The sequence below is a fragment of the Staurois parvus genome, unplaced genomic scaffold, assembly GCF_062004578.1.
Source record: "Staurois parvus isolate SC_StPar_1 unplaced genomic scaffold, SC_StPar_1.0 ptg000260l, whole genome shotgun sequence".
NCBI lineage: Eukaryota > Metazoa > Chordata > Amphibia > Anura > Ranidae > Staurois > Staurois parvus.
Genome location: NW_028318056.1, coordinates 217,536 through 361,714, shown reverse-complemented (window position 1 = coordinate 361,714; position 144,179 = coordinate 217,536). Strand labels below are relative to the sequence as shown.

Here is a 144,179-nt window from a genome sequence, read left to right as displayed (position 1 = left end):
ATAGTAATTCATCCCCCATATAGTAATTCATCCCCCATAGTAATTCATCCCCCATATAGTAATTCATCCCCCATATAGTAATTCATCCCCCATAGTAATTCATCCCCCATAGTAATTCATCCCCCATATAGTAATTCATCCCCCATAGTAATTCATCCCCCATATAGTAATTCATCCCCCATAGTAATTCATCCCCCATATAGTAATTCATCCCCCATATTAATTCATCCCCCATATTAAGTCCCCAAGTCCCCCCTGTGTCAATTCACTTACCTTTGCTCCGCGCGTTCCTCTCGCCGTGTTCCCGCGCCGTTCCGGTGTAGCATGAAAATCTGTCTCCTATGAGGATCTGTCCCCCTCGACGTATCTGCGCATGTGCCAGTTTCAGGCATTAGCAGCCGATCGGCGATCTCCGGCACATGCGCAGATACGTCGAGGGGGACAGATCCTCATAGGAGACAGATTTTCATGCTACACCGGTCTTCAGGGCGGACTGTGAGAGGAGCCTAGCTCCGCGGGCCGGATTAAAAGGTCCGCCGGGCCGTAGTTTGCCCATTGCTGCTCTAACCTATTAAAGCCTCCCAGCCTGGCCTGAGTTGAACCCACTACCCCACTCCCAGGCTGACTTACCCAAGCTTGCTAACAACAAACCTAGCTAAACTGGAGGGTGATATATATATTTAAGTGTTCTTGCATGGCGACCACTTCCTGTTATCTCACATATATATTCTTATTATTCTAGCCAAATGTACCCCCCTAACTCCTCCCACAGTTTTTACACTACATAGACAGTAATATACGGAAACGTGCGGATTGTTCCCGATTGGTGTGCTATTACTTTGTGGAACGTTTCGCCGAATGGTCCATGAAATATCGGCGTTTTCGTGGTGAAATTGGTCCCATAGGAATGAATGGCGGAATGTTCAAAACTAGAGTGGGAGCTGACAAAAGCTAGAGTGTGAGCTGAAAAATCAGGACATGATTTCTAAACTGCCATCACTCCCTCATTTTCCAGCCCACCTACACAAATCTTATATCAAAGCGTTCAGCTATCTCTGCTGCCACTAAAAATGTCCACGGCTAAGCCATAGTCCTGATCGTTTTCACAATATGACCATTTGTTTGCAACTCATGTCGCCCATTTACATTCATTGAAACTCCACTCTAGCCACCTCAAATTTGAAGGGCAATTTCTAAACTGCGACTGTGCCTTCATTTGTAATATTTCAGAGACATACTATGCATCAAAATGTAGGTCTGGGTCTTGTGATTCTCACAATATAAAGCTCATCGCTGTAGGATTTTTAAAACTACGACCATTTGAAGATGCCAGTGAAGTGAGCAAGTTGGAGCAGTTTGTTTTTAACCGCTCTTCTCTGCCCTATTTAAAATCTAAGTTTGAATTGGTGACAGTTTGGCCGCCTTCTGGTTAAAGGTTTGGAAATCAGTTTTCTACAGTAGAGAATTTGAGGTGATAATGCTGTGAATGTGTTTATAATGTGTGTTTTCATGTCACTGTGAAGCACTTCGAGCAACAACATTGCAATTCCATGTGCTATAGAAATCATTCAAAGTTCAAATGCATTTCTCACTCTATCACGCTTGCCATGTGCACTTATTACGTTTCATCAATCCATTCGTTAGGGTCATGTTTACTATCTTTACTCCGCCCACTCCACACAGTTACTCCGCCCACTCCACACAGTTACTCTGCCCACTCCATAAAGTGACTCTGCCCAGTCCAACCTTTTCACAGTTACTCCGCCCACTCCAACCACACAACAGTTACTCCGCCCACTCCACCCAGTTACTCCGCCCACTCCAACCACACAACAGTTACTCCGCCCACTCCACCCAGTTACTCCACCCACTCCAACCTTTTCACAGTTACTCCAGCCACTCCAACCACACAACAGTTACTCCAGCCACTCCACCCAGTTACTCCGCCCACTCCAACCACACAACAGTTACTCCGCCCACTCCACCCAGTTACTCCGCCCACTCCAACCTTTTCACAGTTACTCCAGCCACTCCAACCACACAACAGTTACTCCAGCCACTCCACCCAGTTACTCCGCCCACTCCAACCACACAACGGTTACTCCATCCACTCCAACCACACAACAGTTACTCCGCCCACTCCACCCAGTTACTCCGCCCACTCCAACCACACAACGGTTACTCCAGCCACTCCAACCACACAACAGTTACTCCAGCCACTCCAACCACACAACGGTTACTCCGCCCACTCCAACCATACAACAGTTACTCCGCCCACTCCACCCAGTTACTCCAGCCACTCCAACCACACAACGGTTACTCCAGCCACTCCACCCAGTTACTCCGCCCACTCCAACCACACAACAGTTACTCCAGCCACTCCAATCACACAACAGTTACTCCGCCCACTCCAACCACACAAGAGTTACTCAAGCCACTCCACCCAGTTACTCCGCCCACTCCAGTTGTAGACTGCTGGTGAAGGCAAGAACACTTTACACAATTTCCCCAGAAATTGTAGCTTTTCTAGTTTTATATTATTATACAGGATTTATATTATTATTATTATACAGGATTTATACATTATTATTATTATACAGGATTTATATATTATTATTATTATTATTATTATTATACAGGATTTATGGCGCCAACAGTTTGCTCAGCACTTTACAATATAACGAGAGACAATACAGCAACAATACAGTTCAATACAAGAGGGATAGGAGGGCCCTGATCCTGGGAGCTTACAATCTAGGAGGGAGGGATATATATAGTATGCTGACATGTGGTTTTTATATATTACAAAATATATATATTAAAAAAATTATATATATATATATATATATACATACATACATACATATTTATTGAAATATATTGAATACGGCCAAAATTGTAGTAGTTCAAATACATGTCAATATATTTGGGAAGAATATTTTAAAAATATATTTCAGGTATATATTTTTCTTCCATGTGGGTAACTCTGGGATGTTGTGTGATTCCTCCACGTATTCTGTGATTTATAAACTTTACCATAAAGCCTTCAACAAAACGTTGGGTCCACACAGAGGGGAAACCTTCCAACACCATCTCTGAGCCGGGGTTCTGTGAGGGAGATTTACCTGAACTGGTTCACTCAGAATCTGGGGCATCTGTGTACGGGAGCCAATCGGCTTCTGACTTCAGCTTGTTCAACGACGCTTTGGCTATAAAACCTGGAATCTGATTGGTTTCTGTACAGAATTGCACCAGATTTTGCACCCTCCAGGTTTAGTAAACGACCCCCCTGTATGTTTTACTTACTTATAAGCTCTGGAGGCAGCGCCTGGCCATGTTTATCCAACAGAATCTTCTTCAGCAGACGATCTCCTTAAAAAGACACAAATATATATTGTAAAGTCGGCCAATGACGGTTCGAATCTTGGTCGGGTTCAGTAGGGACCGGTCGGGTTCAGTAGGGACCGGTCGGGTTCAGGAGGGACCGGTCGGGTTCAGTAGGGACCGGTCGGGTTCAGGAGGGACCGGTCAGGTTCAGGAGGGACCGGTCGGGTTCAGTAGGGACCGGTCGGGTTCAAGAGGGACCGGTCGGGTTCAGGAGGGACCAGTCGGGTTCAGGAGGGACCGGTCGGGTTCAGTAGGGACCGGTCGGGTTCAGTAGGGACCGGTCGGGTTCAGTAGGGACCGGTCGGGTTCAGGAGGGACCGGTCGGGTTCAGGAGGGACCGGTCGGGTTCAGTAGGGACCGGTCGGGTTCAGTAGGGACCGGTCGGGTTCAGGAGGGACCGGTCGGGTTCAGTAGGCACTGGTCGGGTTCAGTAGGGACCGGTCGGGTTCAGTAGGGACCGGTCGAGATTTGAACTATGCATGGGCAGGCTGAACGCACCCAAGTTGATTGATTGGGTTCAACCAACCTGCTGGATTTTACATGCAATTAAGAGGCAACTATAGCCAATAGTCAAGCATGACAAACAGTTGAGGGGTTTTCAGGGCTCCTCACATCCTCCAAAAAGTATTCCCTTGCGGTTGCTGCATTTTTGGTGCAAATTCAGCAAGTTAAAAAAAAAAAAAAACACAAAACACATCAAAAAAACTTCTCCCCGTTGAGGCCTGGTTCACACCAACACATATTTTAGGGCCTTTTGCAGAAACGCACTACCGTCCATTTAATGCTTATGTAGTGTGTTTTTGGCGGGTTTTCAGCATTTGCCGCATTTTTGAGGCGTTTTGTGTTTTTAATCTGCCCAGCAACAAATTGGCCCCCCCAAAAAAATATTCAAAAAACGCAAAATGAGTCAAACACAAGACGCACTGCAAAAAGCACTGCAAAATGCAAACGGCATTGGTGTGAACCAGGCCTGAAATGCATTGAAAACGCATACGTGTTGCGTTTTTTATGCGCTTTGCGTGTTAAATCTGCTCAGCATTAAGTTGGTCAAAAAAAATTAAAAAACGCAAACTGCATAAAAAAAAGTTAAAAAACGTTTAAAAATACAACGTGCATGGCAAAACGCAAACTGCATTGGTGTGAACCAGGCCTGAAATGGATTGAAAACGCATACGTGTTGCGTTTTTTATGCGATTTGCGTGTTAAATCTGCTCAGCAACAAGTTGGCCAAAAAAAATTTTAAAAAATGCAAACTGTATAAAAAAAAGTCAAAAAAGTGTAAAATTACACCACACACGGCAAAACACAAACTGCATTGGTGTGAACCAGGCCTGAAATGCACTGAAAATGCATAAGTGTTGCGTTTTTTATGCGCTTTGCGTGTTAAATCTGCTCAGCAACAAGTTGGTAAAAAAAAATTAAAAATTAAAAAAAAAACACAAACTGCATAAAAAAAAAAAGTTAAAAAAGTGTAAAAATACAACGTGCATGGCAAAACACAAACTGCATTGGTGTGAACCAGGCCTGAAATGCACTGAAAACCTGTCAAAAACGCGCATATGTGGCGTTTTGATGCTTTTTTGTAGTCAAATCACTTATGAAAAACGCATCCTAAACGTGGTAAAATCACTGCAAAAATCACGCGTTTTCAGCGGCCGTTACTGCCACCTTTTTTCCTATCGGCAAAATGCTGAGAATCCTATTTTCGGCCGATACATTTTGGCCGCCGATATGTCGGCGCATCCCTGTTATTAGGTATCTGTTTCCTCGGCGTAACAACGTCTTTCACATTTTACAAAACAATTGGGTTATATTGGGGTTTTTTGTGTTTTGTTATTTTTATATATTCTTTAAAGTGTATTTTTTTCCCAAAAATTTTTTTTCAAAAACTGCTGCGCCAATACCGTGCGACATAAAAGATTGCAACGATCGCCATTTTATTCTCCAGGTCTCTGCATAAAAATATATTTACAATGAAGAAACATAGAAAAGCGACGGCAGAAAAAGACCGAGCGGTCCATCGAGTCTGCCTGGTTTCTTTTGTTTTTTTTAGGTGGAGGGTTTTTTTTAGATTTTGTTTTTTTTTTTGGGGGGTGGGTTTTTTTCTTATTCTGTTTTTTTTTTTTTGGGGGGGGGGCGTTATTTTAAGTTATTTTCTAGTGCAAAATACAGACTTTTTTGTTTTGTTTTTGTTTTGTATTTTTTGGTAGGTGGTTTTTTGTTTTGTTTTTTGTTTGGGGGGGGTGTGGGGCTTGGGGGTTCTAAGTAATCATCTAGCGAAAAATACAGATTTTTTTTTTGTTTTCTTTTTATTTGTTTTTTTGGGGGGTTTTTAGGAGGGTGGGTGCGTTTTTTTGTTTTGTTTTTTTGGGGGGGGTTGTTTGGGGGTTCTAAGTAATTTTCTAGCGCAAAATACAGATTTTTTTTGTTTTGTTTGTTTTTATTTGTTTTGTTTTTGGGGTTTTTTTTGTTTTGTTTTGTTTGGTGGGTGGTTGGGATTTTTTTTTTTAGGGGGGGGTGTTGCTTGGGGGTTCTAAGTAATTTTCTAGCGAAAAATACAGTTTTATTTTTATTTGTTTTTTTGTTGTTGTTTTTTTTGGGGGGGGTTTGTTTTGTTTTTTGGAGGGGGGTTGTTTGGGGGGTTCTAAGTAATTTTCTAGCGAAAAATACAGTTTTATTTTTATTTGTTTTTTTGTTGTTGTTTTTTTTGGGGGGGGGGGTTGTTTTGTTTTTTGGAGGGGGGTTGTTTGGGGGTTCTAAGTAATTTTCTAGCGCAAAATACAGATTTTTTTTTTGTTTTGTTTGTTTTTATTTGTTTTTGGTTTTTTTTTTGTTTTGTTTTGTTTGGTGGGTGGTTGGGATTTTTTTTTTAGGGGGGGGTGTTGCTTGGGGGTTCTAAGTAATTTTCTAGCGAAAAATACAGTTTTATTTTTATTTATTTTTTTGTTGTTGTTTTTTTTGGGGGGGGTTTGTTTTGTTTTTTGGAGGGGGGTTGTTTGGGGGGGTTCTAAGTAATTTTCTAGCGCAAAATACAGAATTTTTTGTTTTTTTGGGGGGTGGGTTGGGTTTTTTTTGTTTTTGTTTTGTTTTTTTGGGGGGGGGAGTTATTTGGGGGTTCTAAGTAATTTTCTAGTGCAAAATACAGACTTTTTTCTTTTGTTTTTATTTGTTTTGTTTTGTATTTTTTGGTGGATGGGTTTTTTTGTTTTGTTTTTTGTTTGGGGGTGTGTGTTGCTTGGGGGTTCTAAGTAATCATCTAGCGAAAAATACAGATTTTTTTTTTGTTTTCTTTTTATTTGTTTTTTTTGGGGGGTTTTAGGAGGGTGGGTGCGTTTTTTTGTTTGTTTTTTTGTGGGGGGGTTGTTTGGGGGTTCTAAGTAATTTTCTAGCGCAAAATACAGAATTGTTTTTGTTTTGTTTGTTTTTATTTGTTTTGTTTTTTTTTTGTTTTGTTTTGTTTGGTGGGTGGTTGGGATTTTTTTTTTTTTTTTTTTTTTTTTAGGGGGGTGTGTTGCTTGGGGGTTCTAAGTAATTTTCTAGCGAAAAATACAGTTTTATTTTTATTTGTTTTTTTGTTGTTTTTTTTTTGGGGGGGTTGTTTTGTTTTTTGGAGGGGGGTTGTTTGGGGGTTCTAAGTAATTTTTTTGTGAAAAATACAGATTCTTTGTTTTTTTGGGGGGTGGGTGGGTTTTTTTTTTTTTTTTTTTTTTGGGGGGGGGGGGGTTATTTGGGGGTTCTAAGTAATTTTCTAGTGCAAAATACAGACTTTTTTGTTTTGTTTTTATTTGTTTTTTTTGGTGGGTGGGTGGGTGTTTTTTTGTTTTGTTCTGTTTTGTTTTGTTTGGTGGGTGGGTGGGTTTTTTTGTTTTGTTTTTTTTTGGGGGGGGTGTGGTGCTTGGGGGTTCTAAGTAATTTTCTAGCGAAAAATACACATTTTTTTTTTTGTTTTCTTTTCTTTGTTTTTTTGGGGTTTTTTTTTTAGGAGGGTGGGTGCGGTTTTTTGTTTTGTTTTTTTTTGGGGGGGTTGTTTGGGGGTTTTAAGTAATTTTCTAGCGCAAAATACAGATTTTTTTTGTTTTGTTTTTATTTGTTTTTTGTTTTGCTTTGTTTGGTGGGTGGTTGGGATTTTTGTTTGGGGGGGGGGGGTGTTGCTTGGCGGTTCTAACTAATTTTCTAGCGAACAATACTGATTTTTTTTTTTCTTTTTATCTGTTTTGTTGTTTTTTGGGTTTTTTTTTTGTTTTGTGTTGTTTTTTTTTTTGGAGGGGGGGTTGTTTGGGGGTTTTAAGTAATTTTTTTGTGAAAAATACAGATTTTTTTTTCTTTTTATTTGTTTGTTTTTATTGGGGGGGGGGTTTGTTTGTTGGGGGTTCTAAGTAATTTGTTAGTGAAAAATACAGTTTTTTTATTTTGTTTTTTTGTTTTTTTTTTGGGGGGGGGGGGCGGTTGTTTGTGTGTTCTAAGTCATTTTCTAGCGAAAAATACAGATTTTTTTTTTTGAAATTTCAGCAAAAAGTGTCAGAAAAGTCCCGGCCTTGAAGTACCGTAGATGGGATACAATGTCAGTTACCTGTATTAGTGATTTCATCCACAACTGCCAATATTTTGGGGTGACATTTCCGGAGCACAAAGAGACATTCCCAGAATCCAATGACAGCGTCTCTTCCAGATCCCATCACATGTTCTAACAAACGATTGGAGAAAGTCTCGGTCTGCCGCACGTCTCTCATGTGTAGGTAATCCTGAAACACAGACGAGGAATTATCAGGAATTATCAGACGGGATGGTATCAGCCGGGATAACATGGAAACATGAAAGTGTCAAATAGAAAATACATCTCCACTCCGGATTCACACGCAGACATACAGGAACCTCAACTATACATTACCCCCCCCCCCCCCCCCGTGAATAGTTGTCATTACTAGGATGGGGGGAGTTATTACTAGGATGGGGGGTCATGTCATTACTAGGATGGGGGGTCATGTCATTACTAGGATGGGGGGGTCATGTCATTACTAGGATGGGGGGGTCATGTCATTACTAGGATGGGGGTTCATGTCATTACTAGGATGGGGGGGTCATGTCATTACTAGGATGGGGGGGTCATGTCATTACTAGGATGGGGGGGTCATGTCATTACTAGGATGGGGGGTCATGTCATCACTAGGATGGGGAGGTCATGTCATTACTAGGATTGGGGGAGTTATTACTAGGATGGGGGGTCATGTCATTACTAGGATGGGGAGGTCATGTCATTACTAGGATGGGGGGGTCATGTCATTACTAGGATGGGGAGGTCATGTCATTACTAGGATGGGGGGGTCATGTCATTACTAGGATGGGGGGGTCATGTCATTACTAGGATGGGGGGGTCATGTCATTACTAGGATGGGGGGTCATGTCATTACTAGGATGGGGAGGTCATGTCATTACTAGGATGGGGGGTCATGTCATCACTAGGATGGGGAGGTCATGTCATTACTAGGATGGGGGGGTTATGTAATTACTAGGATGGGGGGGTCATGTCATTACTAGGATTGGGGGGTCATGTCATTACTAGGATGGGGGGGTCATGTCATCACTAGGATTGGGAGGTCATGTCATTACTAGGATGGGGAGGTCATGTCATTATTAGGATGGGGAGGTCATGTCATTACTAGGATGGGGGGTCATGTCATTACTAGGATGGGGGGTCATGTCATTACTAGGATGGGGAGGTCATGTCATTACTAGGATGGGGGGTCATGTCATCACTAGGATGGGGAGGTCATGTCATTACTAGGATGGGGGGTCATGTCATTACTAGGATGGGGGGTCATGTCATCACTAGGATGGGGGGGTTATGTAATTACTAGGATGGGGAGGTCATGTCATTACTAGGATGGGGGGTCATGTCATCACTAGGATGGGGAGGTCATGTCATTACTAGGATGGGGGGTCATGTCATTACTAGGATGGGGGGTCATGTCATCACTAGGATGGGGAGGTCATGTCATTACTAGGATGGGGGGTCATGTCATCACTAGGATGGGGAGGTCATGTCATTACTAGGATGGGGGGGTTATGTAATTACTAGGATGGGGGGGTCATGTCATTACTAGGATTGGGGGGTCATGTCATTACTAGGATGGGGGGGTCATGTCATCACTAGGATTGGGAGGTCATGTCATTACTAGGATGGGGGGGTCATGTCATTACTAGGATGGGGGGGTCATGTCATTACTAGGATGGGGGGGTCATGTCATTACTAGGATGGGGAGGTCATGTCATTACTAGGATGAGGGGTCATGTCATCACTAGCATGGGGGGGGGGGTTATGTCATCACTTTGATGAGGGGGGAGGTCATGTCATCATTAGGATAGGGAGGGGGGCAAGGTCATGTCATTACTAGGATGGGGGGGGTCATGTCATTACTAGGATGGGGGGAGGTGAGGTCATGTCATTACTAGGATGGAGGGGCAAGGTCAAGTCATTACTAGGATGGGGGGGGTCATGTCATTACTAGGATGGGGGGGTCATGTAATTACTATGATGGGGGGGGTCATGTCATTACTAGGATGGGGGGGTGTCATGTCATTAGTAGGATGGGAGGGGGTCATGTCATTACTAGGATGGGGGGAGGTGAGGTCATGTCATTACTAGGATGGAGGGGCGAGGTCAAGTCATTACTAGGATGGAGGGGGTCATGTCATTACTAGGATGGGGGGAGTCATGTCATTACTACGATGGGGGGGGGGGTCGTGTCATTACTACGATGGGGGGGGTCATGCCATTACTAGGATGGGGGGGTCGTGTCATTACTAGGATGGGGGGGTCATGCCATTACTAGGATGGGGGGGGTCATGCCATTACTAGGACAGGGGGAGGTCATGTCATTACTAGGATGGGGGGGTCATGCCATTACTAGGATGGGGGGGTCATGCCATTACTAGGATGGGGGGGGGTCATGCCATTACTAGGATGGGGGGGGTCATGCCATTACTAGGACAGGGGGAGGTCATGTCATTACTAGGATGGGGGGGTCATGCCATTACTAGGATGGGGGGGTCATGCCATTACTAGGTTGGGGGCCCCCAGGTGAACCTTTGCATCGGGGCCTACAAGTTTCAAGCTACACCTTTGCATGACTGCGCAATTGTCAGTGAAAGCTGTCATTGGGGGGGAATCTTCCGGAGGGCGAGGGGTGTTTCCCGCACCTCCCACACCTGCTCTCTCCTCCTGGCACATCTCAGGTCACGTTGGAGGATCTCCTTACCTTTGTGTTGAGGACGTTCCGGGAATGCAGTTCCTCCAGGATGGACTCGGTGTCCATGGCCTGCAGGGTGTAGGTCAGGTCACCTTCATAATACCCCAGTAGTAGCCTCAGGGACCCGTCATCATAGCTGTGCAGCTGCTGGAGGAACCTCCCGATGTCCTCTGAGAACATACAAGGACAGATTATGGACGGAACTCATCATCTGGGCCCCTAGTGTGGTGTGTACCCTTCATAACAAGCAGGTACTCCCCCCTATCCCGAGTCACCCCTGGTCTCCGCCCCTGACCTACCTTTCAGCACTGACCCTGGTCTCCGCCCCTGACCTACCTTTCAGCACTGACCCTGGTCTCTGCCCCTGACCTACCTTTCAGCACTGACCCTGGTCTCCACCCCTGACCTTCCTTTCAGCACTGACCCTGGTCTCCGCCCCTGACCTACCTTTCAGCACTGACCCTGGTCTCCGCAGCACTGACCCTGGTCTCCGCCCCTGACCTACCTTTCAGCACTGACCCTGGTCTCCGCCCCTGAACTACCTTTCAGCACTGACCCTGGTCTCCGCCCCTGAACTACCTTTCAGCACTGACCCTGGTCTCCGCCCCTGACCTACCTTTCAGCACTGACCCTGGTCTCCGCCCCTGACCTACCATTCAGCATTGACCCTGGTCTCCGCCCCTGACCTACCTTTCAGCACTGACCCTGGTCTCCGCCCCTGACCTACCTTTCAGCACTGACCCTGGTCTCCGCCCCTGAACTACCTTTCAGCACTGAACCTGGTCTCCGCCCCGATCTACCTTTCAGCACTGGCTCTGGTCTCCGCAGCACTGACCCTGGTCTCTGCCCCTGACCTACCTTTCAGCACTGACCCTGGTCTCCGCCCCTGACCTACCTTTCAGCACCGACCCTGGTCTCCGCCCCTGACCTACCTTTCAGCACCGACCCTGGTCTCCGCCCCTGACCTACCTTTCAGCACCGACCCTGGTCTCCGCCCCTGACCTACCTTTCAGCACTGACCCTGGTCTCCTCCCCTGACCTACCTTTCAGTACTGACCCTTGTCTCCGCCCCCTATCCACCTCCCAGTACTGCTCCTTTTAGAGAATGCAGAGCCAAGTATCACTTTGTGGTGCTAAGTAATGTGTATGGAATTGGTTAATGATAATAGATCCCCCACAGCAACAATAGACCTCCCCTCCAGAACAAAATACACCCCAGCAACATTTATCAACCCCATCTCAACGTTAGATCCACCAGCAACATAAGAACCCCGGAGCAACAATAGATCCCCAGCAATCAGCATCAATAGACCATTCAGCACACCCCAGCCCCCTTTATCAGTACATTCTGGGCTGGAGGTGCCAGAACTGCGTTCCAGACAAAACAGGGAATATCTACTCCTATCGTGCTTTTTCATATACACAGCTCACAAAAATGAGAGGAGGACTTTGTAATCAGAGTTGCATCAAGTCCATGACACTCCTGGGATATGGATCTGGTCAGGTAAGTCGCAGAGGGGGGTGGTAATCAGTTTCAGCTGCTTTGGGGTTAATGAAATTAACAACAGGTTCACTAGATGGGCAACAATGAAACGACCCCCAAAACAAGAATGGTTTTACAGGTGGAGAACACTGAAATTTTTCCCTACTCATCTGTTCTGACTGTTTTTCACTCTTTTTGCATTTGGCTCGGGTCAGTGTCACTACTGGTAGCATGAGGTCATACCTGGACCCTACAGAGGTTGCACAGGCAGTCCAACTCCTCCAGGATGGTACATCAATACGTGCCATTGCCAGAAGGTTTGCTGTGTGTCCCAGCACAGTCTCAAGAGCATGGAGGAGATTCCAGGAGATTAGAGCATGGAGGAGATTCCAGGAGACGAGAGCATGGAGGAGATTCCAGGAGACGAGAGCATGGAGGAGATTCCAGGAGACGAGAGCATGGAGGAGATTCCAGGAGACGAGAGCATGGAGGGGATTTCAGGAGACAGGCAGTTCCTCTAGGAGGGCTGGACAGGGCCGTAGAAGGTCCCTAACCCATCAGCAGGACCGGTATCTGCTCCTTTGTGCAAGGAGGAACAGGATGAGCCCTGCCAGAGCCCTACAAAATGACCTCCAGCAGGCCACTGGTGTGAATGTCTCTGACCAATCAGAAACAGACTTCATGAGGGTGGCCTGAGGGCCCGACATCCTCTAGTGGGCCCTGTGCTCACTGCACGGCACCATAGAGCTGGATTGACATTTGCCATTGAACCCCAGAATTAGCAGGTCCACCACTGGCACCCTGTGCTTTTCACAGATGAGAGCAGATTCCCCCTGAGCAGATGTGACAGACGTGAAAGGGTCTGGAGAAGTCGTGGAGAACGTTCTGCTGCCTGTAACATGGTTCAGCATGACCGTTTTGGTGGTGGGTCAGTGATGGTCTGGGGAGGCATCTCCATGGAGAGACTCACAGACCTCTACAGGCTAGACAATGGCACCCTGACTGCCATTAGGTATCGGGATGAAATCCTTGGACCCATTGTCAGACCCTACACTGGTGCAGGGGGTCCTGGGTTCCTCCTGGTGCGGTGGGTCCTGGCTTCCTCCTGGTGTGCTGGGTCCTGGCTTCCTCCTGGTGCACTGGGTCCTGGCTTCCTCCTGGTGCGCTGGGTCCTGGCTTCCTCCTGGCGTGGTGTGTCTTGGGTTCCTCCTGGAGCAGGGGGCCTTGGGTTCCTCCTGGTACAATGGGTTCTGGGTTCCTCCTGGTGCAGAGGGTCCTGGGTTCCTCCTGGTGCAGAGGGTCCTGGGTTCCTCCTGGTGCAGAGGGTCCTGGGTTCCTCCTGGTGCAGAGGGTCCTGGGTTACTCCTGGTGCGGTGGGTCCTGGGTTCCTCCTGGTGCGGTGGGTCCTGGGTTCCTCCTGGTGCGGTGGGTCCTGGGTTCCTCCTGGTGCGGTGGGTCCTGGGTTCCTCCTGGTGCGGTGGGTCCTGGGTTCCTCCTGGTGGACTGCAATGCCTGGCCTCATGTGGGGAGAGTATGCAGGCAGTTCCTGGAGGATGAAGGAATTGATACCATTGAATGGCCCCCACGCTCGCCTGACCTAAACCCAATAGAACCCCTCTGGGATGTCATGTTTCGGTCCATCCGACGCTGCCAGGTTGCACCTCAGACTGTCCAGGAGCTCAGTGATGTCCTGGTCCAGATCTGGGAGGAAATCCCCCAGGACACCATCCGTGGTCTCATTAGGACCCTCCCCCGACATTGTCAGTCATGCATACAAGCACGTGGGGGCCACACAAACTACTGAGGACCATTCTGAGTTGCTGCAATGACATTTCACCAACATGGACTCTCCTACTGCATCATTTCTTCACTTTGATTTTCGGGGTGTCTTTGAATTCAGTCCTCTGTAGGTCGATCATCTTCATTTCCATCCTACGATGGGGCGTCCTTACGTTCCTCACCCATCCCCCGTCCATGTCAGGATAGAGATCCAGCAGGAGATTCCTCCCCATTGAGATCTGATGGGTTTTCAGAGTCTTCCTCTCATTGGTGGAGCCGTGTATAATGACATCATCGAATGATGAAGCTGTGAGGGGAGACAGTTGCGCCCCCCCCCCCCAGGTTTCCTTACTCCTAGACCTGCAATATGTTTCATTACAAATTAAAATTTGGACAACATTTTCGTTATTCGGAGATTCTGAAGTATCTGAATGTCTGAATCACAACAGTAACGAATTTCAACGAATCCAAAATAAAGTTTATCAAAATGAAATGTCCAAATTCAAATTACAAAAATGAATTCTAAATGGAAATGTCCTACTTAGGCTTCTTTATAGAATCTAATAGAAAAAAAATAGAATAAGACAGAATAGAATCTAAAGGAATAGAATAGAAAAAAACGGCATAGAATTGAATACAAAAAATAAAAGAATAGATTAAATAGAATAGAACAAACTAAATGATTGGAAAAAGAATAAAACAGCGTAGAATACAACAGCAAAGAATAGAATACAACAGATTAGAACAGAAAATAAAGGAATTGAATAGAATAAAACAGAATAAAATGAAAAATAAAAGAATAGCATGGAATAGAACAAACTAAAGTACTGGAAAAGAATAAAACAGAATAGAATAACAACAGCAAAGAATAAGATAAGAACAGAAAATAAAGGAATTGAAAAGAATAAAACAGAATAGAATGAAAAATAAAAGAATAGAATGGAATAGAACAAACTAAATTACTAGAAAAGAATAAAACAGAATAGAATACAACAGCAAAGAACAGAATACAACAGATAAGAACAGAAAATAAAGGAAAAAAAGAATAACACAGAAGAAAACAAACTAAAAGGCTGGAAAGGAACAGAATAGAATAGATTGTAAGCTCAAAAGAGCAGGGCCCTTGAACCCCTCGTGTATTGTTACTGTTTTGTCTCATGTTCTGTCCCCCTTGCTATTGTACAGCGCTGAGCATACCCTTTGGCACTATATAAATACTGTATAATAATAGAAATAATAATAAATAGAACAAACTAAAGGATTTGAAAAGAATAAAACAGCGTAGAATAACAACAGCAAAGAATAGAATACAACAGATCAGAACAGAAAATAAAGGAATTGAAAATAATAAAACAGAAAAGAATAAATTAAGTAGAATAGAACCAGCTAAAGGGTTGGAAAAGAATAAAATACAACAGAAAAGAATAGAATACAACAGATCAGAATAGAAAATAAAGGAATTGAATAGAATAAAACAGAATAGAAAAATAAAGGAATTGAATAGAATAAAACAGAATAGAATGAAAAATAAAAGAATACAATGGATTAAATAGATAAGAAGAGAAACTAAAGGATTAGAATAGAATAATAAATGAATAGAAAATAAAATAAAAAAAAATGGAATAGAATAGAATAAAACAGAACGAACATAGATGTCTTCCAAAATTCTAATTTCAAAATTAGAATTTTCATGTCAAAATTTTAATTTTGAAAAGAATGAATGTACGAAATAATCCCAAATTTACGACACAAATTCTGAAAACGAATCGTTCTAACAGAACAAATACGAGGAAGCGAAGTAATGAACTTAACGAATAGATCCAAATCGAAGCAAACCGTCCCGCCGCGCACGTCTTTACATTCTCCTGGAAGAAGGCAAATTATTTTTTGATGGAAGATATGAACGTTGAACCCTCCTAGTACAGAAGGATCGGCCAATCGGTAGATTCTGGGCTCTTCTGTAATCATTGGAGCTGCCATCGACTTCTCTGGGCTGTTCTGGATCTCACAGGCTGGAGGGTTGATTGTTTCCTCCTGCATTCTGGAGGCTTCTAGACCATAGGGGGCTGGGAAGATGAAATATGCACAAATGGCTAATTAGCCAATCACACGGCAGCAACTCCATGTGTTTAGGCATCTAGACGTGGTGAAGACGATTTCCTGAGGTTCAAGCAGAGCATCAGAATGGGGAAGAAAGGGGATTTAATTGACTTTGAGCGTGACATGGTTGTTGGTCCCAGACGGGCTGGTCTGAGGATTTCAAAAACTGCTGATCTCCTGGGATTTTCACACACAACCATCTTTAGGGTTTACAGAGAATGGTCCGAAAAAGAGAAAATCTCCAGTGAGTGGCAGGTGTGTGGAGGAAAATGCCTTGTTGATGTCAGAGGAGAATGGGCAGACTGGTTCCAGATGATAGAAAGTAACTCCAATAACCCCTCGTTACACCCAAGGTATGCAGAATACCATCTCTGAATGCACAACACGTCCAACCTTGAAGCAGATGGGCTACAGCAGCAAAAGACCACGCCGGGGGCCACTCCTGTCAGCTAAGAACAGGAAACGGAGACTACAATTCGCACAGGTCACCAAATGTGGACAATAGAAGATTGGAAGAACATTGCCTGGTCTGATGAGTCTGGACTTCAGCTGCGACATTCAGATGGTGGGGTCAGAATTTGGAGTAAAAAACATGAAAGCATGGATCCATCCTGCCTTGTATCAATGGTTCAGGCTGGTGGTGGTGGTGTCATGGTGTGGTGGATCCATCCTGCCTTGTATCAATGGTTCAGGCTGGTGGTGGTGGTGTCATGGGGTGGTGGATCCATCCTGCCTTGTATCAATGGTTCAGGCTGGTGGTGGTGGTGTCATGGTGTGGTGGATCCATCCTGCCTTGTATCAATGGTTCAGGCTGGTGGTGGTGGTGTCATGGTGTGGGGGATCCATCCTGCCTTGTATCAATGGTTCAGGCTGGTGATGATGGTGTCATGGTGTGGGGGATCCATCCTGCCTTGTATCAATGGTTCAGGCTGGTGGTGGTGGTGTCATGGTGTGGTGGATCCATCCTGCCTTGTATCAACGGTTCAGGCTGGTGGTGGTGTCATGTGGTGGATCCATCCTGCCTTGTATCAACGGTTCAGGCTGGTGGTGGTGTCATGGTGTGGTGGATCCATCATGCCTTGTATCAATGGTTCAGGCTGGTGGTGGTGGTGTCATGGTGTGGAGGATCCATCCTGCCTTGTATCAACGGTTCAGGCTGGTGGTGGTGGTGTCATGGTGTGGGGGATCCATCCTGCCTTGTATCAATGGTTCAGGCTGGTGGTGGTGGTGTCATGGTGTGGAGGATCCATCCTGCCTTGTATCAACGGTTCAGGCTGGCGGCGGTGGTGTCATGATGTGGTGGATCCATCCTGTCTTGTATCAACGGTTCAGGCTGGTGGTGGTGGTGGTGTCATGTTGTGATGGATCCATCCTGCCTTGTATCAGTGGTTCAGGCTGGTGGTGGTGTCATGGTGTGGTAGATCTATCCTGTCTTGTATTAACAGTTCAGGCTGGTGGTGGTGGTGTCATGGTGTGGTGGATCCATCCTGCCTTGTATCAGTGGTTCAGGCTGGTGTTGTCAGGGTGTGGAGGATCCATCCTGCCTTGTATCAACGTTTCAGGCTGCTGGTGGTGGTGCCATGGTGTGCCGTGGTGTGGTGGTGTCATGTCCACCCCTCTATGACTCCAGTGTCCCCATCTTCTGATGGCTCCTTCCAGCAGGACAATGCACCATGTCACAAAGCTCAAATCATCTCCAACTGGTTCCTTGAACAAGACAATGAGGTCACTGGACTCCAATGTCCTCCACAGTCACCAGATCTCCATCCAATGGAGCACCTTTGGGATGTGGTGGAACGGGAAAGTCTCATCGTTGATGTGCAACTGACAAATCTGCGTGACACCATCATGTCAATATGGAGCAAAATATCTGAGGAACATTTCCAACACCTTGCTGAATCTACACCATGAAGAATGAAGGTGAAAGGGGGGTCCAACCCTGGACTAGGCAGGTGGACCTCATGAAGTGGCCGGTGGGTGTACATGGCGGCTACAAAGTACATATAGAATTAGAGGGTAACGAGTATCTACTAAACATGGAGAAATATTCGAGTGCTTCTGTAACCTTCTATATGAACATCCTCACTGATTACTATCAGGAGGAATAGAATACTCATTGTGCTCACCCGATGTTCTGGGTATCAGGAGCGCCGCCATCTTTCCTGGTTTCGGTTAGGTTCCGGCAGAGGTCAGGCCATCACCTGGACACAAGAACAGAAGAAAGGTTTTAATTGTAACCAAACTTTATTTCTTAATATTATTCAAGCTGAATAAAAGGTGAAATACCTGCGGGGGAGGGGGGGTGTAGTAGTGGTGCAGTAGTGGCTGGGAAACGTGACAGGTCCCAGGAGACTACGGGACCATTCACAAAGTGCAGCGTGTGAGGCCACAAGTAACACAACGGGCTGCCCACTATTACAATCCTGGCGCCAGGGACCCAACAACTAGTGAAGAACCATCCTGAGGATGGCGCTGGATCTCTGAACAGGTAAGTGTCGCTCTAGGGAAGGTCAGCTGATACAGGATAAGTAGCTGCTGACTTTTAACTGAAGAACCTCTTAAAATGTTTAATTGCACCACGTCTGTATACTCTGCTATTGTTTATTGAGAAGCAGTGGCAGAACTACCATGGTCACAAAGGTCGCACTTGCGTCCAGGCCTGCTGCAGAACATGTGAAAGGGTCCTGCTGTTGGGACCATAATAAAGGGCCTTGCAATGGGAATAAATGCCCCAGGCTCCGGGGGAAAGGCCCCAGGCACGGAGGGAAAGGCCCCAGGCTCGGAGGGAAAGGCCCCAGGCTCGGAGAGAAAGGCCCCAGGCTCGGAGGGAAAGGCCCCAGGCACGGAGGGAAAGGCCCCAGGCTCGGGGGTAGAGGCTCCAGGCTCGGGGGGAAAGGCCCAAGGCTCGGGGGGAAAGGCCCCAGGCTCGGGGGGAAAGGCCCCAGGATCGGAGGGAAAGGCCCCAGGCTCGGAGGGAAAGGCCCCAGGCTCGGAGGGAAAGGCCCCAGGCTCGGAGGGAAAGGCCCCAGGCTCGGAGGGAAAGGCCCCAGGATCGGAGGGAAAGGCCCCAGGATCGGAGGGAAAGGCCCCAGGCTAGGAGGGAAAGACCTCAGGCTAGGAGGGAAAGGCCCCAGGATCGGAGGGAAAGGCCCCAGGATCGGAGGGAAAGGCCCCAGGCTCGGAGGGAAAGGCCCCAGGCTCGGAGGGAAAGGCCCCAGGATTGGGGGAAAGGCCCCAGGATCGGGGGGAAAGGCCCCAGGCTCGGAGGGAAAGGCCCCAGGCTCTGGGGGAAAGGCCCCAGGATCGGGGGGAAAGGCCCCAGGATCGGGGGAAAGGCCCCAGGATCGGAGGCTCGCTCTGCAGCAGCTGAAAGCCAGCAGGAGGGAGAGGAGGGGCAATTACTGGAACCGATCCCCTGTACGAATCTCTCTGCATCAGCTAAAAGCCAGCGGGAGGGAGAGGGGGATAAGTCGGCTTTCAGCTGCTGCAGAGAGAGCCATACAGGGGATCGGTTCCAGTAATTGCCCCCTCCCCACCATGCCACTCACCCTCCCTGTCCACAGCCTGGGCCCCCTTCTTCCCTGGGCCCGTGCAGGAAGACTGGTGGCACCCCCTTACCCCCGGCCCCGGTGACACATACACTGGTCACTACCTATTGTAATGAATTGGAATTACCTGATTCTAAAGTTCTGTCTGCAGTTTGTTCTTCTATCCACGGCGAACATATATGTTGTTACATCATAAATAATAATTATCTTGTCTCCGAATACAAAAGAAGCGCCAAGTTGTCAGGCGGCAGAGCACAGATATGTACTTCCTCACACTGCAGGCCCAGCACCATAAACATTCAATAAATATTACAATTCTTTACTTTCTGCCCAACTGTCACTTCTTACACAACCTCCGGGACTTCTGCAGAGCACCGAGCACCGTTCATACCATTTATATAGGAAAAGCAATTCAAATGTTTTTACCTTCCAGGCATCTCTCCTTATGTCTTCTAAAGTGAAAGTAAAGATAAGGAATGTCAGACCCCTCCCAGCGCAGGTCCAGGAAGTGACAGTTCGGAGTTTCTTATTAACTCATTGCAGTGCAGAAAAAAACATAGCAGCATTAATTTATTTATTTCAGGTACTTATATAGCACCGTTAATTTACGCCGCGCTTTACATACAGTGGGGCAAAAAAGTATTTAGAGTCCACCAATTGTACAAGTTCTCCCACTTACAGAGATGAGGGAGGCCTGTAATTGGCATCATAGGGAGACCTCAACTATGAGAGACAAAATGAGAAAACAAATCCAGACAATCACATTGGCTGATCTGGAAAGAATTTATTTGCAAATTATGGTGGAAAATAAGTATTTGGTGACCTACAAACAATATGTTATATGCTGTGTATGGCCTCTAGGGGTCTCACTACTTAGATACGGGTACAACTGTGTTATTGCATCTCTTTGGTTGTAGTTCTAAAGGCAGACACATGTATAATGGCAGCTATGAGCACCTAATAAAATGTCTGCTACTAACTACAGTGTGTGAGCATCTGAGCAGGATGGACTAACAGAACACCCCCGTGTGGTCCTGGGATTTTTGCTCACCGTTCTTGTGATCATTTTGACCCCACGGGGTGAGATCTTGCGTGGAGCCCCAGATCGAGGGAGATTATCAGTGGTCTTGTATGTCTTCCATTTTCTAATTATTGCTCCCACAGTTGATTTGTTCACACCAAGCTGCTTGCCTATTGCAGATTCAGTCTTCCCAGCCTGGTGCAGGTCTACAATTTTGTTTCTGGTGTCCTTGGACAGCTCTTTGGTCTTCACCATAGTGGAGTTTGGAGTGTGACTGTTTCAGGTTGTGGACAGGTGTCTTTTATACTGATAACAAGTTCAAACAGGTGCCATTGATACAGGTAATGAGTGCAGGACAGAGGAGCCTCTTATAGAAGAAGGTCCAGGTCTGTGAGAGCCAGAAATCTTGCTTGTTTGTAGGGGACCAAATACTTATTTTCCACCATAATTTGCAAATAAATTCTTTCCAGATCAGCCAATGTGATTGTCTGGATTTGTTTTCTCATTTTGTCTCTCATAGTTGAGGTCTCCCTATGATGCCAATTACAGGCCTCTCTCATCTTTGTAAGTGGGAGAACTTGTACAATTGGTGGGGACTAAATACTTTTTTGCCCCACTGTAGCTATAAGTTAGATATAATCCTTGAGGTGAGCCGGCTTTCTGATTGTTCTGCCAGCTCGCGTAACATATGAGGTTTCTTCACAGAAATCTTGGTGTTCTTCTGATTCTGGCAGTCTATTTTCTGGGACTGTCTCTCTCTGCCTAGAGACCTCCCTATGCTCCTCAGCAGTCCCTGTTTCTTTGTTGCTGGTATTCCTAGTCTCATCGCTTTGAGTGTCCATATACTGTTCCCAGGGCCCTGTATCATCTCCTTCTTGTGTTTTTCTCAGACGTCTCCGATTTCTCCTCCATCTTCTTCCTTCCTCTGTTATAATTTCATAGGACCGTGGTCCCAATTTCTGCACAACCTTCGCTTTTTTCCAGTGTTTGTCATATTGGCCTATTGGCTGAATCCGTACATTTTCATTGCTCTGGAGAACAGGCAGATCTTTTGCAGATTTATTATAATAGAAAGTTTGCCTATCTTGATTCTTCGTTAGTTTGGCTTTAACATTGCCCACAAGCTTTGGCTTTAGTAGTTGACCTGCAGTTGGTAGGAGAGTCCTTGTACGTCTACTCATAAGCCGCTGTGCTGGACTGGTGTCTAGGCCTTGTGTGGGTGTGTCTCTGTGGTCCGGTATAGATCAATTTCTAGTTTGTATTTACCTTCCAGGCACCCATCACCTTCAAATAAATCAGCATACTCTGTTTTTATGTGGTGAAAATCCAAAATGTATTCTGCCTTTTGTTTAGGATTTTGAGTAGTCTCAGAAACTTCCAGAGCCATGATGTTATGGGACTGCACCTTTATTAAGTCCATAGCCTGAACTGCTTTAACCGTTTCAATACCGGGCAATTTTACCCCTTCCTGCCCCCAGGACATTTTTCAGGTTTCAGCGCTCTCACACTTTGAATGACAATTGCGCGGTCATACAACATTGTACCCAAACTAAAATTTTATCATTTTCTTCACACAACTAGAGCTTTCTTTTGGTGGTATTTAATCACCGCTGGGGTTTTTATTTTTTGCTAAATTAACAAAAAAAGGCCAAAAATGTTGAAAAAAATACACGTTTTTCTTTGTTTCCGTTATAAAAATTTACAAATAAATAATTGTTCTTCATAAATTTAGGCCGAGATGTATTCTGCTACATGTCTTTGGTGAAAATAACCCAAATTAGGATGTATTATTTAGTTTGTAGGAAAGTTATAGAGTTCACAAACTATGGGATAGATCTGATTATTGATCAATCCTGAAGTACTGACGGCCAATCTAATTTCTTGAGGTCTAAGAATGTCAGAATAGTACAGATATCCCCCAAATGACCCCTTTTTGCAGAGTAGACAGTCTGACGTACTTCATAAGAGGCATGGCGAGTTTTTTGAAGTTGTATTTTTTTTTGTCATAATTTTTCGTAAAATGAAAAAATTAAAAAAATTATTTTCACTATTTTTTTTTACATACTGTCACCAGTGCAGTACAGCATCATCATATAACTGGCATGGCAGTGAACAGGGACACTGACTGGTGACAGTATGAAAAAAAAAAAATATATATATTTTTTTAAATTTTTTAAAAAATTTTTTATTGTTTTATTAATTTTTTATTACTTTTTTTTATTTTTTTTTTAACTTTTTTTTTCATATTTTACTATGACCAAAGTAGTACAATGTTACCATAGTAACATTGTACTACTTTGGGGAAGTGATCAGTATTTTTTTTTTTTTACACAATTTGCTTATAGCAAAGAAATACTTTACTATAAGCAAGCATTTACCTGAATGAAATGGATTCATTCAGCTTTTTTTTTTTTGTGCTTAGCTGTGATTTGGTCACAGCTAATCACATGACATGTGCATGTGATTAGCTGCGACCATTCACAGCTAGGCACTAGTATACAATGGATGGCATCATGAATGAAGCCATCCATTGTATACAACTGTCATGTGACCTGCTGTGATTGGTCACAGCAGTTCACATGGTACCTGCAACGGAGCCGGTACTCGGATCTGTCATCGGCCGTGTCCGAGGTACACGCCCGGTGACAGATCGAGCCGCTGCGCCGCTCTGCATTAGCGCAAACGGCGCATGTGCGGGAGCACGCCAAATGGCGTGCACCCGGAGTGGAGAAGCAACTTTGAAGCCGCCAAACGGCCATTGGCCGGGCAGCAAATGGTTAAAGATGATTCCATGCTGCACAGAGAGTTCATCTGTTATGTGAAAAAATGGAGAAACCTCCATTGGAGCATGCTGCTTGTGTTTTGGCCATCCCTTCAAGATGACAGTCTTTAGGATTTTGAGTATTCTCAGACACTTCCAGAGCCATGATGTTATGGGACTGCACCTTTATTAAGTCCATAGCCTGAACTGCTTTAACTCCCAGCAAAGGAATGTGATGGTCCTCCTGCAACACAGTAAACTCCACTCTGTAGCTCTTTCTGTTCCGTGGATTTCTTCATTGTAGCTTGCATGTTCCCATGGGTTTCAGAACACTTTTGTTGTACATGACCAGTACCTTATCAGTGGGCTCAATGGGAACCTGTTTGTTAAGCAGAGTAAATGGAATGACATTGCAGCTCGCGCCACAATCCAGCTGAAACCTTATGGGCTGTTCATCCACCATAAATATGGCAAAGAGCTGCTTTGCATCATTGGCTACTGGCTGTTTGACTACATTGACGTTCTCTGTTGCAGACTGCAGCTGCAGCCATGTGATGCCCTCTGTGCTGTCCTTGTCTGTGTCCTGGGTCACTGTGCTGTCCTCGTCTGTGTCCTGGGTCAGTGTGTGGACTTGTCTGTGTCCTGGGTCACTGTGTGGACTTGTCTGTGTCCTGGGTCACTGTGCTGTCCTCGTCTGTGTCCTGGGTCACTGTGTGGACTTGTCTGTGTCCTGGGTCACTGTGTGGACTTGTCTGTGTCCTGGGTCACTGTGCTGTCCTCGTCTGTGTCCTGGGTCACTGTGTGGACTTGTCTGTGTCCTGGGTCACTGTGTGGACTTGTCTGTGTCCTGGGTCACTGTGCTGTCCTCGTCTGTGTCCTGGGTCACTGTGTGGACTTGTCTGTGTCCTGGGTCACTGTGTGGACTTGTCTGTGTCCTGGGTCACTGTGTGGACTTGTCTGTGTCCTGGGTCACTGTGTGGACTCGTCTGTGTCCTGGGTCACTGTGCTGTCCTTGTCTGTGTCCTGGGTCACTGTGTGGACTTGTCTGTGTCCTGGGTCACTGTGTGGACTTGTCTGTGTCCTGGGTCACTGTGTGGACTTGTCTGTGTCCTGGGTCACTGTGCTGTCCTCGTCTGTGTCCTGGGTCACTGTGTGGACTTGTCTGTGTCCTGGGTCACTGTGCTGTCCTCGTCTGTGTCCTGGGTCACTGTGTGGACTTGTCTGTGTCCTGGGTCACTGTGTGGACTTGTCTGTGTCCTGGGTCACTGTGTGGACTTGTCTGTGTCCTGGGTCACTGTGTGGACTTGTCTGTGTCCTGGGTCACTGTGTGGACTTGTCTGTGTCCTGGGTCACTGTGTGGACTTGTCTGTGTCCTGGGTCACTGTGTGGACTTGTCTGTGTCCTGGGTCACTGTGCTGTCCTCGTCTGTGTCCTGGGTCACTGTGTGGACTTGTCTGTGTCCTGGGTCACTGTGTGGACTTCTCTGTGTCCTGGGTCACTGTGTGGACTTGTCTGTGTCCTGGGTCACTGTGTGGACTTGTCTGTGTCCTGGGTCACTGTGTGGACTTCTCTGTGTCCTGGGTCACTGTGTGGACTTGTCTGTGTCCTGGGTCACTGTGTGGACTTGTCTGTACTGTTTGCTGGTTTTGAATCTGCACACAGCTGAAAAGTGGTTCATCTTGCCACAAGTCCTGCAGGACTCCCCATACGCTGGACATTTCTCTTTGTCTCTTTCATGTCTTTTGCCACAGTATTTACACTGGACTGAGCTCACAGGGAGCCTGGACCTTGCTCTGCCTTTCACAGATACTGCATGTACTGAGGCATCACTGGTGCCCTCCATCATCTTCAGCCTGTCTTTAGTCAGCTCAGCAGCCCTGCAGATTTGTATACATTTCTCCAGCGCCAGCTCTTCCTCCCTCAGTAATCTTTCTCTGAGGTGAGAGTCTCTGATGCCACACACTATCCTGTCTCGGATAAGGGAGTCCCTGATGTCCCCAAATCCACAGGTTGCAGCCAGTCTCCTCAGCTCTGTCACATATCTGTCCACACTGTCCCCAATCTCCTGATTCCTTGAGAAGAACTTGTATCTCTCCACCGTCTCATTCTTTTTGGGGTCACAGTGCTTATCAAATGCTTGCAGTATGTCTGTCAGTGCCATGCTGTCTGTGAGCCGGGTCTCGGCTAGTTCTCGGCCTTTTTCCCCAATCAAGTCATAAAACAGCTTTACTTCCCTCTGCTCATCTCTGGGGGCCACTGTCAGGTCCACATACAGAGTAAACTCTGCCTTCCAGTGTCTCCATGTCTGTGAGAGATTGGAAGAAGTGACATCCAGTCTCTGAGGGGGTTTCAGGCCACTCTCCATAGTGCAGTCTGATAGGGACTCTGTACTTACAGTTGCTGATTCTCTGTACAGTTCTAGTGTCACACAATCTGTATTTGTAGACAGAAGACTTGCTATTCAGAGGTCCAGTGCCCAGCTGCCACCATGTTCAGTTAGTCGATCCTGCTCAGATGCTCACACACTGTAGTTAGTAGCAGACATTTTATTAGGTGCTCATAGCTGCCATTATACATGTGTCTGCTTCCAGAACTACAACCAACGAGAGGCAATAACACAGTTGTACCCGTATCTAAGTAGTGAGACCCCTAGAGGCCATACACAGCATATAACATATTGCTACACCCCCCTTCCAGTCCCGACACTTTCCCCCTCTTCCAGTCCGGAACCTTTTCCCCCCTTCCAGTCCGGACACTTTCCCCCCCTTCCAGTCCCGACACTTTCCCCCCCTTCCAGTCCCGACACTTTCCCCCCCTTCCAGTCCCGACACTTTCCCCCCCTTCCAGTCCGGAACCTTTTCCCCCTGTTCTGTTAGTCGATCCTGCTCAGATGCTCACACACTGAAGTTAGTAGCAGACATTTTATTAGGTGCTCATAGCTGCCATTATACATGTGTCTGCTTCCAGAACTACAACCAAAGAGAGGCAATAACACAGTTGTACCAGTATCTAAGTAGTGAGACCCCTAGAGGCCATACACAGCATATAACATATTGCTACAGGAGCCTCCTTTAAAAAGTCTGTCTGGTGCCAGAAACTGTGGGCACACTTCCTCGTGCATGCACCTGTGTGCGCATGCGCGAGCCTACGCTCATTTTTATTAGCAATGCACCCATGCTCATTTCTATGCGCGATGTTGCACTCATGTGCATTTCTATGTGCGAGTCGCCATACAGAAATTCCCTTACAGAGAGTGAAGTGCTTAAAGCGGTTGTAAACCCTCACGTATACCCAGTAAAGTGACTATCCTCTATCCTCTCCTGGTTCTCATCCTACCTATCCCGACGCTCCTTCAGCGTCACCTACAATGGCGCCACCTCCCCCTCCCTCCCCCTCTCTGTTGGGGTCCCCCAAGGCTCTGTCCTTGGACCCCTTCTCTTCTCCATCTACACCTCCTCCCTGGGCACACTCATACATTCCCATGGCTTCAATTATCACCTCTATGCTGACGACACCCAAATTTACCTCTCCACCCCCCACCTCACCCCCACTATCTCCACCCGCATCACTCACCTCCTAAACGACATCTCAGACTGGATGTCGCTCCATTTCCTCAAGCTTAACCTCTCCAAAACCGAACTCCTCGTCTTTCCCCCTGCCCACACCCCCCCCCCCCCAGCCTATCCATCACCACCACCAACACCACTATCACTCCTGCCCCGCAAGCCAAAGTCCTTGGCGTCATTCTTGACTCGAACCTCTCCTTCCTGCCTCATGTCAAATCACTTGCAAACACATGCAGGCTCCATCTCCGCAATATTGCCAAGATACGTGACTTCCTCACCCCATACACCACCAAACTACTTGTACACTCCCTCATCATCTCACGCCTTGACTACTGCAACTCTCTTCTCACCGGCCTACCCAAGTGCAGGCTCTCCCCGCTCCAGACCATCCTGAACTCAGCAGCCAGACTCATCCACCTCGCCACCCGCTCCACCTCTGCCACCCCCCTCTGCCTCTCCCTCCACTGGCTCCCGATTGTCCAACGCATCAAATTTAAACTTCTAAACCTGACCTACAAAGCTGTTCACAACACTGCCCCTGACTACCTCACCAACCTGATCACCAAGTACCACCCTACCCATACCCTTCGCTCTTCACAGGACCTCCTTCTATCCTGCTCCCTGGTCTCCTCCTCCCATGCACGACTGCAGGACTTCTCCAGGTCCTCCCCTATCCTCTGGAACTCACTGCCCCAATCCATCCGACTGTCGCCTTCCCTCCCCACATTCAGGCGCTCCCTCAAAACCCATCTTTTCAGGGAAGCCTACCCCACCCTCACCTAACGGCCTTTCTCCCTCATTCCTCCCACCACTTCATCCCCCTCAGCCTCTTCATTCCCCTCAGCCACTTCATTCCCCTCAGCCACTTCCTATTGTTCCACTACCCCCTCCCTCCTAGATTGTAAGCTTGAAAGAGTAGGGCCCTCTTACCCCTCGTACGCTGTCTGTCTTTGTTGTACTGTTTCATGTATTGTCCCCCCTATTGTACAGCGCTGAGCAATCCCTTTGGCGCTATATAAACTCCATGTAATAAATAAATAAATAAATAAATGATACACAGAGCTGAGACATATCCTCCTAAGTAAGTCATTTTTACTTCTTTATATACAGTCTTCTATTTTGTACACCCTTTTAAAAGTGCTGATTTTAGGTAAAAATCCTTCTGCATTTGCCAGTATCACAGAGGTGGGAGCAGGGAGCTGCAATTAGAGCTCTGAGAGCTGATTGGAAGAAAGGCACCCCCCTCCACACACAGCACAGGAGCTACTTTGTGAATAGACAAGCTATCTCCTGAGCTCTTTCCCACCTCTAAAATTTCATACAGTTGTTAGAAAAAATCTCTTCTGAATTGTTGAAATTTATCATACAAGTAAATTATGTCGTTAAAGTCCCACCAGAAAAGAGGACTTTTTCCCCCTTGTATTTGTTAGGGATGTTGGCACTTTGTGTATTATGTCCCTTCCTCTCTCTCATCTAATCATATACCACAAGGTTGGAAGGTTGACGCGTTTCGGGGGACAAGCCCATTTCCTCAGGGCTCTGAGTTAAACATATGGATGAAATCTCAATGGCACGGGAAGAAAAGGGAGAAAAGGGTGATGAGGAACTGTTGTTTGAGTTGTACAGAGTAAAAAAGGAAGTGAACTGTGCCGTGTAATCCAAACTATTAAATTACTGTCTGCGTCAAGAAGTGTCGCTCATTATGGAGAGCGCCTCCTTAGCGCCATACCTGTGTTGCAGCATGTGCCTCCGGAAGCCTTTTGTGGGGCATGAGAGTACACCCCTCCCTGTCCCTACCTGGGCACTACCAACACGTCAGGAATGGGTTCATGTCTTGCTCAATGATAATGTCCTGAACATGGGTGCGGATCAGTACCTTGAATCTGATACAACCACATTACTTGAGAGTGGAGTTTAAGGGATAACTGGTGTTCTGCAAGGGGCCCCATCACAGAGGTTCGGACCAAGCTACCACTTGGTCACCTAACAGTTTGGACTTAGCTTCAAGCTACCACTTGGTCACCTAACAGGTACTCATGAACACTGAGACAGGTAGGTGCCTGAAGAGCTGGCTGCTTAGAGGCTGTAACAAGTGGCTCAGGTAGAACAGGAACCAGGTTGCGCGGATAGCAAAATGTATGTACATGAAGCTGGCCATACAGGTAGTAGGACTGGTAACAGGACTGGACTGGTAGTACTACTGGTAGCAGGACTGGACTGGCAGTAGGACAGGTAGCAGGACTGGACTTGTAATAGGACTGGACTTGTAGTAGGACTAGTAGCAGGACTCGACTTGTAGTACTTGTAGTAGGACTGGCAACAGGTCTGGACTGGTAGTAGGACTGGCAACAGGACTGGACTAGTAGAAGGACTGGTAGAAGGACTGAACTGGTAGTAGGACTGGTAGAAAGACTGAACTGGTAGTAGGCCTGGTAGCAGGACTGGACTTGTAGTAGGACTGGTAACAGGACTGGGCTGGTAGTAGGACTGGCAACAGGACTGGGCTGGTAGTAGGACTGGCAACAGGACTGGGCTGGTAGTAGGACTGGCAACAGGACTGGACTGGTAGTAGGACTGGTAGCAGGACTGGACTGGTAGTAGGACTGGTAGTAGGACTGGTAGCAGGACTGGACTGGTAGTAGGACTGGTAGCAGAACTGGACTTGTAGTAGGACTGGACTGGTAGTAGGACTGGTAGCAGGACTGGACTGGCAGTAGGACTGGTTGCAGGACTGGATTTGTAGTAGGACTGGTAGCAGGACTGGACTGGTAGTAGGACTTGTAACAGGACTGGACTGGTAGTAGGAATGGTAGCAGGAGATAACTGGTAGTAGGACTGGTAGCAGGGCTCAACTGGTAGTAGGACTGGTAGCAGGACTATACTTGTAGTAGGACTAGTAACAGGACTGGACTGGTAGTAGGAGTGGCAACAGGACTGGACTGGTAGTAGGAGTGGCAACAGGACTGGACTGGTAGTAGGACTGGCAACAGGACTGGACTGGTAGTAGGACTGGTAGCAGAACTGGACTGGTAGTAGGACTGGCAACCGGACTGGACTCGCAGTAGGACTGGACTGGTAGTAGGACTGGTAGTAGGACTGGACTGATAGTAGGACTGGTAGCAGAACTGGACTGGTAGTAGGACTGGCAACCGGACTGGACTTGTAGTAGGACTGGACTGGTAGTAGGATTGGTAGCAGGACTGGACTGGTAGTAGGACTTGTAACCGGACTGGACTTGTAGTAGGACTGGTAGCAGGACTGGACTGGTAGTAGGACTTGTAACAGGACTGGACTGGTAGTAGGTCTGGTAACAGGACTGGACTGGTAGTAGGACTGGATTGGTCATAGGACTGGTAACAGGCACTGCTGGTAACAGGACTGTACCAGCAGCAAGACTGTGCTGGAAGCAGGACTGTATCAGGACTGTACTAATTCCGTAGAATGTACAATTATATAGAACCATCCATGACCATTTGTTTGCATTCAGCACCCTTGCTAAGGCCAAGAACTGAAAACCCAAATGATGGATTCTTTTGCCCACAGTATGTTGCTGGGTCGCTGCATGGCACATCGTATCCCAGTTTCCTGCTCCAATCAGAGAAGGAAGCAGATGCTGCTCAGTCCCAGGCCCAACCCATGGAGGAGCTCCATGTTCCTCCCCCCATTGGGCAACCTCGTTCCCCAGGATCACACAGCATTGTCCTACCTACAGCATAGAACGTCAGACAATGCGGCTGGGATATGGGAACGTTGTAAAGACAAAGGTGAAAGAAAGGTTTACTTCACATCCTGGTAAATATTATAAAATACAGTGACTAGTGCCATGTCCCTTCCCCCAACTAAATGCAATCTAATGTACCGTCCGCAGTAAACAACCATACAAAGTGTTGCAATAAAGATACTGCGCTACAATGAAAGTCCAGAGACATGAAAATGATTCAGAATACCGCGACATCCATGTATAAAGGAGGCTGTGTACTTCCATCATTGTTTTATTTAGACTTTCAATGTTCCGGGATGTCTAACACAGAGCTTCTCAACCTATTTCCAGTCAAGGCACCCATTAAAATCATGGACAGTCCTGAGGCACCCATTAAAATCATGGACAGTCCTGAGGCACCCATTAAAATCATGGACAGTCCTGAGGCACCCATTAAAATCATGGACAGCTTGAGGCACCCATTAAAATCATGGACAGCTTGAGGCACCCCATCTGAAAATGTGAAAAACTATTCCAATAGTTTTATATAATGCAGCACCACCCACACATGTAGGACACCCAACGTTAGAGGGATTTATTCTTCCAAAGCAAATACACTTTTGCACCCTGGTACTCACTAGTATTCCAGTGTTTCTCTCCTCCCTCAGTTGCACCCTGGTACTGACTAGTATTCCAGTGTTTCTCTCCTCCCTCAGTCGCACCCTGGCACTGACTAGTATTCCAGTGTTTCTCTCCTCCCTCAGTTGCACCCTGGTACTGACTAGTATTCCAGTGTTTCTCTCCTCCCGCAGTCGCACCCTGGCACTGACTAGTATTCCAGTGTTTCTCTTCTCCCTCAGTCGCACCCTGGTACTCACTAGTATTCCAGTGTTTCTCTCCTCCCTCAGTTGCACACTGGCACTGACTAGTATTCCAGTGTTTCTCTCCTCCCTCAGTCGCACCCTGGCACTGACTAGTATTCCAGTGTTTCTCTCCTCCCTCAGTTGCACCCTGGTACTGACTAGTATTCCAGTGTTTCTCTCCTCCCGCAGTCGCACCCTGGCACTGACTAGTATTCCAGTGTTTCTCTCCTCCCTCAGTTGCACCCTGGTACTGACTAGTATTCCAGTGTTTCTCTCCTCCCGCAGTCGCACCCTGGCACTGACTAGTATTCCAGTGTTTCTCTCCTCCCTCAGTTGCACCCTGGTACTGACTAGTATTCCAGTGTTTCTCTCCTCCCGCAGTCGCACCCTGGCACTGACTAGTATTCCAGTGTTTCTCTTCTCCCTCAGTTGCACCCTGGTACTCACTAGTATGCCAGTGTTTCTCTCCTCCCTCAGTCGCACCCTGGTACTCACTAGTATTCCAGTGTTTCTCTTCTCCCTCAGTCGCACCCTGGTACCGACTAGTATTCCAGTGTTTCTCTCCTCCCTCAGTTGCACCCTGGTACTCACTAGTATGCCAGTGTTTCTCTCCTCCCTCAGTCGCACCCTGGTACTCACTAGTATTCCAGTGTTTCTCTTCTCCCTCAGTCGCACCCTGGTACCGACTAGTATTCCAGTGTTTCTCTCCTCCCTCAGTTGCACCCTGGTACTCACTAGTATTCCAGTGTTTCTCTCCTCCCTCAGTTGCACCCTGGTACTCACTAGTATGCCAGTGTTTCTCTCCTCCCTCAGTTGCACCCTGGTACTGACTAGTATTCCAATGTTTCTCCTCTCCCTCAGTTTTTCTCCATCACTGAGCTAATGTGACCCCAGCACTGGTGGAGAGGGGCCGGGGAGGGTCAAACTAGGATGCTGTGCAGGCAGCTGACATCCTCCTTATCAACTGATGATGTCATTGGTTGTCAGGACACCGGTGGCTAGAAGGTCGTAATGGTGCACAATGAAAACTATGGCTTTGTGTAACTAAAAGGCCGGCTTGTTCCACCCATTGGCTTGTATAAAGGTTTTGGGCAATTTTTAGAAATGTCACCAATGCACCCCTGAAGAAACCTCAAGGCACCCCAGGGTGCCTGGGCACCCTGGTTGAGAAAGGTTGGTCTAAGATGCAGATACACATTTATACAGTAATGTCTACTTACCGAAGAAAGAGACGGAAATCTGATTTATAATCCAAAGATTAGACTTCACAATGCCATCTTCCCAATTTTCAAGCAGTTCCAGCAAGTGTTTGGCCACAAAAAGGTAAAGGCGATCTCTCATGCTCACAGAAATGTGAATGCATAGCACGGCGTTGGGTGATGGCTTCTGCTCCTTCAATCATTTTTGCAATGAAAAGTAAATTGAAATCAAACCGTTGAGAATTGATATGAAAACATCAAGGCTTAGACATTGCTCCCCGCATTAGAGTCCGCAGACCTCCCAACTCTCTGAAAGAAATATTTAGCACAGGATACATCCCTTCCACTGGAGGACGCAGGACCATGAAGATCTAATATGTAGAAAATGATTGGCTAAACTACACAAGGTTTTTTCTTTTAACCTCTTATTTCTCAATAATAACAAAAACAGTAATATAGAGGTTAGATTAAAAAAAAATAAAGGTTAGTGCAGCATAACACTCTTGGTAGTGAAATAGTGCATTTTGTATGGGGATGACCAAAAAAAGGGATACAGTGAAGGAAATAAGTATTTGCTCCCCTGCTGATGGTGAATGTTCGCCCCTCACACAGAAATGATCGGTCTAACAATGGAATGTTCGCCCCTCAAACAGAAATGATCGGTCTAACAATGGAATGTTCGGTGTAACACTGAGAGACAGAATACAACAACAAATTCAGCAGAAATGCGTCTAACAAATGATGACGGATCTGCATGTTCATGAGGGAAAGAAGGATTTGATCCCCTATCATTCATCAGGATTTCTGGCTCCCAGGTGTCTTTCATACATATAGTGAATGCAGGGTCTGGGGTTTAGTAACACTTTGATAGCTCCTGTTTACATGTGAGTGTCATGTTGTTTTTTGCTGGATGCCTTGTTTTGGCGGTTTTCCTACCGCACTTATTTACTTGGTTCTATCTAAGATTATAAATGTAATAATTGATTACAACCATTTGTCTATACATGAATTTAGCCAATCCTCATGTGGCTATTACCAATAATGTAAATAGCAAAGGATAACAACTGTGCAAAAAATAAAGATCTAATTTATTTACACAGAAGAAAAGTAGTTACTAATTGAATCAAACAAAAGATATGATATTACAAAAAAAATAATTGATGTTACAGTATAACATACAGTATATTATTATAGAGAGATGACTATAGGAAAGAAAGTTATAGAAAAGAAATAGAGCAATGCTGATACATTACACAGACATCCTGATGTTCTGAGGTCTGGGCTCCGGAAGGGACAAAAAAAACAGAGGCAGAAATGTGACTTTATACCCCCTCCCTTCCAGGTAGTCACACCCTTCAATAGGTTCCAGTATTTTGCCATTTCTGTTCAAAGGGGAGCTCTGTGATTTGTGAAAGACATTGGCCAACTGTAGTTCATCAGATGGAATTTAGGATAGGCCAATATCCAGGAAGCATACCTCCTTTGAAGCCAGTTCCCACAGGAAAGTCTATGACAATACTCCCTAGGAGGTGTTAGAAATGAGGGCTCCAGGGCTTATTCAGCTGGATGGCCCTACTGTCATAAACCCCTACAGGAAACTTCTAAGGGGGGTGTTGAGGTGATGCAATAGATGGTAAATAAGTTACAGGCATTGAGTCCTCTATCAGAAGTTCACAATAATATTAAAAATTATTACAGGCCCAAAATAGCCATCACGTTTCCCCCTGAAGTTCACTGGTGAACATATGCCCTACCTCAATAATTTTGTACCCACCCACGACAGCCCAGAAGGCCCAACCCCCCACCACCACTGCGGCCTCCTCTTCTTTCTTGATCATGACGGAACTCCTTATTTTTCCTGAGTAAACAAAGAAGCCCTGGTGCCTCCGAGACCTCACATTCGGACCATGAACGCCTGTGCTGCGATGTTTCCTTGTCCCTCTGCCTTTGGAAGGTTGGAACTCCAACCTCAATGGCGGGATCCTGGTATTTTTAGTCCCATAGCTTGGGAACACTGTGCAATGTTTGCAAAGATTGGATCAGACCGTGAAATGGCACTATTTAGCATGGTGAAAGATAGTTGAGGAAGGTGTAGCTTTTGCACCCTTGTCTCAAGAGATAACGTGGTGGTTGTTGTTTCTTCAGGTGGTGGTAGGGCAGGACTCCAGACAATCATACATGGATACACAAAAAGAAGGAGAATGTCAGTGTACAGTTATTGGGGGGAAATCAAGCATGAAGCAGCTGTTTGGCTTTTAAAGGTTGTTAAGCATAGGGGTCTTAATGTGAGCAAGTAAAGTGGGATCCCCACAGGATGCAGAATCTGAGCAACAGCTGCTATTTACCAGAGCCCCTGAAGGTGGGGATGGCCGATGTTGCATGCTATTGCCAGGTCTCAGTCTCCCGACCCACTCACGGGGCTCAGGTTGAAGCCATAGGCAGATTGAGGGATGTCTGCAGGAAGCAATAATAAGCATGTGGATCCCCGTCAGACCCTTAAAGCTGAGTCGGGCAAGAACAGGGGCGGACTGACCATTTGGAAACTCGGGCACTGCCCGAGGGCCCGGGGTCAGTAGGGGGCCCCATGAGATGCCCCTGGTACCTTTTTCATAGGCTTTTTTGAATTTGGGCAAGGACACAGGGGCCCCATGATCCCCTATTGCAAGAATGCCACAGCCTTATAATTTACAGCTCATTTATCTAAAAAGTTATATGCTAATGGAATATTAAACAAGGAAAAAGAAAGAGAGGAAAGAGTAATAAAAGCAAAAGCATAAATAAAATGATATAAAAATAATAAAGGTACAGATTTAATGCTCCTCCAACTACGACTTTTACTTTACATATTTCTTGTTCAAACAATTTTATTAACAATAAACCGGAATGACACAAACAAGGAGACATCGTTAACGAATACTAGGCATTAAAGTGGCATACTTTACATATTTCAATTTAGGTTGGTACAAAAAGCAATGAATCTGTATTCATAAATTAAAAATGAGAAAAGGTGAAAAAAATGAAATATACTGTATATATATATATATATATATAGTCGTCTTGGAAAACTGTTGGTATCTGCATTAAAACACAAAAACATTGCAAAAATTGCAGCAGTTACTTGATAATAGACAACGTCTCCGCCATACTAATAATTAGAGATGAGCGAATCGAAGTATCCGAAGTGGAATTCGAGTCGAATATCGGAAAAATTTCGATTCGTGCCGAATCCGAAAAACAGCCTAATTCGGACGCGCGAATCGAAATTTTTCCGAAAATGGCGGCTGACATGTGCGGCGACGGAGCGGGGATGTCGGGGAAGGCGCGCAGACAAGGCGCGCTGCCCCATAATGCATTCCTCAACGACATGTGATCGCATCAGCCAATCAGCAGCCAGCCAGCCAGCACTGTGTAATGGTCGAGGTATATATAGCGGCCATTTTGGAAATCTTCATTTGCCTGCAGTCATTGAACAGAGGCAGACCGCTCTGTACTAGGGACAGGGACAGAGTTAGGGCCACAGAAACGAGAATTGGGGACAGAGAGAAGTTACTTAGGGACAGAGAACCATTACTCAGGGACACAGACTTGTTAATGAGGGCCACAGAATCGTTATTTAGGGACAAAGAAACGCTAGTTAGGGCCACAGAATTCATACTCAGGGACAGACAGAATTGTTACTCAGTGCCAGAGAATTGTTACTTAGGGCCACAGAAACGTTATTAGGGCCACAGAATTTTTACTCAGGGACAGACAGAATTGTTACTGAGTGCCAGAGAATTGTTACTCAGGGACAGACAGAATTGTTACTGAGTGCCAGAGAATTCTTACTCAGGGCCACAGAATTCATTCTCAGGGACAGACAGAATTGTTACTCAGGGACAGACAGAATTGTTACTGAGTGCCAGAGAATTGTTACTCAGGGACAGACAGAATTGTTACTGAGTGCCAGAGAATTGTTACTCAGGGACAGACAGAATTGTTACTGAGTGCCAGAGAATTGTTACTCAGGGACAGACAGAATTGTTACTGAGTGCCAGAGAATTGTTACTCAGGGACAGACAGAATTGTTACTGAGTGCCAGAGAATTGTTACTCTCACAGACACAAAATTGTTACTTGCACAGACACAGAATTGTTACTTGCACAGACACACAATTGTTACTCAGGGCCACAGAATTCATACTCAGGGACAGACAGAATTGTTACTGAGTGCCAGAGAATTCTTACTCAGGGCCACAGAATTCATACTCAGGGACAGACAGAATTGTTACTCAGGGACAGACAGAATTGTTACTGAGTGCCAGAGAATTGTTACTCAGGGACAGACAGAATTGTTACTGAGTGCCAGAGAATTCTTACTCAGGGACAGACAGAATTGTTACTGAGTGCCAGAGAATTGTTACTCTCACAGACACAAAATTGTTACTTGCACAGACACAGAATTGTTACTCGCACAGAGACAGAATTGTTACTCAGGGCCACAGAATTCATACTCAGGGACAGACAGAATTGTTACTGAGTGCCAGAGAATTGTTACTCAGGGACAGACAGAATTGTTACTGAGTGCCAGAGAATTGTTACTCTCACAGACACAAAATTGTTACTTGCACAGACACAGAATTGTTACTTGCACAGACACACAATTGTTACTCAGGGCCACAGAATTCATACTCAGGGACAGACAGAATTGTTACTGAGTGCCAGAGAATTCTTACTCAGGGCCACAGAATTCATACTCAGGGACAGACAGAATTGTTACTCAGGGACAGACAGAATTGTTACTGAGTGCCAGAGAATTGTTACTCAGGGACAGACAGAATTGTTACTGAGTGCCAGAGAATTGTTACTCTCACAGACACAAAATTGTTACTTGCACAGACACAGAATTGTTACTTGCACAGACACACAATTGTTACTCAGGGCCACAGAATTCATACTCAGGGACAGACAGAATTGTTACTGAGTGCCAGAGAATTGTTACTCAGGGACAGACAGAATTGTTACTGAGTGCCAGAGAATTCTTACTCAGGGCCACAGAATTCATTCTCAGGGACAGACAGAATTGTTACTCAGGGACAGACAGAATTGTTACTGAGTGCCAGAGAATTGTTACTCAGGGACAGACAGAATTGTTACTGAGTGCCAGAGAATTGTTACTCAGGGACAGACAGAATTGTTACTGAGTGCCAGAGAATTGTTACTCAGGGACAGACAGAATTGTTACTGAGTGCCAGAGAATTGTTACTCTCACAGACACAAAATTGTTACTTGCACAGACACAGAATTGTTACTTGCACAGACACACAATTGTTACTCAGGGCCACAGAATTCATACTCAGGGACAGACAGAATTGTTACTGAGTGCCAGAGAATTCTTACTCAGGGCCACAGAATTCATACTCAGGGACAGACAGAATTGTTACTCAGGGACAGACAGAATTGTTACTGAGTGCCAGAGAATTGTTACTCAGGGACAGACAGAATTGTTACTGAGTGCCAGAGAATTCTTACTCAGGGACAGACAGAATTGTTACTGAGTGCCAGAGAATTGTTACTCTCACAGACACAAAATTGTTACTTGCACAGACACAGAATTGTTACTCGCACAGAGACAGAATTGTTACTCGCACAGAGACAGAATTGTTACTCAGGGCCACAGAATTCATACTCAGGGACAGACAGAATTGTTACTGAGTGCCAGAGAATTGTTACTCAGGGACAGACAGAATTGTTACTGAGTGCCAGAGAATTGTTACTCTCACAGACACAAAATTGTTACTTGCACAGACACAGAATTGTTACTTGCACAGACACACAATTGTTACTCAGGGCCACAGAATTCATACTCAGGGACAGACAGAATTGTTACTGAGTGCCAGAGAATTCTTACTCAGGGCCACAGAATTCATACTCAGGGACAGACAGAATTGTTACTCAGGGACAGACAGAATTGTTACTGAGTGCCAGAGAATTGTTACTCAGGGACAGACAGAATTGTTACTGAGTGCCAGAGAATTGTTACTCTCACAGACACAAAATTGTTACTTGCACAGACACAGAATTGTTACTTGCACAGACACACAATTGTTACTCAGGGCCACAGAATTCATACTCAGGGACAGACAGAATTGTTACTGAGTGCCAGAGAATTGTTACTCAGGGACAGACAGAATTGTTACTGAGTGCCAGAGAATTGTTACTCTCACAGACACAAAATTGTTACTTGCACAGACACAGAATTGTTACTCGCACAGAGACAGAATTGTTACTCAGGGCCACAGAATTCATACTCAGGGACAGACAGAATTGTTACTGAGTGCCAGAGAATTGTTACTCAGGGAAGACAGAATTGTTACTGAGTGCCAGAGAATTGTTACTCAGGGACAGACAGAATTGTTACTGAGTGCCAGAGAATTGTTACTCTCACAGACACAAAATTGTTACTTGCACAGACACAGAATTGTTACTCGCACAGAGACAGAATTGTTACTCAGGGCCACAGAATTCATACTCAGGGACAGACAGAATTGTTACTGAGTGCCAGAGAATTGTTACTCAGGGACAGACAGAATTGTTACTGAGTGCCAGAGAATTGTTACTCTCACAGACACAAAATTGTTACTTGCACAGACACAGAATTGTTACTTGCACAGACACACAATTGTTACTGAGTGCCAGAGAATTGTTACTCAGGGACAGACAGAATTGTTACTGAGTGCCAGAGAATTGTTACTCAGGGACAGACAGAATTGTTACTGAGTGCCAGAGAATTGTTACTCAGGGACAGACAGAATTGTTACTGAGTGCCAGAGAATTGTTACTCGCACAGACACAAAATTGTTACTTGCACAGACACAAAATTGTTACTTGCACAGACACAGAATTGTTACTCGCGCAGACACAGAATTGTTACTCAGGGCCACAGAATTCATACTCAGGGACAGACAGAATTGTTACTGAGTGCCAGAGAATTGTTACTCAGGGACAGACAGAATTGTTACTGAGTGCCAGAGAATTGTTACTCAGGGACAGACAGAATTGTTACTGAGTGCCAGAGAATTGTTACTCAGGGACAGACAGAATTGTTACTGAGTGCCAGAGAATTGTTACTCGCACAGACACAAAATTGTTACTTGCACAGACACAGAATTGTTACTCGCACAGACACAGAATTGTTACTCGCACAGACACAGAATTGTTACTCAGGGCCACAGAATTCATACTCAGGGACAGACAGAATTGTTACTGAGTGCCAGAGAATTGTTACTCAGGGACACCTAATCGTTGAATTAAATAGTATGTCAGACAACATGCAGAGGAGTGGCAGAGGAGGCAATGTTTTAGGAGCGAGCAGACGTGGCAGCAGAGGAAGGGGTCGAGGCAGCAGTATTCGCAGCCAGAGGCCAGTGCTCCCGGTGTCATCCAGCGGTCGTGTCTCCACCGACAACCCTGCCGTCATTGATTGGTTGGCTCGGTCGTCTTCCTCTTCCCAGGTCACCTCTGACACCTACAGCCAACGGTCGGTGGGTACGTCAGACACAACCGTTAGTTGGCATGGCCCGGGACCAAGCCCACTGAAATCACGTGTCCTCTACCTGCCCCTGTCCTTTGCTGTTCCCTCACCAAGCGAAGTATCGCATGCTGTGGGCTCAGCCCCACTGTACAGTGAGGAAGAGCTAACAGAGGGCGGTCAGGAACGGGGGGAGACATCGGCCTTTTCAGCAGCCAAGCGAACAAGTACTGGCGAGGAGAGTGGCTCGGTAGCCGGTCTAGAGACAGGTCTGTCTCCTGACCCAGACGCAGCCGAGGGGGCTAGTAGTGAGGCGGAGACCCTACTTGATGATGAGGAGGTTGATCGCACTTGGCAGCCTCGTCGTCATCAGGCAATTTCTTCCGCATCATCAGGAGAAGAGGGTGGCAGCTTGGCAGCGAGCAAAACAGTCGGTGGGTTGCCCAGGAGACAGCAGCAGGGTCGCATCAGTGTCAGTGGAGCCAAACGTCCACGGAGTAGAGCACCAGCTCCACTGCAGCCTACCACCACGGCCAGTAGTGGTGCCGGTGCGCACGGAGGAAGTAGCAGTCAGCCAGTGAGGAGTATCGGGGGCAAAGTTTCCTACTCGGTGGTGTGGCAATTTTTCCTCAAGCCGCCCGAGGAAGTAAATGTAGCCGTATGTCGACTATGTGGCCAGAAATGCAAGCGTGGCCAGGGGGCCCATGTTGGGACTACAGCGTTGCGTCAGCATATGCAGCGTCACCATTCGGTGGCCTGGGAAAACCGTGATAAACATACGGCGGTTCTGCCTGCCCCAGCCCCCGCTCCATCACCCGCTCCGTTACTTGCTCCGTCACCCGACGTCGTCAATCGCCCTCTATCAGCCAGTCAAGGCTCCAACACCTCTGCTGAGGGGAGTTGTCGCTCATTGGCATCTTCCGCTCGTTCAGATGCTCCTTCTCCTGCTACTCCTCTTCTCGGATTCCGTCAACAGTCTTTCTTGGAATCCGTATCCAAGAGACAACAGTTTGCGAGCACGCACCCGACGGTGCAAAAGCTGAACGTCCTCCTGTCCAAGTTGCTGGTGCTGCAGTCCCTCCCTTTCCAACTGGTGGACTCAGCACCTTTCCGAGAAATGATGGCTTGTGCCGCGCCGCGGTGGAGAGTGCCAAGCCGTCATTTCTTTGCCCAAAAGGCAGTGCCAGCCCTGCATTCACATGTAGAAGAGATGGTGGGCCAGTCTTTGAGCATGTCGGTCTCTGCCAAAGTGCACGGCAGCGCCGACGTGTGGAGCTGTAACTACGGTCAGGGACAGTACATGTCATTTACGGCCCACTGGGTGAACGTGGTGCCGGCACAGCCGCACCAGCAACTTGGACAGGTCACGACGCTTTTGCCTCCACGTTTGCACGTCCTTGGTCCAGCAAGCATGTCCGCCTCTACCACCTCTTTTTCCGCCGTGTCCTCAGCCGCCACCCCCGTGCCAAGTCCCATTACCCGACCGGCATATCACATGTGCAGGGCGCAACGGTGTCACGCTGTGCTGCACCTGGTATGCCTTGGCGAACGTAGTCACACAGGGGAGGAACTGCTGAGTGTAATGAACAGAGAAATCGACAGATGGCTGTCTCCGCGCAAACTGAAAATCGGAACCATGTTGACTGACAACGGAAAGAACATGGTGTCTGCTCTGCGTCAAGGAAGGTTGTGCCATGCGCCATGCATGGCTCACGTGTTCAATCTGGTTGTCAAGCGGTTCCTAAAATCCACCATCCCACTGCAAGACATCCTTAAAATGTCACGTAAACTGTGCATGCATTTCAGCCATTCCTACACCGCAAAGAACACCCTCATTGAGCTGCAGCGGCAGAACGGAATTCCACAGCATCGCCTGATCTGCGACGTTGCAACAAGGTGGAATTCAACCCTACACATGTTAGACCGCCTTTACGAGCAGCGAAAGGCCATCACCGATTTCCTGATGTTACAAGCGGATAAAGGTACTCCCCTGTGTAACTTAGATGTCAGCCATTGGCAGCTCATGCGTGACACCTGCCGCTTGCTCAGGCCCTTTGAGGAGGCCACGCTATTCGTGAGTCGGCAGGACTATGGGATGAACGACGTCATTCCTCTGTTGCACGTCCTGGAACAAATGCTGTTAACAATGGCTGGTCAGGGTGCGGTAGACGTGGCGCACAGATCTCAACGCCACATGACCCCTGTGGGGGCAGGACAGGAAGAAGAGGAGGAGGTAGAGGAGGACATTTGTGCTCAGGAATTATTGAGTGAAATGGGTGGTTTTTCCACTCAGCGGACAGGAGTGGAGGAGCAGGAGCATCTGGTAGAGGAGGAGGAGGAGGAGACAGAGGACCCAGACGCACCGTGGCAGTATGCTGTGGAGATGGAGGCAGGGAGTCCCTCGCATTCCTTGGCACAAATGGCCCATAGCATGCTCGGTTGCTTGCGTAGCGACAGCCGAATAATAACCATCAGACAGAGGGATGACTTTTGGCTGTCCACCTTGTTGGACCCTCGCTACCGGTCCAAAATGGTGGCCTTTTTCACACCTGCTGAGAGGGAGGCCAAAATTACGTACTATAAAAACCACCTATGTAGTCAGTTGGTCTCTGCCTTTGTGCGCCATCGTCCATCCTCAGACACTGTGGGCCCTGTGCGCTCGCGTTCCGCTGGCATGGCAGCAGGGGAGGGGTGGGGTGGTAGGAGCAGTGGCAGCTCCACCAGCAGCGGCTGCCTCAGTCTGCAGTCGATGATGAGTAGCTTTCTTCACCAGCGCAGTGAGGAAACTACTAACCAGCCGCAGCAGCAGCAGCAGCATCAGGTGGACCTGGAGCAGGAGCTCAAACAACAGGCTTGGGCCTACTTGGACAGCACCCTGCCAACCGAGGTAGACAATCCCCTTGACTACTGGGCAACGAAACTTGACCTTTGGCCCCAACTAGCTGAATTTGCCCTTGAAAGGCTGTCATGCCCGGCCAGTAGCGTGGCATCGGAGCGCGTGTTTAGTGCGGCAGGAGGTATTGTAACTCCGCGGAGGACACGACTGTCCACCCAAAGTGTGGAGAGACTCACGTTTGTGAAAATGAATCAGGCGTGGATTAGTCTGGATTTCAAACCACCAGTTCCTGACACAACTGACTAAATCCGCCATGAATCATGCCTCAAACATGTGCCACTTTCAGGTCTCCTCACACTGCTGGTGTGTTGAATTTTTTGACATAGGGTGCTGGCAGATTACGGGCCTCCTATAGCTGCTGCCAGGCCCCTAATCTGCCATAGGCCCCTATATACCACCTCCTCCTGCTGCTGCCAGGTCCAGAGTCTCTCATGGGTCCCTGTACGGCCTCCCATTGCTGCTGTCTCCATCGCCACACTCTGCTGCCATGTGCCACTTTCAGGTCTCTTCACACTGCTGGTGTGTTAAATTTTTTGACATAGGGTGCAGGCAGATTACGGGCCTCACATAGCTGCTGCCAGGCCCCTAATCTGCCATGGGCCCCTATATACCGCCTCCTCATGCTGCTGCCAAGTCCAGAGTCTGTCATGGTCCCTGTACGGCCTCCCATTGCTGCTGTCTCCATCGCCACACTCTGCTGCCATGTGCCACTTTCAGGTCTCTTCACACTGCTGGTGTGTTAAATTTTTTGACATAGGGTGCAGGCAGATTACGGGCCTCACATAGCTGCTGCCAGGCCCCTAATCTGCCATGGGCCCCTATATACCACCTCCTCCTGCTGCTGCCAGGTCCAGAGTCTCTCATGGGTCCCTGTACGGCCTCCCATTGCTGCTGTCTCCATCGCCACACTCTGCTGCCATGTGCCACTTTCAGGTCTCTTCACACTGCTGGTGTGTTAAATTTTTTGACATAGGGTGCTGCAAGATAACGGGCCTCACATAGCTGCTGCCAGGCCCCTAATCAGCCATGGGCCCCTATACCGCCTCCTCCTGCTGCTGCCAGGTCCAGAGTCTCTCATGCCATGTGCCACTTTCAGGTCTCTTCACACTGCTGGTGTGTTTAATTTTTTGACATAGGGTGCAGGCAGATTACGGGCCTCACATAGCTGCTGCCAGGCCCCTAATCTGCCATAGGCCCCTATATACCGCCTCCTCATGCTGCTGCCAGGTCCAGAGTCTCTCATGGGTCCCTGTACGGCCTCCCATTGCTGCTTTCTCCATCGCCACACTCTGCTGCCATGTGCCACTTTCAGGTCTCTTCACACTGCTGGTGTGTTAAATTTTTTGACATAGGGTGCAGGCAGATTACGGGCCTCACATAGCTGCTGCCAGGCCCCTAATCTGCCATGGGCCCCTATATACCGCCTCCTCATGCTGCTGCCAAGTCCATAGTCTGTCATGGTCCCTGTACGGCCTCCCATTGCTGCTGTCTCCATCGCCACACTCTGCTGCCATGTGCCACTTTCAGGTCTCTTCACACTGCTGGTGTGTTAAATTTTTTGACATAGGGTGCAGGCAGATTACGGGCCTCACATAGCTGCTGCCAGGCCCCTAATCTGCCATGGGCCCCTATATACCGCCTCCTCATGCTGCTGCCAAGTCCAGAGTCTGTCATGGTCCCTGTACGGCCTCCCATTGCTGCTGTCTCCATCGCCACACTCTGCTGCCATGTGCCACTTTCAGGTCTCTTCACACTGCTGGTGTGTTAAATTTTTTGACATAGGGTGCAGGCAGATTACGGGCCTCACATAGCTGCTGCCAGGCCCCTAATCTGCCATGGGCCCCTATATACCACCTCCTCCTGCTGCTGCCAGGTCCAGAGTCTCTCATGGGTCCCTGTACGGCCTCCCATTGCTGCTGTCTCCATCGCCACACTCTGCTGCCATGTGCCACTTTCAGGTCTCTTCACACTGCTGGTGTGTTAAATTTTTTGACATAGGGTGCTGCAAGATAACGGGCCTCACATAGCTGCTGCCAGGCCCCTAATCAGCCATGGGCCCCTATACCGCCTCCTCCTGCTGCTGCCAGGTCCAGAGTCTCTCATGCCATGTGCCACTTTCAGGTCTCTTCACACTGCTGGTGTGTTTAATTTTTTGACATAGGGTGCAGGCAGATTACGGGCCTCACATAGCTGCTGCCAGGCCCCTAATCTGCCATAGGCCCCTATATACCGCCTCCTCATGCTGCTGCCAGGTCCAGAGTCTCTCATGGGTCCCTGTACGGCCTCCCATTGCTGCTTTCTCCATCGCCACACTCTGCTGCCATGTGCCACTTTCAGGTCTCTTCACACTGCTGGTGTGTTAAATTTTTTGACATAGGGTGCAGGCAGATTACGGGCCTCACATAGCTGCTGCCAGGCCCCTAATCTGCCATGGGCCCCTATATACCGCCTCCTCATGCTGCTGCCAAGTCCATAGTCTGTCATGGTCCCTGTACGGCCTCCCATTGCTGCTGTCTCCATCGCCACACTCTGCTGCCATGTGCCACTTTCAGGTCTCTTCACACTGCTGGTGTGTTAAATTTTTTGACATAGGGTGCAGGCAGATTACGGGCCTCACATAGCTGCTGCCAGGCCCCTAATCTGCCATGGGCCCCTATATACCGCCTCCTCATGCTGCTGCCAAGTCCAGAGTCTGTCATGGTCCCTGTACGGCCTCCCATTGCTGCTGTCTCCATCGCCACACTCTGCTGCCATGTGCCACTTTCAGGTCTCTTCACACTGCTGGTGTGTTAAATTTTTTGACATAGGGTGCAGGCAGATTACGGGCCTCACATAGCTGCTGCCAGGCCCCTAATCTGCCATGGGCCCCTATATACCGCCTCCTCATGCTGCTGCCAAGTCCAGAGTCTGTCATGGTCCCTGTACGGCCTCCCATTGCTGCTGTCTCCATCGCCACACTCTGCTGCCATGTGCCACTTTCAGGTCTCTTCACACTGCTGGTGTGTTAAATTTTTTGACATAGGGTGCAGGCAGATTACGGGCCTCACATAGCTGCTGCCAGGCCCCTAATCTGCCATGGGCCCCTATATACCGCCTCCTCATGCTGCTGCCAAGTCCAGAGTCTGTCATGGTCCCTGTACGGCCTCCCATTGCTGCTGTCTCCATCGCCACACTCTGCTGCCATGTGCCACTTTCAGGTCTCTTCACACTGCTGGTGTGTTAAATTTTTTGACATAGGGTGCAGGCAGATTACGGGCCTCACATAGCTGCTGCCAGGCCCCTAATCTGCCATGGGCCCCTATATACCGCCTCCTCATGCTGCTGCCAAGTCCAGAGTCTGTCATGGTCCCTGTACGGCCTCCCATTGCTGCTGTCTCCATCGCCACACTCTGCTGCCATGTGCCACTTTCAGGTCTCTTCACACTGCTGGTGTGTTAAATTTTTTGACATAGGGTGCAGGCAGATTACGGGCCTCACATAGCTGCTGCCAGGCCCCTAATCTGCCATGGGCCCCTATATACCGCCTCCTCATGCTGCTGCCAAGTCCAGAGTCTGTCATGGTCCCTGTACGGCCTCCCATTGCTGCTGTCTCCATCGCCACACTCTGCTGCCATGTGCCACTTTCAGGTCTCTTCACACTGCTGGTGTGTTAAATTTTTTGACATAGGGTGCAGGCAGATTACGGGCCTCACATAGCTGCTGCCAGGCCCCTAATCTGCCATGGGCCCCTATATACCGCCTCCTCATGCTGCTGCCAAGTCCATAGTCTGTCATGGTCCCTGTACGGCCTCCCATTGCTGCTGTCTCCATCGCCACACTCTGCTGCCATGTGCCACTTTCAGGTCTCTTCACACTGCTGGTGTGTTAAATTTTTTGACATAGGGTGCAGGCAGATTACGGGCCTCACATAGCTGCTGCCAGGCCCCTAATCTGCCATGGGCCCCTATATACCACCTCCTCCTGCTGCTGCCAGGTCCAGAGTCTCTCATGGGTCCCTGTACGGCCTCCCATTGCTGCTGTCTCCATCGCCACACTCTGCTGCCATGTGCCACTTTCAGGTCTCTTCACACTGCTGGTGTGTTAAATTTTTTGACATAGGGTGCTGCAAGATAACGGGCCTCACATAGCTGCTGCCAGGCCCCTAATCAGCCATGGGCCCCTATACCGCCTCCTCCTGCTGCTGCCAGGTCCAGAGTCTCTCATGCCATGTGCCACTTTCAGGTCTCTTCACACTGCTGGTGTGTTAAATTTTTTGACATAGGGTGCAGGCAGATTACGGGCCTCACATAGCTGCTGCCAGGCCCCTAATCTGCCATGGGCCCCTATATACCGCCTCCTCATGCTGCTGCCAAGTCCAGAGTCTGTCATGGTCCCTGTACGGCCTCCCATTGCTGCTGTCTCCATCGCCACACTCTGCTGCCATGTGCCACTTTCAGGTCTCTTCACACTGCTGGTGTGTTAAATTTTTTGACATAGGGTGCAGGCAGATTACGGGCCTCACATAGCTGCTGCCAGGCCCCTAATCTGCCATAGGCCCCTATATACCGCCTCCTCATGCTGCTGCCAAGTCCAGAGTCTGTCATGGTCCCTGTACGGCCTCCCATTGCTGCTGTCTCCATCGCCACACTCTGCTGCCATGTGCCACTTTCAGGTCTCTTCACACTGCTGGTGTGTTAAATTTTTTGACATAGGGTGCAGGCAGATTACGGGCCTCACATAGCTGCTGCCAGGCCCCTAATCTGCCATGGGCCCCTATATACCACCTCCTCCTGCTGCTGCCAGGTCCAGAGTCTCTCATGGGTCCCTGTACGGCCTCCCATTGCTGCTGTCTCCATCGCCACACTCTGCTGCCATGTGCCACTTTCAGGTCTCTTCACACTGCTGGTGTGTTAAATTTTTTGACATAGGGTGCAGGCAGATTACGGGCCTCACATAGCTGCTGCCAGGCCCCTAATCTGCCATGGGCCCCTATATACCACCTCCTCCTGCTGCTGCCAGGTCCAGAGTCTCTCATGGGTCCCTGTACGGCCTCCCATTGCTGCTGTCTCCATCGCCACACTCTGCTGCCATGTGCCACTTTCAGGTCTCTTCACACTGCTGGTGTGTTAAATTTTTTGACATAGGGTGCTGCAAGATAACGGGCCTCACATAGCTGCTGCCAGGCCCCTAATCAGCCATGGGCCCCTATACCGCCTCCTCCTGCTGCTGCCAGGTCCAGAGTCTCTCATGCCATGTGCCACTTTCAGGTCTCTTCACACTGCTGGTGTGTTAAATTTTTTGACATAGGGTGCAGGCAGATTACGGGCCTCACATAGCTGCTGCCAGGCCCCTAATCTGCCATGGGCCCCTATATACCGCCTCCTCATGCTGCTGCCAAGTCCAGAGTCTGTCATGGTCCCTGTACGGCCTCCCATTGCTGCTGTCTCCATCGCCACACTCTGCTGCCATGTGCCACTTTCAGGTCTCTTCACACTGCTGGTGTGTTAAATTTTTTGACATAGGGTGCAGGCAGATTACGGGCCTCACATAGCTGCTGCCAGGCCCCTAATCTGCCATAGGCCCCTATATACCGCCTCCTCATGCTGCTGCCAAGTCCAGAGTCTGTCATGGTCCCTGTACGGCCTCCCATTGCTGCTGTCTCCATCGCCACACTCTGCTGCCATGTGCCACTTTCAGGTCTCTTCACACTGCTGGTGTGTTAAATTTTTTGACATAGGGTGCAGGCAGATTACGGGCCTCACATAGCTGCTGCCAGGCCCCTAATCTGCCATGGGCCCCTATATACCACCTCCTCCTGCTGCTGCCAGGTCCAGAGTCTCTCATGGGTCCCTGTACGGCCTCCCATTGCTGCTGTCTCCATCGCCACACTCTGCTGCCATGTGCCACTTTCAGGTCTCTTCACACTGCTGGTGTGTTAAATTTTTTGACATAGGGTGCTGCAAGATAACGGGCCTCACATAGCTGCTGCCAGGCCCCTAATCAGCCATGGGCCCCTATACCGCCTCCTCCTGCTGCTGCCAGGTCCAGAGTCTCTCATGCCATGTGCCACTTTCAGGTCTCTTCACACTGCTGGTGTGTTTAATTTTTTGACATAGGGTGCAGGCAGATTACGGGCCTCACATAGCTGCTGCCAGGCCCCTAATCTGCCATGGGCCCCTATATACCGCCTCCTCATGCTGCTGCCAGGTCCAGAGTCTCTCATGGGTCCCTGTACGGCCTCCCATTGCTGCTTTCTCCATCGCCACACTCTGCCATGTGCCACTTTCAGGTCTCCTCACACACTGCTGGTGTGTTGAATTTTTTGACATAGGGTGCTGGCAGATTACGGGCCTCCCATAGCTGCTGCCAGGCCCCTAATCTGCCATGGGCCCCTATATACCGCCTCCTCATGCTGCTGCCAAGTCCAGAGTCTGTCATGGGTCCCTGTACGGCCTCCCATTGCTGCTGTCTCCATCGCCACACTCTGCCATGTGCCACTTTCAGGTCTCCTCACACACTGCTGGTGTGTAGAATTTTTTGACATAGGGTGCTGGCAGATTACGGGCCTCCCATAGCTGCTGCCAGGCCCCTAATCTGCCATGGGCCCCTATATACCGCCTCCTCATGCTGCTGCCAAGTCCAGAGTCTCTCATGGGTCCCTGTACGGCCTCCCATTGCTGCTGTCTCCATCGCCACACTCTGCCATGTGCCACTTTCAGGTCTCCTCACACTGCTGGTGTGTTGAATTTTTTGACATAGGGTGCTGGCAGATTACGGGCCTCCTATAGCTGCTGCCAGGCCCCTAATCTGCCATGGGCCCCTATATACCGCCTCCTCATGCTGCTGCCAAGTTCAGAGTCTGTCATGGGTCCCTGTACGGCCTCCCATTGCTGCTGTCTCCATCGCCACACTCTGCCATGTGCCACTTTCAGGTCTCCTCACACTGCTGGTGTGTTGAATTTTTTGACATAGGGTGCTGGCAGATTACGGGCCTCCTATAGCTGCTGCCAGGCCCCTAATCTGCCATAAGCCCCTATATACCGCCTCCTCATGCTGCTGCCAAGTCCAGAGTCTGTCATGGGTCCCTGTACGGCCTCCCATTGCTGCTGTCTCCATCGCCACACTCTGCCATGTGCCACTTTCAGGTCTCCTCACACACTGCTGGTGTGTTGAATTTTTTGACATAGGGTGCTGGCAGATTACGGGCCTCCTATAGCTGCTGCCAGGCCCCTAATCTGCCGTAGGCCCCTATATACCGCCTCCTCATGCTGCTGCCAGGTCCAGAGTCTCTCATGGGTCCCTGTACGGCCTCCCATTGCTGCTGTCTCCATCGCCACACTCTGCCATGTGCCACTTTCAGGTCTCCTCACACTGCTGGTGTGTTCCATTTTTTGTCATAGGGTGCTGGCAGATTATGGGCCTCCCATAACTGCTGCCAGGCCCCTAATCTGCCATGGGCCCCTATACCGACTCCTCATGCTGTGACGTTGCAACAAGGTGGAATTCAACCCTACATATGTTAGACCGCCTTTACGAACAGCAAAAGGCCATCACAGATTTCCTGATGTTAAAAGCAGATAAAGGTACTCCCTGTGTAACTTAGATGTCAGCCATTGGCAGCTCATGCGTGACACCTGCGCTTGCTCAGGCCCTTTGAGGAGGCCACGCTATTCGTGAGTCGGCAGGACTATGGGATGAACGACGTCATTCCTCTGTTGCACGTCCTGGAACAAATGCTGTTAACAATGGCTGGTCAGGGTGCGGTAGACGTGGCGCACAGATCTCAACGCCACATGGCCCCTGTGGGGGCAGGACTGGAAGAAGAGGAGGAGGTAGAGGAGGACATTGGTGCTCAGGAATTATTGAGTGAAATGGGTGGTTTTTCCACTCAGCGGACAGGAGTGGAGGAGCAGGAGCATCTGGTAGAGGAGGAGGAAGAGGAGACAGAGGACCTAGACGCACCGTGGCAGTATGCTGTGGAGATGGAGGCAGGGAGTCCCTCGCATTCCTTGGCACAAATGGCCCATAGCATGCTCGGTTGCTTGCGTAGCGACAGCCGAATAATAACCATCAGACAGAGGGATGACTTTTGGCTGTCCACCTTGTTGGACCCTCGCTACCGTTCAAAAATGGTGGCCTTTTTCACACCTGCTGAGAGGGAGGCCAAAATAACGTACTATAAAAAACACCTATGTAGTCAGCTGGTCTCTGCCTGTCTGCGCCAACGTCCATCCTCAGACACTGTGGGCCCTGTGCGCTCGTGTTCCGCTGCCATGGCAGCAGGGGAGGGGTGGGGTGGTAGGAGCAGTGGCAGCTCCACCAGCAGCGGCTGCCTCAGTCTGCAGTCGATGATGAGTAGCTTTCTTCACCAGCGCAGTGAGGAAACTACTAACCAGCCGCAGCAGCAGCAGCAGCATCAGGTGGACCTGGAGCAGGACCTCAAACAACAGGCTTAGGCCTACTTGGACAGCACCCTGCCAACCGAGGTAGACAATCCCCTTGACTACTGGGCAACGAAACTTGACCTTTGGCCCCAACTAGCTGAATTTGCCCTTGAAAGGCTGTCATGCCCGGCCAGTAGCGTGGCATCGGAGCGCGTGTTTAGTGCGGCAGGAGGTATTGCAACTCCGCGGAGGACACGACTGTCCACCCAAAGTGTGGAGAGACTCACGTTTGTGAAAATGAATCAGGCGTGGATTAGTCTGGATTTCAAACCACCAGTTCCTGACACAACTGACTAAATCCGCCATGAATCATGCCCCAAACATGTGCCACTTTCAGGTCTCCTCACACTGCTGGTGTGTTCCATTTTTTGTCATAGGGTGCTGGCAGATTACGGGCCTCCCATAGCTGCTGCCAGGCCCCTAATCTGCCATGGGCCCCTATACCGCCTCCTCATGCTGCTGCCAAGTCCAGAGTCTCTCATGGGTCCCTGTACGGCCTCCCATTGCTGCTGCCTCCATCGCCACACTCTGCCATGTGCCACTTTCAGGTCTCCTCACACTGCTGGTGTGTTCCATTTTTTGTCATAGGGTGCTGGCAGATTACGGGCCTCCCATAGCTGCTGCCAGGCCCCTAATCTGCCATGGGCCCCTATACCGCCTCCTCATGCTGCTGCCAGGTCCAGAGTCTCTCATGGGTCCCTGTACGGCCTCCCATTGCTGCTGTCTCCATCGCCACACTCTGCCATGTGCCACTTTCAGGTCTCCTCACACTGCTGGTGGGTTCCATTTTTTGTCATAGGGTGCTGGCAGATTACGGGCCTCCCATAGCTGCTGCCAGGCCCGTAATCTGCCATGGGCCCCCGTACCGACTCCTCATGCTGCTGCCAGGCCCGTAATCTGTCATGGGCCACTGTTGTCGCTTGTTGGCATATTCCGCTCGTTCAGATGCTCCTTCTCCTGCTACTCCTCTTCACGGATTCCGTCAGCAGTCTTTCTTGGAATCCGTTTCCAAGAGACAACAGTTTGCGAGCACGCACCCGACGGTGCAGAAGCTGAACGTCCTCCTGTCCAAGTTGCTGCTGCCAGGCTCGTAATCTGTCATGCGCCCCTGTACCGCCTCCTCATGCTGCTGCCAGGTCCAGAGTGTGTCATGGGCCCCCGTACCGACTCCTCATGCTGCTGCCAGGCCCGTAATCTGTCATGGGCCCCTGTACCGCCTCCCCATGCTGCTGCCAGGTCCAGAGTGTGTCATGGGTCCCTGTACGGCCTCCCATTGCTGCTGCCAGGCCCGTAATCTGCCATGGGCCCCTGTACCGACTCCTCATGCTGCTGCCAGGCCCGTAATCTGTCATGGGCCCCTGTACCGCCTCCTCATGCTGCTGCCAGGTCCAGAGTGTGTCATGGGTCCCTGTACGGCCTCCCATTGCTGCTGTCTCTATCGCCACACTCTGCCATGTGCCACTTTCAGGTCTCCTCACACTGCTGGTGGTTTCCATTTTTGTCATAGGGTGCTGTATGGCCTCCCATTGCTGCTGCCTCCACCGCCACACTGTGGCTCCACACTCTGGTTTTGGCCCCGTGACTGCCCAAATGAGTGAAGTGTGCGGTGATTCTAAGATCGACGGCACTCATCTGCATGTCATACTGACTGACAGTATTATTTCTCTTCCCCAGCAGACTCCAAGGGCATTTAAATTAAAGGTACAGTGTTCTGCACTAATATTAAGTCTCTCTGAAGCCTAGAAACACCCTTTTTTAAGTTAAATTCACAGCGAATTTATTCGACTCGAATCGAATATTGTCCACGAATTCGCCGAATCAGTCGAATCGAATTTTTCATTTCTTCGCTCATCTCTACTAATAATCAACAGTATATTTGCAGGTCAGGTACACAAAAATGGAGAGAGTAAAAAGTGTTATTACCATAGGCTTGACACTAAGGTGACAAGCCTACGGTAATTAGACAAGCTTGAAAAGAGATAGCCTTCTCAGCAGCTGAGAAGACATTAGATTTTTGAAGCTCTAGACAAACATTCCAGTTACCTTCAGACAACACAACATAAATTCCATAAATACACTCTTACAATTTGTTAGCTTAAAGACAAACGCTAGACACCACAGATACCAGCATGTCTTCTCCAATAACCTGGAATTTTTCTTTTTACTTCCATAAAATCCAATTTGGAAGTTTGAGATTCCTTTAATGATTCCTCCCGATTCAGTTGCTTATTGTCAGCCTGTATAGATACATTCTCTACCTTAATATGCTGGAATGGGACCCATGATCTCAGCTGTTCATACTTTGTAGACCTCGGCCCAGGGGCGGACTGACAACTCATGGGACCCCCGGGCAATAGGGGATCATGGGGCCCCTGTGTCCTTGCTCAAACTCAAAAAAGCCTATGAAAAAGGTACCAGGGGCATGTCATGGCCCTCGGGCAGTGCCCAAGTTTCCAAATGGTCAGTGCGCCCCTGCCTCGGCCATGTTCCAAAGCGTGCTAAATACACTTCAACATCTTGTCTCCTTGTCCTGTGTGGATTTTGTTTCACCTTTCCAGTAGAAGAGAATAGACAGAATCGAGCAATGTGGCCAAATAATCCACATGCATAACATTTGATCTTTTCTAAGGTGGTCCGGCATCTATTATGTAAAGGCTTTATTTTAGAATGAGAATATTCAGTGACTGACACCTGATTACCAACTTTTTCTGTCTGCTTACAAGATGAAGGGGCAGCTTTACAATTGCTCCTACCATCCAGAGTTTTACAGATATTGTCACATACACGAGGGGTGGATGATTTCCCACTGAATTCACAAATACTTAAATCAGTCTTTTTATCATCTACTCTAACAGGAAAATGAACGATCTGCTTCTGGCAGTCCACAGAGTCGACTGATCCATTTCCTCCTGTAATCTTTTGTTATTTCTTGTTAGCTGTTGGTGGCTAGCATCACAATTAGTTGCAGAAATTTTTAAACTACTCAGGTTGCTTTTGGATATTTCAAGAGCTTCATTTGGTGATTCGTTTTGCAACTTCAAATGTTCATATTGCTTAGCCATCCAACAGGCAGCAAAGATCAGTGAAGGCTTTCCTGTACGCTTACTACAACTTTCCCCGCTAGGCTTTGATTTCGTATCTTCTTCTAACTCCAGTCTGGCCTTTCCCTGACTAACTTCTCTGCTTTCCTCATTCTTTTCCTGTTCCTCGCAGTCTTTTGTCCTTATCTTGTGGCTTTCCCTTTTCATCAACTGCTGATAACATTCCATATCGGTGCTTGAGAATTCCACTGGCAAGGACTGGGTAACTGCATAAGGCCCCAGTCCTGAGGATTGCTCATTGTCCCTCTATTCATCATTGCCACAATTCTGGGGTTTAGACTTTTGTGACTGTTCCTTCATACATCTACTTTCAAGTGTTGTTTGGAATGATTTCTCTTTAGATTCCATATTAAAAACATTCCCTGCCTCCGCCCTACTCATTGACTCAACAACCATATACTCCAAGCATCTCTTTCATTTGGGCGTGTCATCTTTTTACGATGATCATACCAGAGGTCTTCCCAAGTCTTAGGTTTAAAAGTACCTCTTCTAGAAAACTTCATTCTAGTCCAGTGCTCCCAATCATGTATATATTTTACCACCCAGAGTCCATATTTACCAATCATCTCTTCCCTTGGGCTCAGTTGGTAAGGTTTACCATACTTTGACGCCTTCCTTGAGTTGATACTGTTACCCATCCTTACGGATACCGGACCCTGGAATAATTTCCCAACCTTAAGCGGTTGCCTCCAGAGGTAGCTAATCTCTGGCCAGTGATTGGGGTGATAGGTACCGCCCCTGTCACCGTTGCTGCTTTTCACTACTTGTCAGAACAAACTTTTAATTTTTCCCTGTTCTGACTATAGCCCTTCAAACAGCCTGGGGATCTCCCGAACTTGCCAATAGTTCCATCCCCCCGTGGACCTTTCTGAAGTATTCTCACAGATTTTTTCCTAAATTGCTCCTATCATCCCAAGAAGGATTAGAGCAAACTCGAATAATCAAAATTTGAGTTCTTGGAGTACAGCAGGCAGTTAATTGAGGCACAACTATTTGCAGTATGGTATGTAGCAGTTATAATATAGCTGTTCACAGGTCTAACTACACGCTTACAATCCACAGTTAGTAGATTACAAAGAGGACAGATCCATACACAACAAGATCCTTCCATGTGATTTAGGCCCACAGGTGCATTTCAATCGCAAAGATTGGGAAGCGTCTTGACCAAATCTCATTTGAGGGTCAACTGAAAACTTTTAGGCAGATTGGCACGGATCCTACGTTTTATTTCACTGCCTCCAAGAGTCCAGTCAGAGCCTTTTCATCCACACTCACAACTTGCTGCAATAGCTGCACCCAGCAGTTAGGATGTTTCCTCATTCACTCTCAGTACAATTTTATGTCAATTATACTGTTCATAATCAGTCCCATCAAAATATTAGTAAAGACAAAAAGGTAAAAGTGACATTCGACAAAGCTTACTAGTCTAGATATTTCAGACAGACATGGAAGATAGACATGAAAACAAAGAAAGATGTAAAAAATTCTCTGTATTCCACACAAGAAGTAACATTTACCTAAACATGCAGACTTCCTCACCAAGGGGCACCATTTGTTTTGGCGGTTTTGCTCCGGCACTTATTCACTTGGTTCTATCGAAGATTATAAATGTAATAAGTGATTACAACCTTTTGTCTATACAGGAATTTAGCCAATCCTCAGGTGGCTATTACCAATAAATGTTAATAGCAAAGGATAAAAACTGTGCAAAAAATAAAGATCTAACTTATATACACAGAAAAAGAAGCTTGCTATTAATCAAATACAACAAAATATAATGTAGCCGGTATAACTTTAAAAGTAGTAATATTACTATGCAAATACAGAATGTTTGTGTTAAAATAAAGCAGTTGACTTCCTGTCTTAAGAAGAGTCTGGTGCTGTCTATTTCCTGTATGATCAGCGGTGGTGTCCGTGGATCTGTGTTTGGACAGGGAAGCGGGAGTGTAACGGAAATACCCAAGCACAGTCGGGGTCCGGTTCTGTTACACTACCCACCATAACCCTTTTGAGGCATGGACTCCACTAGACCTCTGAAGGCAAGCTGTGGTATCTGGCACCAAGCGGTCAGTAGCAGATCCTCTAGGTACCGTAAGTTGGGAGGTAGGGCCACCAAGGATCAGACTTGATCCTTACCAGACACATCCTACAGATACTCGATTAGACTGAGATATGGATAATTTAGTCTTAAACTTGTGTTCCTCAAACCATTCTTGAATTCATCAGACCAGGCCACCTTGCTCTGTGGTCCAGTTCTGATGCTCAGGTGCCCATTGTAAACACTTTTGGCTGTTGACACATTTCAGCATAAATACCTTTACTGGTCTGCAACTGCACAGCCCCCATACACAACAAACCTGGATGCTCTGTGTATTCTGACACCTTTCATTTGAGCTCCAGTAGCTCTTCAAATGGATCAGACTTCACAGACCAGCCCTCCCTCCCCACCTCCATCAATGAGCCTTCCCTCCCCACCTCCATTAATGTGCCTCCCCCCACCTCCGTCAATGAACGTTTCCTTCCCACCTCCATCAATGAGCCTTCCCTCCCCACCTCCATCCATGAGCCTTCTGTGGCGGAAATGTTCCACCTGGGCTTCCTCATGCGGAGCGATACGTCTCAGCCAATGGTCCCCTTTTCCACCAAGTCTTCTAGTGCTCTGCCAAGGTGGGTATTAGAGCTCAAAGACAATCCTTCCCTGCTACCCAAAACTACTAGTTGGAACTTCGTGTAGGGTGAATGAATGAATGCTTTATTGAACACAGCTCAGTATATACAGCACATCCTGGCAGTAATCCCTACCCCCTTCAGCCCCACCCCCACCAGACAGTCCGGCACCTGGTTTTCCCCACCCACAACAAAACTCTACAACACAACAGCAATCAGCACAGTATGAAATCTAGAGAAATGAAAGACTACAAGGTCACATTTCCTTAAACAAACGTGTAGAATGCCTGTCTACATAACAGCTGCTAAACATATACAGCTTTAAAAAAGGTAGAACGGGAAGACCACGTAACATGGGGATTAAACCGGAACAGAAAGGGCAAAATGTTATCACAAAGGGAAGGTTCTTCACACCTGCCTTCCTCACCTGCATCAATGAGTCTTCCCTCCCCACCTCCATCAATGAGCCTTCCCTCCCCACCTCCATCAATGAGCCTTGGCTGCCTATGACCCTGTCACCAGTTCACTGGTTTTCCTTCCTTGGACAACTTTTGGTCGGTCCTGACCACTGAAGACTGGGAACGTCCCACAGAAGCTGCAGTTTAGGAGTTAAAGTCACCAAAATCTTTACTGTTGCCCATTTGTTTCTGCTTTTAACACATCAACTTCAGGAACAACACATTCAGATGCCATTGTAAATAGATAATCAGTGTTATTCAATTTACCTGTGAGTGGTCAGTAAGCTAAGGCTGATGAGTGTATACATAGTTGCCAACAGTTCCTAATTGTTGGGACTGTTCCGACAATCTGACCCATGCCCCCCCCGTCTGTGATTGTCCCAGGCAGAATCCCGAAAATTGACCTGGCGATGAATCAAAACACTGTCATCCCTCCCCTACCTGCTCCCCACCTCCAGGAAGTCAGGTGCTGTCTGTTCAAACACCGATTGGTCAGTGCTGAGAGGGGGCTTGACCACCCAAGGGTGATCACGCCATCTGGTGATTTCTTGAGTCGCTCAGACTGTCTATGTCAGAAACTGCTACAGGGACTCGATCGGGAGCAAGAGGAGCTGGGGTGGACACAGAGCCCAACCAGAGGTTGAGAGAGACCCGGAGCGAGCGGGGTGACCAGAGGCCTGAGTCTTAATTAAATAGGGGGTGTTGTAAGTCAGAGCAGAGGACTGTGGAGGCCAGAGGCAAGCCAGCCACATGGATGGAGCAGAGTGGCCAGCAGAGTGAAGGGACGAATCAACCAACCCAGCCAGACAGAACCGAAGCTAGCACCATCTGTTGCCAAGTCCAAGTCAGGTAATTTAAATATAAAGATATTGGGAAGAAGCGCCTTAGTACTTTATATTGTAAAGCTGCTATGCACAAGTGAGGTACCAATAACCCCTAAAAGTCCGTAATGTGTATGTAAATAAAGTGCAGCGCTAAACAATCACAGAAAAATGGCAAGTATTAGATCAAGATAGAAAGTCCTCCTGCGAATTAATGAAAGAGAATAGGTGCTCAGGTTTCTTGGTCCTGGTATCTGTGTACGTATGTGATAAAGCAATGCACACTCACCAGACCCGCATAAAATATGCGCCTTTGTATATAAATAATCCAGATGTCATCCGGTAATGGGTGGTCCTCCCTCAGCTGTATATGAGGCTGATGATCCTCTCCAATTGAGGGTCCCCCTGGTGTTAATAGGTGAGAGATATGGTCCGGGTCCCTCCGGTATATCCAGGAGTAGGTCTGCAAATTAGAGTGCTCCCCCAAGGGGTAACAAAGATACTCCCATAGTGTAGTAATTGGTATAAAATAGGTTTATTTAGGATAAGCATAAAAAACATTGCAGACAGTTATTAGTGCATAACTAACCGTCTGAAATGCTAAGATGGCCGCCAGAGCTCCGCGTTGCTCCAGCACGTCTTCAGAGGGGGGTTGCCAAACATGCCATGCCGTTTGTCAATTGTATTTATGCGGAAGTCCGCACATGAGCAGTAAGGTGTAGCCTAACTGGGGACGTGCAGAACGAACTGCGCAGGCGCGAATGAACGCGCGCTATTTTCCCTTGGTCTCCCCGGATAAATGAACAGTACAGACATAACGTCTGTATATTCAATACTGGAATGTGCTAATGTGCACAGGACAAAGGTTACAACACCATTTCTATTAAACAGAAATGGATAGAAACATTGTATATTTCTACTATAATAATAAACATGCTATAGCAGAAAGAATAGGTAATTTCAAATAATTTCAAATAATAGCTTAATGTGAAAGCAAAAAAAAAAAAAAAAAGGGAGTATTAGAGATAATAATAATAATAATAATTGCTACATATGGGAACACAGCTAGGGTTAATGCGCATGTGTGAATCAGACAGTACATAATCAAGTCACAATCAAATACAATAAAAATGTAAATCAATAAAAATCAATAAAAAATGTGTATCAGCCCACTTCAAAAATAGTATATAGGCTAATTACTACATATAGAGTAGTGGTATAACATCGTATGGCCCAAAAAAGGGGTATTTAAATATAGATAATTACATACGGATGTGAAGTAATTGTACTGAATATAAAACAGAAGATAAATAAGTAAAAGTCCCAAAAAATGAGTATCTAATGTCTTCAGGGACTAAGCATTACTAGGACCATAGCTGGTATAAAAAATGTACAAAAAACAATAAAAAATGTTATATATAGATAAACATAGTATATATGTATATATAAAAGTGGCATAACAATAAAATGGTAAAGGTGGTATGGAAAGAAAGAACTATAACATATGATCATTCATCATAGAGAACAACAGAGGATAAGTGATCAAGATGATAGATGATGACTCAACTAGCTGTTTTCTATGAAACAGTAATGCTTAGTCCCCGAAGACATTAGATACTCACTTCTGCATAAATACAACTGACGAACGGCATGGCGTGTTTGGCAACCCCCCTCTGAAGACGTGCTGGAGCACGACACGCGTAAGGAGGAGCCACAACACGCCGTGAAGTCACGCCGTCAGAGCAACGCGGAGCTCTGGCGGCCATCTTAGCATTTCAGACGGTTAGTTATGCACTAATAACTGTCTGCAATGTTTTTTATGCTTATCCTAAATAAACCTATTTTATACCAATTACTACACTATGGGAGTATCTTTGTTACCCCTTGGGGGAGCACTCTAATTTGCAGACCTACTCCTGGATATACCGGAGGGACCCGGACTATATCTCTCACCTATTAACACCAGGGGGACCCTCAATTGGAGAGGATCATCAGCCTCATATACAGCTGAGGGAGGACCACCCATTACCGGATGACATCTGGATTATTTATATACAAAGGCGCATATTTTATGCGGGTCTGGTGAGTGTGCATTGCTTTATCACATACGTACACAGATACCAGGTAATTTAAATGCCTGCTCCAGGTGGTCATGTGATCTGGAGAGGGGCTTTGTGGCTGCTGCTGGGAGTCTGCAGTCTTTTAAATTTTTTAGGGGGGAGGAGGGGAGTGGCAGTGGGTGGAATGGGAACTAATGACTTAAAGCGCTGAGCAAGCTGTTGGCGCTATATAAATCCTGTATAATAATAATAATAATAATGAGAGCTTTATTTTTTTTTAATTATTATTTTTTTTTTAAATGTAGAGTAATTTAAACCACGCCCATTTTTCACAGTGCCATGCATTCCTAGAAAATTCCAGTTCCTCCATGCCCACAAATTAATTTCCTGCCCCTAATTATCATAATGCTCCACCCACACTGGCTTCCTAAAGTACAAAAAAAAGTGTCCCTAAATTTTTTTTCTTAAATGTTGCCAATAGAGATGAGCGAATTATTCAAAAATTCGATTCGACTGATTCGGCGAATTCGTGAAAAAATTTTGATTCGAGTCGAATATATTCGCTGCGAATTTAACTTATAAAAGGGTGTTTCTAGGCTTCAGAGAGCCTTTATATTAGTGCAGAACACTGTACCTTTAATTTAAATGCCCTTGGAGTCTGCTGGGGAAGAGAAATAATACTGTCAGTCAGTATGACATGCAGATGAGTGCCGTCGATCTTAGAATCACCGCACACTTCACTCATTTGGGCAGTCACGGGGCCAAAACCAGAGTGTGGAGCCACAGTGTGGCGGTGGAGGCAGCAGCAATGGGAGGCCATACAGCACCCTATGACAAAATGGAACCCACCAGCAGTGTGAGGAGACCTGAAAGTGGCACATGGCAGAGTGTGGCGATGGAGACAGCAGCAATGGGAGGCCGTACAGGGACCCATGACACACTCTGGACCTGGCAGCAGCATGAGGAGTTGGTACGGGGGCCCATGGCAGATTACGGGCCTGGCAGCAGCAATGGGAGGCCGTACAGGGACCCATGACACACTCTGGACCTGGCAGCAGCATGAGGAGTCGGTACGGGGGCCCATGACACACTCTGGACCTGGCAGCAGCATGAGGAGGCGGTACAGGGGCGCATGACAGATTACGAGCCTGGCAGCAGCAACTTGGACAGGAGGACGTTCAGCTTCTGCACCGTCTGGTGCGTGCTCGCAAACTGTTGTCTCTTGGAAACGGATTCCAAGAAAGACTGCTGACGGAATCCGTGAAGAGGAGTAGCAGGAGAAGGAGCATCTGAACGAGCGGAATATGCCAACAAGCGACAACAGGGGCCCATGACAGATTACGGGCCTGGAAGCAGCATGAGGAGTCGGTACGGGGGCCCATGGCAGATTACGGGCCTGGCAGCAGCAATGGGAGGCCATACAGCACCCTATGACAAAATGGAAACCCACCAGCAGTGTGAGGAGACCTGAAAGTGGCACATGGCAGAGTGTGGCGATGGAGACAGCAGCAATGGGAGGCGGTACAGGGACCCATGAGACACTGTGGACCTGGCAGCAGCATGAGGAGGCGGTACAGGGGCCCATGGCAGATTAAGGCCTGGCAGCAGCAATGGGAGGCCCGTAATCTGCCAGCACCCTATGACAAAATGGAACCCTGGGCTGGGGCAGGCAGAACCGCCGTATCTTTATCACGGTTTTCCCAGGCCACCGAATGGCGACGCTGCATATGCTGACGCAACGCTGTAGTCCCAACATGGGCCCCCTGGCCACGCTTGACTTTCTGGCCACATAGTCGACATACGGCTACGTTTACTTCCTCGGGCGGCTTGACGAAAAATTGCCACACCGCCGAGTAGGAAACTTTGCCCCCGCTACTCCTCACTGGCTGACTGCTACTTCCTCCGTACACACCGGCACCACTACTGGCCGTGGTGGTAGGCTGCAGTGGAGCTGGTGCTCTACTCCGTGGCCGTTTGCCTCCACTGACACTGCTGCGACCCTGCTGCCTCCTGGCAGCAGCAATGGGGAGGAGGAGGCGGTACAGGGGCCCATGGCAGATTAGGGGCCTGGCAGCAGCTATGGGAGGCCCGTAATCTGCCAGCACCCTATGACAAAAAATGGAACACACCAGCAGTGTGTGAGGAGACCTGAAAGTGGCACATGGCAGAGTGTGGCGATGGAGACAGCAGCAATGGGAGGCCGTACAGGGACCCATGAGACACTGTGGACCTGGCAGCAGCATGAGGAGGCGGTGCAGGGGCCCATGGCAGATTAGGGGCCTGGCAGCAGCAATGGGAGGCCCGTAATCTGCCAGCACTCTATGACAAAATGGAACACACCAGCAGTGTGAGGAGACCTGAAAGTGGCACATGGCATGACACACTGTGGACCTGGCAGCAGCATGAGGAGGTGGTACAGGGGCCCATGGCAGATTAGGGGCCTGGCAGCAGCTATGGGAGGCCCGTAATCTGCCAGCACCCTATGACAAAAAATGGAACACACCAGCAGTGTGAGGAGACCTGAAAGTGGCACATGGCAGAGTGTGGCGATGGAGACAGCAGCAATGGGAGGCCGTACAGGGACCCATGAGAGACTCTGGACCTGGCAGCAGCATGAGGAGGCGGTACAGGGGCCCACGGCAGATTACGGGCCTGGCAGCAGCAATGGGAGGCCCGTAATCTGCCAGCACCCTATGACAAAAAATGGAACACACCAGCAGTGTGAGGAGACCTGAAAGTGGCACATGGCATGACACACTGTGGACCTGGCAGCAGCATGAGGAGGCGGTACAGGGGCCCATGGCAGATTAGGGGCCTGGCAGCAGCTATGGGAGGCCCGTAATCTGCCAGCACCCTATGACAAAAAATGGAACACACCAGCAGTGTGTGAGGAGACCTGAAAGTGGCACATGGCAGAGTGTGGCGATGGAGACAGCAGCAATGGGAGGCCGTACAGGGACCCATGAGAGACTCTGGACCTGGCAGCAGCATGAGGAGGCGGTACAGGGGCCCACGGCAGATTACGGGCCTGGCAGCAGCAATGGGAGGCCCGTAATCTGCCAGCACCCTATGACAAAAAATGGAACACACCAGCAGTGTGAGGAGACCTGAAAGTGGCACATGGCATGACACACTGTGGACCTGGCAGCAGCATGAGGAGGCGGTACAGGGGCCCATGGCAGATTAGGGGCCTGGCAGCAGCTATGGGAGGCCCGTAATCTGCCAGCACCCTATGACAAAAAATGGAACACACCAGCAGTGTGAGGAGACCTGAAAGTGGCACATGGCAGAGTGTGGCGATGGAGACAGCAGCAATGGGAGGCCGTACAGGGACCCATGAGAGACTCTGGACCTGGCAGCAGCATGAGGAGGCGGTACAGGGGCCCACGGCAGATTACGGGCCTGGCAGCAGCAATGGGAGGCCCGTAATCTGCCAGCACCCTATGACAAAAAATGGAACACACCAGCAGTGTAAGGAGACCTGAAAGTGGCACATGGCATGACACACTGTGGACCTGGCAGCAGCATGAGGAGGCGGTACAGGGGCCCATGGCAGATTAGGGGCCTGGCAGCAGCTATGGGAGGCCCGTAATCTGCCAGCACCGTATGACAAAAAATGGAACACACCAGCAGTGTGTGAGGAGACCTGAAAGTGGCACATGGCAGAGTGTGGCGATGGAGACAGCAGCAATGGGAGGCCGTACAGGGACCCATGAGAGACTCTGGACCTGGCAGCAGCATGAGGAGGCGGTACAGGGGCCCACGGCAGATTACGGGCCTGGCAGCAGCAATGGGAAGCCCGTAATCTGCCAGCACCCTATGACAAAAAATGGAACACACCAGCAGTGTGTGAGGAGACCTGAAAGTGGCACATGGCAGAGTGTGGCGATGGAGACAGCAGCAATGGGAGGCCGTACAGGGACCCATGAGAGACTCTGGACCTGGCAGCAGCATGAGGAGGCGGTACAGGGGCCCACGGCAGATTACGGGCCTGGCAGCAGCAATGGGAGGCCCGTAATCTGCCAGCACCCTATGACAAAAAATGGAACACACCAGCAGTGTGAGGAGACCTGAAAGTGGCACATGGCAGAGTGTGGCGATGGAGACAGCAGCAATGGGAGGCCGTACAGGGACCCATGAGAGACTCTGGATCTGGCAGCAGCATGAGGAGGCGGTACAGGGGCCCACGGCAGATTACGGGCCTGGCAGCAGCAATGGGAGGCCCGTAATCTGCCAGCACCCTATGACAAAAAATGGAACACACCAGCAGTGTGAGGAGACCTGAAAGTGGCACATGTTTGGGGCATGATTCATGGCGGATTTAGTCAGTTGTGTCAGGAACTGGTGGTTTGAAATCCAGACTAATCCACGCCTGATTCATTTTCACAAACGTGAGTCTCTCCACACTTTGGGTGGACAGTCGTGTCCTCCGCGGAGTTACAATACTTCCTGCCGCACTAAACACGCGCTCCGATGCCACGCTACTGGCCGGGCATGACAGCCTTTCAAGGGCAAATTCAGCTAGTTGGGGCCAAAGGTCAAGTTTCGTTGCCCAGTAGTCAAGGGGATTGTCTACCTCGGTTGGCAGGGTGCTGTCCAAGTAGGCCCAAGCCTGTTGTTTGAGGTCCTGCTCCAGGTCCACCTGATGCTGCTGCTGCTGCGGCTGGTTAGTAGTTTCCTCACTGCGCTGGTGAAGAAAGCTACTCATCATCGACTGCAGACTGAGGCAGCCGCTGCTGGTGGAGCTGCCACTGCTCCTACCACCCCACCCCTCCCCTGCTGCCATGGCAGCGGAACGCGAGCGCACAGGGCCCACAGTGTCTGAGGATGGACGTTGGCGCAGAAAGGCAGAGACCAACTGACTACATAGGTGGTTTTTATAGTACGTTATTTTGGCCTCCCTCTCAGCAGGTGTGAAAAAGGCCACCATTTTGGAACGGTAGCGAGGGTCCAACAAGGTGGACAGTCAAAAGTCATCCCTCTGTCTGATGGTTATTATTCGGCTGTCGCTACGCAAGCAACCGAGCATGCTATGGGCCATTTGTGCCAAGGAATGCGAGGGACTCCCTGCCTCCATCTCCACAGCATACTGCCACGGTGCGTCTGGGTCCTCTGTCTCCTCCTCCTCCTCCTCTACCAGATGCTCCTGCTCCTCCACTCCTGTCCGCTGAGTGGAAAAACCACCCATTTCACTCAATAATTCCTGAGCACAAATGTCCTCCTCTACCTCCTCCTCTTCTTCCTGTCCTGCCCCCACAGGGGTCATGTGGCGTTGAGATCTGTGCGCCACGTCTACCGCACCCTGACGAGCCATTGTTAACAGCATTTGTTCCAGGACGTGCAACAGAGGAATGACGTCGTTCATCCCATAGTCCTGCCGACTCACGAATAGCGTGGCCTCCTCAAAGGGCCTGAGCAAGCGGCAGGTGTCACGCATGAGCTGCCAATGGCTGACATCGAAGTTACACAGGGGAGTACCTTTATCCGCTTGTAACATCAGGAAATCGGTGATGGCCTTTCGCTGTTCGTAAAGGCAGTCTAACATGTGTAGGGTTGAATTCCACCTTGTTGCAACGTCGCAGATCAGGCGATGCTGTGGAATTCTGTTCTGCCGCTGCAGCTCAAGGAGGGTGTGCTTTGCGGTGTAGGAATGGCTGAAATGCATGCAAAGTTTACGTGACATTTTAAGGATGTCTTGCAGTGGGATGGTGGATTTTATGAACCGCTTGACAACCAGATTGAACACGTGAGCCATGCATGGCGCATGGCACAACCTTCCTTGACGCAGAGCAGACACCATGTTCTTTCCGTTGTCGGTCAACATGGTTCCGATTTTCAGTTTGCGCGGAGACAGCCATCTGTCGATTTCTCTGTTCATTACACTCAGAAGTTCCTCCCCTGTGTGACTACGTTCGCCAAGGCATACCAGGTGCAGCACAGCGTGACACCGTTGCGCCCTGCACATGTGATATGCCGGTTGGGTAATGGGACTTGGCACGGGGGTGGCGGCTGAGGACACGGCGGAAGAAGAGGTGGTAGAGGCGGACATCTTTTGTGGACCAAGGACGTGCAAACGTGGAGGCAAAAGCGGCGTGATCTGTCCAAGTTGCTGGTGCGGCTGTGACGGCACCACGTTCACCCAGTGGGCCGTAAATGACATGTACTGTCCCTGACCGTAGTTACAGCTCCACACGTCGGCGCTGCCGTGCACTTTGGCAGAGACCGCCATGCTCAAAGACTGGCCCACCATCTCTTCTACATGTGAATGCAGGGCTGGCACTGCCTTTTTGGCGAAGAAATGACGGCTTGGCACTCTCCACCACGGCGCGGCACAAGCCATCATTTCTCGGAAAGGTGCTGAGTCCACCACTTGGAAAGGGAGGGACTGCAGCACCAGCAACTTGGACAGGAGGACGTTCAGCTTTTGCACCGTCGGGTGCGTGCTCGCAAACTGTTGTCTCTTGGAAACGGATTCCAAGAAAGACTGCTGACGGAATCCGTGAAGAGGAGTAGCAGGAGAAGGAGCATCTGAACGAGCGGAAGATGCCAACGAGCGACAACTCCCCTCAGCAGAGGTGTTGGAGCCTTGACTGGCTGATAGAGGGCGATTGACGTCGGGTGACGGAGCAAGTAACGGAGCGGGTGATGGAGCGGGGGCTGGGGCAGGCAGAACCGCCGTATCTTTATCACAGTTTTCCCAGGCCACCAAATGGCGACGCTGCATATGCTGCCGCAACGCTGTAGTCCCAACATGGGCCCCCTGGCCACGCTTGACTTTCTGGCCACATAGTCGACATACGGCTACGTTTACTTCCTCGGGCGGCTTGACGAAAAATTGCCACACCGCCGAGTAGGAAACTTTGCCCCCGATACTCCTCACTGGCTGACTGCTACTTCCTCCGTGCACACCGGCACCACTACTGGCCGTGGTGGTAGGCTGCAGTGGAGCTGGTGCTCTACTCCGTGGCCGTTTGCCTCCACTGACACTGCTGCGACCCTGCTGCCTCCTGGGCAACCCACCGACTGTTTTGCTCACTGCCAAGCTGCCACCCTCTTCTCCTGATGATGCGGAAGCAATAGCCTGATGACGACGAGGCTGCCAAGTGCGATCAGCCTCATCATCATCAATTAGGGTCTCCGCCTCACTACTAGCCCCCACGGCTGCGTGTGGGTCAGGAGACAGACCTGTCTCTAGACCGGCTACCGAGCCACTCTCCTCGCCACTACTTCTTTGCCTGGCTGCTGAAGAGGCGGATGTCTCCCCCCGTTCCTGACCGCCCTCTGTTAGCTCTTCCTCACTGTACAGTGGGGCTGAGCCCACAGCATGCGATACTTCGCTTGGTGAGGGAACACCAAAGGACAGGGGCAGGTCGAGGACACGTGATTTCAGTGGGCTTGCTCCCGGGCCATGCCAACTAACGGTTGTGTCTGACGTACCCACCGACCGTTGGCTGTAGGTGTCAGAGGTGACCTGGGAAGAGGAAGATGACCGAGCCAACCAATCGATGACGGCAGGGTTGTCGGTGGAGACACGACCGCAGGATGACACCGGGAGCAATGGCCTCTGGCTGCAAATAGTGCTGCCTCGACCCCTTCCTCTGCTGCCACGTCTGCTCGCTCCTAAAACATTGCCTCCTCTGCCACTCCTCTGCATGTTGTCTGACATACTCTTTAATTCAACGATTATGTGTCCCTGAGTAACAATTCTGTGTCCCTGAGTAACAATTCTGTGTCCCTCAGTAACACTTCTGTGTCCCTCAGTAACAATTCTGTGTCCCTCAGTAACAATTCTGTGTCTGTCCCTGAGTAACAATTTTGTGTCCCTCAGTAACAATTCTGTGTCCCTCAGTAACAATTCTGTGTCCCTCAGTAACAATTCTGTGTCTGTCCCTGAGTAACAATTCTGTGTCTGTCCCTGAGTAACAATTCTGTGTCCCTCAGTAACAATTCTGTGTCCCTCAGTAACAATTCTGTATCCCTCAGTAACAATTCTGTGTCTGTCCCTGAGTAACAATTCTGTGTCCCTGAGTAACAATTCTTTGTCCCTGAGTAACAATTCTGTGTCCCTCAGTAACAATTCTGTGTCCCTCAGTAACAATTCTGTGTCCCTCAGTAACAATTCTGTGTCTGTCCCTGAGTAACAATTCTGTGTCGCTGAGTAACAATTCTGTGTCCCTGAGTAACAATTCTGTGTCCCTCAGTAACAATTCTGTGTCCCTCAGTAACAATTCTGTGTCTGTCCCTGAGTAACAATTCTGTGTCCCTGATTAACAATTCTGTGTCCCTCAGTAACAATTCTGTGTCCCTGAGTAACAATTCTGTGTCCCTCAGTAACAATTCTGTGTCCCTCAGTAACAATTCTGTGTCTGTCCCTCAGTAACAATTCTGTGTCTGTCCCTGAGTAACAATTCTGTGTCCCTGAGTAACAATTCTGTGTCCCTGAGTAACAATTCTGTGTCCCTCAGTAACAATTCTGTGTCCCTCAGTAACAATTCTGTGTCTGTCCCTGAGTAACAATTCTGTGTCTGTCCCTGAGTAACAATTCTGTGTCCCTGAGTAACAATTCTGTGTCCCTCAGTAACAATTCTGTGTCCCTCAGTAACAATTCTGTGTCCCTGAGTAACAATTCTGTGTCCCTGAGTAACAGTTCTGTGTCCCTGAGTAACAATTCTGTGTCCCTGAGTAACAATTCTGTGTCCCTCAGTAATAATTCTGTGTCCCTTAGTAACAATTCTGTGTCCCTCAGTAACAATTCTGTGTCTGTCCCTGAGTAACAATTCTGTGTCTGTCCCTGAGTAACAATTCTGTGTCCCTCAGTAACAATTCTGTGTCCCTCAGTAACAATTCTGTGTCTGTCCCTGAGTAACAATTCTGTGTCTGTCCCTGAGTAACAATTCTGTGTCTGTCCCTGAGTAACAATTCTGTGTCCCTCAGTAACAATTCTGTGTCCCTCAGTAACAATTCTGTGTCCCTGAGTAACAATTCTGTGTCTGTCCCTGAGTAACAATTCTGTGTCCCTGAGTAACAATTCTGTGTCCCTCAGTAACAATTCTGTGTCCCTGAGTAACAATTCTGTGTCCCTCAGTAACAATTCTGTGTCTGTCCCTGATTAACAATTCTGTGACCCTCAGTAACAATTCTGTGTCTGTCCCTGAGTAACAATTCTGTGTCCCTGAGTAACAATTCTGTGTCCCTGAGTAACAATTCTGTGTCCCTGAGTAACAATTCTGTGTCAGTCCCTGAGTAACAATTCTGTGTCTGTCCCTGAGTAACAATTCTGTGTCCCTCAGTAACAATTCTGTGTCTGTCCCTGAGTAACAATTCTGTGTCTGTCCCTGAGTAACAATTCTGTGTCCCTCAGTAACAATTCTGTGTCTGTCCCTGAGTAACAATTCTGTGTCTGTCCCTGAGTAACAATTCTGTGTCCCTCAGTAACAATTCTGTGTCCCTCAGTAACAATTCTGTGTCCCTAAGTAACGTTTCTGTGGCCCTAAGTAAAGTTTCTGTGGCCCTAAGTAACGTTTCTGTGGCCCTAAGTAACGATTCTGTGGCCCTAAGTAACGTTTCTGTGGCCCTAAGTAACGATTCTGTGGCCCTAAGTAACGTTTCTGTGGCCCTAAGTAACGATTCTGTGGCCCTAAGTAACGATTCTGTGGCCCTAAGTAACGTTTCTGTGGCCCTAAGTAACGATTCTGTGGCCCTTAGTAACGTTTCTGTGGCCCTAAGTAATGTTTCTGTGTCCCTAAGTAACGATTCTGTGGCCCTAAGTAACATTTCTGTGGCCCTAAGTAACGTTTCTGTGGCCCTAAGTAACGTTTGTGTCCCTAAGTAACGTTTCTGTGGCCCTAACTCTCTCCCTGAATACAGCCAGGTCTGTCTCTCTTGAATGACTGGAGGCAAATGGAGAATTCTAAAATGGCCGCCATTTATAGCTCGACCATTACACAGTGCTGGCTGGCTGGCTGGCTGCTGATTGGCTAATGTGATCACATGTCATGAATGAATGCATTATGGGTCAGCGCGCCTTGTCTGCGCGCCTTCCCAGACATCCCCGCTCCGTCACCGCACATGTCGCCGCCATTTTAGGAAAAATTTCAATTCGCGCATCTGAAGTCTGCTTATTTTCGGATTCGTCGCGAATCGAAATTTTCCTAATATTTGAAACGAATTCCACTTCGCCTACTTCGATTCGCTCATCTCTAGTTGCCAACTAGGGTGTATAGGTCACTCATTTTTCAGCCCCCCTTACCCTCCCAAATGATTATTGTTACAGATGTCTTCTATCCTACTCTGCCCCAACTTCCAGTAAGATCTTGGGGCTGCGCAATTTTGTGTCACCGAGCTACAATTTAAAACTGTGTAATTTGGCAACAAGCCAGAGCCTTGTGGGGAATAGTATGGATTTAGACTGAGATAGCGACCTGGTCAGTCCACTTTTTCAGCAGTGCGTAGACATTGAATATGTTTTGGAGACTGGCAGCTAAAATGAAACTGAAACTTACAGAGGTTCTTCTTACGTGCTTACAGCCAGATCACATGGCCAGAGAGGATGAATGTTAATATTGCATGATAAACTTCCGTGCTTCATTTGCTCGTGAGTGTCGTCCAATTATCACGAACGGTGAATTCACCCCCAATTATACAAACTCAGCTGCATCCGGTGGATACATCAGACGTTAAGACCATGCGTCTTATTCTTTGTGAGGCCGAAGCCCTAAAGCAAGAAGTCCTACTGGCCACCACCCTGGGACATGTTCCCACAAGGTTAGTCTTGATATAAAAACCAGACAGAAAAACATGAAATATAGAACTACCCACAGAGATTCCTGCAGTCCAGGGTATGTATATACTGTATATACACAGTACATCCTGGACAGCAAGTGGTTATACCAGGATCATGGCTGCACCTGCATCCATGATCCTGTTGCTGTTTGTTAACCCCTCGCCTACCGGGCACTTCTACCCCCTTATTTACCAGGCCAATTTTCAGCTTTCAGCGCTGCCGCACTTTGATTGACAATTGCGCGGTCATGCAACATTGTACCCATATGAAATTTTGATCATTTTCTTCTCACAAATAGAGCTTTCTTTTGGTGGTATTTAATCGCCACTGGGCGCTTTACTTTTTGCGCTATAAATAAAAAATTGCCAAAAATTTGAAAAAAAAAAAAAATTTCTTTGTTTCTATTATAAAATTTTTCAAACAGGTAATTTTTCTCCTTCACTGATGTGCGTTGATGAGGCAGCACTGATGGGCACTGATAGGCGGCACTGATGGGCACTGATAGGCAGCACTAAAGGGCACTGATAGGCAGTACTAATGAGGTGGCACGGATAGGCGGCACTGATAGACAGCACTAATGAGGTGTCACGGATAGGCGGCACTAATATGCAGCACTGATAGGCGGCACTGATAGGTGACACTGATGATGGGTACTGATAGACGGCACTGACTGGCATCACTGCTGGGCACTGACTGCCACAACCGCTGGGCACTGACTGGTGGCACTGACTGGCAGCACTGCTGGGCTGCACTGGTGGGTGGCACTGGTGGGCAGCACTGGTGGGTGGGCACAGGTGGGTGGCACTGGTGGGCACAGGTGGGTGGCACTGGTGGGCACAGGTGGGTGGGCACAGGTGGGTGGCACTGCTGGGCACAGGTAGGTGGCACTTCTGGGCACAGGTGTGTGACATTGCAGAGTGGCACAGGTGGGTGCACTGCTGGGCACAGGTGGGTGCACTGCTGGGCACAGGTGGGTGATCTGCTGGGCACAGGTGGGCGGAGCTAGTGGGCGCACTGCTGGGCACAGGTGGGCGGAACTTGCGGGTGGCACTGCTGGGCACCGATCATCAGGGCCCTGATGATCGGTGCCGATCCCCGCTGTGACAACTGCCGGTTCTCGGCAGTACTTTCCTCACGATCTGACAGTGTGAGGAAAGTGCAGCCGAGAACCGGCACTTGCATTTCCCTCTGATCAGCGTGTCATTGGACACCGCTGATCACGTGGTAAAAGGCCGCTGTGATTGGACTTTTACCACATCACGTGATCAGCTGTGTCCGTAGGACAGAGAGATCACGGAGATCGCCGGGTGCGCAGGAGAGCGCGTTCTGGGAGGACGTCATATAACGTCCACCCAGAACTGGCCGGCCGCAGTGCAGCCGTCATTCGGCTATCTGCGGTCGGCAACAAGTTAAAGCCGGCCACCAGCTTTCTTGTAAAAGTGAGCCTGGCAGCGTACACCCTTCCTGATCGCTTTTACGGTCCTCACCTCCTGCCACCACCCACATTGGTTCCCAGACATTTCACACAAAGGAAGCGATACAGAGAACAGGAGACTTATTCATACAAGTACATGGTACAGCAGGCACAGATCAGGGATAGCAAATGTTGGGTTTACATGTTCTTTAATCTGATAATCTGTAAAGGCTTTTAAAGCATCGCCATGGACATTCTTTGGTCCCGTAGATGTAAACCTTGACACGTTTACTATCTATTTACTCAAAGCAACATCATCTTTTAGATTTGAACCAAAAAGCGGGTAATATATAGCATTTATGTGCCCTATAATTAACTCTAACTACTTCAAGACAGGACTGTTACCCCCTTCCTATCTCAGCCATTTTTCAGATGTTAGGACTGTTGCACTTTGAATGAAATTTACTCAGTCATGCAACACTTAACCTAAATTAATTTGCTATAATTTTTTGAGACAGATAGAGCTTTCTTTTGGTGATATATATATATATATATATATATATATATATATATATATACAGTTGCAAGAAAAAGTATGTGAACCCCTTGGGATTACGTGGAGTTTTGCATGAATTGGGCATAAAATGTGCTCTGAACATCATCTAAGTCACAACAATAGAAGAACACAGTCTGCTGAACATAATACTACACAAACATTAGATGTTTCAATGGTTTAATTGCACATAACATGTAAACATTCACAGTGCAGGGAGGAAAAAGTATGTGAGGCCCTAGCTTAATGACTTCTCCCAGAGCTAATTGGAGCCAGGAGTGAGCCAACCTTGACTCCAATCAGTGCGATGATATTGGATGTGTTGCTGACAGCTGTCCTGCCCTTAAAAAACACACACCTGTTTTGGGTTTACTGGTTTCAAGAAGCACTGTCTGATGTGAACCATGCCTCGCAGAAAAGAGCTCTCAGAAGACCTACAATCAAGAATTGTTGACTTGCATGAAGCTGGAAAGGGTTACAAAAGTATCTCCAAAAGCCTTGATGTTCATGTGTCCACAGTAAGACAGACTGTCTACAAATGGAGAAAGTTTAGCACTGTTGCTACTCTCCCTATTCGTGGTCGTCCTGTAAAAATGACTGCAAGAGCACAGCGCAGAATGCTGCATGAGGTAAAGAAGAATCCCAGAGTGTCAGCTAAAGACCTACAGAAATCTCTGGCACATGCTAACATTTTTGTTGACACATCTACAATAAGGAAAACATTAAACAAGAATGGAGTACATGGGAGGACACCACGGAGGAAGTCATTGCTGTCCAAAAAGATTGCAGCACGTTTGAAGTTTGCAAAAGAGCACCTGGATGTTCCACAGCACTACTGGCAAAATATACTGTGGACAGATGAAACCAAGATTGAGTTGTTTGGGAAGAACACACAACATATGTGTGGAGAAAAAAAGGCCCAGCACACCAACATCAAAACCTCATCCCCACTGTGAAACATGGCGGAGGGAGCATCATGGTTTGGGGCTGCTTTGCTGCCTCAGGGCCTGGACGGATTGTTGTCATTGATAGGAAAATGAATTCCAGAGTTTATCAAGACATTTTGCAGGAAAACGTACGACCATCTGTCCGCCAACTGAAGCTCTGCAGGGGATGGGTGATGCAACAGGACAATGACCCAAAGCATACAAGTCATTCAACAAAACAATGGCTGCAACAGCACAGAATACGCCTTCTGGAGTGGCCCAGTCAGAGTCCTGACCTCAACCCCATTGAAATGCTGTGGCATGACCTTAAGAGAGCGATTCACACCAGACACCCCAAGAATATTGCTACACTGAAACAGTTTTGTGAAGAGGAGTGGTCCAAAATGACTCCAGATCGTTGTGCAGGTCTGATCTGCAACTACAGGAAACGTTTGGTTGAGGTTATTGCTGCCAAAGGAGGGTCAACCAGTTATTAAGTCCAAAGGTTCACATACTTTTTCCTCCCTGCACTGTGAATGTTTACATGTTATGTGCAATTAAACCATGGCAACATCTAATGTTTGTGTAGTATTATGTTCAGCAGACTGTGTTCTTCTATTGTTGTGACTTAGATGACGTTCAGAGCACATTTTATGCCCAATTCATGCAAAACTCCACGTAATCCCAAGGGGTTCACATACTTTTTCTTGCAACTGTATATATACAGTGAAGGAAATGCGTATTCACTCCCCTGCTGATGTTGAATGTTCGCCCCTCACAAAGAAATGATCAGTCTAAAAATCGAATGTTCGGTGTAACACTGAGAGACAGAATAGAAACAACAAATTCAGCAGAAATGCGTCTAACAAATGATGACTGATCTGCATGTTCATGAGGGTGTATATATATATATCAGTATTCCATGTAGTAGTGTCGGCTCCCCCTATGATGGGAAGTGATAAGCCCAGGACTTCGGGTGGTCAGCAGTCTCTGATTGGAGGATCAGTCGGTACATCTCCGGAACACACACGATCTTCCAGCTGTAACAGGGAGCCAGCTGGTGACTAAATGGGGCATGTCCAGCACTGGCTCCACCTTCTTCTACACATCTGGAGCCAATCAATAGGCGGGGGTGTGCTCTGGTTGCAGGGTTAACCCTATGTGAGTAGGATGATCGGGGCCCGATGTGTATGGGAGGGAAGCCATGTAGTGCTGGGAGGCCGCCTGTCCTCACTGAGAGCCGCAGTTTGGACTCCGCACCCCGGGAGGAGCCATCAGAGGTGAGCCGAGCCTGGGAGGATGGCGGGTCATGGAGGTGATGGGAGGAGGAGGAGGGGGGCGGACAATGGTTTTAAAACATGTTTATTTTATTTTTTTTGGGGGGGGGCACAAATAGCTGGTCATGCCAAGGGTTCAAAATAGTCTAGCACCAGCCCTTATGACATTGCCTTGCGTGGGACTTTTTTTTCCCCTGCAGTTTACTACAGCTTTAAGATACATTGCTGTGAAATATTAGATTACTAGTTATTTTCTGTTATTCTTCTCTTTTTTTAAGTTCGTATGGTAATAAACTGACAGACAGTTCCTGCATCCACCTGGCATTGGGAATAAGAAATGACCCGACGCTGAAGAGACTGGACCTGTCCAATAAAAATCTGGGGAGTCCTGATGTCAGGGATCTGATGACAGCTCTGACCACAAGCCGGATAGAGGAATTAATGTGAGAATAAAAAGACCGACTGTAGGACAAATTATTTATCCACAACACACAATATAGTAATTGTAATGCCTATGAAATGTGTTGGCCTTGGACCCTTTTTTTCTTGGGAAATTTTTACAATAAACCATTGTTGCCCAAATGCCAGGAGCATGAGACATTGCTGTAATTTCTCTAGGCCCAAGGAACAGAGTCACACGATATTAGACTGCTTAAAGCAGATAAGAAGTGTTTGTGGGACAGGACATGTTTGTGACACCTAGACATGTTACATTAGACTGCTTAAATTCGATAGGAACTTGCTTGTGCCATTAAAGATGTCTACTTGTTTAAGAAGTTAGAAATCTTTAAGTTTAGGGTAGATAAGAAGCTGATCTGAAGCAAAAGTGTGATATTCTTAGATAAACGTTGTTTGTTAGGTGTAGTGGTTGGGCGTGACTCTGTTAGCCTCACGGAACCTTTCTGCTAGCGCCTCCTAGAGTGGGTGTGGCGCCCGCCCACTTTGAAAAAGCTGCCAGAAAATGGGTTTAAAACAGGGGGCTTAAGCGGGATCAATCACAAGCCGCCTTCCTATGCGGAAGAGGACGCTCTGACACTGGGACTCTTGCCAAGGCTATATGGGCTCTTTGGTTGGTCGCGTTAATGGCTTTCCCGTGACCCCCAGTGCAGTATGGTTCTGATGGGGTCTGTTCCTTCCCGCCTTCCCATAGCTTTGGTAATGTATTAATTCTATGCTGTGACGCTGTCAAACGATGTGTCTATTTCATGCTGCAATGCTCACATTATTATTGGTGTGTGTTATTATGCAGATTGTGATGACTATAAGATATATCCTCCTGTGTGTCGTGTGATTATAAAAGTGGAGGTTTTGACAGTGCAAGAATATTGCAGTTGGATTCTGTTATTTCTTGGAGTGTTGAGTGAATGCTATGATGTGCCGGGGCAGGTATTCATCTGATAGTGGGTCTCTCACATTCTTAGAATAATTAATGGTGTAAATGCTGGGTCAACATATTTGTGTTTGTGACTGCCTGTTTACTGTGTGTGTATGACTTGCTTTTAATTATTGTATCCAGCATTGCATTACAAGCAATAAATCCTAAGGGGCACTCTTACTTTTTCATAGGAGATTCTGCCTCCAGTGCTAAGCTTAGACACACAGAACTCTACCAGTGAGATCCCACCACCGACACACACAGGGCTACGGTTAGAAACGACAGGGCCCCATACAGCCAACCTGACAATTCCCCCCCCCCCCAAAAAAAAAAAGTTTACTTTGTTTCAATTATGAATGAACACAGTGAGTGATCGGTACCAATTACTCATTGTGATTGATTTACTAAAACTGGAGAGTGCAAAATTTGATGCAGCTGTACATTGTAGCCAGTCAGCATCTACCTTCAGCTTGTTCAATTAAGCTTTGACAGTAAAACCTGGAAGCTGATTGCTTTCTATGTAGAGATGCACCAGATTTTGAACTCTCCAGTTTTAGTAAATCAACCTCATTGTGTTCATTCAGGAAAGGAAGGGACTGGTAAATGTGACATATTTACCAGACCCTTCCTCCACTCTCCATCCTGCTGGATCTTGTTGTGTGCTGGCAGCTTCCAGTGAGAAGGAGAGAATGGAACCTGGCAGCACTGTGGGGGTGAGGGCACACAAGGGGGCCTGGGCAGAAGGGGAAAAAGTAGGGGGGCACAGGGAGGGTGATGGTTGCAGTAGGGGGGGGGGAGCAAGTAATGGAACCGACCCTCTGTATGGCTCTCTGCAGCAGCTGAAAGCAGGAAAGAGAGGAGAAGAAGCCAGTTTTCAGTTGCTGCAGGGAGAGCCATACAGGGGATTGGTTCCAGTAATTACTCCCCCCCCCCATTGTGCCGATCACCCTCCCTACCCACATCCAATTCACCCAGCTGCCTGGGCCCCCTGCTGTGCTGGGCCCCGTACAGGACTGGTGGTACCCCCTTGTCCACGGCCCTGGGCACACGCATTGGGCTCTCTGTATCACATACTCTAAAAGGGAAGGTATCAATTTAGTTTGGTAACCATTTAAAAATACAGGATTATAAATGGCAAGATATGAGGACATATAATTGTTAACTGTGCAGTGAACTGAAAAAAAAAATTACAAATGCAGAAAATGAGCATCATTAATGCTAGAGGTATGACCACATCTCTAGCTTTTTATGAGGGTAATTCTCTGTAATAGACACGTGCAGTTCATTTCGTTCCGTATCGAAATTTGGACAAATGTTCTGTTATTTGGAGATTTGGATGTATCCAAATTACAATAGTGACAAATTTTAACGAATCTGAAATAACAAAAAGAAATTAGGCCCAAATTCGAATCGATTCGAAAACACATGCAACAACAAATTCAAATTTGAAAACCAATTTGAAAACAAGAATAGAATAAAATAGAACAGAAAATAAAGCAATAGAAAATAATAGAAAATAAAAGAATAGATTAGAATAGAAAATAAAAGAATAGAACAGAATAAAGTAGAAAATAAAAGCGTAAAAGAGAATATAGAATAGAAAATAGGAATAGAAAAGAAAATAATCCATTAGAATAAAATAGAAAAGATTAGACTAGAAAATCAAAGAATAGAATAGGAAAGAATGGAATCGATTAGAATAGAAAAGATTATAGTAGAAAATAAAAAAATAGAATAGAAAATAATAGAGTAAAACAGATCAAAATACAACAAAATATAAAGGAATGGAATAGAAAAACATAGAAAAGAAAATCAGAGAATAAAATAGAATAGTATAGAAAAACAATAGAATAGAATAAAATAGAAACAATATAACTGCCTTAAGAAATTTGAATTTTGAATGGAATAATTTTGAATTTGAACAGAATTCATTAGAATAGAATATTAAATAATAGAAAAGAACAGAATAGAAAAGACTAAAGTACTAAAATTGTGAGCGGCACTATGGAGACGTGAGTAGTGATCAACAAAGGCATTGTAAAAATTTTGCTGAAATAGAAATTTCCAATATGGTCGCGCAACTCTTCATATAGCCTGTATACCATCAAATACACACATGGATTGTAACATTAGAATTGCTTTTGAATTCAGTCGAATTTGAATAAATTAAATGAACTCTGAAAAACAAAATATACGAATTTCACTAATCAAACAAAACGAAACAATTTTTTTCATTTTAACCATGTCTACTCTGTAACACCATTGGGGGGGGATTTACTAAAACTGGGGTTCTCAGAATCTGGTGATGCTGTGCATGGGAGCCAATCAGCTTCTACCTTCAGCTTGTTCAATAAAGCTTTGATAATAAAACCTGGAAGCTGATTGGTTTCTATACACAGATGCACCAGATTCTGAAAGCTCCACCATTTTGGGAAGTATTTAGAAATCAGTCTAATTTTCAAATATTGCGTTATATGCATCATTTTGTGAAATAAACATATTTGCAGCATAATGCTATAATTCTTTTTCTATTTTATATCTATTACTTGGGGTATTTAAATCACGTATATATGAAATTAAAGTATTACTAAACCCCGGACCCCGCATTCCCTACATCGGCTCTCCCAGGACCCCGCATTCACTATATCCGCTCTCCCCGGACCCCGCATTCACTATATCCTCTCTCCCCGGACCCCGCATTCACTATATCTGCTCTCCTCGGACCCCGCATTCACTATATCTGCTCTCCCCACACCTTGCATTCACTATATCCGCTCTCCCTGGACCCCGCATTCACTATATCCGCTCTCCCCGGGCCCCGCATTCACTATATCCGCTCTCCCTGGACCCCGCATTCACTATATCCGCTCTCCCCGGACCCCGCATTCACTATCTCCGCTCTCCCCGGACCCCGCATTCACTATATCCGCTCTTCCCGGACCCCGCATTCACTATATCCGCTCTCCCCGGACCCCGCATTCACTATATCTGCTCTCCCCGGACCCCGCATTCACTATATCCGCTCTCCCCGGACCCCGCATTCACTATATCCGCTCTCTCCGGACCCCGCATTCACTATATCCGCTCTCCCCGGACCCCGCATTCACTATATCCGCTCTCCCCACACCTTGCATTCACTATATCCGCTCTCCCTGGACCCCGCATTCACTATATCCGCTCTCCCCGGACCCCGCATTCACTATCTCCGCTCTCCCCGGACCCCGCATTCACTATATCCATTCTCCCCGGACCCCGCAATCACTATATCTGGTCTCCCCGGACCCCGCATTCACTATATCCGCTCTCCCCGGACCCCGCATTCACTATATCCGCTCTCTCCGGACCCCGCATTCACTATATCCGCTCTCCCCGGACCCCGCATTCACTATATCCGTTCTCCCCGGACCCCGCATTCACTATATCCGCTCTCCCCGGACCCCGCATTCACTATATCCGCTCTCCCCGGACCCCGTATTCACTATATCCGCTCTCCCCGGACCCCGCATTCACTATATCCGCTCTCCCCGGACCCCGCATTCACTATATCCGCTCTCCCTGGACCCCGCATTCACTAAATCCGCTCTCCCTGGGCCCCGCATTCACTATATCCGCTCTCCCCGGACCCTGCATCCACTATATCCGCTCTCCCCGGACCCCGCATTCACTAAATCCGCTCTCCCTGGGCCCCGCATTCACTATATCCGCTCTCCCCGGACCCTGCATCCACTATATCCGCTCTCCCCGGACCCTGCATCCACTATATCCGCTCTCCCCGGACCCTGCATTCACTATATCCGCTCTCCCCGGATGCTGCATTCACTAAACCTGGTCTCCCACAGTACACACAACATGGTAATTAAATTATTTTAGTAAATATAAACTGTTAAATCCCTTTTCTCATCAGCAGTATATAGCTGACTTCTTGTGACTTCTATCAGTGTCCAGTAGAGCACTGGTTACAGCCTGTAGGAGAAGTTTTCTTTCTGCTCTAGGAGGATGCAGAACCCCTGACCTCTGTCTGCACAGAGCTGATTGGCCCTCTGCTGATCACATGTACTCTCCCCCCCAAAAAAATACCTCTCTAGCAATACATACCAAACTGAACATGTGCAAAATGGCTACGGTTCAGTCTGTCTTTTTTTTAAAATTTTTTTTAACATATAAAAAAGTCATTTTAACATATATGTTACATATATTTGTAATTGCAGTCCACAAATGTAGATTTGTATTTTTAAAGACATACAGTATATTTGAAATGTATTTTTAAAAATATTTTTCAGATATTTTGTAATAAAATCGCATTTCAACATGCAAAATAAAAAAAAGTATATATATATTTGTTTATTTATTGAAATATATTGAATAAGGCCAATATTTTACTATTTTAAATATATGTTAATATATTTGGGGAGAACATTTTTAAAATATATTTCAAATATATTTTTCTTCCATGTGGGCAGCTCCAGTCTCCACATACAAGGATGGCTCCATAGAATGCTGCAAGGAGTTACCCTGACACAGGAAACCTGGGTCAGCTGTCTTGAACTGGAACATAGGAAGGATTAAAATAATAAAGAAGCTGCATATTCAGCAAAGGACTATATCAGCCGCTGAGGATTTAATATAACTTTGTGATGTCTTGTTGTGAAATATTATATTCAAGGTTCTTTCAGTTATTCTTCTCTTCTTCTACAGTTTGCGTGGTAATAAACTAACACATACTTCCTGCCCCGACCTGGCATCGGGAATAAGAGATAACCAGACCCTGAGGACACTGGACCTGTCTGGGAACCATCTGGAGGGTCCTCATTTCAGGGATCTGATGGCGGCTCTGACCACAAGCCGGATAGAGGAATTACTGTGAGTACAACAGAATTGATTGCATCAATAGTTTTTTTTCGAGGACATTTTTTATCCCCAATACACAAAATAAAATTAAAGCCTAGGAGACACTCCTATTTTCTCATGGGGGATTCTGCATCCGGTGCTAACCCACCACAGGCACAAACATTGGCCTCTCTGTATCTTGAAACCAGTGCAAAATCTAAAAAGGGAGGGTATCAGTTTATTTTGGTAACTATTAAAAATATGAGATTATAATTGGCAATATATGAGGGAATTTAAAGTGGTTCTAAAGGTTTTTTTTTTTCATTAGAATAACAAACATGTCATACTTACCTGCTCTATATTGGTACTGCACAGAGCAGCCCTATCCCTCCTCTTCTCGGGTCTCCGTCAGGACTTGTGGCCCCTCCCGCTTGCCAAGTACTACCAGCCAACCTGCTTGCACTGGGGGCACTCATGCCTGCTCACTCTCGAGCCAGTTCTGTATGTCTTTGGGACACAGAGAGCATGGTTCAGTCATGCCCCACTCCCTCCACACTGGCTGTGATTATCTTAGGAAATGAAGAGAGAGAACGATACGGCAGACACTCCAACACCTTCCTTCAGTCCATCTAAAACCCGACTCCCCTACTGTTCAGGCTTTCCCACATTTAAGTGTTGCTCTTAGCCATCATGCCTGGCCTCCTGCCTATGGATTGGCCAAGTTCCCTTTTAAACATGCAAATCTAGGCCTCCTCCCCTCCTCTTCTAGAAAGTTCCCCCAGTTTCTAGAAGGGTGGGAGGGCTCCAGAATCCTTGATCTGTGGAACCTCCCAGCCTGTCCTGAGGTGACCTCTCTACTTGACTCCCAGGCCGACTCATTCTAGGCTTCTAGCAAGCCTCTGACTCACAAAAAAACAAATCCTGTCTAGATACATCCACCCTTCACTACAAAACAGTCATGTCCTCACTGGTTGGGGAACAAAAACAGCTCCTTAGCCCAGGAGCAGGGCATCCCATGTTAAAAAAAAACATGAGAGGGGAAAAAAGAACAAACTTGGAAGGGAATATTTACAAATGAAATCAGTAGCAAAAAATATAATATATATACAATTTACATATTTACAGTGACACTATTTACACCCCAACTACAGTTCCCTGCAGCTAGCAATATGAGAACAGAAAACACATTATGGCATACATTGCCTTGAAAAAGTCTTCTCCCCCTTGAAATGTTCCCCATGTTGTCATGTTACAATCAAAACCATAAATGTATTTTATTGGGATTGGATGTGATAGACCAACACAAAGTGGCACATAATTGTGAAGTGGAAGGAAAATGAGAAATGGTTTTCAACAATTTTTTATAAATAATTATCTGAAAATTGTGGCATGCATTTGTATTCAGCCCCCTTTACTGTGATACCCCTAACTGAAATCTAGTGGAACCAATCGCCTTCAGAAGTCCCCTAATTAATAAATAGATCCCCCCTGTGTGTCATGTAATCTCAATATAATCCAGCTGTTCTGTGAAGCCCTCAGAGGTTTGTTAGAGAACATTAGTGAACAAACAGCATCATAAAAGGCCAAGTAACACACCAGACAGGTCAGGAATAAAGTTGTGGAGATGTTTAAAGCAGGGTTAGGTGATAAAAAAAATCTCCCAAGCTTTGACCATCTCTCGGAGCACTGTTCAATCCATCATCCGAAAATGGAAAGAGCATGGCACAACTGCAAACCTACCAAGACATGGCCGCCCACCTAAACTGACAGGCCGGGCAAAGAGAACATTCATCAGAGAAGAGGACAAGAGGCCCATGGGAACTCTGCAGGAGCCGCAGAGATCCACAGCTCAGGTGGGAGAATCTGTCCACAGGACAACTATTAGTCGTGCACTCCACAAATCTGGTCTTTATGGAAGAGTGCCGAGAAGAAAGCCATTGTTGGAGGAAAGCCATAAGAAGTCCCGTTTGTAGTTTGTGAGAAGCCATGTGGGGGACACAGCAAACATGTGGAAGAAGGGGCTCTGGTCAGAGGAGACCAAAATTGAACTTTTTGGCCTAAAAGCAAAACGCTATGTGTGGCGAAAAACTAACACTGCACATCACCCTGAGCACACCATCCCAACCGTGAAACATGGTGGTGGCAGCATCATGTGGTGGGAAGGCTTTTCTTCAGCAGGGACAGGGAAGCCGGTCAGAGTTGATGGGAAGATGGATGGAGCCAAATATAGGGCAATCTTACAAGGAAACCTGTTAGAGTCTGCAGAAGACTTGAGAACGGGGTGGAGGTTCACCTCCCAGCAGGACAACGACCCAAAACATCCAGCCAGAGCTCCAATGGAATGGTTCCGATCAAAGCATCTTCATGTGTTAGAATGGCTCAGTCACAGTCCAGACCCAAAACAATGGAGAATCTGTGGTCAGACCTGAAAATTGCTGTTCCCAGACGCTGCAAAGAAGAATGGGCAGAAATGTCCCTCTCTAGATGTGCAAAGAGACATCCCCAAAAAGACTTGCAGCTGGAATTGCAGGGAAAGGGGGTCCTACAAAGTACTGACTCCGAGGGGCTGAATACAAATGCCACCACACTTTTCAGAGATTTATTTTTTTTAAAAATTTGAAAACCATTTCTCATTTTCCTTCCACTTCACAATTATGTGCCACTTTGTGTTGGTCCATCACATCCAATCCCGATAAATACATTTACGTTTTTGGTTGTAACATAACAAATCAGTGGCTAAGTGGTTAGCACTTCTGCCTGGCAGTACTGGGGTTGCCAGTTCAAACCATGGCACCACCTGCCTGGAGTTTGCATGTTCTCCCTGTGCCTGCGTGGGTTTCCTCCAGGTACTCCGGTTTCCTTGCACACTCCAAAGACATGCTGGTAGGTTAATTGGCTCCTGTCTAAATTGGTCCTAGTATGTGTATGTATGAATGTGAGTTATGGACCTTAGATTGTACGCTCCTTGAGGAATAGGGACCGATGTGGAGATTTGAGCTCAGACTGATTGCTGGCGTGTAGCCATTCCACAGACCTGGCACGCTGGAAGTGACGTCATCAGGCCGGGGTGGAAGTTGTTGGCTGTGGTGAACCACAAGCTAGATAGATTCTAAAGAGGAGGCCTGGGCTGTCATCATGACTACGTGTTTTGGGCGTGGCCCTTTGTCAAATCATCCAGGGTGGAACAATGTTTCTATGTATGAAATATCCATTATCCATACCTGGAATTCTTCTTTTAGGAGAACTACAACAGTACATATACAGTCAGGTCCATAAATATTGGGACATGGACACAATTCTAACATTTTTGGCTCTATACACCACAATGGATTTGAAGTGAAGCGAACAAGATGTGCTTTAACTGCAGACTGTCAGCTTTAATTTGAGGGTATTTACATCTAAATCAGGTGAACGGTGTAGGAATGACAACAGTTTGCATATGTGCCTCCCACTTGTTAAGGGACCAAAAGTAATGGGACAGAATAATAATAATCATAAATCAAACTTTCACTTTTTAATACTTGGTTGCAAATCCTTTGCAGTCAATGACAGCCTGAAGTGTGGAACGCATAGACATCACCAGACGCTGGGTGTCATCCCTGGTGATGCTCTGCCAGGCCTCTACTGCAACTGTCTTCAGTTCCTGCTTGTTCTTGGGGCATTTTCCTTTCAGTTTTGTCTTCAGCAAGTGAAATGCTCAATCGGATTCAGGTCAGGTGATGGACTTGGCCATTGCAGAACATTCCACTTCTTTCCCATAAAAAACTCTTTGGTTGCTTTTGCAGTCTGCTTTGGGTCATTGTCCATCTGCACTGTGAAGCGTCCAATGAGTTGTGAAGCATTTGGCTGAATATGAGCCGATAATATCCCCGAAACACTTCACAATTCATCCGGCTGCTTCTGTCAGCCGTCACATCATCAATAAATACAAGAGAAGCAGTTCCATTGGCAGCCATACATGCCCACGCCATGACACTACCACCACCATGATCACTGATGAGGTGGTATGCTGAGGACCATGAGCAGTTCCTTCTCCATACTCTTCTCTTCCCATCACTCTGGTACAAGTTGATGTCGGTCTCATCTCTCCATAGGATGTTGTTCCAGAACTGTGAAGGCTTTTTTACATGTCGTTTGGCAAACTCTAATCTGGCCTTCCTGTGTTTGAGGCTCACCAATGGTTTCCATCTTGTGGTGAAACCTCTGTATTCACTCTGGTGAAGTCTTCTCTTGATTGGTGACTTTGACACACATACACCTACCTCCTGGAGAGTGTTCTTGATCTGGCCAACTGTTGTGAAGGGTGTTTTCTTCACCAGGGAAAGAATTCTTCGCTCATCCACCACAGTTGTTTTCCGTGGTCTTCCGGGTCTTTTGGTGTTGCTGAGCTCACCGGTGCGTTCCTTCTTTTTAAGAATGTTCCAAACGGTTGTTTTGGCCACGCCTCATGTTTTTGCTATCTCTCTGATGGGTTTGTTTTGTTTTTTCAGCCCAATGATGGCTTCACTGATAGTGACAGCTCTTTGATCTTATCTTGAGAGTTGACAGCAACAGATTCCAAATGCAAATCGCACACTTGAAATGAACTCTGGACCTTTTATCTGCTCATTGTAATTGGGATAATGAGGGAATAACACACACCTGGCCATGGAACAGCTGAGAAGCCAATTGTCCCATTACTTTTGGTCCCTTAACAAGTGGGAGGCACATATGCAAACTGTTGTAATTCCTACACCGTTCACCTGATTTTGATGTAAATACCCTCAAATTAAAGCTGACAGTCTGCAGGTAAAGCACATCTTGTTTGTTTCATTTAAAATCCATTGTGGTGTATAGAGCCAAAAATGTTAGAATTGTGTCAATGTCCCAATATTTATGGACCTGACTGTAGATATTGAATGCAAAAGCCCATTAGAGTAAGAAACAGCAAAAATGTTATATATCACCAGGGAATTGTAGGTAGTGTGAGTAGTTTAGTGTATATCACAACGTACTGGTAGCATGTTAATGCTTGGGTTTAGAACATAGATGATAAATTAGTGGTGGTGGGTTGTTTTTGTTTTTACTTTTATTTATTTTTTTCCTTCTTTTCTTCTTTCCTCTCCTCTTTTGAGAACTATTGGGTAGGCAATATGGGACAGGCTGCATTACATCGTATTGCTGTCATATAAGCAGTAGGAATCTAACAATAATGCCCCATTGTAAAGAGAATGGAAGGAGTGGAGTGAATGTGAATGTATGGGGACTGTAAAAGGTAAAGAAAGGCGATTAAAAAGGATGAAAGAATTGGTAACATTGATTACTGTCATAAACTACGTTGAGAAAACTGAGTATTAAGAAAATGTAACTACTAATATTGTAAATGGTAAATATAGGTGAGAAATGTGCCTTTCTATCATGGAATGGGAACGAGGGTAAAGAGAGCCCAAGTATATCAAACAATTTGTAAGACATTGGCAAAAATAATAATTTTACAAGAGACACACTTGATTAAGGAACATACGGATTATTTAAAAAAAAAGCATGGCTATAGTGGTCTTCCCACTTTTATCATCCAACCTACTCAAGGGGTGTCTCACTGATTATACATCTGTCAGTAATATGGGAGAGTATTAGGGTTAAATGTGATCCTGAGGGCCGATATGTACAGTTGTGTTCAAAATAATAGCAGTCAGACATCACTAACCGGATCAATCACTGTTTTTGGTGGAAATGATATTTCTACAGGGCAAATAATTTCCTAGCAGGTGTAGTAGAGTAATAGAAATCCAACAGACCCAACAGTCATGACATGTATGCTGCTGATTCTGTGTCATTGAATCACTCATTGAAAGGGGCGTGTTCACAATAATAGCCGTGTGGAGTTCTATTAGTGAGGTCATTCATTCTTTGATAAACAGGTGGCAATTATTGCCCTTATTTAAGGAAGGAAGGCAGCAAATGTTGGACATGCTGGTTACAGTGCATTTCTCTCTGAAATTCTGAGGAAAATGGGTCGTTCCAGACATTGTTCGGAAGAACAGCGTACCGCGATTAAAAAGTTGATTGGAGAGGGGAAAACATATGAGGAAGTGCAGAAAATGATCGGCTGCTCAGCTAAAATGATGGCAAATGCTTTAAAATGGCAACCAAAACCTGAAAGACGTGGAAGAAAGCGAAAAACTACCATTGGAATGGATAGAAGAATAGCCAAAATGGGGCGGACTCAGCCAACAATCAGCTCCAGGAAGATGAAAGAAGGTGTGACGTTCCCTGTGAGGACTCAGCCAACAATCAGCTCCAGGAAGATGAAAGAAGGTGTGACGTTCCCTGTGAGGACTGTTACAATTAGAAGACGCCTATGTGAAGCCAAGCTATCTGCAAGAAGTCCCCGCAAAGTCCCACTGTTGGGAAAAAGACGTGTGCTGAAGAGGTTACAATCTGCCAAAGAGCACATTGACCGGCCTAAAGAGAAATGGCGCAACATTTTGTGGACTGATGAAAGTAAGATTGTTCTTTTTGGGTCTAGTGGGCGGAGACAGTTTGTCAGACGACCCCCAAACACTGAATTCAAGCCACAGTACACTGTGAAGACCGTGAAGCATGGTGGTGCAAGCATCATGATATGGGGATGTTTCTCATACTACGGTGTTGGGCCTATTTATGGCATACCAGGGATAATGGATCAGTTTGAATCCATCAGAATACTTGAAGAGGTCATGCTGCCTTATGCTGAAGAGGAAATGCCCTTGAAATGGGTGTTCCAACAAGACAACGACCCCAAACACACCAGTAAAGGTGCAACATCTTGGTTCCAGACCAACAAGATGGACGTTATGGAGTGGCCAGCCCAATCCCCGGATCTTCATCCAATAGAAAACTTGTGGGGTGACATCAAAAATGCCGTTTCTGAGGCAAAACCAAGAAATAGAGAAGAACTGTGGAATGTGGTCCAATCATCCTGGGCTGGAATACCTGATCACAGGGGCCAGAAGTTGGGGGACTCCATGCAACACAGATGTACAGCAGTTCTCAGAAACAGTGCGACTACAACCAAATATTCATGAAGTCATTCAAAGGAAAGCAAAATCTTCAAACATTTCTCAGTTTATATAGTGAATGTTTGAGTTTGTAAAGAAGAATACAAACACGGCCATTTTTTTTGAACCGTCTAATATTCACTTTTCTTCCATTTTTTAGAGGAAAAACACAAATTTGATGTATTTTTCTTCCTGTTGTGATTTGGAATAGAATGTGTCGTGTTCCCAATGCATTTGTGTGGATGGAAATAAAAGCTATTAGAAGGATTTTCAGCTTTATTCACTTTTTCCAACACACTGTAATTATTTTGAACACAACTGTATTTGTGGATGCCAAAGTGTATTAATTACCTTTTGTCACAATGGGAATCTATAATCCCCCACCTACTACCTTGGAAGTATTGAAAGAAGTAGTAGGGTTTATGGCACAATATCATATGTCATGTGCTTGGGGGACTTTAATATGTGGATAGATCCAATGATAAACAAATATGGAAGAAGTAAGCAAAATCTTAGGATAGAAGTGGGCACTTCTGGGAAATTTATTGAGGAAGTAGGATGGTTAGACTAAACCATAAATAGTGATATGTATCTAAATATACATATACGTGCCGCGCTCCATATTAATAACACAAACTACATATAATATATAATAGTGATGATAATATCGTGAAAACACAGTGCCCAAAACAAGTGCAACATAAACATGAAATGTGTAAAGGTATGATTCTGCCAATATGTATAACAGTCCTCTTTACACTTCTATAGATATTCCAGTGAAAGGTGAGGTATATAGTGCCACACTCCTGTGCTTTGTGGATAGGTGTGCGCTCACCTCCTTGTCAGCCAGACAAGCTGACTAAACACACTTTTTGTCCTCACTGGACAAGGTGGGAATCTTTGCTTTATCTGCGTGTCTCGATCCACTGTTGGGTTGCCTAATTGCCACCAGAGGTCTCCCTCCTTCCACACTGGGACCTCAATGGATTTCTTATGGGGATGGTAAAGCTGGTACTTCTCCTCTCAATTATACCATGTAAGAAACAGAAACCACAAATGGTGCCTTATCCTTTGTGTGGCCAGAGCCCATTTATTATCAAGGAAACGCCACTCACATTTTAGTCCATCAGTTCAGCAAACAGCTGGCGTGTCTATCAGATCCTGTGAAGCTAGCGCCGCTCGTCCACCTCGGCTCTGACGTCACGACGCCGAGGTGGACGAGCGGCGCTAGCTTCACAGGATCTGATAGACACGCCAGCTGTTTGCTGAACTGATGGACTAAAATGTGAGTGGCGTTTCCTTGATAATAAATGGGCTCTGGCCACACAAAGGATAAGGCACCATTTGTGGTTTCTGTTTCTTACATGGTATAATTGAGAGGAGAAGTACCAGCTTTACCATCCCCATAAGAAATCCATTGAGGTCCCAGTGTGGAAGGAGGGAGACCTCTGGTGGCAATTAGGCAATCCAACAGTGGATCGAGACACGCAGATAAAGCAAAGATTCCCACCTTGTCCAGTGAGGACAAAAAGTGTGTTTAGTCAGCTTGTCTGGCTGACAAGGAGGTGAGCGCACACCTATCCACAAAGCACAGGAGTGTGGCACTATATACCTCACCTTTCACTGGAATATCTATAGAAGTGTAAAGAGGACTGTTATACATATTGGCAGAATCATACCTTTACACATTTCATGTTTATGTTGCACTTGTTTTGGGCACTGTGTTTTCACGATATTATCATCACTATTATATATTATATGTAGTTTGTGTTATTAATATGGAGCGCGGCACGTATATGTATATTTAGATACATATCACTATTTATGGTTTAGTCTTCAACACAGTTTATGAGCTATGTGTATAGTGCTGAAGCACCAGTAGTAAATGTATGGTTAATACTTATTTCGTTAAGGGAAGTATCTTGTTTTTGGCTCACGAGTTTAATTTATCACAGGATGGTTAGACTTATGGCGTGTTAAGAATCCAGATGTTAGAGTATACTCATGTGCTTCAATGGGGGAAGGGTTCACTCTCCAGATTAGATTTGGCATTGGGCAATGATGGGTACTGCCACGGGTACATTCGGCCATATACCTTACCAGAGGAGTGTCAGACCACTGCTACATGAGCTGACAGTTGGACTAGGGGGAAAACTTCCAGAATGGAAGCTACACCCCTATTGGTTATCACAAATTGGGGAAAAATGATTGTATATCAGTTTGCAATATTTATAGAAGCTCATGGGGAATCTCCAATAGATGGGATCCTCTGGGGTACATTAAAAGCATATTTAAGGGAAGCCCTGAAGTCAACAATAGCATATATTAAGATAACTAATAGACAGGAAGAAAAGGAATTGGTTGGAATGTGTGCTGAAGCTTTAGGCCGATTATATAGAGAACCCCTCAAAAAGAAACAAAGAAAGATGGGAGAAATGTATACAACAATATAAGATGCAAATGGAAGCTAATGGGAAAATAATATTTTTTTTTCAGAATTACCAGAAATATGAGCAAGGGAGTCAAGCTAGTAAGCTAGTAAAAAAAAAAACATGGTTGAGGAATAAAGAAGGGGAGCTGGTGTATATGGTTCCTGAGATACTTCAAGGTTTCTATGAATATTATGTGTCAGGGACCATCGCGACGCATGGGTCTACAACAGGCGTAGGTGTCTGCCAAGACGTGTAGGTGGCAGGGCACTAGGACCCAGGTGCACCCGTCGTCTTGACAGTACTAGGCAGGCACTAGGACCTAGGCTGCACCTGTCAGGTGCAGGGCGGGCTATTTAAAACAGCCCTGCACAGACACTTGTTGCCGAATGGTCTTTGTATCCTGTTACCTGTGTTGTGAGTATCTTGATCTGGATTGTTTGACCTTGCTGCCTTCTCCTGTCCTGACCCTTGGCTTGCCTGACTCTGCTCCTGGATGTTCCCCTTTAAATCTGATCTTTTGGTATTGACCCTCCGTGTGACCTGACTATCCTTTGCCTACCGTTTTGTACCTTACCGACCCGCTAGTTACCGACCTGGCCTGTATGACTCTGATTTAGCTCATCCACCCCGCAGGGATCACTAGGCTCCCTCACATCAGACTCTTAGCCCCCTGGAGCTCCTGTCAGACTCCTCTAACCCTGTTGGAGATACCTAGCAGCTGCGACCTGGTACCGGAGCGCTCCAAGTCCATCCCCACCATCAGAGGCCCTGGTGAACAAGTGCTCCGGTGCTTAGACTCCGCGCTCTGGGGAGGCTCTGCCAGGGGATTGATAGAGGTGCTGTCAGGCGGTCCATTACATTATGTCTCCATGTATGCAACAAGGTTAAATTGTACCGATAGTGATTTTTTTTCTGACATCCCCTCTGACCTCATTGCCCTAGATTATGGCAGAGCAGCATAAGTATTCCATTCTTTCGAATTTTAAAGTAAACTACACAAAATCTGAGGTGATAGGGGTGAGCATAGATATGACAGCAAAACAAATTTGCTCTCAATTTAATTTTAAATGGACAGACTCCCACATTCAGTATCTCGGTACAAAAATTTCAAGTCATTTATGTAAAATCTAATATTTTAATTTTATTCCACTGCTACATAAATTTAAAATTAGATCTTTAAAAGTGGGATAAGGAGTCATTCACTTGGTTTGGTCGTAGTAACGTCATTAAAATGAACATGATGCCTAAACTCACTTATTCATTGCAATCCTTACCAATTAAATTACCTCAAGGCTTTCTAAAGGATTTAAGGGCAGGATTTTTGAAGTTTGTATGGGCAGGTAAACGGGCAAGGATAAGGAGATCTATTTTGACTCTCCCCAAGTCTAAAGGTAGACTTGGAACAGGCAGCAGTGGGCACTCCTTTGACGGGACTTCCCTGGCTGCTGGGTTAAGATATTCCATTAGAGGCTACCCAACACCCCCTAATGGAATCACATTGAAGATCGTTCTAACGGTTTTAAAAACGCAAATCTTTTTCTGTTTCCGAGTCTAATAACTACTGATATTGGGCAACCCTGGTTTTAGTCCTGGGTTGAGCGACCCTGAATTTGAGGTATTAATTCATCAGTATACTTTCTGTTTGTACCATTTCAATCAAGATAATTGGCCCTCAAAATGATGTGTAATTTTTCCTATGCCTTGGATTTCCTTCATTGTGCACAGCTAGGGGCATGTCTCTCATTGCCGGAGATATATTTTACTAGAAGGAATCTTTCCTCAATCGAGCAGTATTGACTAACAGGGAAACCAAGGAGACACCTGTTGTCCCACCTGTATTCGATGTCGATAAGGACCAATGCCCCACAGAATATTCCCTTTCTGCACCACTGGGAAAAATACTTTTACACAAACTCAAAAAGATAAAATGTTATCATTTGGTTATAAATCATCAATTGCGAGTAAATATCAAGAAGGAAGCTATAAATTCCTTACGAGGTGTTACTTAACTCCATCAGTGATGCATCGTGCGTTCCCCCAGGCTTCCAATTTATGTTGGAGATGTGGAGAGTCGGAAGGTACCTTACTTCATATTTTCTGGGCATGCCCAAAAGTAAATGAATTTTGGAAGATGGTGGAACACACAATTAAAGAAATAACTGGAGCTTCTCTTGAGAATAATCCGATGGTGTACATACTTCATGATACACCTATCTTACAGGAAATATAAGGACTCTTTGTTAAAACATGTTATTACAGCGGCAAAGGCATGTATTCCAGCTTTTTGGAAAAAACAGAATCCGCCAACTAAGTCCCGTTGGATGGCGAGAATAACAGAAATCTAAATAATGGAAGATTTAACTATGGCTAGGAGAGAACAGAGTGAGCAGTACTGGAATAAATGGTCCCCTTACCTTCTCCAGGGGTAGGCAACCTGCAGCTCTCTAGCTGTTGTGGAACTACATTTCCCATGAGGCATTGCAAAGATTACAAAACTGACAGTTACAGCTATGACTAGCAGAGGCATGATGGAACTTGTAATCCTGCGGCTCTCAGGTTGCCCACCCCTGTTCTATACAAAGAGCAAATCGCTTTGGAAAATTAGTGAGGCACTCAGTGAGACAAAGACTCATCCCAGAGGAGGGAAAGGTGGGGGAGATAGGAAGGGAGAGTTGGGGATGTTTGAGTGAAGGGTTGTTGGAATGTGCCTTTGTTTTTTTGTTGTTGTTCAGTATGTTATGGATTACAAAGGGAAAAGAATAAATCAGTCTGTTAAAAGATAGAAGGCTCCCTTGGATAGAACAGGAATCTTTATATTTATTCATACTCATGTAACTAGGTAAGAGGCTCACATGTGATAAAAAATCTATAGAAATGGTACTGTAGTGGATCTGTCACAGTTTGTATTTGTGGATCTCACTGCGTTTAAATGAGATGTATATTCACCAACTTTGAAGATATATAAATTTGGAGTTTATTAAAAAAAAATTGTACAGATAGTGAAATGCAGCAATATATGAAAGAAATAGAATATCCTAGATTGACAGAGGAACAAGCTAGAACGCTGGAGAAAGAGGTCACAGAGGAGGAAGTGCGAAAAGCAAAATATGCTTTAGTGATAGGCAAATCATCAGACCCAGATGGTATTCCATTGGAGGTATATATACAGTATATCGATATATTAGCACCGGTTTTAACTAAGATATATGCAGAAGCCTCTGAGTGTGGTGAATTGCCTATATCGATGTAGGAAGCCACAGTGGTGTTAATTCCAAAGCCAGTTAAAGACTTAAGTGAATGTGCCTCATATAAGGCCAATTTCACTGTTAAACAGTGACTATAAAATTTTGGCAAAGATTCTCAGGGAGGCTTAATAATGTAATTCCATTTATCATACATAACGACCATACTGGTTTTATGCCAGGGAAGGCAACGTCCATCAACATAAGGAGAAGACAGCTGATGATCCAAATACGAGAATATATACCAGAGACATGGGCCCTTGTATCTTTAGATACAGCTAGTTCCTTCGATTCTATTGAATGGCCATTCTTACAGAAATCGCTGGAACATTTTGGGTTTGGTGAAAAATTTAGAAAATGGATTACTAGAATTTATAGCCAGTCATGTTCTAATTTGTTGATGAATGGTTAACTATCTCTCACAATAAGGCTGAGGGAGGAGACAAGGACGCCAATTATCTTCCCATCTTTTTACTATAGCATTAGAAATGCTGGCCTTGAGATTTAGGAAATCTGAAGACTTTAAAGGAATACCTATAGGGAATTGTAAGAAAGCAATAAGCCTTTATGCAGATGATATAATTGTAGTGCTACCCCCCAAGGAGCCACTTGTATGATATCCATGAGCTCCCCTTTACTCGCCTAGTAGCCAGGCACAGTGTATTTCTTCAGCCAAATACACTCACATCCACTCATTGTCTTTAATGACCTGTCTAGGAGATGTTTTGTTTTTTTTTTTAGTTTATTGTAGAACTTGGGATAGGGATGGGGAATGTAGTAGGATACTCCAAATCAGAAATAATCACACTGAGGACATCTAGCTGATGTCTTAATTGAGCACTGTAGGAGTCTTGGTTGACCATAGATAGACTTCCCTTTTTCACATAGAGCAGCAATTGATTTACGAGTGAACAAAGTACCTTTAGCAGTAGTGGTAGTTACAGGGCTGATGTCAGAGCCTGGGTCCGAAACTGGGCCTTCTGTGGTGAGGGGCAATGTTTCTTCTTGCTGAACCACCTGGAATGCTGGACAACTCCCTTGACAATTATTTGGATGATCCTACCTTGACCTTGTTTATCATGAACCTTGAACCCCTTGCTCCTCCCGTGAACTTCCTGATATAAGCCATGTCTCTGCACTTCCTGTTTGCCAGATTATTGTGCTCTCCAACCAGTATCGTGCTCCTTATCTCTGCTGTTATCCGTATTTTGCTACCACTCGTTATTGACCCTTGGCTTGTTCTCGACTACGCTTCTGCCTGATCCCAACCTGCGACTGCTCATTACCAACCTTGGCTTGTTTACTGACCATGCTTCCGTTTGATGCTTACCTGCTTATACGCTACTGGACCCCAGCTTGCTTGCCTCCTGGTGGGGTGATCCTGAGGACCGTGACCTGGTAATAACACGCAGCAAAATCCATCTCCACCATCAGGAGCTCTGGTGAACACCGGTTGGTACTTAAACTCTGCACCTCGGGTGATCCCACTCCTCCGCCACGGTGACCTGCCTGTGTACCTATCCTGCTGGTTTCAGGTGAGCCTTTCCACTGCTATAGCAACTGGTCTTTGAGCCTGACCCCTGATTGTGACAGCTGAGCTCCTAAACTAACAAGCCAGTTACGACAGACTGCAACAGCTCAGAGGTAAGGTAGCTAGGTAAAGTCCTTTGCAGTAGTAGTACTTGGACAGTACTCTGCACAACACTAGCCAGTGTTCCATTTTTTTAGACCCACGCTGACAATAAAGCACCCGGGGAGGTAGCAAGCAGAGTTCCCAAATTCCTCAAAGTCATTACTCATGAGGCTCATGGACAGAATGGTTGCCTCCTTCCAATCTTCCAAGGGAAACCCTCCTGTGATACCAGACAGAGCTTTGGTGGACAGCTCCCCTCAGCTTCCTGAACAACCAGGGTCACTCTCTCTAACTTCAGACCCTCAGGTCGACCCACATATGACCATATGGCAGCAGTTGCCAGGTGAGGCAGTCTGCCTCCAGCCTAGCTGGTGCAATCCTCTCCGGGGAAAGACCCTGAACCCATGTGCTCCTAGAACATAAATACCACTCCCAGCATGCAATGGGACTGCCTTCCCTTGGAATTGGCAACCAAACAGATTTCCCGTGGGCTGTATCCATATTCATGCTGTTCCTTTGCCCCTACCCATGTTCTGGAAGGCTCTCATAATTTCCTGAAGGCAGGCAGAACTCAGACAAACTTCAACAGCACCAGAGCAACATGAGCAGACCTGACTAAGAGATCACAGCCCTCTGTTAAGCACAATACCACACTGAATTTACCTGACGACCTCTCTGGTAAGCAGAGAAACACAACTATGCCTAATCTAACTATACACATCCTAGCACCTGTCTAGGAGGGGGCTACACAATATTATACAGTTGCAAGAAAAAGTATGTGAACCCCTTGGGATTACGTGGAGTTTTGCATGAATTGGGCATAAAATGTGCTCTGAACATCATCTAAGTCACAACAATAGAAGAACACAGTCTGCTGAACATAATACTACACAAACATTAGATGTTGCCATGGTTTAATTGCACATAACATGTAAACATTCACAGTGCAGGGAGGAAAAAGTATGTGAGGCCCTAGCTTAATGACTTCCCCCAGAGCTAATTGGAGCCAGGAGTGAGCCAACCTTGACTCCAATCAGTGTGATGATATTGGATGTGTTGCTGACAGCTGTCCTGCCCTTAAAAAACACACCTGTTTTGGGTTTACTGGTTTCAAGAAGCACTGTCTGATGTGAACCATGCCTCGCAGAAAAGAGCTCTCAGAAGACCTACAGTCAAGCATTGTTGACTTGCATGAAGCTGGAAAGGGTTACAAAAGTATCTCCAAAAGCCTTGATGTTCATGTGTCCACGGTAAGACAGACTGTCTACAAATGGAGAAAGTTTAGCACTGTTGCTACTCTCCCTAGGCGTGGTCGTCCTGTAAAAATGACTGCAAGAGCACAGCGCAGAATGCTGCATGAGGTAAAGAAGAATCCCAGAGTGTCAGCTAAAGACCTACAGAAATCTCTGGCACATGCTAACATTTTTGTTGACACATCTACAATAAGGAAAACATTAAACAAGAATGAAGTACATGGGAGGACACCACGGAGGAAGCCATTGCTGTCCAAAAAGAATATTGCAGCACGTTTGAAGTTTGCAAAAGAGCACCTGGATGTTCCACAGCACTACTGGCAGAATATACTGTGGACAGATGAAACCAAGATTGAGTTGTTTGGGAAGAACACACAACACTATGTGTGGAGAAAAAAAGGTACAGCACACCAACATCAAAACCTCATCCCCACTGTGAAACATGGCGGAGGGAACATCATGGTTTGGGGCTGCTTTGCTGCCTCAGGGCCTGGACGGATTGTTGTCATTGATGGGAAAATTAATTCCAGAGTTTATCAAGACATTTTGCAGGAAAACGTACGACCATCTGTCTGCCAACTGAAGCTCCGCAGAGGATGGGTGATGCAACAGGACAATGACCCAAAGCATACAAGTAATTCAACAAAACAATGGCTGCAACAGCACAGAATACGCCTTCTGGAGTGGCCCAGTCAGAGTCTTGACCTCAACCCCATTGAAATGCTGTGGCATGACCTTAAGAGAGCGATTCACACCAGACACCCCAAGAATATTGCTACACTGAAACAGTTTTGTGAAGAGGAGTGGTCCAAAATGACTCCAGATCGTTGTGCAGGTCTGATCTGCAACTACAGGAAACGTTTGGTTGAGGTTATTGCTGCCAAAGGAGGGTCAACCAGTTATTAAGTCCAAAGGTTCACATACTTTTTCCTCCCTGCACTGTGAATGTTTACATGTTATGTGCAATTAAACCATGGCAACATCTAATGTTTGTGTAGTATTATGTTCAGCAGACTGTGTTCTTTTATTGTTGTGACTTAGATGACGTTCAGAGCACATTTTATGCCCAATTCATGCAAAACTCCACGTAATCCCAAGGGGTTCACATACTTTTTCTTGCAACTGTATATGAGAGACACACAAAAAACTTTGGTAGAGGCAATGAAAATAATAGATACATTTGGAACTACTCGGGTTTAAAAATGAATTGGCAGAAATTTGTTTGGTTGCCAATTAATCAAGATGCACAGGGGAATGAGGATTCATCTTCTCTGCTGAGGATAGTGGATTCATCCAAATATTTGGGCATCTATATTACTCTGAATCTGAATTAGTTTCTGATGGCTAATGTGTATCCTCTATTGGAACAGATTAAAAGTAAATTAGGAGCATGGACAAAATTACCATTGTCGGTGACAGATAGAATACAGCTAATTAACCCCTTCCAGTCCGGACACTTCCCCCCCCTTCCAGTCCGGACACTTTCCCCCCCTTCCAGTCCGGACACTTTCCCCCCTTCCAGTCCGGACACTTTCCCCCCTTCCAGTCTGGCCGCTTCCCCCGCTTCCAGTCCGGACACTTTCCCCCCCTTCCAGTCCGGACACTTTCACCCCCTTCCAGTCCGGACACTTTCACCCCCTTCCAGTCCGGACACTTTCACCCCCTTCCAGTCCGGACACTTTCCCCCCTTCCAGTCTGGACGCTTCCCCCGCTTCCAGTCCGGACACTTTCCCCCCTTCCAGTCCGGACACTTTCCCCCCCTTCCAGTCCGGACACTTTCACCCCCTTCCAGTCCGCACACTTTCCCCCCCCCTTCCAGTCCGGACACTTTCCCCCCCCCTTCCAGTCCGGACACTTTTATTTTGGTGGTATTTATTCACAGCTGGGATTTTTATTTTTTTTGCTATGTAAATGAAAAAGTCCAAAAATTTTGAAAAAAAGTGTTTTTTTTATAAAATTTTGCAAATAAATAATATTTCATCATAAATCTTTGCCAAAATTTATTCTGTTATCTTTTGAGTAAAAAAAAAAATCCAAATTAGTTTATAACCAAAAATTATAATTTTTAAACATTTTTATATTATTTTTTATTTATTTTATTTTTTTACATACTGTCACCCTAGCAGTACAGTGTCACCATGGTGACACTGTACTACTTGTGGGGGGTGATAAAGATTTTTTTTTTTTTTTTTTTACACATTGCTTTTACACCCATATAGGATGTAAAAGCAATCATTTCTCCTTCTCTCTGTCTGCATTCTTGCACTCATTGAGAAGTACTGAGTGAGCTGTGATTGGTCACAGCTTGTCACATGGTACAAGGCTGTTGTGAATAGCCTTGTACCATGTGATCTCTGTGATCATTCACAGATTTCACACGTAGTAAGCAATGATGTGTAAGCAATGAAGTGACATCTTGTTTACTACTTTGCATGTGATCACTGATTGGCCAATCAGTGATCACATGATCGGGACCTCGTACAGAGGTCCCGTCCGACGATCAGTGTTTCACTGTGTCCGGAGGACACAGCGGGCACAGGATCGCGGTGCTGCGCGCTCCCAGGGAGCGCGCACAAGCAGGGGGCGGGGAGGCTGTTTATAAACGGCCACCCAACCCTGCACTGCCACCGTCCGGCCGTTTATATGCAACGGCCGGTCAGGAAGTGGTTAAGATGATAGTGTTACGTAAATGTTCATATGTACTTTCCCTGTGATTATACCCAAACATATATTTAGAAAGTTGAATGATCAATTTATTAAATTTATATGGGCCAACGGTAGGACAAAATTAAAAATAACAACACTTCAACGACCAAAGAAGGAAGCAGGGATGGCACTTCCAGATATTTATTTATATTAATTGGCAGAACAATTGAAACATTTACAGGTATGGGTATAACAAGAGGGAGAGGGAGGGGTGGAGAAATATAAAAAATCCTTCAATTAGGTGAATAATAGTTGGATTGGAGACAAAGTTGAAGTTACCTATGGTCAAGATTCCCTTTTTGACATTGACAAGAGCAGCATGGAATGAGGTTAAGAAATTGATAAGATTTAAAGATATACCTCAGGAAACCCCAATGTTTAATAATCCATCTTTAGAACAGCTAAATGGAATTGCAGATGGAAAATTTGGGAAACAGAGAGTTATATCAATGTTAGTACACATGTACAAACAAGAGATTATGCGAACATTTGAAAATTTGAAGAAACAACATGCTATTCCCCATACATTTTTTTTATAGGTACCGTATTTCGCGCTCCATAAGACACACCTAGGTTTCAGAGGTGAAAAACAAGAAAAAAATCTTCTGAACCAATGGACTGCAGACACAGTACAGGAGATGACCAGAGACTGCGGACATAGTACAGGAGATGACCAGAGACTGCAGACACAGTACAGGAGATGACCAGAGACTGCAGACATAGTACAGGAGATGACCAGAGACTGCGGACACAGTACAGGAGATGACCAGAGACTGCAGACACAGTACAGGAGATGACCAGAGACTGCGGACACAGTACAGGGGATGACCAGAGACTGGGGACATAGTACAGGAGATGACCAGAGACTGCGGACATAGTACAGGAGATGACCAGAGACTGCAGACATAGTACAGGAGATGACCAGAGACTGCGGACATAGTACAGGAGATGACCAGAGACTGCGGACACAGTACAGGAGATGACCAGAGACTGCGGACACAGTACAGGAGATGACCAGAGACTGCTGACACAGTACAGGAGATGACCAGAGACTGCAGACATAGTACAGGAGATGACCAGAGACTGCGGACACAGTACAGGAGATGACCAGAGACTGCAGACATAGTACAGGAGATGACCAGAGACTGCAGACACAGTACAGGAGATGACCAGAGACTGCAGACATAGTACAGGAGATGACCAGAGACTGCGGACACAGTACAGGAGATGACCAGAGACTGCAGACATAGTACAGGAGATGACCAGAGACTGCGGACACAGTACAGGAGATGACCAGAGACTGCAGACATAGTACAGGAGATGACCAGAGACTGCGGACACAGTACAGGAGATGACCGGAGACTGCAGACATAGTACAGGAGATGACCAGAGACTGCGGACAGTACAGGAGATGACCAGAGACTGCGGACACAGTACAGGAGATGACCAGAGACTGCAGACACAGTACAGGAGATGACCAGAGACTGCAGACATAGTACAGGAGATGACCAGAGACTGCGGACACAGTACAGGAGATGACCAGAGACTGCAGACATAGTACAGGAGATGACCAGAGACTGCGGACACAGTACAGGAGATGACCAGAGACTGCGGACACAGTACAGGAGATGACCAGAGACTGCGGACATAGTACAGGAGATGACCGGAGACTGCAGACACAGTACAGGGGATGACCAGAGACTGCGGACACAGTACAGGAGATGACCAGAGACTGCGGACACAGTACAGGGGATGACCAGAGACTGCGGACACACAACAGGGGATGACCAGAGACTGCGGACACAGTACAGGGGATGACCAGAGACTGCGGACACAGTACAGGAGATGACCAGAGACTGCAGACACAGTACAGGGGATGACCAGAGACTGCGGACACAGTACAGGGGATGACCAGAGACTGCGGACACAGTACAGGAGATGACCAGAGACTGCAGACATAGTACAGGAGATGACCAGAGACTGCGGACACAGTACAGGAGATGACCAGAGACTGCGGACACAGTACAGGAGATGACCAGAGACTGCAGACACAGTACAGGAGATGACCAGAGACTGCGGACATAGTACAGGAGATGACCAGAGACTGCGGACATAGTACAGGAGATGACCAGGGACTGCGGACACAGTACAGGAGATGATCAGAGACTGCGGACACAGTACAGGAGATGACCAGAGACTGAGGACACAGTACAGGAGATGACCAGAGACTGCGGACATAGTACAGGAGATGATCAGAGACTGCGGACACAGTACAGGAGATGACCAGAGACTGAGGACACAGTACAGGAGCTGACCAGAGACTGTGAACATAGTACAGGGAAAATGCCAGGGACTGCGGACACAGTACAGATGACCAGAGACTGCAGACAGTACAGGGGATGACCAAGAGACTGTGGACCTTTGGGGAAGGAGGGGGAGCGGGTACCTGAAGTTGTCCCTTTAGTGTGGGCACGCTGGCTTCTTCCTGCGCTGGCTTCTATGACAGCCGGGTGCCCACTACGCATGCACGAGAAGCGCTGCACTTTGTGAATGGCCCGGTGCCTTCTGGGACCTGTCATATGTCCCAGAAGTCGCCGGACCATTCACAAAGCGCAGCGTTTCTTGCGCATGTGTAGTGGGCACCTGGCTGTCACAGAAGCCGGCGCGGGAAGACTACAGCGCAGGAAAACTCAGAGCTGGACAGAGGAACAGGTAAGGTCCTGCAGGAGAGAAGAGCTGAGCGGCTTGCCCGATATTCTGACATGGTGGCAGCGGTGGAAATACCAGACCGGCCTCTCCATAAGACGCACTGACATTTTCCCCCCTTTTTTGGGGGGGAAAAAGTGCGTCTTATGGAGCGAAAAATACAGTATTTACAATTGAGGCATGCTTTAAATGCACAATTTGTTAAAGATTGTAGGATATAAAAATATTCCCTTATAGGAATCTTGAGGTCCAAGGGGCTGAAAGGATTAATATCAATTGTGACGGGAGTCACTTTGGGTGGGAGGCCCATGGAACACAGCTCACTTTGGAGAGGTGGGGAGACGCCTGTCTCAGCTCCCCATATCCCTATTATGTGTAAGTCACCCTGTGCCTGTTAGGGGTACAGGGTGATCTGTCCTAATATTGGGGGGGCTTTGTCTCAGACTGTGTAGACATGTCTAGGAGATAGGTGGGGTGGGGTTGTGGATTGTTTGGTGATATGTGGTGGCATCCCATTGTTCTATTGTGTGTCTTGCTTGGGAGCAAACTATTATGGGATGTATGTGTTTATGTGTATTAGCTTAGTGGGGGGGGGGGGTGTCTCCAGCAGCCCTCCCTCCTGATGGGACTGTCTGCTGGAGTGAAGTTTGAATACCTGTGTGTCTCTTGTTACTAAATGTAGATTGCCCCGCCCTGCGTCATTATGCAGGGAGGGGGGATTGTCCCCTGAGTGTCTATTTCTTGTATCTGTGTTCAAATAAACTAGTCTACTTTCTGCCTTACTTCAAATCTGTGGTGTCTGTTGTCGGTGTTCAGACGGGGAAGCAGGCTGAGACGGTTCTGTTACATCAATATTATATTAATTCGTATAACAAGCTAAAATTGATGGAGAACCATTGAATGCGAGGGACATGACAAGAAATTATTCCATTTATAACAGGTAAGATATGGGAGGAGATATGTTCCTCACACTCACCAGCAATTAATAAAATGACCCAACTGAATATTATACATCAAATGTATCTTAGTCCCTCTCAGTTGTATAGAATGGGTAGGAGGACTACGTCTGAATGTTTACGCTGTCTTCAAAGCGAAGCAGATTTTGGTCACTTGATATGGACATTTAGAGAGGTAAGGAGATACTGGAGTGAAGTAACAGATAAATTATCAGAAATACTTAAAAAGCTGGTACCTTGTAGTCCAGAAGAATGCTTAATGGGGATATTGGAGGATAAGAGATGGTCGAGATATGTAAAGATTTTTCTACAAGAAAATTATTTCCATCTCATAGCAATCTGTTTTCATGCCATAATTATTTATGGCGCGAAAACAGATTGCTGTGAGATGGATGCAAAATAAACTCCCCTCTGTTAACCAAAGGATTGAAGCAGTTAATCATATTATATCATATTGTAATCTGGAGTAGCTCTGGAATGACCGCCAGCCAGTTTGTTGAAAGCAAAACCGTTCATTTATTTAGAGACAAGTTGTATAGCGAGCGCTCACTGTGGTAAAGATGTACTAAAAAGCTGCTAGAACACCAAAAAGGTAACCAACATAACCTTCCAAGATAAAATATAGACAGAAAGGTGCAGCGCTAATGATAAAAGGTGAAAATATCAGCATATATTCAGTACTAAAGGTAAAATAAGAAAACATAAAATCATAAGATCGTCATAAATAAAAGTTCGATGCTCAATCTAGTGTCCACGAACATGCAAAGGGATGCAATGTGTCAATTCTACCGGGTCTCCTTTATAAATCAGGGTGAGTGATCCAAATGTGAGCAGGAAATATATTAAATGCGCACTCACCAGAAGTGCGTTAAAAATACGCATGAAAGACGTTTCTTCTCTTCAGGTACATCTAGGTTCTCCACACTCTCTGGTAAAGCTGCGTTCCCTAGTTCTCACTGGTCATCCATCCTGGTCAGGTTCCGTCGTACATTAGGCACTCATACCTCTCTGGAGTCCCTCCTTAACCTTGATACGCAATCATAAGGTAAGATGTCCAAGAGCTGTAGCCCCCCTGACACGTTTCGTGCTATGCACGTTCTCAAAGGGTCATGTAAGCCCATGTAATAATAAGATCAGCAATGTAAGGTAGGGGACGGCAGTAATCAGGATAATTGAAACGTGAGGTTGATTTAGTGTTTGGAAGGAAGATGTAGTAAATGTGTATTAAAAGAAATGTATTGTATTTTGTACTATGTATTTTAAATGTACAATAAGCAATAAAGACTATTAAAAAAAATAGTGGTGGTGTAGTAAGGAATGGAAATAGACAGAGATATAAGAACACTTTAGAGAGGTTTGAAAGGCGAGATAGGAAAATACGTTATGAAGAGAGTGAGAAGTTGGACAAGGTAGGGGAGGAGTGGGGAGTATGGGGCCCGGAGGAAGTATTACAAATGGGCATTAGGAGAAGACAATATATAGTAAGGAATTGGGGTCAACTGTATATCTAGAAGTTGTAGTAGAGTTTCTCAAAGGGGTCTACACATCTCCCAGGCTTTCCCATACACTTTTAGGGACCTCTGATTCCATATCTGGTTCCTGACCCTTTCCTATCTGATGACATCTGGATTGTTAACGTATACATGCGCGTCCGGTGGGTGCGCATTGCTTTTGCCACTGTTGCACTGGTGCTGGGTCCAGAGTTTCCGGAGCACGGGAGTCACCTCTATCCTATTTATTTTGTATTGGAACTTTTTTTTACCATTTTACTTGTATTGGATATCCATTGATTTTACAGATCACAAACTGACTGCACCATTGTGCTTTAAAAGGTCCACTTTAAATCCACATATGGACAGGATGGCTCCGCCTCCAGTTTGAGGTCACCTGTGCAGAATTTATTGGCATTCCCTCAATCCGTTTGTTGTAGACACTCTACTCTGGTGCTTTAGGTGACATTTTGTAGGCAAGACAATCAGAATATTCCATTGTTATCACACTTCTGCACTCAGAACCGCGAGGTGGCTAATATATAATACGTTATGGATGGAGTGTATCAGAGCCGCAATGAGAGGGGGTCAGACACAGGCCAGGTAGACTGTAAATGGAGATATTAATATATTTATTGTCTGTCCCTGGACATAGGAATGCATCAAACCTACAGCTTAAAGAGGACCTGTACTGTGAATGCTGTGGACAAAGGACTAGTCACCAGCAATGTCTGCGGTCTCCCTGCAGCTGATCTTCCCCCATGCCTTGTTCTGCTCTGTGTCTCTCTATGTGGAGGAGGCCATCTTCGTAGAGGCAGGGCTATTCTTCCACGTCAGTGACACAACCCCATCCCCCCAACTGGTGATCTGATGACAGTAAATCCTCCTCTTCAGGGAAGCCTACCCCGACCTCACCTAACAACTAACCTCCTCCACTCCTCCCACCACTCCATCCCTCACAGCCATCTCCTCCTGCATCACCTTCCCCTCCCTCCTAGATTGTAAGCTCGAAAGAGCAGGGCCCCCGAACCCCTCGTGTATTGTATTGTTACTGTCTTGTCACATGTTCTGTCCCCCTTGCTATTGTACAGCGCTGAGCATACCCTTTGGCGCTATATAAATACTGTATAATAATAATATCCAGTTCGAGTTTTGCACCTCTCCCTTTTGGCAATTTAGGCAAACCTGGAACTCAGAGTAGGTGCTCTTGAGCCTGGGGGAACAGATAAGTCATGTCTGTGAGAGCTGTAAGGTTGGTAAAAGCTGTTAAACTGCATATGTGGAGACTGACACGAATTAGGCTTTCTCAGCCTATTAGTTAGGAAGTGGATTTGTATAGTTATTGCCAGGACGTGGCTAGGATTTTGTTTTGGAATGTTTGCCCTATTTATATTTGTGAACACTGTACATCACACAGAACTTTTTGGAAAAATAATTATCTACCTGGGGGACCAATTTTTTGGTAAATTTGAAATAGAGTCTGTGAGGTCTGCAGAAAGTTTTTTGTTGTCTTGCTTAAATAGATTTTAAAAGCTGTGTAGTTAAATGTTGCATATTTCCAAGCTGCAGGTATTGCCTGTTTTGCAGAATTGAAGATACACTATATTGCCAAAAGTATCGAGACGCCTGCCTTTACATGCACATGCACTTTTAATGTACTTTAATGGCCTCCCAGTCTTAGTCCGTAGGGTTCAATACTGAGTTGTGCAATCTTCGCAGCTATAACAGCTTCAACTCTTCTGGGAAGGCCGTCCACAAGGTTTAGGAGGGTGTCTATGGGAAGGTTGGACCATTCTTCCAGAAGCACATTTGTCAGGTCAGGCACTGATGTCGGGGGAGGAGGCCTGGCTCGCAGTCTCCGCTCTAATTCATTTCAAAGGTGTTCTATGGGGTTGAGGTCAGGACTCTGTGCAGGACAGTCAAGTTCCTCCACCCCAAGCTGGCTCCTCCATGTCTTTATGGACCTTGCTTTGTGCACTGGTGGGGAGTCATGTTGGAACAGGAAGGGGCCATCCCCAAACTCTTCCCACAAAGTTGGGAGCATGAAATTGTCCAAAATGTTTAGGTATGCTGACGCCCTAAGAGTTCCCTTCACAGGTACTAGGGGCCAAGCTCAACCACTGAAAAACAACCCCACACCATAATTGTCCCTCCACTAAACTTTACACTTGGCACAATGCAGTCAGGCAAGTACTGTCCCCCTGGCAACCACCAAACCCAGACACGTCCATCGGATTACCAGACAGAGAAGCGTGATTGGTCACTCCAGAGAACACATCTCCACTGCTCTAGAGTCCAGTGGCGGCGTGCTTTACACCACGGCATCCAACGCTTTGCATTGCACTTGGTGATGGAAGTCTTGGATGTATCTGCTTGGCCATGGAAGTCCATTCCATGAAGCTCTCTACGCACTGTTGTTGTGCCAACCTGAAGGCCACACCAAGTTTGGAGGTCTTTAGCTATTGACTCTGCAGACAGTTGGCGACTTCTGCGCACTGTGCGCTTCAGCATGCGCTGACCCCGCCCTGTCATGTGACCTGGCCTACCACTTAGTGGCTGAGTGGCTGTTGTTCCCAGTGGCTTCCACTTTGTTATAATCCCACTAACAGTTGAGCGTGGAATATTTAGTAGCCAGGAAATGTCACGGATGGACTTATTGCACAGGTGGCCACCTATCACGGGACCACGCTTGGAGTCACTGAGCTCCTGAGAGCGACCCATTCTTTCACCAATGTTTGTAGAAGCCGTCTGCATGCCTAGGGGCTTGATTGTATACACCTGTGGCCATGGAGGTGATTGGAACACCTGAATCACATGATATGGAGGGGATTGGAGCACCTGAATCCAATAATTTGGAGGGCGGGGCCAATACTTTTGGCAATATAGTGTATGCATTTACACATGACACCATTCTGTCAGTTACAGGCAGCACTGCATACTCTCCTATGGAAGAAACAAATAACTATATGAATAGCCTGCTCCCTGCTATGACTGGGGTAATTGATAATGTCACTTACGGATATCATGTGGTCTGCCCTGTCTCTCCTCTATTGGCTTGTGTAGACTTTCTTGTGGGAAGTAAAGAGGCGTCCATACATGAAGTTGAGCGGTGGAGAATGCCATAGCCATTTATGATTGGCAGAGTATAGTGACAACTTCCTGGTGGGATCGGTCAGGTGTGTTTAGATTAGTATCCAAATATACCTGAGCTCATACCTGCCCAACAGCTTTTTCAGACATCTGTCTCACTCTCAGTTCAATGTTACGGTTTATATAAACTTTAAGATAACATTTTTGAGCATATAATATTTAGGGTGAAACTATTATGTTTTTTATTTCTTCTACAGTTTATCCTACAACAATCTGTCAGACAGTTCCTGCCTCCACCTGGCATTGGGAATAAGAAATAACCTAAACCTGAAGAAGCTTGACCTGTCTAATAACAATCTGCAGGGTCCTCATTTTAGTAACCTGATGACAGTTTTGACCACAAGCCGGATAGAGGAATTACTGTGAGTAAAATTGGATGAAAACTAAATTATTTCATATGCTTTTACATCCAAAACACAAAATATAATTAATTTATGATAAATTGATTAGTTTTCATTGCCATTTGTCATCACTGAAAAAGCCAACACCATGACTGTCCTCCCATTCAGCTACCCTCACTAAAAACATCTATAGCACCCTCCTAGATAGGTGCTAGGTTTAGATAGACAGGTTTGTTATGTGTTTTGATAGGTAACTTAAGTTACCACACTGTAGTCAGTGTGGCCGCAATTGTTATATAAAAGCATAGTACTCAGTGAAACTACATTCTGCTAGGTTGGTCTGCTTAGTGTGTTCAGCTGCTGTCAGTCTAACAGCTCCCTCTGCATCCAGAGAGCTAGAAAAGCTTCTGGATGATAGGTTTGGAGCTATGCAGATGGCAGCATGAATATTGATACAGCCCTGGTCTATCTCAGAGAGGCAGGCTCTAATGCAGGGGTGGGCAAACTTTTTGACCTGAGGGCCGCAATGGGTTCATATATTGGACCCGGGGGCCGGACTAGCTGCTGGCCGGCCCAGCCACTACCATGCCATATATAGTAAGTATAGTAATATTCCCCCATAGTAAGCATAGTAATTAATCCCCCATATAGTAATTCATCCCCCATATAGTAATTCATCCCCCATAGTAATTCATCCCCCATAGTAATTCATCCCCCATAGTAATTCATCCCCCCTATAGTAATTCATCCCCCATAGTAATTCATCCCCCATAGTAATTCATCCCCCATATAGTAATTCATCCCCCCTATAGTAATTCATTCCCCATATTAATTCCTCCCCCATAGTAATTCATCCCCCATATAGTAATTCATCCCCCATAGTAATTCATCCCCCATATAGTAATTAATCCCCCATAGTAATTCATCCCCCATAGTAATTCATCCCCCATATAGTAATTCATCCCCCATATAGTAATTCATCCCCCATAGTAATTCATCCCCCATATTAATTCATCCCCCATATTAATTCATCCCCCATATAGTAATTCATCCCCCATATAGTAATTCATCCCCCATATAGTAATTCATCCCCCATAGTAATTCATCCCCCATATAGTAATTCATCCCCCATAGTAATTCATTCCCCATATAGTAATTCATTCCCCATATTAATTCATCCCCCATAGTAATTCATCCCCCATATAGTAATTCATCCCCCATAGTAATTCATTCCCCATATAGTAATTCATTCCCCATATTAATTCATCCCCCATAGTAATTCATCCCCCATATAGTAATTCATCCCCCATATTAATTCATCCCCCATATAGTAATTCATCCCCCATATAGTAATTCATCCCCCATAGTAATTCATCCCCCATAGTAATTCATCCCCCATATAGTAATTCATCCCCCATAGTAATTCATTCCCCATATAGTAATTCATCCCCCATATAGTAATTCATCCCCCATAGTAATTCATCCCCCATATAGTAATTAATCCCCCATAGTAATTCATCCCCCATATAGTAATTCATCCCCCATATAGTAATTCATCCCCCATATTAATTCATCCCCCATAGTAATTCATCCCCCATATTAATTCATCCCCCATATAGTAATTCATCCCCCATATAGTAATTCATCCCCCATAGTAATTCATCCCCCATATAGTAATTCATCCCCCATAGTAATTCATTTCCCATATAGTAATTCATCCCCCATATAGTAATTCATCCCCCATATAGTAAGTCCCCCATATAGTAAGTCCCCCATATAGTAATTCATCCCCCATATAGTAAGTCCCCCATATAGTAAGTCCCCCATATAGTAAGTCCCCCCTGTGTCAATTCACTTACCTTTGCTCCGCGCGTTCCTCTCGCTGTGTTCCCGCGCCGTTCCGGTCTTCAGGGCGGACTGTGAGAGGAGCCTAGCTCCCCTCACGTTCGTCACGCTGCCCCGCCTACACACATCCTGACAGCCAATCACTGGCTATCAGGATGTGAGTGGCAGCGAGACTGGCCAATCATTGCATTTGAGCGCGCTGCCCTGGCTGTTTTATTTTGTATCACGCTCCGCAGGCCGGATTAAAAGGTCCGCCGGGCCGTAGTTTGCCCATTGCTGCTCTAATGGCATGCTGGGAGACTGTATATATTCAGTGAGCACACTGAGTTCTGGGTCTTTTACTGGAGAGGATTAGCCCAGCCTGGAGGGGCAGATTGTCCTCTCAGGAAATGCTGTTATGTCTAGTATTGTGAAGCCTCAGGTGGGCAACCTGAGGGCCTGGATGCTGAGACCCTGGAATTAAAGGAAGCTGACTGAGGGGGACTGTTTGATGAAGATCTGGTCTGGTAATAAGGTGTTGGATAAGGTGTTGCTTGGAAGTTGGAAAGAGGCGACCAGCTGTCCTTGGGCCTTGTGTGAGTACAGATGTTTCTGAAAGATCTTGGGGACCCTTGTGCTTAGGCCACCACTCTGATGCTAGAGAGTCAGCTGTGGGTCTAGTTAAATGGGACACCGGCTGATGTCCTGAAGAGCTTTGTCCAACTAGTCTTCTACCTAAAGGGGCTATGTTCTTGTGGCTCTAAGAAAGGAATTTACAGTTATCTACTACTACTGTTACCTTAAAGCTGAAGTCTGCTGCAGTGTAAGTGCCAGTGAAGCCTGTTGGGAGACAAGGGAAAGTGCCGCCAGTCAGTATTTTACTGCCTGCTTTACAGTACAATCTGCTAATGCCAGAGTGTGTGATGGTGGGGAAAAGATTAACTCAGAGCGTGGGACAAAGTGCGCTGGAAGAGTCTATCGAACAGGAGAGGTGATCTCTAGTGAGCCAGCCTATCTGGAGGAGCTGGCGGGGTCATCACCCAGAGTTGGCCAGTCTGGGCAGAGCTGCAGCCAAAGGAGAGCCATGAGGAGTGAGTAGCAAGATGGTGTAGACAGATCTGAGTCTGAGAATCACAGTTGCTGCTGGAAGTGGCAGATATACAGACAGACTAATGGAGCTGCAGAGCAGGATGCTAGCTGATACCGGAGTACAGTTAGCGCCACAGTGGTGTCTGGCGTTACGCAGCAAAAAGGACATGGAGTACATTGGGCTGATATGTGCAGGATGCCAGTGTGTCAAAGTGAAGCTGTGAGCCTGGGGTCGATGTAGCCACTGTGGGGAGATGCTACTTAAGTTTATACCCAGTGATCACCAACCCAAAGCCTTGCTTGCTTAGCGGGAGACAGGCTACTGTATGGAGATGCTGACCATTACTACTTTTAAAGCCCTTGAGGGAAACAGCAGTGTCAGATGGCTGTCTTGTGGACCTCAGAGACACACAGGACCCAGAGCCTAGAGTCTACAAGTTCCTCAGGTGAGGAGGGGCTGGGAGCAGTTGATGTGGGATCACTGAAATTTTAAAATATCTACGGGTCCATAGAGAAGAGGATAGAAGTGGGTTAGTAGTGTAGCCTGAGTAGGACTATGGAGCTGAGGAACGAGGGTTCACAGGTTTCTGACAGTGCCGAGAGGGAGCATGCTGCCTAATTGAGGCAGTGTACCAAGGGACTTGAGTTCTGCAAGATCTATATGGAGAAGAGGCCTGATCTACCCCTACCATGTACTATGACCCGAGCTTGAGCATAAAATTAGTTGTACAGCCACCTCATTAAAAGGGGCTAAGAGCTCTTTCATCCCACTGGGAAAAGGAGACCAGGATGAGCTGCCAATACTTTCATGCTTCCAGAGTATAGTCTAAAGGCAGGTGGCTCTCAAATATGGATATTATTTCCCCTATGTCTCACAGGAATTCATGGAAGAAATAGAGGTTGATAGGGTCTCCTGGTGTGAGAATGAAGTTTGGAACTTTATGTTCATGCCCAAGCAGTTCCGGAACCAAATATACCTCCATCTGTGGCAGCAGTTCCAGGCTATTAAGAGGAACTGGAGTTTATGCAGATCCATACGCATAGACAAGGTTCTGGTTAAAAAGGCTGGTCACAAGTACTGGAAGTGGTCCACCATAATGGAAAGATGGTCCAGATTCCAAGTCTGGAGTTTCATTGTTAAAGAGAAAACTGGGAGTCCACCTGCACCGCCTCTGTTTGCATTGGGGTGGGCTTGTTCAGCCAGCTAAGTTGGTAAAGCTTCAGATGGCATCCACCCTGGATCCAAGTACTCAGGAAAGAAGAGAGACTCCTGACATATTTGTTGTTGGTCCAAAGTTTTTTTTTTTGAGGGTGCAATCCCTCTAATTCCCACACACCCTTCCCTACTATCCTTGCAAATTAAAAAGAGAAGGGTACTTCAACTTGTACAGAGGAACAGTTGAAGCCAAGTTCAAGTAAGTTACTGTTGTGGCAAAGGGGCAGTTACAAAAGTTCACAATCCCTAAGGAGAAAGGATATTTTCATTCAAATCTTTTCCAAAAAAAGTTCTTTAGGATTGTAACTTGAAAGGGGCAAATCCCTCATTCAAAATCTTTCTTTTTCTGCAACAAACAAGATGGAGGAGGGGGTGTTTTCGTTTGTGTTTGGCCATATCATGCCAGAAGAAAAGAAGTCTTTCAGAATATTTATGTCTCAAGTATCATCCAAGAACTGAACTGTTGCCTGGCACAGGGAGAAACCCTTATTTTTGCTCTGTGGGGGAAGGATGCCCTAAGAAAATTTTACTGACTGGACCCCCTAGTACTGAATTAAAATTCATGGGGGCCCGATCAGTAACATTTTCTTCCAGTGAAGGTCTGAGTGTGATGTTGGTTCTATGACCCATATCCTTCACATCACAGCGTCCCGTGCACGTCACAGCTCCTCCCCCCACCCACATTCCCCCCTTTTAAATCACAGACCTTCCCATCACAAACCCCCAACCCTCATCAGAGACCACCCCATCACCGACCCCCCCCATCACTGACATCACATCACAGACCCCCCATCACTGACTGCTCCATCACAAACCATCCCATCACAGTCCCCACCAATCAAATACTCCCCCATCACAGACCCCCCAATCACATATCCTCATTACAGATTCCCTCCATCACAGACCCCTCAGAACAGACTCCCCGTCACAAATCCCTCATCACAGACCCCCACTCATCACAGACCCTCCTCATTTCAGACCCCCCATCCCCTAATCACAGACTCCCCATCACAGTCCTCCCTGCATATTACAGACTGCTATGCCTTTCATAACATCGCAGCACTGCAAACGTATGTAGGCATAGGACCCCCCCACCGCCATGCCCCCTTAAAGGAGAATTGTAAAAAAATAAAATTGGTTAAACCCACAAGTGCTTTTTTTACCACTACTATCTCTTATACTGTTTTTTTTGCAGGATTTTGGAAATCGGATGAAAGGTTTAGTACTGGGAAACACTTTTTGATAGATAAATAGTATATACAAGTATAAAGCTCATAGCACAAGTATATACCAAAATGAGGAGGAAGGAGGGACAGAGAAATTTTGTTCCAAATGAGGGACAGTACCTCGAAATCAGGGACAGTTGGGAGCCATGCCTCATGCCTAATTGTCATGTACCTGGATGGGGATCCTGACGTGGAGAGGAGGTGTCCTCTTACTAATCCTGCTCGGAGCCCCTGATAGTGGGAACAGAGGGCGCCGAGCCAGGAGTGGCACAAGTGCCGGGTGGGTCTGGAGCTGATGGTAGGCAGGTGAAGACCCAGAAGATCCGGATGCAGGAACGTGGGTGCAGCAGCAGGCAGGTATAGCTGCAACCAGGATGCAGACCAGGAGCGGACACAGGAGCATAGGTGCTGCAGCAGGCAGGTATGGCGGTAACCAGGGTGCAGACCAAGAGCAGACACAGGAGCGTAGGTGCGTCAGCAGGCAGGTATGGCGGTAACCAGGATACAGGCCAGGTGCAGGAACGTAGGTGCAGCAGCAGGTAAGTATGGCGACAACCAGGATACAGGCCAGGTGCAGATACAGGTATGTATGTGCAGCAGTGTCAGACAAGCTGGGTCAGGATCAAATGAGCAAATCAGGTACAAGGGAGCAGGCAAGCGGATAGTCAGGGATAAGCCGCATCGGTGCAGGCGGAGTTCTTTCTTAGTCAGATCAGATACAGGCAACAGAATCAGGTTATGAAGTGCAGAACGTTATAGACCAGAAGGCATAGGCTAAACTGTGCTGGAGGTTTAAATAGTCCGCCTTTCGTGACGTGTACGCTAGTGTGAATGCGCACCCGCATGCTCCTGCTCATGCGTACTCGCACCACCGCAGCTGGAAGGGATCCAGTGCCGACACATGGCTGCGTGATGGCGAGGGAGAGATCCCTGACACTAATCCTCAGGATTGCCCCATCAGGAGATGAGCAAGCCAGGGTCCAGTAGCAGATGTAGTAGGTAGGGATCAAGCAGAAGCATAGACAAAAAACAAAGGTCAGTAACAAGTAGTTGAAGGTTGGGTGTGATCAAGCAGAAACATAGTTGATGAACAAGTTCATCACTTCTCAAAACTAGGGATTAACTCACGTGTGTTTGGATACTAGCCTGAACCTGCCTGACCTACTGCATCCCACCAGGAAACTGCCACTGTGGACAGCCAATCATAAGCAGCTGAGGCATCCCCTGCCTCACAGCTGCATGTATATAAGGAGAGTGTATTTGTGTACCTGCAGGGTGAGAAGGCCTTGGTCAATTATTATTGGTGGAGAACAGTGACAGATTCCTCGTGGGTTAGGTCAGGCAGGTTTGGACTAATATCAATACACACCTGAGCTCCTCCCCATTCCCAACAGCCTTTTCAGACACATGACTGTCATGAACCTGTGGTAGTGAGCCCTTGTATTCCGCCAACTCAGGGTTCCCCAGGGCGCGGAGTTTAAGCCCCAGCCTGCTTCTTCACCAGAGCCCCTGATGGTGGGGATGGACTTGCAGCAAGCTGGAACAAGGTCGCGGCCCCCGGGTATGCCCAGCTGAGGATGCAGGGACCAATCGCGGGAGCAGAGTGTAATCCAGGAGACAACAGGGAAGCCGATAGACAAGCTGAGGTCAGGACGGGTGGAGATCAGCACAGTCAGTGGACGAAGCCGGGGTCAGTGCACAGGTATTCAGCTACAGGATACAAGCGTAGCAACAGACAGGAGCTCATAGAACTAGGAAGTTGCTCAGGCAAAGTGGGCTGGACTGAGCATGTCTTATATAGGCAGGCAGACAAGGAGGCGGGCCAGGAAGTGATGGAAGGGAAGGAAATAAAACCCAGAGAATAGCAGACGACGCCCATAGGTGAGCACAGACAGTCCACACATGTGAAAGGGATCAGGAACAGCACTGCAGCAAGGAGGTAAGAATACACAAGCAAGAAACTGCAGGCTAACTTGTGACACTGTATCACTCTCACTTCCTTGTTAGGATTTATATACAGTTTAAGATATCATTTTTGAGTATATATTTTATAAAGTTAAGCTTTTATTGTTCTTTTCTTCTACAGTTTAACCTGTAATAATCTGACAGACAGTTCCTGCCCCTACCTGGCATCTGGAATAAGCAGTAACCTGAACTTAAAGAAGCTGGACCTGTCTAATAACAATCTGGAGGGTCCTCATTTCAGTGACCTGGTGACCGCTCTGGCCACAAGTCGGATAGAGGAATTACTGTGAGTAAAACAGGTTGAAAAAAATATATTTTTAATGTTTTTTACATCTGAAACCTAAACAAATATATATGATATATTTATCATCTTGGATAACCATTCTTCATCACTGAAAAAAGCCAACCCCTTCTACCATTTGTTTGCCCTCACTAAAACCTTATATCACAATATAGTGATACGTGTATACGTATCTAACCTAAACTTTTTGTCAAGGTCCTACCTTTTCCCTGAGGTTATGTTACTCCATGTGCTGGCGTCCATCTTGGATTCTGCTGTGCATGGTGGGAATCCTTTTATGCCTTCAGGTCTCTGAGGTCCATCCCCCAGAGGGGCGTGGCTGATGACATATAAGCCTGTGGCCCGCACATGCTCTTTGCACTTGTGTCTTGTGTCTTTGTGTTGCTATTACTCTGTTCTGACTCTCGTGACTCTCCTGGTATCTGATTCGGCTTGTGACTTGACTATTCTTTGTATTCTCCTTTGATCTGACCCTCTGTTGCTGAACCTGGCTCGTGACCTGTGATTCTCGTCTGCTGTCCTGTACTGTTTTGTCCTGTTGTTGTTGACCCCGGCCTGTCTGACTACTCTTTTGTCTCTTCCACCAGCTACACGCCATTGGCGGCGGCCATTACTGCAGCTGAGGTGTCTCGGGGGCCGCGACCTGGTTCCTGGCTGCGTCAAGTCCATCCTCACCATCAGGGGCCCTGGTGAAGGGCAGCCTGGGACTTAGACTCCGCGCCCTGAGGGACTTCGGTCTGTGGGTGGTGGTTGTCGTCAGCCAGTGCGTTACATTGTTCGGCCTGCCTGTCCGTTCCTCGGCTCCTGCCCTGACACTTTTTTTGCGACTTTGGATAGAGTGATGATGGGTTCATACTCCAGTCAGGTTTTATTGTTGTTTTTGTTGATGCTGAGATTCACCCTCTTTCATCTGATGATTACCATCTCCAAGACAATAAAGTGTTGGTAAACTCTCAGTGGTCAATGATCAATTCCTACTCTGCTTCTTACATCCTAAAGGGAATGGGACAATACCTGAACTTCCTGGTGGTTGGTGTGGCAATCCCAATGACTGAACCACTGATCTTACTTGATCAATCAATTTTAGTGCAGTAGAATCCATCTCACTGACTGTGGGATGGCTCATTCTGGTGTGTTGGTTTAGTATAGATAGTGTGGTTTTTAGAAGCTTTCTCATGGACTACAGCTGGTTCAGCCTCTTTACTGGAACGTTCTTCTGAGTTAGTGTATAAGCAGGTTGCCCATTTACCCTCAAAGGTAATTTTATGCCGCTAGGATGGCTGGGATGGTAGGTAAAAATCATGATAAAAAGTCCCATAAAAGTCACTTAAAAATCAATGAGGATCACTTTAAAAGTCACTGTAATGTGGTTGCAGCTTCCATGTGGCATATTGGATATCATTCAAGTTCTGTAAAACGAGAAAAAAAACAAGGAGCCACCTAAGTGTATATATAGAAGAAACAATGGCAGAACAAATAATGCACTCACATTTATTTGGTAGGTAAAAGTATCTAGCATCAGCTGTGGGTAGCTGCAGAGCTGAGCTCAAAGCTGGGCTGGAGTGGTGTGCAGAGTATGTTGTAGAAGTGCTGCTGGAAATGGTAAGTTGATCTAGTAGACATCCGGGATCCGAAGCACTTTCCTGAGCCAATGTACAGCGTGCCACCAGTCAAAAGCCAGAACCAGATTTGAGAAGCAGAGGACATCAGTGGGATGATGTGGAAGGTGTGAGGGCGTTGCTACACATTTCGGAGCAACATTGACAGCCCCTTTGCCAAACTGTCATGGGAGGCAAGAATCCGCTGTGGAGGGACCCACATGAAGACCAGAAATGCTGGCAGTGTGGGCTCTATCGGCATTTAGCTGGGAACTGTGACCAGTTCAAAAATAAGAACACCTGGAGGCCACCGTTAAACTAGGGGCTTCCAGGGCAGAGGGACCACTACTAGGAATGAAATCCCAAGGTCTCAAATGGCCAGGGGCTATGGTTGCGCCAAGTCCAGTAGTCAATGCCTTAGTAAATGACCAGATGGTCCCTTGCCTAATTGACACTGGATTCAAAGTCATCATCATGGAGTATGATTTCTATGCCCAGCAGTTTGGGACTCAGGACACATTGGACCCATCCTGGCTGTCCCTGAAAATGACCAATAATCTGCACATTGTGGAGGAAGAACTACCTGGGTGAAGATATAGATAGATGTCTAGGTAGTAGAATAGATAGGAGTCATGGTGACCCACAATCCAGTATGTTTTGCAGTGTCTATTGTCGTGGGCATGAACATCCTGAAGGACGTGCATCTACTACGCTTCCTGGCCAAGACTGAGCAGTCGAGTAGGCATGCACAGGGCTGTGACTTGTGAGCTGTTTTGCCTCAATGTGATTCAGGCCTTCGTGGCTAGATGACAGGCAGAAAGAGTGAGAGTTGCCCTCACACCTCCCAAACAAAGGTCACTCCTGGAACCCCTTCAAAAGGCTGTCTGGTTTCTGCCTATTGGAGCCTACAAGAGGCTGCAAGAAGCCACCACAGTGATGGTGGAACTTCACAAGGACCTTAGAGTGTCGAGAGAGAGGTTGGCAGCCCGCACCTTGTCTAAGGTCCTGGGTTAAAGTAGTAAAAAAGTCATACATGAAAAAATCTGCTGATAGGCAGGGTTTTTAGAAACAGAAGAGACAATACGTGGAAGAAAGACTGGATGAGACGCTGGAGAGCGCAGCACTGGAGGGTTCAATTTGTCTGTAAGTCTCTCATAATGTTCTAGTATGCAGTGCATGCTAGTACACTATGGCTAAAACCTGTAGGGAGGCCCATTTCTTTAGTTTGCTTGCTGACTTAAATACCACTTTAAGGTGCTAGTCCAGCTTATCAACTTGGAAACTACATCAGTCCCATTCCCGAATCACACTATCATCGCGGATCTCTACATGGTGCCCAGTCACTGCATCTCTTGGGCCTAACCAGGGGTGGAAGCCGTATGTGCCCCATTGCAAGCTGCCATGAACTCACTGAACAATGAACATTACCAACAGCAACTGGACCAATTGGCCATCCCCTGTCAGGACTACCCTCTGCCTCAGAAATGACAACTACTAGTTTTTTCAAATAGTCCTGAAGACTATGACTGCACTGAGGCAATGGGCCACCGAATTCACACGGTGGATGCTCTGCCCATTTGGTAGCAATACCACCGTATTCCCCCGGCCCTATGATAAGTGGCCAAGGACTATATCCATAACATGCTGCAGAGTGGCATATTCCGAGTGATTTGCAGCCCATGGGCAGCCCCTGTCTTCCTATGAAAAAAAAGATGGTAGCTTGAGGTTCTGTGTGAACTATCACATGCTGGATACCTGCACCCAAACGGGATGCCTACCCCTGCCGAGGGTGGAGGAATCACTCATGGCGTTGGGCCAAGCTCAATACTTTTCTACACTCAACCTGGTGAGAGGCTACTGGCAAGTCCCCGCAAGGGAACAGGACTGGGAGAAATGTGCTTGTATAACCCCACTAGTATCTTCCAATGGTTGTTGGAAAGGTGTTTGGGGGATTTCAACTTCAAGACTGTGCTGATCTATTTAGATTACATCATTATTTTTAGAGATGAGCGAATTATTCAAAAATTCGATTCGGCTGATTCGCCGAATTCGCGGAATAAATTCGATTCGAGGTGAATATATTCGCTGCGAATTTAACTTATAAAAAGGGTTTCTAGGCTTCAGAGAGCCTTTATATTAGTGCAGAACACTGTAACTTTAATTTAAATGCCCTTGGAGTCTGCTGGGGAAGAGAAATAATACTGTCAGGCAGTATGACATGCAGATGAGTGCCGTCCATCTTAGAATCACCGCACACTTCACTCATTTGGGCAGTCACGGGGCCAAAACCAGAGTGTGGAGCCACAGTGTGGCGGTGGAGGCAGCAGCAATGGGAGGCCATACAGCACCCTATGACAAAATGGAACCCACCAGCAGTGTGAGGAGACCTGAAAGTGGCACATGGCAGAGTGTGGCGATGGAGACAGCAGCAATGGGAGGCCGTACAGGGACCCATGACACACTCTGGACCTGGCAGCAGCATGAGGAGGCGGTACAGGGGCCCATGACAGATTACGGGCCTGGCAGCAGTAGTGGGCGGGCGGTGGATGCAGCAGTATTCGGAAGCCAAATACAGGCCTCGGTTAAAAAGCGGAAGCCGTCAGCAGCGTGAGCAGACGACAGAGACACATGGCGCAGGGTGGCGGTGGATGCAGCAGTATTCGGAAGCCAAATACAGGCCTCGGTTAAAAAGCGGAAGCCGTCAGCAGCGTGAGCAGACGACAGGCACATGGCGCAGGGTGGCGGTGGAGGCAGCAGCAATGGGAGGCCATACAGCACCCTATCACAAAATGGAACCCACCAACAGTGTAAGGAGACCTGAAAGTGGCACATGGCAGAGTCTGGCGATGAAGTCAGCAGCAATGGGAGGCCGTACAGGGACCCATGACACACTCTGGACCTGGCAGCAGCAAGAGGAGGCGGTACAGGGGCCCATGGCAGAGTGGCGAAGCGTAAGCAGCTTAAATTGAAGGCCATACAGAGGCCTATGTTAAAAATAATAACATGTTTGGGGCATGATTCATGGCGGATTTAGTCAGTTGTGTCAGGAACTGGTGGTTTGAAATCCAGACTAATCCACGCCTGATTCATTTTCACAAACGTGAGTCTCTCCACACTTTGGGTGGACAGTCGTGTCCTCCGCGGAGTTACAATACCTCCTGCCGCACTAAACACGCGCTCCGATGCCACGCTACTGGCCGGGCATGACAGCCTTTCAAGGGCAAATTCAGCTAGTTGGGGCCAAAGGTCAAGTTTCGTTGCCCAGTAGTCAAGGGGATTGTCTACCTCGGTTGGCAGGGTGCTGTCCAAGTAGGCCCAAGCCTGTTGTTTGAGGTCCTGCTCCAGGTCCACCTGATGCTGCTGCTGCTGCGGCTGGTTAGTAGTTTCCTCACTGCGCTGGTGAAGAAAGCTACTCATCATCGACTGCAGACTGAGGCAGCCGCTGCTGGTGGAGCTGCCACTGCTCCTACCACCCCACCCCTCCCCTGCTGCCATGGCAGCGGAACGCGAGCGCACAGGGCCCACAGTGTCTGAGGATGGACGTTGGCGCAGACAGGCAGAGACCAACTGACTACATAGCTGGTTTTTATAGTACGTTATTTTGGCCTCCCTCTCAGCAGGTGTGAAAAAGGCCACCATTTTTGAACGGTAGCGAGGGTCCAACAAGGTGGACAGCCAAAAGTCATCCCTCTGTCTGATGGTTATTATTCGGCTGTCGCTACGCAAGCAACCGAGCATGCTATGGGCCATTTGTGCCAAGGAATGCGAGGGACTCCCTGCCTCCATCTCCACAGCATACTGCCACGGTGCGTCTGGGTCCTCTGTCTCCTCCTCCTCCTCTACCAGATGCTCCTGCTCCTCCACTCCTGTCCGCTGAGTGGAAAAACCACCCATTTCACTCAATAATTCCTGAGCACCAATGTCCTCCTCTACCTCCTCCTCTTCTTCCTGTCCTGCCCCCACAGGGGTCATGTGGCGTTGAGATCTGTGCGCCACGTCTACCGCACCCTGACCAGCCATTGTTAACAGCATTTGTTCCAGGACGTGCAACAGAGGAATGACGTCGTTCATCCCATAGTCCTGCCGACTCACGAATAGCGTGGCCTCCTCAAAGGGCCTGAGCAAGCGGCAGGTGTCACGCATGAGCTTCCAATGGCTGACATCGAAGTTACACAGGGGAGTACCTTTATCCGCTTGTAACATCAGGAAATCGGTGATGGCCTTTCGCTGTTCGTAAAGGCGGTCTAACATATGTAGGGTTGAATTCCACCTTGTTGCAACGTCGCAGATCAGGCGATGATGTGGAATTCCGTTCTGCCGCTGCAGCTCAAGGAGGGTGTGCTTTGCGGTGTAGGAATGGCTGAAATGCATGCACAGTTTACGTGACATTTTAAGGATGTCTTGCAGTGGGATGGTGGATTTTAGGAACCGCTTGACAACCAGATTGAACACGTGAGCCATGCATGGCGCATGGCACAACCTTCCTTGACGCAGAGCAGACACCATGTTCTTTCCGTTGTCGGTCAACATGGTTCCGATTTTCAGTTTGCGCGGAGACAGCCATCTGTCGATTTCTCTGTTCATTACACTCAGAAGTTCCTCCCCTGTGTGACTACGTTCGCCAAGGCATACCAGGTGCAGCACAGCGTGACACCGTTGCGCCCTGCACATGTGATATGCCGGTCGGGTAATGGGACTTGGCACAGGGGTGGCGGCTGAGGACACGGCGGAAGAAGAGGTGGTAGAGGCGGACATCTTTGCTGGACCAAGGACGTGCAAACGTGGAGGCAAAAGCGGCGTGACCTGTCCAAGTTGCTGGTGCGGCTGTGCCGGCACCACGTTCACCCAGTGGGCCGTAAATGACATGTACTGTCCCTGACGGTAGTTACAGCTCCACACGTCGGCGCTGCCGTGCACTTTGGCAGAGACCGACATGCTCAAAGACTGGCCCACCATCTCTTCTACATGTGAATGCAGGGCTGGCACTGCCTTTTTGGCGAAGAAATGCCAGCTTGGCACTCTCCACCGCGGCTCGGCACAAGCCATCATTTCTCGGAAAGGTGCTGAGTCCACCACTTGGAAAGGGAGGGACTGCAGCACCAGCAACTTGGACAGGAGGACGTTCAGCTTCTGCACCGTCGGGTGCGTGCTCGCAAACTGTTGTCTCTTGGAAACGGATTCCAAGAAAGACTGCTGACGGAATCCGTGAAGAGGAGTAGCAGGAGAAGGAGCATCTGAACGAGCGGAAGATGCCAACGAGCGACAACTCCCCTCAGCAGAGGTGTTGGAGCCTTGACTGGCTGATAGAGGGCGATTTACGTCGGGTGACGGAGCAAGTAATGGAGCGGGTGATGGAGCGGGGGCTGGGGCAGGCAGAACCGCCGTATCTTTATCACGGTTTTCCCAGGCCACCGAATGGCAACGCTGCATATGCTGACGCAACGCTGTAGTCCCAACATGGGCCCCCTGGCCACGCTTGACTTTCTGGCCACATAGTCGACATACGGCTACGTTTACTTCCTCGGGCGGCTTGACGAAAAATTGCCACACCGCCGAGTAGGAAACTTTGCCCCCGCTACTCCTCACTGGCTGACTGCTACTTCCTCCGTGCACACCGGCACCACTACTGGCCGTGGTGGTAGGCTGCAGTGGAGCTGGTGCTCTACTCCATGGCCGTTTGCCTCCACTGACACTGCTGCGACCCTGCTGCCTCCTGGGCAACCCACCGACTGTTTTGCTCGCTGGCAAGCTGGCACCCTCTGCTCCTGATGATGCGGAAGCAATAGCCTGATGACGACAAGGCTGCCAAGTGCGATCAGCCTCATCATCATCAATTAGGGTCTCCGCCTCACTACTAGCCCCCTCGGCTGCGTGTGGGTCAGGAGACAGACCTGTCTCTAGACCGGCTACCGAGCCACTCTCCTCGCCAGTACTTCTTCGCCTGGCTGCTGAAGAGGCGGATGTCTCCCCCCGTTCCTGACCGCCCTCTGTTAGCTCTTCCTCACTGTACAGTGGGGCTGAGCCCACAGCATGCGATACTTCGCTTGGTGAGGGAACACCAAAGGACAGGGGCAGGTAGAGGACACGTGATTTCAGTGGGCTTGCTCCCGGGCCATGCCAACTAACGGTTGTGTCTGACGTACCCACCGACCGTTGGCTGTAGGTGTCAGAGGTGACCTGGGAAGAGGAAGACGACCGAGCCAACCAATCGATGACGGCAGGGTTGTCGGTGGAGACACGACCGCTGGATGACACCGGGAGCACTGGCCTCTGGCTGCGACTAGTGCTGCCTCGACCCCTTCCTCTGCTGCCACGTCTGCTCGCTCCTGAAACATTGCCTCCTCTGCCACTCCTCTGCGTGTTGTCTGACATACTCTTTAATTCAATAAGCACCCCAAACATAAAACAGGATTTAACTCTTTGAACGTACAATAGCGGTTGTGAAGCAGAAAGTAACGATTCTGTGTCCCTGAGTAACAATTCTGTGCCCCTGAGTAACGATTCTGTGTCCCTGAGTAACAATTCTGTGTCCCTGAGTAACAATTCTGTGTCCCTGAGTAACGATTCTGTGTCCCTGAGTAACGATTCTGTGTCACTCAGTAACGATTCTGTGTCCCTGAGTAACAATTCTGTGTCCTTGAGTAACAATTCTGTGTCCCTGAGTAACGATTCTGTGTCCCTCAGTAATAATTCTGTGTCCCTGAGTAACAATTCTGTGTCCCTGAGTAACGATTCTGTGTCCCTGAGTAACGATTCTGTGTCCCTGAGTAACAATTCTGTGTCTGTCCCTGAGTAACGATTCTGTGTCCCTGAGTAACAATTCTGTGTCCCTGAGTAATGATTCTGTGTCCCTGAGTAACGATTCTGTGTCCCTGAGTAACAATTCTGTGTCTGTCCCTGAGTAACAATTCTGTGTCCCTGAGTAACAATTCTGTGTCCCTGAGTAACGATTCTGTGTCCCTGAGTAATGATTCTGTGTCCCTGAGTAACGATTCTGTGTCCCTCAGTAACAATTCTGTGTCCCTGAGTAACAATTCTGTGTCCCTGAGTAACGATTCTGTGTCCCTGAGTAACAATTCTGTGTCCCTGAGTAATGATTCTGTGTCCCTCAGTAACAATTCTGTGTCCCTGAGTAACAATTTGGTGTCCCTGAGTAACAATTCTGTATCCCTGAGTAACAATTCTGTGTCCCTGAGTAACGATTCTGTGTCCCTGAGTAACAATTCTGTGTCCCTGAGTAACGATTCTGTGTCCCTCAGTAACAATTCTGTGTCCCTGAGTAACAATTCTGTGTCCCTGAGTAACAATTCTGTGTCCCTGAGTAACGATTCTGTGTCCCTGAGTAACAATTCTGTGTCCCTGAGTAACGATTCTGTGTCCCTGAGTAACGATTCTGTGTCCCTGAGTAACGATTCTGTGTCCCTGAGTAACGATTCTGTGGCCCTAAAGTCTCTGTGGCCCTAACTCTGTCCCTAATACAGAGAGGTTTGTCTCTCTTGAATGACCGGAGGCTAATGGAGAATTCTAAGATGGCCGCGATTTATAGCTCCACCATTACACAGTGCTGGCTGGCTGGCTGCTGATTGGCTAATGCGATCACATGTCATGAATGAATGCATTATGGGTCAGAGCGCCTTGTCTGCGCGCCTTCCCAGAGATCCCCGCTCCGTCGCCACACATGTCGCCGCCATTTTTGGGAAAATTCGATTCGTGCATCCGAAGTTTGCTATTTTTCGGATTCGGCGCGAATTGAATTTTTCCTAATCTTCGAAACGAATTCCACTTCGCCATGTTCGATTCGCTCATCTCTAATTATTTTCTCCAAGTCATTCAAGGCCCACATACAACATCTGGAGTGAATGTTCACCTGACTGGCCCAGTACGGGTTAAAATTGTAGCCCAGCAAGTGCTGTCTGATGCTTTAGAAGCTCAAATACCTGGGACACATCATGCAGGCTGGGAGGGTCTCCCCAGACCCAGAAAAGGTCCAGGTTTGGCTTCCCCCCAAAACTGTCACTGAGCTACACTTCTTCCTAGGGCTGGTGGTTTACTGCAGGCAGTTCAAACCTAAATTTGCACAGATCGTTGCGTGTCTGACTCATCTGTTGAGCGGACAATCCACACAGAAGAGAAGGGGATCCTCCCTGTCGATCCAGACCCAGTGGCAAGAACAGCAAGTGTTTGACACCCTGCAGCAAAATCTGAAGCCCTTCCAGGTATTCATGGATGGGAGCTTACAAGCAAAAATAAAAAAATAAAACCAGGGAAAGAGATCCACTGGCAAAGGGGTTCCATGAGGACAAAAATATATAAAAAAAAATGACAGGGTCAATGGAAAATGTCTGACACCCTCACCGCATCCAGACAATAAAACCAGAAAAGGTAAAGAAAGATAGCCCACGCTCCAAGATCCCGGCACCCCTGGCATGCACCTGGAGAGTAAAGAGATAAGTGAAGTCGACCTGAATAAGGATGGTAATAGGTGAGATCCTGAAGAAGCCCACATGACCCGGTGGGTGAAACACGTTGATGTCACATCTTGGTGATGCCCACGCTTCCGGGATCCCAGTTTGGACATCTTGAGAGCCGCTCCATCGATCAGCCTGTCTGCCTGCTTCGGATTTGTACCCCGACACATACTACACCTTAGCACTTGCGGTTAAGCCGCTTTCTATCCCAGCCGCTCCACTACCTGCTCTGCATATCGGCAACATTGACCTTTACTGAGCTGCATGCACAAGCCATTATCTATATCATACAGCCTGGCTGTTCAGCTGCGTGCTCTGCAATCCTGGACTGGAGTACACCATTAGATCACAGTGATGGGGCAATACCTGGAGGCTGGTCTTTCTGGATGGAATTCCTTTATGTCATAAATATATATCATGATATGACCAATGTACAGCAGCTATGGTCACTCCATGACTACATAACTATGCCAGGGATGTGGTGAGAGTATCTTACATTATTATTTATACAGTAATGCAACTTATTACTAAAACTATATATGTTATATGATACCAGCACCATATGTTTACTGAAGTCCACTATGTGTTACTACCAGGGGCAGACTGACCATTTGGAAACTTGGGCACTGCCCGAGGGCCCGGGGTCAGTAGGGGGCCCCATGAGATGCCCCTGGTACCTTTTTCATAGGCTTTTTTGAGTTTGGGCAAGGACACAGGGGCCCCATGATCCCCTATTGCCCGGGGGCCCCATGAGTTGTCAGTCCGCCACTGGTTACTACATGGCTATATCTTTCCATAGACTGCTATATACAGTTGTGTTCAAAATACTAGCAGTCAGACATCACTAACCGGATCAATCTCTGTTTTTGGTGGAAATGATATTTCTACATGGCAAATAATTTCCTAGCAGGTGTAGTAGAGTCATAGAAATCCAACAGACCCAACAGTCATGACATGCATGCTGCTGATTCTGTGTCATTGAATCACTCATTGAAAGGGGCGTGTTCACAATAATAGCCGTGTGGAGTTCTATTAGTGAGGTCATTCATTCTTTGATAAACAGGTGGCAATTATTGCCCTTATTTAAGGAAGGAAGGCAGCAAATGTTGGACATGCTGGTTACAGTGCATTTCTCTCTGAAATTCTGAGGAAAATGGGTCGTTCCAGACATTGTTCAGAAGAACAGCGTACCTTGATTAAAAAGTTGATTGGAGAGGGGAAAACATATAAAGAAGTGCAGAAAATGATCGGCTGCTCAGCTAAAATGATGGCAAATGCTTTAAAATGGCAACCAAAACCTGAAAGACGCGGAAGAAAGCGAAAAACTACCATTGGAATGGATAGAAGAATAGCCAAAATGGGGTGGACTCAGCCAACAATCAGCTCCAGGAAGATGAAAGAAGGTGTGACGTTCCCTGTGAGGACTGTTACAATTAGAAGACGCCGATGTGAAGCCAAGCTATCTGCAAGAAGTCCCCGCAAAGTCCCACTGTTGGGAAAAAGATGTGTGCTGAAGAGGTTACAATCTGCCAAAGAGCACATTGACCGGCCTAAAGAGAAATGGTGCAACATTTTGTGGAATGATGAAAGTAAGATTGTTCTTTTTGGGTCTAGTGGGCGGAGACAGTTTGTCAGACGACCCCCAAACACTAAATTCAAGCCACAGGACACTGTGAAGACCGTGAAGCATGGTGGTGCAAGCATCATGATATGGGGATGTTTCTCATACTACGGTGTTGGGCCTATTTATCGCATACCAAGGATCATGGATCAGTTTGAATCCATCAGAATACTTGAAGAGGTCATGCTGCCTTATGCTGAAGAGGAAATGCCCTTGAAATGGGTGTTCCAAAAAGACAACGACCCCAAACACACCAGTAAAGGTGCAACATCTTGGTTCCAGACCAACAAGATGGACGTTATGGAGTGGCCAGCCCAATCCCCGGATCTTCATCCAATAGAAAACTTGTGGGGTGACATCAAAAATGCCGTTTCTGAGGCCAAACCAAGAAATAGAGAAGAACTGTGGAATGTGGTCCAATCATCCTGGGCTGGAATACCTGATCACAGGGGCCAGAAGTTGGGGGACTCCATGCAACACAGATGTACAGCAGTTCTCAGAAACAGTGCGACTCCAACCAAATATTCATGAAGTCATTCAAAGGAAAGCAAAATCTTCAAACATTTCTCAGTTTATATAGTGAATGTTGGAGTTTGTAAAGAAGAATACAAACACGGCCATTTTTTTGAACCGTCTAATATTCACTTTTCTTCCATTTTTTTAGAGGAACAACACAAATTTGATGTATTTTTCTTCATGTTGTGATTTGGAATAGAATGTGTCGTGTTCCCAATGCATTTGTGTGGTTGGAAATAAAAGTATTAGAAGGATTTTCAGCTTTAGTCACTTTTTTCAACACACTGCTATGATTTTGAACACAACTGTATGTGATATTTCAATTGCATTAAGGTGGGCACTATCAACCATCTTCAAATGTCATAGATATCATGATTGGCAAAGACTTTGAAATCATTCTGCCTGCATTGTTGCCATACTGATGCCATTCATCCGTACATGAATTGCACCATCGGTGCTAACTATATGATTCTCTCTGTGGGTGAATTTCCCAGTATGTCCACTATCAACAATCATTCTATTGTCCGTTGTTTGACCTGACCTGACATATGCGACTTATTGTATATTCTGAATCCAGCACAAAACTCTGATCCTCATTTGAGTATTATGCTGTTTCAATCGGATTATCCATTGATATGCTTTATTTTACATACTGAAGCGCTAACTCCCTGCCTCTCCATACAATCAATATAGCATCTATGATGATGCAGGACTTTCCTCGTTATGAGGTTATTGCTACTACTGGAGAAGTAGGCAGGTGGAAGTGAATTTTGCCCCCAATGGGGATCTAGTATACATCAATTCCAGCACATAAGCGGCTCCTATGTTGAACTCTGACCCTCATTTGAGCACTATCCTATTTCAGTCTGATTATCTATTGATGTGCATCATCTCACAAATTGAAGTGCTAACTCCCTGCCCCTCCATACAATCAATATAGCATCTATGATGATGCAGGACTTTCCTCGGTATGAGGTTATTGCTACTACTGGAGAAGTAGGCAGGTGGGAGTGATTCTGCCCCTAATGGGGATCCATCTTCAGATCCTTGAGGACATTTTTCTACCCTAGGTTTCTATTTAACCTTATTTATGATTGGATGCTTACTCTTGATATACTTTTGTGCCATTTTTTCTCCATATGTCACCTATTACCATCCTTATTCAGGTCGACTTCACTTATCTCTTTACTCTCCAGGTGCATGCCAGGGGTGCCGGGATCTTGGAACGTGGCTAACTTTCTTTACCATTTCCTGTTTTATTGTCTGGGTGCGGTGAGGGTGTCAGACATTTTCCATTGACCCTGTCATTTTTTTTTAATATATTTTTGTAATAAATTGTTTGTTTTTTTCTACCACAGTTGTCCTCATTGGAACCCCTTTGCCAGTGGATCTCTTTCCCTGGTTTTCTTTTTTCTTTTTGTTCATATCTATTAGGTTCCAAGGATGCCACTTTTTGCAATTCAATTAGTCGATGAATATTATTTGTTGTTTTGCAGTTACCCTAGTTTAAGGGACTCTAGTTTTCAAATTTAAAAAAATCCTTTCCGGTAAAGCATCCCAGTTTTTATTAATTTTGCAACTGGGAGCTTACAAGGCCTGGGGGCTGTCCTTGCCAAAGAACAGAATGGACACGAAAGAGGAATCGCCTATGCCCTCCCCTGCTATCCAGTGGAAAGCTCAAATGAGGAAGTGGACCTGAGTCGGGAGGAACTGGGTCCTCTTCTTGCTTCCTCTAGGGACAGCAATGGAACTCCTAGGTAGGGACAGCTTAGATCCACACCCTTGATGAGTGGGCTGTGATCCAAAAGAAGGACCCTAACCTTGTGGATGTACAATGCTTCCTTTCGTGGTGGCATAGACCATGAAAAAAAAAAAAAAATTGACAGACACAGTGAAAGTGTTCCTGAGGCAGTGGGACCGATTCAAGTCCCGAGGCAACATACTGTATTGGCAGACATGCATCGCCACCGAACACCAGGACATTCTACAAATTGTGGTCCCTAGTCACACATTCTACAGGTCTATCAAGTGATACACACCTCTAGTGGACAATTCATGGAGGAACGCATCAAAGCTCTGGTGAGGAAATATTTCTTTTGTACATTATTAGCAGAATGGATGCAACAAGCTTGCCGAGAATGTGCAGCTTATACATTTAAGACGGAGTCTGTTATCCAAAGCAAGGGTCAGTAATAATAAAGTCAAAGCAAGACAAGAGCTTGTGTGAGTGAGGAGCTATTAAACAGATGTTGTCACAAGCCCAGAGCTCTGGGCATGAGACACTCAAATGGAGCACCACTGTACGGGATTTCCGGCAAGATGGATCGCGATTAGAAATGCGCATAGGAACTCCCAGAGAAGAGTTGTCATTGCGCGCAGAAATGCGCGATTGCGCACACGCACGGCAAAGATTGGCGCCAGACGGCCTATTTAAAGAGTGTCTCTGCCCATGTTGAGTGCTGACTGGTCTTCAGCTCCCCTGTGTCCTGCTTGTTCCTGTGTGATTCCTTTGTTGCTGACCCAGCTTGTTCCTCACCTGACTCTGATTGCTCTCCTGATTGATACCGGTTCCTGACTTCGGCTTTCCTTCTGATTCTGTACCGTGCTGCCCGCCTGTTGATGACCCCGGCTATTCCTATGACACTGCTCTTGTCTCTTTTCCTCACTACCTGCCTTGCTATGGTGCATGCCTAGCAATCTACAAGACCTGCTCTGCTTGTTACTACTGTGCCTGAATCAGAAGATCTTCAGTCCTCCAAGGTCATCATCTGCAAGAGCTGCAAACAACAACTACTGGCACTCTTGTCCCCCTGGTCCCTAGACTCCCTCTGTTCCAACTCCAGTGGGGGTCAGGGCTAGTGACACAAGTGAGGCCGACCTCATCAGTTCAGTCTCCCATCAGGTACGTGATAACCACAGCCTCTCAGGAAGGGCATCACCAACTGCTGTGTAGCAACTGCAAAGCCTACTGTTTGATCTGCCACTGGCAAATCAAAGCTGGTGGGCATCATTTCGGGGATGAGTGAGCTGCTGTTGGCAGTGTAGGAGTGTAGCGCTACCCCCCGGAGAAGCTGCTTATATTTTTGCCCCAATTTCCCCTTACTTCACCCTGTAGCCAGGCACAGTGTAATTCTTCAGCCAAATACACACACACACTTCCACTCATCTTTAATGACCAGTCTATGGGATGTTTGTTTTTGGAGTTTTATTGTAGAACTGGGGATAGGGGTTTAGTAGGATACTCCTAAATTAGAACTATTCACACTGAGGACATCTAGCTGATCTCTTAGTTGAGCACTATTGAAGTCCTGGCTGAAAGCAGCTAGCAGACATCTATTTAAAGTGTAGCAACAAATAGTTTCAGGAGTGAGCTAAGTCCCTTTAGCAGTAGTAGTGGTTGCAGGGCTGAGCTCCTCAGGTACAGGCCTGTTACAGTAGACTGTAGCAGTCCAGGAATAATAGAATTGAGCAAAATCCTTTGTAGTAGCACCCGTTGGACAAGCTCTTCAGAACACCAGCCAGTGTTCCCCGTTTCTCAGACTCACGCTAACTATCAAGCACCAGAGGGGCAGCAAGCACACAGAGTCCCCAAGATCTCTCAGTGTCTGTACTCACAACCCTAAGGACAGAATGGTTGCCTCCTTCCAATCTTCTAAGTTACTCTCTCTCAGGTGATACCAGACAGATCTTTGGCAGACAGTTCCCCTTAGTCAGCTTACAGTAGAACCAGGGTCACTCTCTCTAACTTCAGGCCCTCAGGTCGACCCACCTGAGGCCGCATGGCAGCAAGTGCCAGGCGAGGCAGCCTGCCTCCAGCCTGGATTGGTGCAATTCATTCCAGGGAAAGATCCAGAGCCCATGTGTCCCAAGACATAAATACCACTCCCACCATGCAATAGGGTCACCCTCCCCTGAAATTGGACAGGACTGTATCCATACTCATGCTGTTCATTTGCATAGCCCCTACCCATTGTTAGGGATCCAGGTGTGACCAGAAATGTGATGACTGACACATGGAAGTAGCAGGCTTCAGGAACACAGGCGTAGTCAGGGCTGGAGAGGTGGAATGGTCAGGCAGGCAGGCCGTCAGGCACTGTCAGGCACCGCCCGGCGGGATCTCTAGTACCCACAGAACGGGATTCCCCAGGGCGCGGAGTTTAAGCCCCAGTCTACCTTTTCACCAGAGCCCCTGATGGTGGGGATGGACTTGGCGCAGGACTGAGACCAGGTCGCAGCCCCTGAGTGCACCCAACTGTGGTAGAGGGGTCCGCCGAGGGTATGTATCGGGGGAATGCCTGACGTGAAGAGGCTGGCAGACCTGGTAACAGGGACAGATCTGTGCGGGATGGATGGATGGATTGTCTGGGTAGCGTCAGGCGTAGTCAAGCAGGCCAGGTCAGCAACGTGCGGGCAGCGAGGTACCGGAGGAGCAGGCAGAGAATAGTCAGGGTCACAAGCCGGGTTCAGTAACTCACGGGCAGCGCGGTACAGAGGATCAGGCAGAAGGATGGTCAGGCAAGCCAGGGATCAAGCAGGAGAAGTCAGCAGAGGTCAGGATCAGGCAGGGTCGGCAACAAATCAGATAGTCAGCAGAACAGGAACACAGGATACCAGGTACAGGGGCTCATGGGAAACAATACACCAAGGCCCTGACTGCAGGTCTGGCTATTCCTTAAATACACTTCCTGCAATCAGCCCCAGGTGTTGGCTGATTGCAGGAGTGAGCTTCTGGCTGCTGAGAGCACCCGCTGGTCAGCCCTGGTACTGCAGCCCACACGGCAGGTGAGTCCCACCACCAGTGCTGAGTCCATTCCTGACACCCATGTTCTGGAAGGCTCTCATAGCTTCCCGAAGGCGGGCAGACAATCACAACAGCACCATGAGCAGACATGACTAATGCATCACAGCACTCTGTTAAGCAGAGAGATCCCAATTAGATTTCCTTAATAGTCTCTGAGTTAAGCAGAGAAACACAGCTATGCTTAACCTAACTATACAAATCCTAGCACCTACCTAGGAGGGTGCTACACTCACCCCCGCCAAAAATAGGCCATGTCCTCACTGGCCTGGGCAGCTGCCCCTACAAAAATTTTATACAAAAATCTATGAAAAGTATCTCACAAACTTGGAGGGGGAAAAGGGAAATAACATATGTACAGACCCAATAAAGGCAAATAAATTAGCAGTGCAAAAATAAATTATCTGCTGGGCAGTATTTACACAGGTTTTAAGTAGAGCCCTACCAAGTGCAACCTTTATGTGCACCTCCCACCAAAAATAGAAGTAATTGGTGGGGTGAAATAATTACCTAACTGTACCCTAAACTATCTAACAAACTTTAGACAGTATTTAGCAACGTACTGTACAATATATTACAGTGGAGTACCTTGCAGTCCTGTAGGAAGAGAAGAGAGAACACATATGTACACATTATACATCCCATCTGAAAGCTGGTGTGGGAACATCCTCTTACTAAGAGTCGATCTTACCACTAAAAATGTAACTATCAAATCTGCCCTAACATTCTCGTAGCAGACAGATCCAATGATGGCCCCCTAAGGGCAACTCTTGACTCTCAGAGCCCTGAAAGAAAACTAAGGTAGATATCCTGACTAATCTGGCTACCTAAGCATGTCATGAAGAATAGATCAATCAAACTTTAAAGGCCTTTTTTCAAATTTAAGGTCCAGGCTCTGATAACCAATGTTCATGGCCCTCACACAGAGGATTGGGAGCTGAGGTCTCCTTGCATGGAGCACACCTTTTCTTGCAGTATCAGGAATAGCCACCCACACATTGGCCGTAGGGACTCAGAAAGGGATCCTTCCCTCACTGGGTACAATAACTTCGCAGCAAAGGATCTTCGCAAAGTGTCCATCATAAAAATCCTTTCAAAAGAAGAACTTGGCAAGGGATCCTTCCCTTGCTGTTTGGAAGTGACTTTTTGTAGGAGACTCTGTTGATGAGCCATCACCCACCCCCAAGGCAACAGCTGAAAAGATATTTCCTGAGAAGTGATAAAGGCTTCCCACTGCATTGGGCAACAGTTCAGTTCCTGGCAGAAGAACCAAGACTTCACAAAGGTTTCTTTTCCTTTGGGCACAATTTCTTCTTGTAGCAAGCATTTGCCGGAGCCTACAGCAATGGCTTGCCCAAACTCAAATCAGCATGGCATGTTTAGGCATGAGCCAAAGTACCCTTCCTCCTGGTCACAGGAAGGTAAAGAAAGGGATTTAGAACTAGGGAGTTTAAGTTGCAGTTCAGTTAACACTTGGAACTTGAAACAACTGGAGAGCTTTCAATGGCAAGTCTTTTCTCCTGCACTTGAGTAGAACAGAAGTGAGCAGATGTCCTTTCGCCACAACAGCAGCCCACATAGACTTGACTGGAGGAAAAACAAAGAGTTCTCTGAGCATCAGGGGTTTACTCCCTCTGGGTTGTAGACCTGGGCATTAGATAGGAGAAGTCCTCATAGTAAAAGTCCTTTTCTCCTGAAAATAGCACAATCCCCAGATGCACCCCTCCTCAATTTGCAAGGATAGAAGGGGAAGGGGAATTTGGAAATAGAGGGATTGCCCTTTGGTAGGAATTGTAACAATTTGAATAAAGGTTTAAGGTTCCTGTCAGGTGCCCCAGACACCGTGATTGCAAGAACCTTTCAAACTAAGAAACCTGACAAGAGCAAATAGTATTAACTTACATGTCCTTCAACGGTAGAAGTCTGGGTGTGGAATCTGGACTATCTTTCCATCAGGGCCCCGGACATTTGACTCCGCCATCCAGCTCTGATGATCACCACTTTGTCAATGAAGCTGGATCTTCCCAGGCTCCAATTCTCCTTAACAGACAAGACCTCTTCCCAAAGTGGAGGTTTAGATCTGATGCAAAAGGATTTGGGGATGTACACAAAGTCCCACATAGCTTCTTCACACCAAGAGTCCCTGTCAGGGACCATCGCGACGCATGGGTCTACACATGCGTAGGTGTCTGTCAAGACATGCAGGCAGCAGGGCACTAGGACCTAGGCTGCCCCTGCCAGGTGCAGGGCGGGCTACTTAAACCAGCCCTGAACAGACACTTGTTGCCGAATGGTCTTTGCGTATCCTGTTGCCTGTGTTGTGAGTACTCTGATCTGGATTGTCTGACCTTGTTGCCTTCTCCTGTCCTGACCCCTTGGCTTGCCTGACTCTGCTCCTGGATGCTCCCTTATGGATCTGATCTTCTGGTATTGACCCTGCATGTGACCCGACTATCCTTTGCCTATCGTCTTGTACCGCACCGACCCCCTAGTTACCGACACGGCCTGTTTGATCTTGCTCATCCATCCATCCATCCATCCCTCAGGGATCCCTGGGCTCCCTCACATCAGACTCTTAACCCACAGGAGCCTCTGGCAGACTCCTCTACCTCTGGTAGAGATACCCGGTAGCTGCGACCTGGTCCCGGAGCGCTCCAAGTCCATCCCCACAATCAGGGGCCCTGGTGAACAAGTGCTCCGGTACTTAGACTCCGCACTCTGGGGAGGCTCTATCAGGGGACTGATAGAGGTGCTGTCAGGTTGTCCATTACAGTCCCTCTTAGCCTCAATCTCCTCCTTGACCTTCCTTGGCGCATAAGGATAGTCGTACCCATACTCCAGGGCTAATTTCCTCTGCACAATATGCTGAAGGAGAACCTTGGTAATTTCTGCCTGTCACCTCTCCCAGGTGAGGCATATAGGGTTGTTTCCTTTATGATAAGGATTCTGTAGGCCTCATTCTCAGCTCCATGATTTTTAAGCCGTGAGCAGCTTACAGCAACCGACCACGATGGGTATGTTCCAGTAGGTGCCACCATTTTGGTGCTTACTCCTTGTGGTTCTTCCTTGGCTACACCCAGAAATAGCGGCTGGAACCAGCCTCCAACCTGGAACCAGATATCTGTGCAGGGCAGGTTGGGGAGCAGCCATTTACTTGTATGATGGCAGATCCTTAGTTACATCAAGGAGCTCAACTGCTTCAGTAATCACCAAGGATAGCCCCGTGGATGCAATGCCAAAAAATTCAGTACCTTCCTCCCACTCCAAGGACAACAATAAATAAAAGGAAAATCAGGAGAGGGAGGCATGCCTGCAAGAAATTTCAGGACAAAGTATCCACAGAGGGTGAAGAAGAAAAAGGACTAATTCAAGCTTTCTTGCTTAGCCTTGTGATGTTTCAGGATGCAATCGTGGATTTAGGAATCCCAGCAGGAAGAAGACAGGGATCTTTTCATCATTGCCTCTGGAGTGACGATATCTGGCCATAGTGTATAATCGGTTCTGTGAGGACACTTATGGTGACTGACGTGGAGAAAGGCTTTCCATGGAGATATCGGGCTTTCTTAACCACTTTATAATTGGAGGGTCATATCTATCTGGTAAGCTGCTTGGCTCTATCACCTGAGGTGCAGTGTGTTACATCTCCTCACAGAATTGGTGTTGGGATCTTATCCTTTGGATTTGGCATTTATTCTCTCTCATTTATAGACTTTTTTTTAATATGAATTTTATAAATACCACTTAAGCGCTGCATCAAAATACATTCTAATGACAATGGAATAGCTGCAATCTCCCAGTGTAACATGCAGGACAGCTGTCAGCTTTGCCCTGCACACTGCAGGACACAAACAAGTGATGCCGAGGAAGGAGAGGTTCCCAACTCCTCAGTACAGCTCCCAAGACAAGTGCCTCTCCTGCCTCTAACCTTGACCTGGTCCTGCTTGCACACACTGTGAAGTGCGGTTCTGTGTTGTACATAAAAAAATTATTCAGAATTGAAGCACTAACCACTGATATTTGTCTATCATAGACTACGGGATGTGATGCTGACTGATAAACACACCCAATCCCTGGTGTCACTTAGTAACTGCACAACCCTGACTTTCCTGGATCTGAGATATAATGACCTCACTGATGCCAGCACTGGATACATACAGGACCTTATACTGAGATCAACCACGTTAAAGGAGGTCAGGTCAGTATTTATTTGTTCAAATATTTCAGCATTAATTATTATTGGGTTTTCATAGAAACAAATGTACATAATGACTAAAAATGTTTAATATCTGTCAATGTTGGGCTTGCAGGCACTGGCACTGTAACAAAGTGTAGCCACCCTACCTTGAAAGAGAAGTTTGGGATATTTTTTTTATTTCCCCAATTATACTTACCTAGGTGCATGCAGCATCTGTCAAAGCCAAAGAGCTTTGGCTGTACTTATCCTTTACCCACTTCCATACCGGGCACTTTCACACCCTTCCTGTCCAGGACAATTTTCAGGTTTCAGCGCTCTCACACTTTGAATGACAATTGCGTGGTCATGCAACACTGTATCCAAACTAAAATTTTAGCATTTTGTTCACACAACTAGAGCTTTCTTTTGGTGGTATTTAATCACCACTGGGATTTTTATTTTTTGCTAAATTAACAAAAAAATCTGAAAAATGTGAGAAAAAAAACTTTTTTTGTTTGTTATAAAAGTTTGAAAAAAAAAAATTGTTCTTCATAAATTTAGGCCGAGATGTATTCTGCTACATGTCTTTGGTGAAAATAACCCAATTCAGTGTTTAATATTTAGTCTGTAGGAAAGTTATAGAGTTCACAAACTATGGGATATATCAAATTGATCAATCCTGAAGTACTGATGGCCAATCTAATTTCTTGAGGCCCAAAAATGTCAGGATAGTGCAGATATCCCCCAAATGTCAGGACAGTACAGATACCCCCCAAATGTCAGAACGGTACAGATATCCACCAAATGTCAGAACGGTACAGATATCCCCCAAATGTCAGGACAGTACAGATATCCCCCAAATGTCAGAACGGTACAGATATCCCCCAAATGTCAGGACAGTACAGATACCCCCCAAATGTCAGGACGGTACAGATATCCACCAAATGTCAGAACGATACAGATATCCCCCAAATGTCAGGACAGTACAGATATCCCCCAAATGTCAGAAAGGTACAGATATCCCCCAAATGTCAGAACGGTACAGATATCCCCCAAATGTCAGAACGGTACAGATATCCCCCAAATGTCAGAACGGTACAGATATCCCCCAAATGTCAGAACGGTACAGATATCCCCCAAATGTCAGGACGGTACAGATATCCCCCCAAATGTCAGAACGGTACAGATATCCCCCAAATGTCAGGACGGTACAGATATCCCCCAAATGTCAGAACGGTACAGATATCCCCCAAATGTCAGGACGGTACAGATATCCCCCCAAAGTCAGAACGGTACAGATATCCCCCAAATGTCAGGACGGTACAGATATCCCCCCAAATGTCAGAACAGTACAGATATCCCCCAAATGTCAGGACAGTACAGATATCCCCCAAATGTCAGGACAGTACAGATATCCCCCCCAAATGTCAGAACAGTACAGATATCCCCCAAATGTCAGAACAGGACAGATATCCCCCAAATGTCAGGACAGTACAGATATCCCCCAAATGTCAGAACAGTACAGATATCCCCCAAATGTCAGGACAGTACAGATATCCCCCAAATGTCAGAACAGTACAGATATCCCCCAAATGTCAGGACAGTACAGATATCCCCCAAATGTCAGGACAGTACAGATATCCCCCCCAAATGTCAGAACAGTACAGATATCCCCCAAATGTCAGAACAGGACAGATATCCCCCAAATGTCAGGACAGTGCAGATATCCACCAAATGTCAGAACTGTACAGATATCCCCCAAATGTCAGGACTGTACAGATATCCCCCAAATGTCAGGACAGTACAGATATCCCCCAAATGTCAGATCAGTACAGATATCCCCCAAATGTCAGAACGGTACAGATATCCCCCAAATGTCAGGACAGGACAGATATCCCCCAAATGTCAGGACAGGACAGATATCCCCCAAATGTCAGAACGGTACAGATATCCCCCAAATGTCAGGACAGGACAGATATCCCCCAAATGTCAGGACAGGACAGATATCCCCCAAATGTCAGGACAGTACAGATATCCCCCCAAATGTCAGGACAGTACAGATATCCCCCAAATGTCAGAACAGGACAGATATCCCCCAAATGTCAGGACAGTATAGATATCCCCCAAATGTCAGGACAGGACAGATATCCCCCAAATGTCAGAACAGGACAGATATCCCCCAAATGTCAGAACAGGACAGATATCCCCCAAATGTCAGAACAGGACAGATATCCCCCCAATGTCAGGACGGTACAGATATCCCCCCAATGTCAGAACGGTACAGATATCCCCCCAATGTCAGAATAGTACAGATATCCCTGAAATGACCCCTTTTTTGCAAAGTAGACAGTCAGATGTATTTCATAAGAGGCATGGAAAGTTAAAAAAATTATTTTCACAATTTGTTTTTTACATACTCTCACCAGTGCAGTACAGCGTCAGCATATAACTGGTGTGGCTGTGATCAGGGACACTGACTGGTGACAGTACGAAAAAAAAAATTGATAATTAAATTTTTTTTATTGTTTTTTTTATTTTTTATTACATTTTTTTCTCTTTTTTTAGATTTTTTTTTCATATTTCACTATGACCAAAGTAATATAATGTTACCATAATAACATTGTACTACTTTGGGGAAGTGATCAGTATTTATTTATTTTTTTCACACAATTTGATTGCTTATAACAAAGAATTTATTTGCTATAAACAAGCATTTAACTGAATGAAATTGATTCATTCAGCACTTTTTGTTGTGATTAGCTGTGATTTGGCCACGGCTAATCACATGACACAGATGGGCTGTGATTGGCCCAGCCTGTGCATGTGATCACTGTGACCATTCGCAGCTAGACACACTTGTATACAATGGATGGCATGAAAGGAAGCCATCCATTGTATACAACTGTCATGTAACCTGCTGTGATTGGTCACAGTAGGTCACATGGTACTGGCAACGGGGCTGGTACTCAGATCTGTCATCGGCCGGTGACAGATTGCGCGGCACTGCGGGCACGCACAGCGCACAATTCGGGAAGGACATTATATGACGCCTTCATGGAGGGACGAGAGGTTCGCCCGGCCATCATTTTACTATAGTTCAGGCAGGAAGTAGTTAAGCAAGAATGTCTAAATTTTGCTTTGCATGGATACTGTGTGCCAGTTTGCAGTTTGTGTTTTCTTCAGCTTCCCCTAAGTTTAGCCTGGCTGTTAGGTCACCCTTCTGTCAGTAGATGGCACTGTCACCTCTGGTATTACTGTGAGATCATACAGTGGGTCTGGGTTATGAATATTCATCTTTTTCCTGCCCACCACTAGGAGGGTATAAACATTTGGGACTGGCTAATGCAAGCGATCCCCCCCACCCCCCCAGGCTCTGACCTGGGGAGGTGTTTTTTTAGGCCTGCCTGCCTGCCTGAAGGGGCCTGGAACTGAGGCCTGTGACTGGATACAAGATTGAATCCCAGAATAGAGATGTGCACGATGAAACAATTTGTTTAATTTAGTTCGTTAATAACTTTGTCTCATCATACTCGTTATGTTAGAATGATTTGTTTTTGGAATTCGTTTAGTATATTCGGATTTGTTTCATGTATTCGTTATTTTCAAAACGATTTTAGATTCGAATGTTGCTATTTTCATTCTATTTTATTCTATTCTATTCTATTCTACTTTTTTCTGTTCTATTATATTACATCTTATTCTATTCCTTTCTTTTCTAATCTATTTCTTTCTTTTCTATTCTAGTTTGTTCTATTCCATTCTATTTTATGCTGTTTTATTCCAATCGGTTCTATTCTATACTTTTCAGTTCTATTCTATAAAGCTGTCTGGGTAGGTGTCATCATCTTATTTCACTTTTATACTGTTCTGTATTTATTGTTATATATTTCCATTTCCAATTTGAATTCATTTTAAAATTCAAACTCGAATTAATTTTCGAATTCAAATTCAGATCATTTGTTTCGTTACAATTTATTTTAGATTTGTTGAAATTTGTTACTATTGTGATTTGAAAATTCAGATACATCTAAATATCCAGGCAGCACAGTGGCTAAATGGTTAGCATTCCCGCCTGGTATTACTCAAAACATTGGTTCAAATCCCAACCACAGCGCCTCCTGCCTGGAGTTTGCATGTTCTCCCTCTGCCTGCGTGGGTATCCTCCGGGTACTCCGGTTTCCTCCCACATGCCAAAGATATGCTGGTAGAATAATTGGATCCTGTCGGAGTTGGCCACAGTATATGAATGTATAGGGACCAGGGGCGGACTGACCATTTGGAAACTCAGGCACTGTCCGAGGGCCTGGGGTCAGTAGGGGGCCCCATGAGATGCCCCTGGTACCTTTTTTATAGGCTTTTTTGAGTTTGGGAAAGGACACAGGGGCCCCATGATTCCCTATTGCCCGGGGGCCCCATGAGTTGTCAGTCCACCCCTGATAGGGACTGATGTGAATGTAAAATATATATATGTAAAGTGCTGCGTAAATTGACGGCGCTATATAAGTACCTGAAATAATAATCTCTGAATAAATAAAATTTTGCATATCTCTCCAGAGGAGGTCCTACTGGAGGTGTCTGCTTTTGCTGTGGAACCAGCACAGGGAGATGGCTGACTCCCCTGGAGAAGGATGCTATTGCTACCAGCAATATCTGTTACAGAGTTCTAACACAGGAGTGTTGGTCTTGACCTAAAGGCTCTTTCCTGTGCTGTGACAACTCAAGTGACGGAATTCTGCTGAAGTCCTGAGTATCTGCAACCCCAACCCTCTCTCCCTTGGCCTGTGAGAAATAAATCCCTCTTTGTGTTTCACCTAAAAGTGACTGGTACCCTTCTGTCCACAGGTCTCACTATGCCTAAATTACCTACCCCCGCTGTAAATGTCAGCCCACCCTGTCTCTGGGGAACCACCACACTCTCTGGGGTTTGGGTGGTGCTACAACAGTATGGGAAAAAAAGGTAAAAACCCTTCCAGGAACACCCAAATTCTCCAATATACACAGCATATTGCTATGTACAATACGCTCACTAAGGGTTTCAATCTACTTTAACAGACGTGCTGCTGCCTACATTCTCTACACTAATCGCTCCCTATGCACTTTATCAGCAGCACTCCCTTACCTTATCACAGCTGAAGCACATTGTCAATATGGGTGCTGTGACCTCAACCTTTTAGTTGGCCTATTCAAAAGCCCCATTACTGACCCTGCGCAATTCAGCTGTCCTAAGTTAAAAACCCAGACAGTACATAGTTAGTCGGACTGAAAAAAGACAAAAGTCCATCCACATCAACCATGAAAAAAAAAAAAAGTTATAATCCTACACCCACAGTTGAACCAGAGGAAGGCAAAAATCCAGCAAAGCACGATCCAATTTGCTCCTTCAGGGGACAAAATTCCTTCCTGATCCCCCGAGAGGCAATCGGATATTCCCTGGATCAACTTTCCCTATAAATGTTATATCCAGTTATATTCTGTGTATCCAAGAAAGAATCCAGGACTTTCCTACAGCAATCCACTGAGCTGGCCACAACCAACTCCTGAGGGAGTCTATTCCACATTCTCACAGCTCTTACTGTGAAGAAACCTTTCCGTGTTTGGAGATTAAATCTCTTATCCTCCAGACATAAAGAGCGCCTCCTTGTCCTCTGTGATGACCTCAGGGGGAATAACTACACCGAGTTCTCTATATGAACCACTGATGTATTATACATGGAAATCATATCCCCCTTATGTATTATACATGGAGATCATATCCACCCTTATGTATTATACAAGGAGATCATATCCCCCCTTATGTATTATACATGGAGATCATATCCCCCCTTATGTATTATACATGGAGATCATATCCCCCTTATGTATTATACATGGAGATCATATCCCCCCTTATGTATTATACATGGAGATCATATCCCCCTTATGTATTATACATGGAGATCATATCCCCCCTTATGTATTATACATGGAGATCATATCCCCCCTTATGTATTATACATGGAGATCATATCCCCCCTTATGTATTATACATGGAGATCATATCCCCCCTTATGTATTATACATGGAGATCATATCCCCCCTTATGTATTATACATGGAGATCATATCCCCCCTTATGTATTATACATGGAGATCATATCCCCCCTTATGTATTATACATGGAGATCATATCCCCCTTATGTATTATACATGGAGATCATATCCCCCCTTATGTATTATACATGGAAATCATATCCCCCCTTATGTATTATACATGGGGATCATATCCCCCCTTATGTATTATACATGGAGATCATATCCCCCCCTTATGTATTATACATGGAGATCATATCCCCCCTAATGTATTATACATGGAGATCATATCCCCCCCCTTATGTATTATACATGGAGATCATATCCCCCTTATGTATTATACATGGAGATCATATCCCCCCTTATGTATTACACATGGAGATCATATCCCCCCCTTATGTATTATACATGGAGATCATATCCCCCCCTTATGTATTATACATGGAGATCATATCCCCCCTTATGTATTATACATGGAGATCATATCCCCCCCTTATGTATTATACATGGAGATCATATCCCCCCCCTTATGTATTATACATGGTGATCATATCCCCCTTATGTATTATACATGGAGATCATATCCCCCCTTATGTATTATACATGGAGATCATATCCCCCCCTTATGTATTATGCATGGAGA

At 46.8% G+C, this 144,179-nt stretch overlaps 2 protein-coding genes across 2 annotated transcripts in view; one reads left to right on the top strand and one right to left on the bottom strand.

The window, feature by feature from the left end:
• The window catches only part of LOC149459447 (NACHT, LRR and PYD domains-containing protein 3-like), a gene marked incomplete at its 3' end in the record, with an annotated part of 21,348 nt that extends 3,149 nt beyond the window's left edge, over window positions 1-18,199 (bottom strand). Inside the window, exons 1-4 of the mRNA XM_089681097.1 lie at window positions 18,123-18,199; window positions 10,644-10,804; window positions 7,958-8,129; window positions 3,307-3,372 (exon numbers count right to left, since the gene is read on the bottom strand). Of these exons, the coding sequence (XP_089537223.1) occupies window positions 3,307-3,372; window positions 7,958-8,129; window positions 10,644-10,804; window positions 18,123-18,153 (430 nt within the window). The remainder of the gene's footprint in view (window positions 1-3,306; window positions 3,373-7,957; window positions 8,130-10,643; window positions 10,805-18,122) is intronic.
• A 52,812-nt stretch (window positions 18,200-71,011) lies between these two features.
• Window positions 71,012-117,260, top strand: LOC149459446 (ribonuclease inhibitor-like). The gene is made up of 6 exons (XM_089681100.1): window positions 71,012-71,353; window positions 75,821-75,985; window positions 81,613-81,777; window positions 108,529-108,693; window positions 116,114-116,278; window positions 116,881-117,260. The coding sequence occupies exons 1-6, from the start codon at window positions 71,274-71,276 to the stop codon at window positions 116,984-116,986; spliced, it is 846 nt and encodes a 281-aa protein (XP_089537226.1). The 5' UTR covers window positions 71,012-71,273; the 3' UTR covers window positions 116,987-117,260.
• Window positions 117,261-144,179: the final 26,919 nt, after the last annotated feature.

Excerpts from the sequence above, each read along its gene's own strand:
- LOC149459446 (XM_089681100.1), top strand. The coding sequence starts at position 71,274 with ATGCGTCTTATTCTTTGTGAGGCCGAAGCCCTAAAGCAAGAAGTCCTA. Across the intron at positions 108,694-116,113 it reads AGCCGGATAGAGGAATTACT|TTTAACCTGTAATAATCTGA; the intron begins GTGAGTAAAATT and ends TTTCTTCTACAG. Across the intron at positions 116,279-116,880 it reads AGTCGGATAGAGGAATTACT|CTACACGCCATTGGCGGCGG; the intron begins GTGAGTAAAACA and ends CTCTTCCACCAG.